Consider the following 144179-nt stretch of genomic DNA (forward strand, 5'->3'; position numbering starts at 1 on the left):
AAACCAAACCACATCTATTTTCTATAGCAATGTAAGAAAATATAGAGTGAAAAAAATTTATAGTTTTTGTTTTTGTTTTTTCTTATAGAGCTAGGGCTCTAATTCAGGAACTCATATGCTTTGGCAAGAGCTATGCTGATCTACATCTCCAGCCCATGACAGACAGGTCTTATTTATAATTTATTTTCAGTGTAAAGGATTTTGTTTTGTTTGGGTGGGGTCTTGCTATTTTGCACAGGCCAACCTCAAACTCCTGAGCTCAAGGGATCCTCCTCCCTCAGACTTCTGAGAAGCCAGGACAGCAGGCATGAGCCATCATACACAGCTCTTTTTTTTTTTTTTTTTTCTTGGTACTGGTGTTTGATCTCAGGGTCTGGGTACTGTCCCTTAGCTTTTGGTTTAAAACTGGTGCTCTACTACCTGAACCACAGCTGTACTTGCTTTTTACTGGTTAATTGGAGATAAGAGTCTCATGGAAGCCGGGCGCTGGTGGCTCACGCCTGTAATCCTAGCTACTCAGCAGGCTGAGATCTGAGGATCGCGGTTCAAAGCCAGCCCGGGCAGGAGAGACCGTGAGACTCCTATCTCCAATAAACCACCAGAAAACTGGAAGTGGCGCTGTAGCTCAAGTGATAGAGCGCTGGCCTTGAGCTGAAGAGCTGAGGGACAGCGCCCAGGCCCAGAGTTCAAGCCCCATGACCGACAAAAAAAAAAAAAAAAAAGAGTCTCATGGAGGCTGGGCACTGCTGGTTCATGCTGTTCTTTAGCCACTCAGGAGGCTGAGATCTAAGGATTCTGGTTCAAAAGCATCCTGGGGCAGGAAAATCTGTGAGATCAGAAAACCAGAAGTGGCACTGTGGCTCAAAATGCTTGAGTGCTAGCCTTGAGCAAAAAGAGCTCTGGGAGAATGTACAGGCCTTGAGTTCAAGCCCCATAACTCATCAAAAAAAAAGTACTCTACTCAGTGTAGAGTACTTGTCTTGCATGCATGAGGCCCAAGGTTCCAATCCTCGGCACCACATAAGCAGAAAAAGCTGGAAGTGGTGCTGTGGCTCAAGTGGTAGAGTGCTAGCCTTGAGCTGAAGAGCTGAGGGACAGTGCCCAGGCTCAGAGTTCAAGCCCCACGACCGGCCAAAAAAAAAAAAAACAAAAAACTCTCTTGGCCCTTCCTGCCTGGGCTAGATTCAAACCACAGTCCTCAGATCTCAGCTTCATGCATAGCTAGAATTACAGGCATGAGCCACTGTACCTCGTTCTTCCTTCTTTTCTTTTTCTTTTTTCTTTTTTTGTCAGTTGTGGGGCTTGAACTCTAGAACTCTGGGCCTGGGCACTGTCCCTCAGCTCTTCAGCTCAAGGCAAGCACTCTACCACTTGAGCCACAGCGCCACTTCCTGGTTTCTGCTGGTTTGTTAGAGATGAGAGTTTCTTGAACTTTCCTGCCCAGGCTGGCTTTGAACCATGATCCTCAGATCTCAGTCTCTGGAGTAGCTAGGATTACAGGTGTGAGCCACCAGTGCCTGGCTTTTTTTTTTTTTTTTTTTTTCCCAGACCTGGAGCTTGAACTCAGGGCCTGGGCACTGTCTTTGAGCTTTTGGCTTAAGGTTAGTGTTCTGCCTTTTGAACCACGTTGCCACTTCCTGTTTTTTTTCTGTTTATGTGGTACTGAGGAATGGAACCCAGGGCTTCATTCATGCTAGGCAAGCACTCTACCACTAAGCCACATTCCCAGGCACTCCCCCACCTTTTTTGTAAGAACGGAAATTGCTAAGGATATGTTACATTGACTTTAACCATTCATCTATAATGGACATCTGAACTGCTTCCATTCTTGACTATTTTGAATAATGCTTCAATCAATATAGATGTGCAAGTATCTTCAAGATTCCATTTTCGGGCTGGGAAGGTTGCTCAGTGGTAAAGTGCTTGCCTTGCATGCATGAGGCCCTGGGTTCGATTCCTCAGCACCACATAAGCAAAAAAAAGCCGGAAGTGGCGCTGTGGCTCAAGTGGTAGAGTGCTAGCTTTGAGCTGAAGAGCTGAGGGACAGCGCCCAGGCCCTGAGTTCAGGCCCCACAACCGGACCTAAAAAAAAAAAAGTTGAAAAAAAAAAAAAGGAAAAGATTCCATTTTCAAGGCTGGGATGTACCTCAGTGATAGAGGTACATTAGCATGTATGAGGTCTTGGATTTTATCCCCAGCACATTATGTTAAAGAAAAACATATTTACATATTTGAGAGACTATATATATACCCAGAAGTGAAATTGCTGGATTGTATAATTATGTTTAGTTTTTGAGGACTCTCTGTACTATTTGCCATGGTAGCCAGACCATTTTACATTCCCACCAGCAATGCAAAAGGGTTCCAACTTTTCCACATCCCTGTCAACATTTTTTTCCTTTAAAATTTTTAATTTCTTTAATATTAGTGATGTTGAAAATCTTTTCATATTTTGTTGGTCATTTGTTTTGTTCTTTTTTTGTTGTTGTTGTTCTTTTTTGATGGTTCTGAGCTTTGAATTCAGGGCCTCACACGTGCTATATAGGTACTCTACTGCTCAGGGTTTTGGGCCATTTGTATATATATATTTTTTTTTTTGGGGGGGGGGTCTGGTCGTGGGGCCTGAACTCTGGGCCTGGTGCTGTCCCTCAGCTCTTCAGCTCAAGGCTAGCACTCTACCACTTGAGCCACAGCGCCACTTCCGGCTTTTTTCTTTTTTGCTTATGTGGTGCTGAAGAATCGAATCCAGGGCCTCATGCATGCAAGGCAAGTACTGTACCACTGAGCCTCCTTCCCAGCCCATTTTTTTTTTTTGCCAGTCTTAAACTCAGAGCCTGGGCACTGTCCCTGAGCTTCTTTTGCTCAAGACTAGAATTCTACTACTTGAGCCATAGCACCACTTCTGAGGAATTGAACTGAGGGCTTCATACATGCTAGGCAAGCACTCTACCACTAAACCACATTCCCAGCCCCATATAATGTATAAATTTTAACCTTCCATATAAGATTGACTTTTCACTCTGCTGTTTCCTTTGATGGGCAGAAGTCTTTTTTTTTTTTTTTGTCATGGGGTTTGAACTCTGGGGGCAGAAGTCTTTAAGTTTAATGCAGTCCCATTTGTCTATGTCTGCTTTTGTTGCCTGTGCTTTGGGCTTCATGTCCCAGGTATCATTACTAAGTATGTGTCATATCACTACTAAGTACTGTGTCATGAACCTATCCCCTTAGGTTTCCTTCCAGGAGTTATATAAAGTATTAAGTTACACATTTAAGATGTGAACCCCAGGGCTTGGGTACTGACCCTGAGCTCTTTTGCTGAAGGCTGGAACTCTACCACATGAGTCACAGCTCCACTTCTGGATTTTTGCTGGTCAATTGGAGATAAGAGACTCACAGACTTTCCTGCCTTAGCTAGCTTTGAGCCATGATCCTCAGATCCCAGCCTCTTGAGTAACTAGGATTATAGGTATGAGCCACATATGCCTGGCTGGGTTAATTTTTATAGCTGTGTAAGGTAAAGATCCAGCTTCATTCTTTTGTGTATGGATATCCAGTTTTACAACACCATGGAAGAGATTCTTTCCCTACGATGTGGTCTATGGTATGGTCATGGCACCTTTTCAAATTAGACCATATACTTGAGGATTTATTTCTGAGCTCACTATTCTGTTCCAACATTGTGTGTACCTTTCTTTATGCTGATTACAAAAGCACTGGAATTTGTTTTGAAGAAATGCCAGTTTTAGCCGGGCGCTGGTGGCTCACGCCTGTAATCCTAGCTACTCAGGAGGCTGAGATCTGAGGATCGCGGTTCAAAGCCAGCCCGGGCAGGAGAGACTGTGAGACTCCTATCTCCAATAAACCACCAGAAAACCGGAAGTGGCGCTGTGGCTCAAGCGGTAGAGTGCTCGCCTTGAGCTGAAGAGCTGAGGGACAGCGCCCAGGCCCAGAGTTCAAGCCCCACGACTGACCAAAAAAAAAAAAAAAGAAAGAAATGCCAGTTTTGGTAAGGTCACTATTTCCTATATTTAGCAGGTGATTTAATAGAAATCTTCAGTCAGGGGTACTGCGATGAAATACAGGATATTGGACTTTCAAGATTTCTGCCTACGTTAAGATAATATGCCAACTTAAAATATATTTAAAACACTACTTATTGGTGAGGATGTGAAGAAATTGGGGCACCTCAGACATTGTTGATAGAATATAAAATAGTTTAAACACTTTGTAAAAAAAGTTTGGCAAGTTGCCATATGACCCAGACGGTTTAGGCAAAGGTATTTACTCTTGAGAGTGGAAAGAATGTGTCTACCAAAAGTTGGAAATTAAATGTTCAAAGCACTATGATTTATTACAGCTAGAAAGTGAAAGCAATCCAAATGTTCATGAACCGGTGAATGGATAAAACTGAAATGTGGTTCATGCATAAAGGAGGATTTATCCCCTAGACTGAATGAAGTAGTGATACAGGCTACAGCATGGATGGATTTTGAGACTATGATGCTAAGTGAAAGAAGTCAGATGTAAAAGGCAGAGTGTGTTTCTAGTATGATTCCCTTATACGAATGTCTGCAGTAGACAGCTGCATAAATAGAAAGCAAACTTGCTAGTTCCTAAGGACTGATGGGAGAGAGAAGTAGGTTAATGATTGATTATAGATATGAGATTTCTTTCTAGGATGATTAAAGTCTTCTGGAATTAGATAATGGTAATAGTTATAAAATTTTGTCAACATACAAAATACAACCAAATGACACACTTTATTTTTTTGTCGGACATGGGGCTTGAACTCTGGGCCGGAGTGCTGTTCCTCATCTTTTAGCTCAAGGCTAGCATTCTAGCACTTGAGTCACAGTGCCACTTCTAGTTTTCTGGTGGTTTATTGGAGATAAGAATTTCTCTTAATTTGTCAAATATCATTTCTAGTGAGTTATATAGTTCTACTCTGTCATAATTTTAGGTTATATAATTTTTCTAGTTTTTTGTCTAGAAAGTAGGATAACAATACCTATCATCAAATTAAATGAGATATTAGATAATTGCAATTAAAGTATATTTGTTAGCTGGGCATTGGTGGCACACACCTGCAAACCTAGCTACTCAGGAGACTGAGATCTGAGGGTCACAGAGCAAAGCCAGTCCCGACAGTAAAGTCAGTGACTCTAACAGTATTTCCAGGAAACTACTCAGAAAAATCCTGAAGTGGTGTTGTGGCTTAAATGGTAAAGCACTAGCTTCGAACCAAAAAAGCTCAGGGACAGTGCCCAGGCTGAGTTCAAGCCCCAGGATCAGCACCCAAAACAGTATATTTGTGTAATACATAGTATATGCTTAAAATTCTATTTGTCTATTTGCACATGCATACACTTTAGTCTGCCTGTGTTTACATGGGAGGGTGAATTTTGGGTTTAAGAGCCATGTATGAGCGTAGGATGTCTGGTTAGGACTTAAGCTCAACCCAATGACAAAACTTCCCTGTTTTTGAGTGCAGTGTAGTTATTCTCTTTTCTAAAGCTTCAATTGTTAAAATACCTAATCATGTCAATATGTTTGTTTCAACAAATGCCTTGCTCCCACTTAAGGGAATGAAATTCTGATGTTCTCTGATTTCTAAAAAATCAGACCTTGTTTCTGTTAACATTTACAAATACTGTATTTACCCTGCAAAAAATGGAGCTAGTTGCTGGTGGCTCACATCTAGAATCTTAGCCACTCCCTTTTCTGGAGACTGAGATTTGAGAATATAAGTTTGAAGCCAGCCTTGGCAGACAAATCCAAGACATTCTTATCGCCAATTAACCATCAAAAAAACAGAAGTAGAGCTAGCTTTGAGCAAAATGTGCAGGGACACTGCCCAGGTCCTGAGTTCAGGCCCTAGGACCAGCATAATAAAAACAAAAATTAAAATTAAAATGGAGACACTATATGAGGAAGATGATTTCCATGAGACATTTCCTTTTAAAGGGAAAATGGCAGATGTACCATTGAGAGAGTACTATCTTAAGCTATTTAAGAGGCTAGTATGAAAATGTTTTAAATTGATTTAAAATGAACTCTCTCACATTCACCCATCTGTTCAAAATATTCCTTTTAAGTACTGTGAAAAGTACTTTCTACTATTGGAAATACAAGATTAAATATAGACCATAAGCATTTCATAATTGATGAATGACGTGAGTTTTCTGTCTTATGTCACAAGAGGAACTCAGCAATGCTAATGGACATATATTGTGCATAAGAATGTGTGTGAGGCTGGGAATGTGGCTTAGTGGTAGAGTGTTTGCCTAGCATGCATGAACCTCTGGGTTCAATTCCTCAGTTCCACATAAACAGAAAAAGCTGGAAGTGGCATTATGGCTCCAGTAGTAGAGTGCTAGTCTTGAGCAAAAGAAGCTCAGGGACAGTGCCCAGGTCCTGAGTTGAAGCCTCGGGACTGGACAAAAACAAAAAACAAAAAAATGTGTAAAATGTAGCGGCTTAATAATTCTGAAGTAACTCTTACATGACAATAAAACAGGAGATGGGTGGGTAACCTCTGGATTTGGGTGGTAGAAGCTTGAAGATCATGAGTTTGAAACCAGATTGGGATATAGAAAGACCCTATCCCAAACAAAGATGGCAAGAAATGTGAGATCTTTCCATTCCCACTGTTCTGCTTATTCTACTGTATTTTTAAGTACCTCTTTGCATTTCTTCCAAGATTACAATCTAGAACTAAATATCAAAGAATAGTTTAAAGACTATATTTCTTACTTCAACTTCACAATGAAGAACTAGACTGAGGCTACTTCACATAGCATGCCTCAGGACATACTTCCTGTAATATCAGAACAGAAGCAAAAAGGAGCTAAGCAACAAACCTTCCTTCTCTAGCTGTCAAGTCCTTTGACCTCCAAGACCCAGCAGAGTCCTTACTGAACCTTTTTTTTTTTTTTGTCTGTCATGGGGCCTGAACTCTGGTTCTGGGCGCTGTCCCTCAGCTCTTCAGCTCAAGGCGAGCATTCTACCACTTGAGCCACAGCGCCACTTCTGGCTTTTTCTGCTTAGGTGGTGCTAAGGAATTGAACTCAGGGCCTGAGCCACCTTCCCAGCCCTCTTACTGAACCTTTTAAGCTTCTGACATTCCCCAGTAAAGAAAGTCCCCCAGCAGAGTTCAAGCCCCACACTGACAAAAAAAAAAAAAAGGGTGTGTGTGAGGGATAGGTTAAAAACAATTTTAAAAACCACATGCTTGACAAGAAATGTACTCATTTTCTTACTCATGTAACTGTAACTCCTCTGTACAGCATCCTTACAAAAACAAAACAAACAAAAAACAACAACAAAAAACATATGGTGGGGTGTTGGTGGCTCATGCCTGTAATCCTAGCTACTCAGAAGGCTGGGTTCTGAGGACTGCTTTAGAAGCCAGCTTAGGCAGAAAAGTTCCCCTGAGACTCTTAGCCAATTAACCAGAAAATCAGAAATAGTGCTATGGCTGAAAGTGGAAGAGCACTAGCCTTAAGCAGAAAAAATGCAGGGATGGTGCCTAGGCCTTGAGTTCAAGATCCATGACCAACAAAACAACAACAAAAGACATGGAAAGTTTGTAAAGCAGGAAAAGACAATGGAAGGTAAATGTTGCTTTATTTTAAATATTTAAGGACTCAAAAACAAAGAAAATCTGTTCGCATTGGGTACAAACCATAATCTTCCTAAGCATCACAGATATTTGTAAAACCCAAATTATGTTCACAAAGCAATTTCTTGATTCCTGATTAACATCACAAAATAGATAAGGCTTAGCAACAAACCAATAGGTAATTCTATATTGCTTTAATTTGAAACCAACTAGCTCTAAATTATTCACCTAGCTCAAGAACAGACATGTGTATAACTCAAAATGATAAAAAAAAAACAACCCAGACCATTTAAATTTTACTTTGGAATGTGCTTTTTATTTCAGTTAACACAGGTTATGTCTAGATTTTAGCAATTAACTTAAAGGTATGTTATAGGAAAGGGGAAATGCACAATGCCAAGCTTGTGACTCATCCCATATTAAGAACTGAAGATGTTTGAGGCATTATCCTTTTCTTCACACTTTTTTTTGTTTAACCTTTCATTTTTTTTTTTTTACCAACATGCATGAGTAGTTCTATTATTTTCCTTAGTAATAAAGTATTTTTGTTTGGAAAACAAAAGTAAAGTATCACATTTTTCTAGAGAAGGTAAAATGATTGAGGCCAGAGAACTTCTCTGCAATAGAGTACTTTAAAAAAAAATACTAATAGAACCAGACAATAACGAAACATTAGCAAAGCAGTAGTTTTAAGAGCTATCTTTTAGGTTTGCAATGCCAGTAATTTGAATATTTTGTAGAAAATATTAGAAGGAACAGTAGTTTCAGCAACCAACGGGGAATAAAGCAGGAATGTTACTTAACTTTAAAGATAGTTTTGACAGGTAATTGATTAAAGATTTATTTTGTTGTGACAGCACAAAGTCAAAGCTTTTATAAGCAAAATTAGGTACAAGTTAATAAATGTTGATGATTGGAAAGGTTACTATTTTTGAATGTTAGATGAAGATTAAGACAGATCTTAAGAGTAGACCAGGGCAACCTTACTTAGACAGTATAGACATAACAGTATCTAGATGTTATTTTCAGATGATACTAAAAGATATGAGCAGGTGAAAACTTGTACTTTCACACAATTGTGTGTGTGTGCTACAATTGGGGCTTGGAATTTGGGGCCTGGGCACTGTCCTTCAGACTTTTCAGCTTAAGGCTTGTGTTCTACTACTTGAGCTCACAGCTCTTCCTGCCTAGGCTGGTATAGAACTATAATCCTGAGATCCCAGTCTCTTGAGTAGCCATAATTACAGTTGTGAGCCATCAGTACTTGGACAGTTCTTAAGCATGTTCTGAAGTATCAGCAATGGTTATGAAATTCATCTCTTTTTTTTTGCCAGCTAGTCCTGGGGCTTGAACTCAGGGCCTGGGCACTGTCTGTGGGCTTCTTTTGCTCAAGGCTAGCACTCTACTACTTGAGCTACAGTGCTTCCGGTCTTTTGTTTATGTGGTACTGAGGAATCGAACCCAGGGCTTCATGCATGCTAGGCAAGCAATCTACCATTAAGCTACATTCCCAGCCTCAGCCAATACTGTCTATTGAAGTTACCATCTATGACAACACAAGCTGAGCCATATACTGTTGCATTATAACTTTGTTTAGAAACCCACAACATTTTATAAGTTGTGTAAGAAAATTCAACATAAGGATGCTTTGGGCTATACTTCAGTCTTTAATATTTTAAAAAAGTTATTAGCAGGGTGTTGGTGGCTCATACCTATAATCCTAGCTACTCAGGAGGCTGAGGTATGAGGATCACAGTTTGAAGTCAGCCTGGGCAGAAAAGGGCCCTGAGACTCTTTATTTCCAATTAACTACTCAAAAACTGGAAGTGGAATTGTGGTAGTGCTAGCTTTGAGCAAAAGAAGCTCAGGGACAGTGCCCAGTCCCTGGGTTTAAGCCCCACAATAGAGAAAAAAAAAAAGAGAGAATAATAAAAAAAAGTTTTAGCATTTATTTTAGTAAAACAGTATTTATAGGGGCAAATGGAACATTATTTCCTATTTCCTATGTAAGCAATGGGAGTTAAAGACTTGACTTTTAAAATAAAACAAACATTCTCATTTTGTTGTTTAAAAAAATGCTTTCATTTTAATGATCTGAGTTAGTAACAAACAAATATACAAAATTGTCATTCACATTTCCATACATTGTATTATGGACCAATTGAAAACTCTGGACTACAAATGCAAGTTTCTTTGTATCCTTAACTTCAATTATTGTCACTTACAAATAAATGTGATTTGCAGTAACATGCATTTGTGAACACAGATGTCCAAAGCTGTGCATGTAAGTTAATGCACAGTAGTATACACATTGTTCATTTGTGCAGTTGTGTGTCAAGTATATCTGACACAGAAGCAGCTTTCCTGGGCTATTATACTCTATCTGAAAAGCATTTTTGTAAAACAGATGGAAATAAAGACTAAAATGAAAATCCTATTGTACCAATGCAATAAAATTCATCACTTACACAACTGAAACAACTTTTTGGAAAGCTGCTTCAATAAACAATGCTGCTGCACTGGTTACAGACATGGGCTGGAATAAAACTGCTTTAAATATGTATACTATGAGGCTAGTTATAGTTTTAAATGGGACATTTTGGCAACAGTCCTAATGCTTGAGTCTACCCATGAATATTCAGAAATTTGGAATTTTAAAATAATCTGAAATCTTCTTCACTACTATAAAATGCAATTTATATTTCCTCCTGTAAGACCAGTGATTCCTATGGCATAGGTTCAAAGGAAAAGTGAGTTCTTAGTTCAACTTGCTGCAATAATGCTTAAGTCATAAAATTATAATTTCCGAAGGTGATCAAATAAGTGGAAACTGGAACATAATGAAAGTGGCCAGAAAGCCTTCTCCACCCACTCATCTGAACTAGTAATGAATACCAACACATAATGACTTTTTACATTAAATTATTTCCAGATCTCTATAGGTAGGAAAAATCCAATCTTTCTTAAAAATATTTTCCTCGGTTATAGCAACATATGCTTTACCTCTGTAAGTCTATTTACAACCTAACAGTATTCCTATATTATAAATTTCAAATGCCCTGGCAAGGAATGTAATGCTAACCAACTATATTTATGTGACTTCATATGAAAAGAACTTGTGTGTAGTCCCACTTTTCTCTAAGGCTTGAGGCTGATGTTCTCCTAGGTGATATGGAACAAGTAAGATGGTGCATCTAAACAACAGGGTCTGTGTCTCTGAGTCAGTGTTATAGGACTTGGCCTCTCATTATGAAAACATGTGTTTTGCTAACACAACTAAAATTGTAAACACTTTGAGGACAACTGCAGTCCAAAAGGAAAGAGATTGTTTTCTATGGGAAACAAGATTAAAATTTAAGGAAACATCTTTGTTGTCCATGGGCTTAAAGTTTGGTCATCTACTTCAAGTTACTCAAATGCATGATGAGTTTTAAAAATACTTAAAACCATCTATTCTTCAAGGTAAGCCAGGGAAGTAATGGGAAGATCTACCACACTATTGGGAAATGTAGCTTCCTATTCTGCACTTTGGAAGCCAAGTCTAACAAGAAAGAAATATGGCTGCTTCCTGCTCTTCTCCATATGTAAAATTAATTTTATGATTCTTCCACTGTGCATATTCTCTGCATCTTTCATATGAGTTAGGCAAAGTAAATCTAATGTTACTTTCGTTTTACAAAATAAGTTAAAAAAGAACTTTAAGAAGTGGAACATTTGAACCATTAAGAAACTTCCTTATTGAGTACTTTGTTTAATGGCCGGTACAAGCACTAAGAATTATTGCTTTCAATAAAATAACCTTCAGAAATAAATATGTAAGCTTAATTCAAATATTCATTTTTACCCAATGCTACAATGTTTTATTCCCAAGTCAAGTGGCATATTATTCAATTATTTGACCACTCGTTGGCCTGCTAACTCAATATTAAGATACTAGAAATATCCACATAAGCATGTCTTACTTGGGCACTGAACAGTAACGCTGTTTCTTGACAGGATTTAAGGCACTAAATGGTGGTAAAACAAACAAAAGTATGATGACTACAATTTCTTTGACTTCTAAAACAGGAGATAATTTAGAATGACACTAGTAAATCTTTTCCATAAACAAATAAGGCATCCTGTTTGGCAAATGTAAATGAAATATAAGGTCTTGTTGAACCAGTATATTCACTGTCTCAGCTAAACTGCTTGGAACATTAGCTATTAAACTTAAGAAAGCTACGATAGTGTGTATAAAGGTTAAAAGGCACCAAACGGAGAATTCCATTTCCAGTTCTAAGTTAGGGAAGCTGTTCGTAGCACTGCATATTATCTGATTACTAGTTTCATGTTTCAACATGTATCATGCAGATTTTTACTTTGACAAATCAGTTTATATCAAGTGCTAATTTAGTAAAAAATTTATGGAAATGAATTAAGAAAACTGCTGCAGTGTTTAACACAGCCCCATTTATAAAGCTAAACTAATTCTAGCACTGAGTGCACATTGTGAGTAACACTGGAACAAACCTTTATGAACAAAAATGATTACCTCAAGATAGAATTCACGATAGATATTTGACATATGACTAAATAGGATTTACTGAAAACGATGAAGTACAGTACAGATATAGAGGCATAATTATAACCACAGCATTTTCCTTGTGAAAAATACAACTATTAGTAAAATAAAATGTACAGCTGAAAATCTTCCAAAGGAAAAGACACAGTATAAACGAAAATACTTTTCTTTGTGATAGGGAAAATAGTATGTCACTGTTTTTCATCACAATATAATTTGACACAAAAAGCAGTCATAGAATTGCACCAATTCCACATCCAGTTTCCTGAACATGTTAAAGAGTCCATAAAGCAGAATGCAGTTTCTGAATTTTATATTTTAAATTGATGATATTCTCACACAAGGATGTCATGTCCTACCAGATCTGTTTACACAATGTACAATACTTTCGGTTTTGTGGCTCAAGCGGAGGTGACTCTGCCATCTCTCTCATTCTGACATTTAATCAGTTAGGGAGGGTAAAAAAATCAAATTAAGTGTCATTTCTCTGGCAATAAAAGTTATATTTAGTGCATGCTTCATCATTTGTAAAAAACAAAACTCAGTTACCCAATGGTTTAACAAAATAAAAACCATTCATTAGGATAAAAATGTGGTGGGATTAAGGTGATGTCTAAGGACTGACATCTGTGGCAGCACCACTGTCTTTAGCAGAAGTCCCGGTGAAAGTTCCCTGATGGAAGCTGTCATGCCTGCACCGCTGTTTGATGACTATCTGTGATGACTCCCTCCGCCATTTCATTAGTGCTATAAAAATGGTGGGGTGTTTGTGGAAATGTTAGGAACATTTCTGCTGTACATGGTTTAGAAGTTCTCCAAATTTTTCAAATAGGTCCTCCACCCATTTTGCATTTTTCATACAAAGTTGAACAATTTCCTCCTGTCCTAAGTCTTCATTTTTTTTCTGCACAGAAGAAATCTAAAATAAAAAAAAAATTGACCTGTTGAAGTCTGCCCTTATTATCATTGGATTTATGGTGGCATAGAAGGTTTGAACAGTGACTCAAACTTTCTTAATTTCTTCTATTTGTGTTAAAAACCAAATGACAATACTGATGTCAATTCTGCATCTCAGAGTAAATATCAACAGTTTGCATTACCATCTTTGCCTCTCCTTTGCTAGAATGAGATTACATTTATGAAAATCCATTTTATACTAATGTCTAATACATCTCAAATAGGTTTGGGCTAAACTTAACCACTGATAATGAAATTAACACTTATGTTTGTCATACTTAAAAATTATAATTAAAAATTGACCTCTGCAAATAAGTAGGATGAGGCCATTTTTAGAAATAAGACAATGAGAGATTTATTATGGCAATATAAATCAAGTTCTAGAAAGATAAAACATCACTAGTTAGAGCTCAAGAGGTAGTAGTAAGGCTTTGAAAAATCTGAGCCAAATCACTGCTCAGAAACTCAAAATAATGTACTAATTACTTACAGAAAGATAAAGCAAAATACACACATTTTAGAATTCTTTCTAAAGGTTTCATAAATACTATTGCTAGACTATCTTCAATATTAAAGAAAAAAGCCATTTCTTTTTTAAGTAAATGAAATTACCTCATTCTTACATATCAGATACACATGATATTTATAATGATGGAGTGAATGATACAGAGAATACAACTGTATTTTCTCTGGATCAACAGCAAACTCCTGTAAAAAGAAAAAAAAATGTTTATGGATATTTTCATGGGACATTTGAGCTAAGAATATCTTAGGAAAATATCTGGTCAGAAGTCACAAAAATCATGAAAATGCTTTACAGAGTTAGGTATCAGGGTATATTAATATACACAAAAGTTTACTAAGAGTTTGAAATACAGGGCTGGGAAAGTGGCTCAGTGGTAAAGCGCTTGCCTTGCATGCATGAGTCTCTGGGTTCGATTCCTCAGCACCACATAAGCAAAAAGAAAAAAGCTGGAAGTGGTGCTGTGGCTCAAGTGGTAGAGTACTAGCCTTGAGCTGAAGAGCTGAGGGACAGCGCCCAGGCCCAGAGTTCAGCCCCCCCCCCCCAAAAAAAGTTTGGAACACACACACACACACACACAATTTTTCTGTTGGTCATGCAGCTTGAACTCTGGGTGGGGCGATGTCCTTAAGTTTTTGTGCTCAATGCTAGTGCTTTCTTTACCACTTTGAGTCAAAGCTCACTTCCAATTTTGGGGTAATTAACTGGAAATAAGAATCTCAGTCTTTTTTTGCCTGGGCTGGCTTTGAACCATGACCCTCAGAACTCAGCCTCCTAAGGAACTAGGATTACAGGCGTGAGCCAATAGCACCCAGCTATTTTTATTTACTTTTGTGCTGGTCTCACATTGTGATGCTCTTGACTGCCCCAAGTACTGGCACTACCTTGCTCAGCTAGACACATATATCTAGGCATTTTTTAACGTGTTTCTACAAAATACATTTTTTAATTTACTCAGGCAAGAGCTAGATTTTATTAAGGTGAAGTGATTGGGAGCAATAGCACATGCCTAAAGGAGGCAGAGGATATCCAGAAGTCAAGTTCTAAAATATATTACTGATGTACAGCTGTTATGCTGACAGAATGCTGAGGTCTATAACAATTTACTATATGTGAACAAATACTAATTTAGTGATTTCCAGAAAGAAAGTCAGTATTCAATCTTAAGGAATGTTTATATAATCACCTGCATGCACATGTATCCAAAGAAAAAGCTACAAACAGGTCATGAATAAGTTAGTAGTTCACTATTTGTACATATTTATAAAAACAGGCTATACATGACTAATATAATTTTATTTGCCAATTAAAAATTAAAACTATACAAATAGTAATGGAATGATTCTTTTTTTATTATTTTAAGAAATCTATATACTTATATATATTTTTATTACCTACTAGGTATTAATGTGGGGATAGGAGAAAAACATCAAACAAAACTGAGTCCCTGTTCAGCAGGCCAGAAATAATTATTCCATATAAAAAGCTTTCATACTTAATAACAACACAATGAAAATATTTTCATGTTTGAGTAGTTTAGACAGGAACTGTATTATAACAACTGGAAAAGTTATACTTTCATTAAACAATATATACTTACTTGAGCAGATTTAGCAGTTGTTTTGGAAGTTCTTAGAGTTTTCTTATTATAAGCTTTGCCATTCATTTTGATTTTAGAAATAGCTGATCCTCCAGTTTTTGCTTTAGAGTCTCGAGTAATTATTGTTAGTTCAGGAAAACTTTCCAAAGCAGTCTTTAAAACAATAAAGCATATTAACTGACATTAGAATTATAGTTCCATCTTCCCAAATTCAAACACACACAAACACACACAAAGGAAACTGATGTGATCTAATAAATATACACAAGGCCGGGCGCTGGTCGCTCACGCCTGTAATCCTAGCTACTCAGGAGGCTGAGATCTGAGGATCGCGGTTCAAAGCCAGCCCGGGCAGGAGAGACCGTGAGACTCCTATCTCCAATAAACCACTAGAAAACCGGAAGTGACGCTGTAGCTCAAGTGGTAGAGCGCTGGCCTTGAGCTGAAGAGCTGAGGGACAGCGCCCAGGCCCAGAGTTCAAGCCCCATGACTGACAAAAAAAAAAAAAAAAAATACACAGAACACAGTGTAGACATCGTTACAAATTCTTTGCACCTTCTCCCATTAGATATAGGATCTATTTCCCTATTTCTTGAACCAAGGCAAACAATGAGACCTGTTTTTAAGCAACAGTACCCTGCAATGAAATAATTTCAGTTTGTCCCAGTAATGGCTTTCTGGCATGTAGGGGATATAGGACCATACAGGTTTCTTCAAAATTCAGTCACTTAAACGGTGGTTAAGGGCTGGGAAGGTGGCTCAGTGGTAGAGTGCTTGCCTCACTTGCCCTGAGTTTGTTTCCTCAGCACCACATAAGCAGAAAAAGTCAGAAGTGGCGCTGTGGCTCAAGTGATAGAGCACTAGCCTTGTGCTGAAGAGCTGGGGGACAGTGCCCAGAGTTCAAGCCCCACGACCGACAAAAACAAAAAACAAAAAACAGTGTTTTAATGCCCTGAAACGGCCACATCTACTGTAAAGAAGTCATCTGCCCTCAGACTAAGACGACAAGATACCAATGTTTCTCTGCCCTCACTACTTCTCTCACTTCTTTTCACTGCACAAAATGTACCTCTAAGTTAAGGTCCTAAAAACAGCTTGGTGAATCTTCTCACCCACAAAGACATGGTAGCTGGTAGACACATGCCAGAACGAATTCTATTCTGTTCCTTAAAAGCCATTGATGTGCCGGACGCTGGCGGCTCATGCCTGTAACCCTAGCTACTCAGGAGGCTGAGATCTGAGGATCATGGTTCAAAGCCAGTCTGGGCAAGAAAGCCCATGAGACCCTTATCGCCAATAAATCACCAGAAAACTGGAAGTAGGGCCATGGCTCAAGTGGTAGAGAGCTAGCCTTGAGCTGAAGAGCTGAGGTATAGTACCAGAGTTCAATCCGCATGACTGACCAAAAAAAGAAAAAAAAAAAGCCATTGATACAAGTATGCCCTTACCAACTTAGCAGGTCATCCTGACAATGAAAAGTTTCAAGCAAAGACAGGCACCAGTGGTTCACACTTATAATCCTAGCTACTCAGGAATGACTGAGACTCTCATCTCCAATTAGATCACAGAAAAAGCCAGAAGTGGTTCAAGTGGTAGAGCACTAGGTTCAAGCAAAAGGAGCTTGGGGACACTGCCCAGGCCCAAAGTTTAAGCTTCAGGACTGGCAAAAAAAAAAAAAAAGTTCCAAACAGTAACCAAATGATACTTGTAGTAAAACTAGACTACTTAGTTATAATTTTAAACAAGTTAGATTGAGCTACATCAATTTTTTTTTTTTTTTTTTGGTTGGTCGTGGGGCTGAATTCTGGGCCTGAGCACTGTCCCTCAGCTCTTCAGCTCAAGGCTAGATCACTAGAGCTACAGCGCCACTTCCGGTTTTCTGGTGGTTTATTGGAAGTAAGAGTTTCATGGACTTTCCTGCCCAGGCTGGCTTTGAACCTCAATCCTCAGATCTCAGCCTCCTGAGTAGCTAGGATTATAGGCATGGGTCACTGGCACCCGGCTACATCATCAATTTTTATTTTGACAATAAAAGTTAAAATATTCCCACTTAAACTTATGATTCAAATGTAATCTATGATTGATAAACTCAATTATCAACTGTTGTAACCTTCAAGGCCACTGCATTATAAACTCAGTTTCTACTTACTGGTATTGTGGTTCTGAAAATGGTAAATCTTGAAAACAACTCCAAAAAGAAATACTTTTTTTTTTAATCAATTGTGGGGCTTGAACTCAGGGCCTGGGTGCTGTGCTTCAGCTCTTCAGCTCAAGGCCAGCACTCTACCACTCGAGCCACAGTGCCAATTCTGGTTTTCTGAGTGGTTTATTGGAAGTAAGAGTCTCATGGACTTTTCTGCCCGGGCTGGCTTTGAACCCTAATCCTCAGATCTCAGCCTCCTGAGTAGCTAGGATGATAGATGTGAGCCACCAACACCCAGCTAAGAAATACTCTCTTTAGGGGCTGGGAAGGTGGCTCAGTGGTAAAGATTGCTTGCCTTGCATGCATGAGGCCCTGGTTTTGATTCCTCAGGACCACATAAGTAGAAAAAGCTGGAAGTGGCGCTGTGGCTCAAGTGGTAGAGTGCTTGCCTTGAGCTGAAGAGCTGAGGGACAGCACCTAGGAGTTCAGGCCCCATGACCACAACAACAAAAACAAAAAAAAAGAAAAAGAAAAAGAAAAAGAAAAAAGTAAGGCAAGAGGATCACAGGTTTGAGACCAGCCAGATCTACAAAAAAGGAAACAAAAAACTTCCTTGGGTTGAAGTACTCTAGGAAACTAAATGTTATTTGCCACTTCCTACTATATTAAGTTGGCCATCTATTTCTAGCTGTGTTCCCTTTTCAAATCATTTTGTATCTCATTATTTATTCTGATGCTTTGTATTTAAAACATGTGTCCTGTTGGAAAATTTGAGACTAAAAATGGATTCTAAATTTGGAAATCAGAGGCACTAGGTCAGCAGAAATGAGTAAACTTAAACTTTGTGCTCATTGACCATAAGAACCTAAAGATGCGAAGTATGTTCAATTCCGAAGGCTGCAGAATTGATCCAAAAAGGACAAAGATTACCAGGAAAAATGGTGCTGATTATTTCAAGGTGAAGAACTATTTTTTTTTTTTTTTTGTCGGTCGTGGGGCTTGAACTCTGGGCCTGGGCGTTGTCCCTCAGCTCTTCAACTCAAGGCGAGCGCTCTACCACTTGAGCTACAACGCCACTTCCAAGAACTATTTTTTTAACCTACTACTAAAAATATGTTCCTACAAATCTGGGGCTTTTTGGTGGTAGTGGTTACAGTTCTGGGGTTTGAACTCAAAGCCACAGTACCACCATGTGTGTTTTCATACTTATAATCTCAGAATTCAGGATGGTTGTCAATTTCAGGCTAGCCTGAGCAAATAGTAAGCTTATCTTCAGCTCAAGGCTAGCACTCTACCACTTGAGCTATAGCACTACTTCCAGTTTTCTAGTGGTTTATTGGAGATAAGAGTCTCATGGACTTTCCTGCTCGGGCGGGCTTTGAACCGCGATCCTCAGATCTCAGCCTCCTGAGTAGCTAGGATTACAGGCATGAGCCACCAGCACCCAACTTTTTTCTTTTTGAGAAGTCCTCACTATGTAGGTCAAGTTAGTCCCACTTTCTTTCTTTCTTCCTCAATGTCCTGAATGCTAGAATTACTGATGGGTGCCACTAGGTCCGGCTGTAATATTTAGTACTTAGTACTAGGCTCTTTATCATGTACAACAAATGCATGGCAGTGAAAAATACGTAACTACTAGTACAGTGTAGTGTCATTTAACTGTGAACTCAATCAGAGAGACTCAAGGTTCAACTGTGTACAATTAAATCAGTAGTCACTTTCATATAGAGTTCATAGAGATGTGACAAAGCTGCACAATTGTATATTATTTGCCATCAACATAAAGTTTCATAAATAGGTAGTCAAATCTAGATGTGATTATGCTATAGTGTATATACAAAAATTTAAAAGTATTTTAACTATCTCAATGATAAACTTTGAGTTTAGATTACCTTTTGAACTTGAAATAATTATGTATCATCATTATATGAAAATCAAATTTCATCAAGAAAATAAATTATGTTTAAAAAGGAAAATTTTAATTATAGCAAAATATGAAAATAAGATTTTAAAAGAAAATTGAGATCTGAATGTAGTAGTTTAAAGGAATTGCTTTTGGAAAACATTTAGAAATCCATTAGAAGGATTTTGTTAAATTACAAACACCTATAAAGTGAATTTCAACATAGAAAAGGAAATGAGAAACATTAAAAAAAAACAAAAGGGACTCATAATGAAGAAAAAACAAGTCAACATAAAGTTGTAATTTTGTAAAAGTGAGATAACTTTCCTAAGCTTTCCTTCCTATTACATTTAAGAAAGACTTACTAAATTTCACGAACAAATCAAATACCTTAAATGATTGATCCAAATGAAGATTCAAAAGAAGTCTTTTTCGGTTGTCATTTAGCATGCCATCGATCTTTTTCATATGAGGTAAAAGTAGTTCATCTGAAATAACATAAAATTTATTTTAATGGATAAACTAGCAACATAAATATTTATTAAAAATCCAACTAGGTTTTATGGTACTATGTGAGCAAAGGACTATTTAGTATGATGGGATGTACTTTGCAAGTCTTGAGTTTTAGATTGTACTGAATTAACTAAGTATATTTGGTTTTTCATCAAAGAAGAACCACTGGAGGGGCTAGGAAGGTGGCCCAGTGGTAGAGCGCTTGCCTTGCATGCATGAAGCCCTGGGTTCGATTCCTCAGCACCACATAAGCAGAAAAAAATGGAAGTGGTGCTGTGGCTCAAGTGGTAGAGCGCTAGCTTTGAGCTGAAGAGCTGAGGGACAGCGCCCAGGCTCAGAGTTCAGGCCCCATGACCGACCAAACAAACAAACACCAAAACCCCCCCAAAGAACCAGTAGATAACAATGCCTCATTTATCATATGAATAATAATAGTATTATAAAACTACAAACTTGTCTAACATTATATATTCTTGAAAATTCTATGACCAAGAGAAGATATATTTTGGGGGCAGTGTTGGAGATTAAATGTAGGACCTCATACATAGGAGTCAAACATTGACCTACATCCCTAGATATATCCCCAAGATATTCTTAGTTCATTGTCGTTAGACACAAAGAAAAAGTAGGGGAAGGATATATTTCCACATCAGCCTGGACAGAAAAGTCTATGAAATTCCATTTCAATGAAAGAAGCTGGATTTAGTGGTACACATCTCTCATTCCAGTTACAATAAACTTTAGTCTAGGTGTGCATCCAAGCAGGAATTAAAACTATCCTAAAATAACCAGCACAAAAATAAGGGCTATATTTAATAAAAACAATGGAATACAGAGAAAAAGAAAGGCTAGAGGCGTAGCTTAACAGTAAGTAGAATGCCTGCCTAGTAACTGTGAAGTTCTTGAGTTCAAACCCCATCCCTCATCCCCAAGAAAATCCCCAAAACCCCAATGTCAAAAAATGAGTCACAGGCAGGGAATGTGGCTTAGTGGAAGAGTGCTTGCCTAGCATGCAGAAAGCCCTGGGTTCAATTCCTTAGTACCACATCAACAGAAAAAGCCAGAAGTGGCGCTGTGGCTCAAGCGGCAGAGTGCTAACCTTGAGCACAGAAAGGCTCGGGGACAGTACGCAGGCCCTGAGTTCAATCTCTAGGACTCACCAAAGGGGAAAAAAAAAGAGTCACAATAGTTGTTTTAGAAAAGGGAGAATAAAGCCGGGCACTGGTGGCTCACGCCTGTAATCCTAGCAACTCAGGAGGCTGAAATCTGAGGATCACAGTTCAAACCAGCCCAGGCAGGAATGTCCATGTGACATTTCTCTCCAATTAACCACCAGAAAACTGAAATGGTTCTGTAACTCAACTGGTAGAGTACTGGTTGGGCTGAAAAGCTGAGGGAAAGCACCCAGGTCCAGAGTTCAAACCCCAGAATCAACAAAAATTTTAAAAAATTTAAAAAAGGGGAGAATAAATGTGAGACAGATTCTACTTGAAACTTTTTATTACCTCTTTGAACTTCAACAGATCAGAGACAATTTTGAAATATGCCTACTCAGAATGGCCAATAAAACAACATTCATTTTATGATGCAAGGAATTTTGGTTTAGAAAAAACTTTTGGTAGCAAAATTGCTGATGTGGGAAGATGAGTTAAAAAATCACTAGAGGTTGGAGGAATGGCGCAAGGGGAAGGACGCCTACCGAGCAAGCGTGTGGCCCTGAGCTCGCTCCCCAGCGCCACCCAAACACACACACACACACACACATTACTAATAGCAAAAAGAATATTATTTTTTGTTTGTTTTTTTGGGTCTGGTCATGGGGCCTGAACTCTGGGCCTGAGCGCTGTCCCTCAGCTCTTTCTCTCAAGGCTAGCACACTACCACTTGAGCCACAGCGCCACTTCCGGCTTTTTATAGTAAAAAGAATATTAAGCCATATAACCAATTTACTGTTCAGAGCCCCAAGTATGTGAATTAATTGCTCTACCACTGAGATACACTCTCAGTCTTTTAGATTGGTTTAATACCAACTGATTAGAAAATAATTTCTCTGCAAACTTTAGTAAAGACACAATTTTAATCTATACAAGTATTATCAGCCTCAACTTTACACTTATTGGAAAACATACTGTCATACAGTCTTTCCATGTTAAAACAGACAGTAAAATACTAATGAGGATGAAATAATTCTTTTTTTTTTTGGGGGGGGGGGTCTGGTTGTGGGGCCTGAACTCTGGGCCTGGGTGCTGTCCCTCAGCTCTTCAGCTCAAGGCTAGCGCTCTACCACTTGAGCCACAGCGCCACTTCCGGCTTTTTTCTTTTTGCTTATGTGGTGCTGAGGAATCGAACCCAGGGTCTCAGGCATGCAAGGCAAGTGTTCTACCACTGAGCCACCTTCCCAGCAGGATGAAATAATTCTAGAATTGAGAGAAAGTAAATATAATTAGTAAGCAACAAAAATACATTTAATATAAAGCTGTTATAATATTCAGACAATACATGATAAGCTATAGCCATTTCCAGAATTAAGACATGGGTATAACTCAGAGTTGTGTACTCCACAAACTATAACATATAAAAACACATAGCTAGCAGGCAAGAAATTTTCAAAAAAGTCTGAAAGCACAGCACCAAGAAATACTAGTCAGCAGACTGTACCATTGCTCTTCTCTAAGGCTTGCATCGTGTCAGGATCCAGAGCAATGCTAACAAGCAATTCCATGTAACTCTTAAAAGTTTCCTTCATTGCTCTTGTGTTCAAAAACCGAGTGACAAAGGGAGCTGGAGGATCAAATTCTAGGATGGAGAAGAGATGAAATATTAAAATTTTCCTAACAACTTTAACTTTCTTTATACTAGAAGCCTAAAGGCAGATAGAAACTTTCAATGAAATTCCTTCCAATTCAAGGCTTCCTCAGAACACCCAGGTGAGAGAGACTCTTACAAGCTGGTTTGTGTATGAGTCATGAAAAAGCTTTGAAAAAAGCAAACAAAAGCCAGACTGCTAGACTTACTAAAACAGAATCTATGGTGGTGGTGGTAATGGAAGAGTAGTGTTAAAGTTTGAATATTGTACTTTTAAAAAGTTTCCTAGGTGATTTCTGAGGTCTAATACCAGTCTAGCATCTGAATAAACCCAGACCACAGAAAACTATTGCTAGTTCATGCCACTGTAGTTTTGATTGCTTCTCTATTTGTAGATAGTAAAGAAACCTTAAACTATGGGTCCATGTAGCCATCTCCCTCCCTTTTTAATTCCCATACTTAAAATTCTGATCTACAGCAGATTTAAATTTTGTTTAACTTTGGAATCCTAACATTTATAAAACAGAAGAGGTAGAAAGATCAAAGTTCAAGGAAAACTTGACCCTGTTTCAAAATACCAAAACAACTAAAAAAATGTGGCTGTGGTATAATATAAACATGCTATAGAATGTTACTCATAAAAGGTGTTAAGTTCTGCTACAAGCTACAATATAAACTTTGAAAACACGCTAAGTCAACGAAACTCAACACAAAAGGACATATATTCAACATACACAGGGCAAATTCATATAAAATAAAAGTGGTTACACAACTAGGAGAATAGGAGGGTAAAGGTTATTAATTAATGTTTACGCACTTGCTACTGTGATTAAATTTTGGAAACAGGTACTGGTGATGACTATACTACATTGCAAATGTAATCATATAGTGTATTATATACTTAAACTTGAAAATGATTAAAATGGCAAATATCAAGCATTATGTTTAAATATGAAAATAAATGAAATGAATTTTTATAAGATGTCAATAATTAATTTACCACATGATCAATGAATGCTATGACATTCATTGACATGACATTCACACATGAATAAAAGATACATTCAGCGGGGTGCTGGCGGCTCACACCTATACTCCTAGCTACTCAGGAGGCTGAGATCTGAGGATCATGGTTCAGAGGCAGACTGTGCAGCCAAGTCTGTGAAATTCTTTGTAGTCCCCGCCCCCCCCCCCCCCCCCCCGGGCTGAGGATCGAACCCAGGGCCTTGCGTGTGCCAGGTGGGTGCCGTTCCGCTGGGCTAAACCCCCAGCCCCAGTCTGTGAAATTCTTTTTTTTTTTTTTTGGGTCCGGTCGTGGGGCCTGAACTCTGGGCCTGGGTGCTGTCCCTCAGCTCTTCAGCTCAAGGCTAGCGCTCTACCACTTGAGCCACAGCACCACTTCCGGCGTTTTTTTTCTTTTTGCTTATGTGGTGCTGAGGAATCGAACCCAGGGCCTCATGCATGCAAGGCAAGTGCTCTACCACTGAGCCACCTTCCCAGCCCTGTGAAATTCTTATGTCCAATTAACTACCAGAAAATTTTAAGTGGAGCTGTGGCTCTAAGTGGAAGAGCACTAGCCTTGAGCAAAAAAGGGACAATGCGCAGGCCCTAAGTTCAGGCCCCCACAATCAAACAATGACAACAGAAAGATATGTTTTGAGGGCAAACAAGCCAGGAGATTTTAACATACATACTCTTTACCTTCCCAACTTCATTGCTATGAAATGCTATGTTTTCTTTATATACTTTAACCAAACACATGTCACAACAAATTAAAGATGGAGTACATGTGAAAATGACATTCAGGCCAGGCACTGGTGGCTCACGCCTATAATCCTAACTACTTAGGAAGTGGAGATCTGAGGATCATGGTTCAAAGCCAGCCTGGGCAGAAAAGTCCAATAAACCACCAGAAAATTGGAAGTGGCGCTGTGGCTCAAGTGGTAAGCGCTTGCCTTGAGCTGAAGAGCTGAGGGACAGTGCCCAGACCCAGAGTTCAAAGTTCAAGCCCCACAACCGAAAGAAAAAAAAAAAAAAAGCCGGCGCTGGTGGCTCACGCCTGTAATCCTAGCTACTCAGGAGGCTGAGATCTGAGGATCGCAGTTCAAAGCCAGCCCGGGCAGGAGAGACCGTGAGACTCCTATCTCCAAACCACCAGAAAACCGGAAGTGGCGCTGTAGCTCAAGTGGTAGAGTGCTCGCCTTGAGCTGAAGAGCTGAGGGACAGCTCCCAGGCCCACAGTTCAAGCCCCACGACCGACCAAAAAAAAAGAAAAAAAAAAAAGACATTCATCTCAATAAATGTTTCTGTTTGGTGATGTTATTTTTCAAAAATTATGTAAAGTAAAATTGGAAATATCACCATGAAACCTTTTAACCATTTATAATAATAAAAAGTTGTTAAATGACATTAAGAATTCACAGATTTCACCCACATACAGTATCTAGAACCCTCAATACTTTTGGAGACTACAGTTGTCCTGAAAGAAGTTTGAAAGTCAGGCCTGGGAATGTGGCTTTGTGGTAGAGTGCTTGCCTAGTATGTATGAAGCCCTGGGTTCGATTTCTCGGTACCACATATACCACATATACAGGTAAAGCTGGAAGTGGTGCTGTGGCTCAAGTGGCAGAGTGCTAGCCTTGAGCTGAAGAGCTCAGGGACGAAACAAAAAACACACACAAGAACACAAGAAATTTGAAAGTCAACATCATATAAATCTACTATTATAACCAGGCGCTGGTGGCTCATGCTTGTAATCCTAGCTACTCAAGAGGCTGAGATCTAAGGATTGTGATTCAAAGCCAGCCTGGGGAAGGAAAGTCTATGAGACTCTCTTTCCTGCCCGGGCTGGCTTTGAACCGCGATCCTCAGGCATGAGCCACCTGCGCTCGGCCACAAATAGCTCTATGAGCCTCTTATCATCAATTAACTACCAGAAAACTGGAAAGTGGTTCTGTGGCTCAAGTGGTACAGCACTCCCCTTGAGCTGAAGAGCTCAGGGACAGTGCCCAGGCCCAGAGTTCAAGCCCCACGACGGACAAAATTTTTTTTTACTATTACAGATATATGACTTCTTTAAAGTATTAAGAAAGCCAGGTGCCAGTGGCTCACACCTGTAGGATCCTAATAGCTAGAATGAGCTACTCAAGTGGCTAAAAATCTGAAGAAGCCAGCATGGACAGAAAGTCTGTGATCTCCAATTAAACACACACACATACACAGAGCCAGACACAGAGACACAGAGAAAGAGAGAGAGAGAAAGAGAGAGAGAGAGAGAGAGAGAGACAGCGAGGAGTGGAGATCAAGTGGTAGAGTGTTATACCTTGAGCCAAGAGGCTCAGGGAGCCTGGCAGAGTTCAAGCCCCAGTAGTAGCACCAAAAAACCCCACAAAAATTCCACTAAGAATGTGTGTTTAGGGGCTGGGAAGGTGGCTCAGTGGTAGAGCGCTTGCCTTGCAAGCCTGAGGCCCTGGGTTCGATTCCTCAGCACCATAAGCAAAAAAGAAAAAAGGCGGAAAGCGGCGCTGTGGCTCAAGTGGTAGAGTGCTAGCCTTGAGCTGAAGAGCTGAGGGACAGCACCCAGGCCCAGAGTTCAGGCCCCACAACCAGACCCAAAAAAAAAAAAAAAGTGTGTTTAAATACTAGCGACACCTAGTGGCCACTTATTTTATCAATGCAAGGAAATTTTAGCTTGTCTTTTGAAGAAATTATGTAAAGCCTGGTGCTGGTGACTCATGCCTGTAACCACATCTACTTGAGGTTTGAAGCCAGCCCCGGCAGGAAAGTCCATGAGACTCTTATCTCCAATAAACTACTCAAAAAAGCTGGAAGTGGCAGTGACAGAAATAGTAGAGTGCTAGCCTTAAGAAAAAAAAAGTTCAGGGGCTGGGAAGATGGCTCAGTGGTAGAACGCTTGCCTTGCATAAATGAGGCCCTGGGTTCGATTCCTCAGCACCACATAAGCAAAAAGAAAAAAGCCGGAAGTGGCTCTGTGGCTCAAGTGGTAGAGCGCTAGCCTTGAGCTGAAGAGCTGAGGGACAGCGCCCAGGTCCAGAGTTCAGACCCCACGACCGGACCCCCCGCCCCCCCCCCCAAAAAAAAAAAAAAAAAAAAGAAAAAAGTTCAGAGACAGTGCCCAGGCCCAGAGTTCAGGTGCCAGGACTGGTAAGAAAAAAAAAAAAGCCATAATTACAAATTCAGAACCCAAACTCCTCTATTCTAGTAAGTAGACAGGACTGCTAACTAGAAAAAAATCACATAAATGCCTTTATGCAAATCACTGAGATTCCTTATGAATTTTTATGTGTATACTTGTAAATAACCTTTCACAAATAGCTTTTTTTGTTTTTTTTGTTGGTCATGGGCTTGAACACAGCGCCACTTCTGGTTTTCAAGTGGTTTATTGGAGATAAGAGTCTCATGGACTTTCCTGTCCCGGCTAGCTTTGAACCGTGATCCTCAGGCATGAACCACCTGCACTCGGCCACAAATAGCTTTTTAATGGGGCTGGGAGAGATGGGAAGATAATATTGATCAGGATGGCACTGTACCCATAAACTGATATATTGAATCGAAACTCATTTGGATAACTACTTAAAAGAGAAAAACAAAAATACAAATAGTTTTTCTAAAATTACATTCAAGACAGACTTCAGCACTGAAGCTTATTTATTATAGCTCTATTTCTAATCTCTAACATCATCTCTCAAGCAGTGATAGGTGGAATTCATCAACCATCCTTGGTATCAACTACAACTACTTCTTCCACAATTAATTAATATTTAAACTTCATCAAGATTACTCAAATCTGCCCCACATCCTTCACCTCTGTTGCCACTGAATGATCCTATTTATACCTGCAACTCTCTCTTAAAATTAAAATTCAAATTTCACCATGTGGCTACTCCAAGGACTCTCTGTTGCTGAAAGGAATCCCAACCTTTTCAGCTGTAGTCACATTCATGGCCTTCCATCATCCCTTCATCTTTTATTTGTACCTTCAATTTATACTTTAGAAGAACAATAGTGAGTATTTTCTGTGAAGAACAGTATGGTAAAATATTTTAGGGTTTGTCAGGTCACACTGCCTTGTAGCAACTACTCAAATTTGCCACTATAGTGAGAAATTAACTATGGAAATGTGCCAATTTCCAAACAGTATTTGCAGAGCCACGTCCCAACAAAATTATTTACAGTAAGTGGCCAATATTCAGATTTTGTCTGCAGGCCAGTTTGCAATCTCTGTCCTGTGCTGAATGGCTTGAAATTTCTTGCATGTATCACACACCAAACCTTGATAGCTGATGGATTGCATGTTATATATTCTTGCCTTATGCAATTATCTGTTTTAATTTCTAATACAGTAAATATAAACAGATAAAGTACTCTTCAGGCTCTACAGATAAAGTACTCTTCCTGTTCTTAATAATTTTTAAGAGTGAAATAGCACTTTCAAAAAGTTTTGATTAATTGCTGATCTATTTCTACCTCATTTTATTAAAAATGGGGTTGTCTAACTTAGTCATGGGTTCATGGTTGGTAGCAGACAGTAGTATGTATCTTAGATCAGAGTATACATTATTATACACCTTAACTGTATTAATTATACTTTGAAATAGCTACTTTCTAGGGTTGTAGCTCTTTTATTTTGGCATAAACACTACTCACAAGTTTAGAACTCGAGAATTCTTAGTAGTCATCTTGTCTAACCCTTTTCTAGCCATAGGAGGTACTTCACATTACTGATGATATAATTCAAAAAGGTAAATCCTGATTTTCCTATTTTACAAGGATGATTTTATGGCCCAACTATTCCTCAGTAGATGTGCTGTTTTCACAAAAGCATAGTACAACTTCTAAGAGAGAAATCCAGCGGAAAAACGAATCAATTCTGAACTGGCACCACCATTGACCATCTCCATTCACGCAGCCTGTCAGAGGTGTTGGTTTCAGGGAAAACTCACCCCCGTCATCACTGCTGCTAGAATGGACCTCAGGAGACGAGTCAGATTGCGAGGATGAGAACTCTTCTTTCCATTTCTTCCGTTTCTTTGGTGGTGGCTCAGCTTTTATTTTTAGCTGTTTAACTTTGGGTTTCATGGAAGGGGCTTTTGAAGTTGTAGTCATTTTTGATGTTGGAGGATCCGAAGTTTTATTGCTATTACATGGCTTGGCCTGAACAGTTCTGCAATGTTACAAGCAAATTTAATTAAGACATTTAAATCTTGTAAGATTTAAATTAAATTTAAATTAAAACAAATTAGAAAAAAACATAACCATGGAGATTATTATTTAAATATCCTAACCAACACTCTCAAAATAAGCCCAAATCCTACTTAATTTCAATAGTGATTCCCATAAAGTTTTCTCAAAATACATCCTTTAACTACTGGCAATCAATGTTCAGTTATTAACAGGATAACAGTTCAATTCCCATTTCTGTCTTCACTTTTCCTTTCTTTCTGGACTCATTTTCCAGAAAATAAGAAGCTTATCAGAGGCTTTTGGAAGTCCTGCATGAAAAACTGTTGACAAACAAATCTAGCTGTGGCTGACAGAAACTTACAAGCTCTGGTAGTATTAACATGCAAATCCAAATACATCTTAATGAGAGTCTCAAAAGATTTGTTCTATGCTGGGTCTAGAAATTTAAATGGTTAAATTCCATCATCAAAAACTATGTGAGAGGGGGCTGGGAAGGTGGCTCAGTGGTAGAGTGCTTGCCTTGCATGCATGAGGCCCTGGGTTCAATTCCTCAGTACCACATAAGCAAAAAGAAAAAAAGCCGGAAGTGGTGCTGTGGCTCAAGTGGTAGAACATTAGCCTTGAGCTGAAGAGCTGAGGGACAGCGCCCAGGCCCAGAGTTCAGGCCCCACGACCGGACCAAAAAAAACCCAAAAAAACAAAAAACAAAAACTATGTGAGAAATTCCAATTCATGGGAATCTTAATTATATTAGACCTGAGTGGCAGAAGACTGAAAATATTCTCATCACAGAGTCAGATCGGTTATCTTCCCAGATTTATGCTACAACAACCCAGGCTCATACAATCAAAGGCAACTATACACTTTTCTAGTAATACATGGGTTTCATGGTTTTATGTTTTTTTAATAAAAAATTATCTCTAGCTAGGTGGCAGACACTTGTAAGTCTAGCTACTAAGGAGGCTGAGATCTGAGGACTGTAGTTCAAAGCAAGCCCAGGAAGGATAGTCTGTGAGACTCTTATTTCCAGTTAACTGCCAAAAACAGCTAGAAGTAGTATGAGAGCTAGCCTAGAGCAAAAAAACTCAGAAACAGCACCCAGGCAGAATTCAAACCACAGGATTGGCACACGCTAGCACATGCATGCATGCATACGCACGCGTCCATGCGCGCGCGCGCGCGCGCGCACACACACACACACACACACACACACTGCCCTAAAGGATTTCATAAGGTAATCTAAAGGATTACATAAGGCAGGATTTCAAAGGTGTAACTCTTCTGAGCAACAAATGTACTGTTTATCAAAATGAATGCCAGGATGTAGAAACATATTTTTGGGACTAGGAAAAGGGAGGAGGGCACATGAATGGAGGGAGGAGGGGTGAGCTAATGCGATAACTTTAAATTAAATTAGGTCACTCTTTCTTTCTTGTTTTTAAAGTCAGTAGTGGGCCTAGGAGCTGTCCCTCAGCTCTTCAGTTCAAGGCGTTCTACCACTTGAGCCACAGCACCACTTGTGGTTTTCTGAGTGGTTTATTGGAGATAAGAGTCTCCAGGACTTTCCTGCCCAGGTTGGCTTTGAACCCAGATCCTCAGATCTCAGCCTCCTGAGTAGCTAGGATTATAGGTGTGAGCCACCAGCGCCTGGCTGTCTGAGTTCTTTTGCTCAAGATTAATACTCTATCTACCATTTGAGTCACAGTGTCAGGTCTGGTTTTCTGGTGGCTAACTGTAGAGTCTCAGGGACTTCCTACCCAGATTGGCCCTGAACCTCCATCCTCAGATCTCAGCCTCCTGAGTAGCTAGGATTATAGGCATGAGCCTTCAGTGCCCAACTCACTACTCCAATTTTTAGAGTTCTGTAAAAATAAGAGCTTATTTTTTCTCTTCTGTACACAATATATTTATATATCTTAGTGTACTTTTGAAAAATGTACACATACATAATATTTGAAAACACGAGGAATAATGAAAAGAATGATGGGGAGGGATGACACCGATTAAAAGCACCATAGTCAACATTTCTTATGGGATTATAACCTCTTTGTGCAACTACTTAATGATAATAAAAAAAATTCTTATTGTAAACTTGACATACTCTTACTGTTTTCACTTTATAGGTAGAAAAAAAGGGCTTCAGAAAAGTTTGTCTTCTCTATCACAAAAAAGTAGACTCAAATCATTTCTCTCTAAATTATTTTTCCCATAACAGATAGCCATGAGCTTTACAAGTTCATTTGTTCATAATACAAACAAATCAATCTATTCAGTAGATATATTCTTTTGTACAATGACATTGAAATATGCCTATAAATTATATAAAAAAACTAATATGCAAAGGGGAGGCACAGAAAGGAATGGAGGGAGGGTGAACAATCATGGCATTCAATATGGACTATGTGGAAAATGAACTATACAACTTGTGGGCAGGGACAGGAGGGGGAAACTGAAGGAATGCAAAGAAAAGGGTGACACTGTCCAAAAGGGAAATACACTATCTGAATTGTGACATGGTGATCCCTCTGTACAACACCTTAATAGTAATAGAATTATATTAAAACAAAACAAATACCTGATAGTTTGTGAAGGCTTACTTCTTGGCTTTTTAGAACATACTCTGACATATTCTTTTTTGTTTGCATTTTCAATGAACTTCACATATATCCTTTTGTATTTAGTCTTTGCATCTCCAAAATATCCAAGGTACTAAGGAAAGAAACATCATGAATTACATAATTATTGGAGTTATGTGTTATATAATCAATAGTTATATACATAATTATTGAAGTGCTGGGAACCACACCCAGAGCCTTGCAGATGATAAGCAGATGTTCTATCACTGAGCTATATCTTCAGTCCTCTATGTTCATACTTGGGTTTGTTTTTTCTTTGTCAGTCCTGGGGCTTGAACTCAGGGCCTGAGCACTGTCCCTGAGCTTCTTTTTGCTTAAGGCTAGCACCTTACCATGTGAGCCCCAGCACCATGCCCTTTTCTGTTTATGTGGTGCTGAAGAATCAAACCCAGGACTTTGTGCATGCTAGGCAAGAACTCTACCACTGAGTCACATTCCCAGCCCTCTATGTTCTTTTTTTTTTTTTTTTGTCAGGTATGTAGCCTGAGCTCTGGACCTGGTACTGTCCCTGAACTTTTCAGCTCAAGACTAGCGCCCTACTACTTGAGCCACAGTGCCACTTCTGGCTTTTTCTGCTTATATGGTACTGAGGAATCCAACTTAGGGTCTCATGCATGCAAGGCAAGCACTCTACCACTTGCCTTGCATGCAAGAGGCCCTGGGTTCGATTCCTCAGCACCACATAAACAGAAAAAACAAAGTAGTGTTACCTAGCAGATTCTAACATAAAGCTACTAAACAGCTATATAAAAATAAAAGATTATCAGTCTTCTGATATACCAGGGCATTTGTTAGAATAACTAATATGAAAGCATCTAAGTCCATCTATAATTTTGAGACTAACAGTAGTCCCTTTCATGTATATGTATATGTAGTTAAGCAACAATATGAAGTCATTTACATTTTACATAGTGGGATTTATTTGCTGTTACATCACATTATCAGCATCACATACTTTCTGTCAAATTTATGCTATTTTAAGTCATAAACATTCAGTACAAAATGTATTAAAATCCAAATAGTTCTTTATTTTCCCCAGGTTCAGTGAGAAAACAGAAAGGATAATTAAAACAAGCATTTTGGGGCTGTGGACACAACTCGATTGGTGCCTAACAAGCAAAGGCCCTCAGTTCAAACCACAGTATCACCAAAGCAAAAAAAAAAATTTTACGTACACTATTTGTAGCAGCAAATTCTCTTTGACCATCTCGAATTTCGGGAACAAATTTCTGCAATAAAGCTTTTTGTACTTTCCAAATAGCTGGAGGTTCTTTTCCTATCTTTAAAGCTTCCTGTAATAAGTAAAATTAATTATATTTATAAAAAGTATTAACATATTTTATACTTATTGAATATCTATCTTACATATATAACTTAAAAAAATAATATTGTATACATTTTTAAAATTTAATTTTATTTTTTGCCAGTCCTAGGGTGTGAATTCAGGGCCTGGCACTGTCCTTGAGCCTCTTTTGCTTAAGGCTAGCACTCTACCACTTGAGCCACAGAACTACTTCCTTAAAGCTGCAATTTTAAAGACAAACCTAGCTGGTTCAGTTTTCTGCAATACGTGTGTGTGTGTATGTGTGTGTGTGTGTGTGTGTGTGTGTGCGCGCGTGTGCACACACACACATATATATAATTTCCTCTCACACCCCACTGTAGTCTTGGAGATCAAGCTCAAATCTCACAAGCTATTTAAGTGCTCTACCACTGAGGTATATATCCCCCTCTCATACCAATAATTTTTTTTTTTGGTTGGTCGTGGGGCTTGAACTCTGGGCTTGGGTGCTGTCCCTGTGCTCTTCAGCTCAAGGCAAGCGCTCTACCACTTGAGCCACAGCGCCATATCTGGTTTTCTAGTGGTTTATTGGAGATAAGAGTCTCACAGACTTTCCTGCCCGGGCTGGCTTTGAACCGAATCCTCTCAGATCTCAGCCTCCTGAGTAGCTAGGATTACAGGCGTGAGCCACTGGCACCTGTCCCAATAATTCTTTATAAGCTAGTTAGGTTTATTCAGTCTCTGCATATTTCTTGCATAATACCAAGTTCTAAGTCCTATAGTATGACTAAAACTATTGGAAAGTCTTCTCCTTTGTCATATATTATTTATACAACTTTTAAGAGTGTAAACCAGGGCTGGGAAGGTGGCTCAGTGGTAGAGTGCTTGCCTTGCATGCATGAGGCCCTGGGTTCAATTCCTTAGCACCACATAAGTAAAAAGAAAAAAGCCGGAAGTGGTGCTGTGGCTCAAGTGGTAGAGCACTAGCCTTGAGCTGAAGAGCTGAGGGACAGCGCCCAGGCCCAGAGTTCAGGCCCCATGACCCGACCCCCCCCCCCCCCCAAAAAAAAGGTGTAAACCAGAAGTGGAGCTGTAGCTCAAAGTGGTAGAGCACTAGCCTTGAGCAAGAACACTCAGGAGGGTGGGAAGGGGGAGATGGGAAGGGTTAGGAAGGGGAAACAAAGGAAGAGGCAACAATGCTTCGTAAGAAATGTACACATTATCTTGCCCATGTAATTGTAACTCCTTTGCATGGTATTTTCACAATTAAAAAAAAAAAAAAAAAAAAAAAAAGAACACTCAGGAACAGAATCCAGGCCCTGAGTTCAAGCCCTACAACTGACAAAACAAAACCAAAACTGAAAATATAGTAGGCATTCATACACAGTGAGACCAAAGGAGGGTACTCTTAGTAGAGGAACAGAAAGGCACAATGCCTATGTGTATCTGATCATATAAAATAATATTTATGAAATGATCTCCAGGAAATGAAAAAAAGAGTTTTTTTCTTTTTTGCTGCTTTTGTTTTCTTTCTTTTTCTTCCGTTTGTTCATTTATATGTCTTTGGGAGTAAAAGGGGAGACACAGAAATGGAGGGATAAAGGGTGACAAATGCAGCAATGGTACTCACAGGACACTATGTTGAACATGAACTATGTAAGTTATAGGTGGGAATGAAAAGGAAAAAATGGGAGACAGCAAGCAAAAGGGTGACACTGTCCAAAAGGTGACATTGTACTTTTTACCTGGCTCTTGTAACTATAACCCCTTTGTATATCATCTTTATAATAACAATAAAAATTCAAAAATAAAAAATCTGAGAATATATTATCTTCAACAAAGCCGAATTACATTGTTAAGTTATACTTCTGATATTTTTATTAAATTTGTTTTGGGGGAGTGTTAAACTCAGGGACTCATGCATGCTAGGCAGGCGCTCTACCACTGGAGCTACTCTGCCAGTTCCACTTTTTGTGTTGATCAGTCTTTTTTTCTTTTTCTTTTTTCTCTGTTGTGGTTCTTGAACTCTGAGCCTGGATGCTGTCCCTCAGCTCTTCAACTCAAGGCTAGGACTCTAGGGCCTCTTCAGGTTTTCTAGTGGTTAACTGGAGATAAAAGTCTCACAGACTTTCCTTCTGGGGCTGGTTTGAACTGTGATCCTCAGATCTTAGCCTTCTGAATTGCTAGGATTACAGGTGTGAGCTACCAGCACCCGGCTATGTTCATTATATCTTGCTTAACCACAAAGATGGCCTGGCCTGAGAGTCTCCTATTTATGCTTACCTTCCCTGCATTGATGAGATGACAGGTCCAAATCACAATACCTAGACATTGGTGGAGAAGAATCTTGTGCATTTATTTTTGGCCTGGGCTGGCTTCAAAGTGCAATCCTGTGATTTCCATTCTCCTAAGTAACTAGGATTATGAGCTTGAACCATTGCTCAGCCTCTTTAAATTTAAACTATAGAAAGAGCTAAAACTCCTCTAATAGAAGCTTGGGGGGAAAAAAAAATTCTAAAATCAATGCAGCTAAAGTATCAAATACAAATAACTACTCAGAAATACATAAAATCAAGAGTTAAAATTATCTTCCAGTTTCCTTTTCCTAAATAATGACAGCTAGGTGCTGGTGGCTCATACCTACAATTCTAGTTACTGAGGAAGCTGAGACCTGGTTCAAGGCAGAAAAGTCTGCAAAATCACCCCTAATTAACCAGCAAAATGCTGAACTGGAAGTAGGACTCAATTGGTAGAAGGCCAGTTGTGATTGAAAAAGCCTAGCAAAAATGTCAAGCCCCTTAGTTCAAGCCCTAGTACTGGCTCAATCAGTCAATTAACCAAATATCAGAAATTGGCTGAGCATGATGGTACATGCCTGTAATCTCAGCATTTGGGAAGCTAAGGCAGGAAGATCCGGAGTTGGAGGGCAGCCTAGCCTGGGCTACATAACATGTTTAATTAAGGACAGCCTAGGGTGGATAATGAGACATTTAAAAAAACTCTGTCTTATTAAATACTTATAATAACTTTCTATAAAGGAGAGCAGCATGCCTTGAAGTCACCATGATATCTACCACAGGCACTAAATTAAGATTTTCATACCAGTAAACAGTAACATCACCTTAAATGTCTCTATGTCTTCTATCTTTACCACAAATTCATCACGCTCTCTATATTGGCCTTCTCCTCCACTTTCTGTGTTCTCCTCATCTGTAAAACCTTCTATGGCAACAGTGTCCTGTCCTTTTGCAAACTGGTCTGAAGGAAGACCATCAAGTTCAGGCTTTGGGGGTTCGGTGCAGTTTATATTTTCCAGGATGTTTGTTGCAGATGAAGTAGAGTGAAGTTCTTGCTTAGCTGCACCAACAGTGGTGGAGGAAACAGCAGCAGTACTAGTAGTACTGGTAGATGGGCTACGAGTTACCACTGGCAGGGCATCTGAAACTAAAACACACACAAATTCAGAAATACAAATATTTAACCATTACAGGTTTCCCATAGATCTAAAGAGTTTAGACTTGATTATTTTGCAGTCAATTGATTAAAATGATACCCACAAAGGAAAAGAATGGTTAATAATCCAAGAATCAATGATATGCAAATTAAATCTGGATGGCAGTAAGACTGAACATCTTAGATGGAAACCTGCATCTATGTACTTATCATTTCCCCAAACTTTACTTTAAGTAAATCAAAGATAACTTGAAAAAAATAGGGACACATAAAAGAAGATAAGGGTTTACTAACCAAGCCAAATAAAGAAGAAAGGTTAATAAAATGTGGGGAAAAATATAATTTGAAATAGCACTAGTAAGCTATTAAAATAAAAAGATCATAAAGTAATATTATGGAAAACTGTCAACGAACTTACTTGAATGTTAATGGATAAATTCCTAGAAATGTATAAGCTACTAAAGACTCAGTAGAAATAGAAAATCAAAATAGACTAATATCAAATAAAGAGAATTAGGTAGTTAAAAGCATCCTACAAACGGGCTGGGAAGGTGGCTCAGTGGTAGAGCACTTGCCTTGCATGCCTGAGGCCCTGGGTTCGATTCCTCAGCACCACATAAGCAAAAAGAAAAAAGCCGGAAGTGGCGCTGTGGCTCAAGTGGTAGAGTGCTAGCCTTGAGCTGAAGAGCTGAGGGACAGCGCCCCGGCCCAGAGTTCAGGCCCCACAACCGGGCCCAAAAAAAAAAAAGCATCCTACAAAGAAAAAACAAGCACAGGCTCAAATAGCTTTACTGCTAAGTCTATCAAGAATTAAAAAAGAATTAATACTAATCCTTCATAAATTCTAAATATTATGAGCAAATACTTTCCAACTCATTCTATTAGGGCAGAATTATTATAATACCAGACCAAGCAAAAATATTATAAGAATACTCTAGGCCAATATCCAATCTGATATAAAAATCTTCAACAACATACAAGCAAATTCAATAACAGAGTCTAGCAAAATGAGGCCCTGATTTTAATCTTCAGAACAACAACAAAAACCCAAAAAACATACAATTATGAACAAGTAGGATTTGTCTTAAGAATGTAAAGTTGGTTAATACCTTAACATCAGTTCTTGCAATATACTATGTCAACACAATGAAGAACAAAATATAAAATCATCTAACTGCTATTAAAAAAAAGCACTGAAAAAATTATATACAAAACATCCAGTAACCTAAAAATAGAAAGTCTCCTTGGGCTTGATAAGGGATATATAGAAAAAACCCATAGTTAACATCATACTTAGTGAGGAAAAACTGAATGTTTTTCCCTAAGGATATCTATGAATTATCCTTCATTTTAGAATCTTGTGTATAAAATCCTAAGAAACTTGCTAAAAGCTCTTTAGAATTAATAAATGAAGATATTAAGATTGCAGAGTATAAAACTCAAGTGTATTTCTAAAAACTGTAATGAGCAAATCTAAAAATGAAATTAGTAAAACAATTTCATTTACAGTAGTGCTGAAACTAATGTAATATTTAGGAATATATTTATATCACAAAATTTGCACTGAAAACTTTTCAAAGACATTTAAAGAAGTCAAAGGTGGTCAGACACACCTGGTGCTATTTGCTTATAACCCTACCTACGTAGGAGGTAGTGGCAGAAGGATACTTAGTTTAAAGTCACTGTAGACAAAGTTAGCCAAGACCTTATTTCTAATGAAAAAGAAACAGGCTGGAGGCACAGTTCAAGTGGAATGAAGGCAAGTGTGAGCACTGGGTTCAGCCCTAATACATGAATGAATGAACAAATAGTCCATGTCCATAGATCCCACGATTCAAAATTGTGAATGGCAACAGTACCCAAACTTAGCTAAATCTTGTAATTTTTTTTTTTTTTTTGGTCAGTCCTGGGGCCTGAAATCTGGGCCTGGGCACTGTCCCTCAGCTCTTTGGCTCAAGGCTAGTGTTTTACCACTTGGAGCCACAGCCCCACTTCTGGCCTTTTCTGCCTATGTGGTGCTGAGGAATCGAACCCAGGGCCTCATGCATGCAAGGCAAGCACTCTACCACTGAGCCACCTTCCCATTCCTATAGTAATTTTTTACAAGTGCATTTTCCCCATTATCTGATACACAGATCTTAAAATCCTCATCAAAGTGAAAAAGACCTAGAACCAAACAATCTTGAAAACAGAAAAACATTTCACAATTTTAAAGCTTACTATATAACACAAGACAGTAAGATTAATATACTCTCATAATCATAGATCAATGAATATTTATGACCAAAAGATTTTCAAAGGTACCAAAATCAGTTAAGTAGGGAAAGAATACTTTTTAAAACATAGTGCATGAGACAACAAAAAAAAGAATGAAATTGTATTTTTTCCTTGCACTTTATACAAAATTAACTCAATTCATGTATTTATTAGAGATTTGTGTTCAGAATATGTATAGAACTCTTGTGTCACCATACCAAATACTTATAACCAATTTTAAAATTGAGCAAAGGCCAGGTGTGCTAGCTCAAGCCTGTAATCTCAGCACTTAGGAGGCTATGATAGGAGGATCATTAGTCTACAGCCAGCCTGGCTACATAGCAAGACCTTGTCTAAGAAAACAAAGAGCCAAAACAGCCAATGTCATCTTCACCAACAGCAGAAAAAAATAAAAATTAAAAAAAAAACACCAAAAAAAGTCAAAAGAACGTGAACAGAAATTTCCAAATATATTAAAATGAACTATAAACACCAAGAAAGGCCACTCAAAATTAATCATAACTGCAAATCAGAAATACAACTTCAAACCCATTACAGTAGCATTAATTAATCATATAGACAGTGACAAGTGGCACAAAAATATGGAGTAACTGGAACATTATACAGGATAGCCACTACTAGGAAAACAACCTTGGCTATTTTCCCATAACACATGAGATATTATACAGCAATCTCATGTTACTCTAAATAATACAAATAAAATAAAAATAGGAGGATATGCATTTGTTCATAGGCTGTAAAAGCTGTTCCCTAAAAAAAAAAAGTAAATTCTACTTTCCAAGAGTGATTGAAGAGCTGAGCTAGAATCAAATCAGAGTTCAACAGGGAAAAATAATGAGTGAGAACACAGGCCCAGAAGGAAGGAAGAAAGGAAGAAAAGAAGAAAGGAAGAAAGGAAGGAAAGAAAGAAGGAAGGGAGGAAGGAAGGAAGGAAGGAAGGGAGGGAGGGAGGGAGGGAGGGAGGGAGAAAGGAGCAGAGCTAAAAAAAAAAAAGAAAAAAGAAAAAATAGAAATAGGGGAGTAAAGGAAATGTTCCTGTACCAAGATTAAAACAAGACTCATACATTTCTGATTCCCTTTAATCAAAGAGAAAGGACAGTTGAGAAAACAGAATAATTACCTTCAAAGCTCATACTTCAGAATTTTATTCTCACGTAATACATTTTATACTACTATTTTTCTGCCACAAAAATATGCATAGAGGGCTGGGAAGATGGCTCAGTGGTTGAGCGCTTGCCTTGCATGCCTGAGGCCCTGGGTTCAGTTCCTCAGCACCACATAAGCAAAAAGAAAAAAGCCGGAAGTGGCGCTGTGGCTCAAGTGGTAGAGCGCTAGCCTTGAGCTGAAGAGCTGAGGGGCAGCGCCCAGGCCCAGAGTTCAGGCCCCACTACCGGACCCAAAAAAAAAAAAAAAAAAAATGCATAGAAATGGTAGGTGGCATATCTTAAACAACAGGTTCTTTATATTACCTAACCCTAACATTAATACATAATTGGGTTTTGTTTTTGGTGCCAGTCCTGGGGCTTGAACTCAGGGCCTGGGCGCCTGGTTATTGAGCTTTTTTTAATTTTTGTGTGTGTGTGTGTGGGGGGGGGGGTCATGGGGCTTGAAGTCTAGGCCTGGGCTCTGTCCCTCAGCTCTTCAGCAAGGTGAGTGTTCCCACTTGAGCCACAGCACCACTTCCGGTTTTCTGGTGGTTTACTGAAGAGTCTCATGGACTTTCCTGCCCGGGCTGGCTTTGAACTGTGACCCTCAGATCTCAGCCTCCTGAGTAGCTAGGATTATAGGTGTGAGTCACTGGCACTTAGCTTCCTGAGCTTTTTTTGATCCAGGCTAACACTACCACTTGAGCCAGTGAGCTTCACTTCTGGCTTTTCTGGTAAATAATAAGAGATAAGATGTTTACAGGCTTGCCGGGGCTGGCTTCGAACTGCAAACCTTGTATCTCAGTCTCCTGAGTTGCTAGGATTACAGGCATGAACCACCAGTGTCCAGTTTATAATAATTATTAATTCAAAAAGAATATTTCTCTTGGGTAGATACAGTATTTAAAATTATTAATATACAAATTATTAATACACAAACCCATAGGATTTTACAATTCTATTTCTTTCCCTTTTTTACTGGTAAAAGAACTGAGAAACCACATTCAAAAGATGAATAAAGGATAAACAAAATAAACAAAAGATGAATAAAGGATACTATTTCCTGTAAGCAAAAAATGATGAAAATTGCTATGAACAAAAACAAAGAAAACAAAAAAGATTGCCAAGCTATTTGTTTTCACTAGATGCAAAGTGCGAAGACATGACTCCAAAGATATGAAGTGAAAGAAAGAAGAGTAAAGCGCTAAATAAAGAACCACCAGGCACCTGTTGCTCACACTTGTAAGCCTACCTATTTGGGAGGCTGAGATCTGAGATCATGGTTCAAAGGCAGTTTGGGCAGGAAAATTCCTGCGAAGGATTGGAGGCAGGTTGTTAAATGGTTAAGTTCAAAAGTCTGCATTATCCAAAGAGATAAAGATACTAACAGATTTGGGGAAACTAAGAATGCATATGTCTAGGAAAAGAACAGAAATACTTAAACAGAACTATAAGTGGGAGAAAACTATCAGTGGGAGAATAGGTAAGAAAGAAATGAGTAAGATACATTCTTTTTTTGTTGTTGGTGTTGGTCATGGGGCCTGTACTCTGGGCCTGGGTGCTGTCCCTCAGCTCTTCAGCTCAAGACTAGTGCTCTACCACTTGAGCCAGTGCCACTTCCAGCTTTTTCTGCTTATGTGGTGCTGAAGAATCCAACCCAGGGCCTCATGCATGTGAGGCAAGCCCTCTACCACTGAGCCACTTTCCCAGCCCAAGATTCATTCTATTTTCACAAAATGTGAATTGTTTGGTAGTGCTGGGGAACAGAACCATGATCTTACACATGCTAGACTACTGAACTAATCCTCTAGTATTTACTGATGGTTACTGAAATTCACAAACTGGTTTTGATATGCTAATCTCTACTTTATACTTTTCTGTATGTTTGAAAATTTCCATTATAAAAATTAAAGCAACCTGGGCATCAGTAGCTCACGTCTGTAATCCTAGCTACTCATGAGGCTGAGATCTGAGGATCATGGTTCAAAGCTAGCCGGGGTAAGAAAGTCCATGAGACTCTTATCTTCAATTAACCACCAGAAAACAGGAAGTGGTGCTGTGGCTCAAGTGGTAGAGCACTCGCCTTGAGCTGAAGAGCTCAGGGACAGCACCCAGACCCAGAGTTCAAGTCCCATGACCGACCAAAAAAAAAAAAAAAATACTATTATCTTTAAGTAGTTGTACAAAGGAGTTGCCATTTTCCATGAGACTCATCATGTCTCCAATTAATCACCAAAAAGCCAAAAGTGAAGCTGTGGCTCAAGTTATAGAGCACCAGCCTTGAGCAAAATTGCTAAGGGGGGCTGGGAATACGGTTTAGAGGTAGAGTGCCAGCCTTAAGCAAAAGAAGCTCAAGGACAGTGCCCAGGCCTTAAGCTCAAGCCCTTAGATTGGAGAGAAAAAGAAAAAAGCTAAGGGGACAGAGCATCCAGAACTATATTCAAGCCCCAGTATCAGCATTAAGTAAATAAACATATAAATAAGGCACTATCAGTGGGTCACACTTGTAACCCTAGCTACTCAGGAGGCTGGGATCTGAGGATTTCTGTTCAGAGAGCCCTGGCAGACAAACCTCAGAGATTCTTACCTTCAATTAACTAGCAAAAAGCTAGGTTGTATGAGTTGGTCAAGTGGAAGAGTGCCAGCTCTGAGTAACAAAAGCCAAGTGAGAACACAAGAACACAAGGCCTTAATTTCAAGCCCCAGTATAAGCATACTAAGAAATTAAATTAAATTAAAATTAAATCAACTTGTGCTGGACATGATGGTTCACTCCTATAATCCTAGCTACTTGGAGAATAGAAAGATGTGAACTCTGGTTTAAGGCCAGCCTGGCAAAAAGTTAAACAATCCTATCTATACTAATAAAAAGCTAGGTGAATTGGCATTTACCTGTTATTACAACTACCCAGAAAGCATAAATAAATTTGTAGTCCAGGTTGGCCTAGGCATAAACTTAACACACTATTTGAAAAGTAAAAAAAGGAAAGGAGCCGAGCACCGGTGGTTCACGCCTGGAATCCTAACTACTCAGGAGGCTAAGATCTGAGGATTGCAGTTCAAAGCCAACCTGGGCAGGAAAGTCTGTGAGGCCACGAGAAAATCAGAAGTAGCACTGTGGCTCAAGTGGTAGAGGGCTTGCCTTAAGCTGAAGAGCTGAGGGACAGTGCCCAGGTCCAGAGTTCAAGCCCCACGACTGACCCCCCAAAAAAAGCCAAAGAGCTAGGATGTAGCTCAGATGGTAGAATACCTACCTAGCAAGCCCAAAGCCTTGAGTTTAGTTCTAGCACCACCAAAAAGAAACTCGAAGTTGTTAAGTAAGTAAAGGGAAAATTACTGATACTATATGACATCCTTTATACGAGCTTTAAACAAAGTATAGAATACACAATACACATATAAGTGGTAAATGGTAAAACTGTAAAAGAAAGGCAAAGAAGTGATCCACATACAAGTCCTGAGTTCAGTTTACCTTAATACTCAAAAAAAATATATATATACCAAAAAAAAAAAATATTATATATATATATTTTTTTTTGGTCGGTCATTGGGCTTGAACTCTGGGCTTGGGCGCTGTCCCTCAGTTCTTCAGCTCAAGACGAGCGAACTACTGCTTGAGCCAAAGCGCCACTTCCGGTTTTCTAGTGATTTATTGGATATAAGAGTCTCATGGACTTTCCTGCCCGGGCTGGCTTTGAACCACGATCCTCAGATCTCAGCCTCCTGAGTAGGTAGGATTATAGGCATGAGCCACCAGCACCAGGCAAAGACTTCATTTTTTTTGTTTGTTTGTTTGTTTGTTCGTGGGGGCTGAACTCTGGGCCTGGGTGCTGTCCTCCAGCTCTTCAGTTCAAGGTTGATGCCCTACTACTTGAGCCACAGCACCACTTCTGGCTTTTTTCTGCTTATGTGGTGCTGAGGAATCGAATTCAGGGCCCCATGCATGCAAGGCAAGCACTCTACCACTGAGCCAGCTTCCCAGCCCTATATATATATTCTTGTTTCCAATGAAAGGAATGATACTAATTTTGTTCTGTTTAACATTCTAGCCACATCCCATTGTTTTCAATGTTCCACTGTCTATTTCAAATAGTTTGCCACTCCAGTTTGTTTTCTTTTTTAAACCAAGGATTGTTCCAAAGAGCAAGTTCTTTCTTTCTTTCTTTTGGCTTTTCTATTCTTAGTTTATAAAATTACTGCACTGTGGTCAGAGCACATGGCTTAAATAATACCTGTATCTTCAAATTTGAGGAAACTTTGTTATATATTTTACATGTGTTATGTTACTATATGTGTTTTATTTCACAAGAAATTTTGTTTCAATGGAAGATACAAATATGGATAATATGCTTTAAGAGGGTTAACAAAATTAGTATGTTAGAAACAAACCATTAAGTGAGAAAGGGAAGATTTTATTATCGTAAAGGAAATATAACTACAACAAAATTTTATGCACCTAATTACATGAGTTCAAAGTACATCAGGTAAACAGTATTAGAAAAATAATAAAAACATAGTGGGGAACTTTCACACACCTTTCTCAGGAATCAACAGATCAAGCAATCTAAAAACAAATAAGGATAGAGAGGATTTTAAAAAACTTTATATTATAAAATTTTAAACATAAACATAACAGAGAATATAACTTTTCATGAAGCACAACCTAGCCTTAACAACCATGAACATTTTGACATGCCTGTTTCATCATCTGTCAGCTTTATGTCTGCTGAGGCATTTTAAAGCAAATTATAAAACATGTCCTTTTCTTTCCAAATGCACATAATGTACATTTTTATACAAAGTAATTTCTCATATCAAACAAAAAGTAAAAGATAAATTATTTGAATAATATCAAATAAAATTTACTTGTACTACACTGGGACATGATAAATTATACAGGACTTTGGCAGTCACACACAGTGAGACCAAAGAAGGCTATTCTTAGGAGAGAAAAGAGAGGCCTATGTGCATCTGATCAAACAAAATAATATTTAATAATATTTATGGAAATGAACTCCAAGGAATGGAAACAAGAGATTTTTTTTCTTTGTTGATGCTTTTGTTTTATTTTCCTTTGGTTTTGTTTATCTGTTTTGGGGAGGGTAAGTAGGAGGTATAGAAATACAGTGACAAAGGGTAAACAAAAATGCAGCACTAGACACTATGTTGAAAATCAACTATACAACTTATGGATGGGAATGGGAGGTAAAACTGGGAGAGAACAAAGGGAAGGGGTAATGTTGTCCAAAAGAAATGCACTCTTCTGTACGGTATTTTCACAATAAAAAAAAAAAAGGGGGGCTGGGAAGGTGGCTCAGTGGTAGAGCACTTGCCTTGCATGCCTGAGGCCCTGGGTTTGATTCCTCAGCACCACATAAACAAAAAGAAAAAAGCCGGAAGTGGCGCTGTAGCTCAAGTGGTAGGGCGCTAGCCTTGAGCTGAAGAGCTGAGGGACAGCGCCCAGGCCCAGAGTTCAGGCCCCACGACCAGACCCAAAAAAAAAAAGAAAATTGTAAATGAGAAACAGCTAAAATCCAGGACAAAATTTACTTGTATTTAATACTCATGATATAGTTCTAAAAATTGAACATTTACCAAGCACTAAAAAGAAAAGAATTTTGCCCATGTAATTGTAACCGTACAAAGAATTTTCCCTGAGCTTGTCTCTATGTGCTGGTACTGGAGCCTGACCTCTGGGCCTCTAGTTCTTATTTAAAGGGCTTGGAATAGCGCTTAGTAATACACTTGCCTAATATGCAAAAGCTCCCAGGCTTGATACCAACCACCACAAGTAAGAGGGGGGGAAAAAAAAAAGCAATGGATAAAATCAAATATCCAAGCAGAGCTTAGATGCCTCACACCTATAATCCTAGCTACTCTGGAGGCTGAGGATCCAGGTTTGATCCTCAGCTGTGGCAGGCAAATCCCAGAGGCTCTCATCTCCAATTAACCATCAAAAAGCTGAAAGTGGCTGGGCACCGGTGGCTCACACCTGTAATCCTAGCTACTCAGGAGGAGTCTGAGATCTGAGGATCGTGGTTCAAAGCCAGCCCGGGCAGGTAAGTCCATGAGACTCTTATCTCCAATAAACCATCAGAAAACTAGAAGTGGTGCTGTGGCTCAAGTGGTAGAGTGCTAGCCCTGAGCTGAAGAGCTGAGGGATAGTGTTCAGGCCCAGAGTTCAAGCCCCATGACTGACCAAAAAAAAGAAATGTACTCATTACCTGACTTACGCAACCTTCTGTATAGTTTTGTATAACAATTCAAAACAAAAAAATTTTTAAAAAATAGCACAAAGTGGAGGTGACTACAGGGGTAAAGTGCCAAAAGCGGGAGAAAAAAAAAAAGCCAAGCAAGAACACAAGGCAGGGCTGGAAAGGTGGCTCAGTGGTAGAGCACTTGCTTTGCATGCCTGATGCCCTGGGTTCGATTCCCCAGCACCACATAAGCAAAAAGAAAAAAGCCAGAAGTAGTGCTGTGGCTCAAGTGGTAGAGCGCTAGCCTTGAGCTGAAGAGCTGAGGGACAGCGCCCAGGCCCAGAGTTCAGGCCCCATGACCAGACCCGCTCTCCCTCCTCCCCTCCCCCCGCAAAAAAAGAACACAAGGCAGAGTTCAAGCCCTAGCAAAGGGAAGATCAGAATCCACTTTAGTTTTGTGTGTTTGTGTCAGTTGTGGGGCTTGAACTCTGGGCCTGGACACTTTCCCTCAGCTCTTCAGTTCAAGGAGAGGGCTCTACTGCTTGAGCCACAGCACCATTTCTGGTTTTCTGGTTTCTTGGAGATATGAGTCTTATGGAGCTGGGAGCTGGTGGCTCACACCTGTAATCCTAGCTACTCAGGAGGCTGAGATCTGAGGATCAGGGTTCAAAGCCAGCCTGCGCAGTAAACTCGTGAGACTCTAATCTCCAATAAACCACCAGAAAACCAGAACTGGTGCTGTGGCTCAAGTGGGTGGTAGAGGGCTAGCCTTGAGCTGAAGAGCTGAGGGACAGCATCCTGGGTCAGAGTCCAAGCCCCACAACCCCCCCCCCCCCAAAAAAAAAAAAGTCTCATGGACTTTCCTGCCCAGGCTGGCTTTGAATCGAGATCCTCTAATCTCAGCCTCCTGAGTAGCTAGGATTACAGGTGTGAGCCATTGGCACTTGGCTTTTTTTTTTTTTAAAAGAACTATTTTTTTTTTTGGTCAGCCATGAGGTTTGAAAAAATATTTGTTTTTTGAGATAATCTTGCTATGCAGTCCACACTGCCATTGTGTAAGATCCTTCCTACCTCAACCTCCTGAGTGCTAGGATTACCAGCATGCACTACTTTGCCCAGACAGGAAATGTTCTTAAGTTAAAGATTATAGCATGTAAGAAACTGACAATAAATACGCTTCAGAGTAAAACCCTGTATGTTTTTCTTAAGGAGAAAATCATGATGCTAGCTTTGTTACTATTAAACATCTGGTTGACGCTAGAGAGAAAAGGAAGAGTGAGAGGTAGAGTTGTACCATTGGCCATGTTACATTTATTTATTCGCTGGCAGTACTAGGGACTGAACTTGGGGTCTTCCTCTGGCTACATGCTTTAACGTTTAGTCATACCCCTTTTAAATTTTGTCATTTTGTCCTTTTTTTCCCTGGCTGCTCTCAGTCTTCTCTTCCACCTGATTGCCTTGCTCATTTTTCTTGCTAATCCTGGGGCTTGAACTCTGTCTATGCATGGGAACGGTCCCTGATCTTCTTTTGCACAAGCCTAGTATTCTACCACTTGAGCCACGGGGCGAGGAACTGAACCCAGGGCTTCATGCATTCTAGGCAAGCACTTTACCAAGAAGCCACATTCCCAGCCCATGTGGTTAAACTTTTGTGTTCAAGGTCAACACTCTACAACTTGAGCAACAGCTTTATTTCCAACTATTTTTAATAGTGAAGAAACGAGTCTCGCAGACTTTCCTTCCCCAGGCAGGCTTCAAATCACAATCCTTAGATCTCAGCCTCCTGAATAGTTTAGGATTATAGACATGAGCTAAAGGTGTCTAGCTCTGGCTTCTTTGAGAAGAGGTCTTACTAACTTTTTGCCCAGACTGGCCTCAAACCATGATCCTATCTCCATCTCTAGTGTAGCTAGAATTACAAGTGTATATACCATAGCCTAACAGTTTTGTTTTCAGTGCTAGAGACCAAAACCAGTGACTTAGACATGTTAGGCATTGGCCCTGCCACTGAACTATATTCCTAGCAAGACTCAGTAACTTTTTCCTGGATTGGCCTCAAATATCCTCCTTCCTCTGTCTCCCAAGTAAGTGGGATAACATTCATATACTACCACAGCTAGCTTTTATTATTTTCAAAAAGATATAAGTATCTATCTAAAACGTGATAGTCAATTGGGGGAAAATTATTAAAATAAATTTAACAAAAATGTCAAGTATCAGATGAAGACAGGAAAAGGAGTTTTTGTCACATATCCCGAGTAAACAATTAGAAAAGAATGTGGCTGGGAAGGTAGCTCAGTGGTAGAGTGTTTGCCTTGCATGCATGAGGCCCTGGGCACCACATAAGCAGAAAAGGCCAAAAGTGGTGCTATGGCTCAAGTGGTAGAGTACTAGCCTAGAGCTGAAGAGCTGAGGGACAGCGCCCAGGCCAAGTTCAGGCCCCACAACTGACAAAAAAAAAAAAAGAAGTGTGGAGAAGTTATATATATATTTAAAGTAAAAAGGCTGTGGTTATAGCTTAGAGTATTTGCCTAACATGTATGATACCTAGGGTTCAATCCTCAGTACCATTTTAAAGAAAAATCTAAAATTAAACATGGGAAAAATGATGTAATCGTAACAGGATCTGAATAGAGGGAAATTGTATATATCCTACAAGTAAACAACCAATAGTACAAAAATATTAGTCTCCCTTTAAGTTAACTTGGAAATTCAACAAACAAAATCAGATGTTGAAGGGGTTTCATAGGATAATAAGAATATTACAAATAATGGTCACAACTGGCAAGCCAATGAACTTTTAGAAGTTCATTTAGGATGCTAATCAAGATGGAATAAATCCACAAGAGCCTATTATTACCTATGTATTACAAGGGAGAACTATGGACAAAATAGAAAATGTAAATAACTAAAAACTCTGAAAAGTTAGTATCAGCAGGTATATTAGAAAGAGAAACCTAAACTAAGTAATGATAGTTATACTTATCCTAGGTACTGGATTTATTTCCTCTTGTCTATCTACTGTGTGTGTTAATTGCAGAATTAACCAGTGTACATACAAGCAATAAGAACTCCATGAAAAACTGTTTCTCTCTATTAAAGGGATGGAAAGAGAAGCCTTGGGCAAGGCTAAGTATAGAAGAAAATGTTTTTTTCTTTTTTCTCTTTCCTAGGAATGCCTAGACAGGCGCCAAGATCTAAGAAATACAATGCACTGGCAGTGAAAGAGACAGCTAAAATTCTAATAGACCAGCTGTCTTTTTGGCTCCCTAAAGCATGAAGAATGTTCTTTCGTTTCGCTCAGCTCACTGCTGCAAGAACAGCCCAAATTGTATTGTACAGAATTGTATTATAGCATAATCATATGATAGCTAAATCTCCTAGAAAGGTCCTAGCTTTTTAGTCAAATGCCTAGCAAAGGAGACTGGGCAGTGTAGGGACCAAATCCAAGTCTCCTGTATCAACTCTGTAGGTATAGAATAGCCACAAAGTAGCACTGCAAAGGCTTTGAAATCTGAACTACAACCGTCTGCCAGCACCTGTGTTCCAGACTAACTGCTTGAACAAGTTCTAAGCAGCATAAGCAAAGACTCTGAAAATGAGGCCAATACAAGAACCAACTCAGAGAGGATGAGGTAAAATTCATGTTCAAAATACCTTCTACAACAAAACAACCATATTCTCCAGAGGATCTTAACAGAGCCTAGAAGGTTATAATGTAATACTCAACAAATTGAGAGTCCAAACTGACTCAATATAGAAAGAAAAAAAGAGCCAATTCTCAAAAGAAAAAGATGAACAAGAGATACCACTCCCAATATAATTCAGAAGTTGGAATTATCAGGAAAAGTTGTGACCATGAGCCATGAAGTAGGATTATCATACACCTGAAATTCTTAGCAGAGAAATACTTTAAAAAAAAAAAAAAAAAAAGGGAAAAAAGTCCCCAGCAAATACTAGAAAAAAAAATTTAAACAAATCAGTGGATAAGCTCAATTGCAGAATAGAAGAATCCAAAGATTCAGTGAACTTGTCAAGAAAGTCATAAAAATTAGGCAACCTGAAGAACAGGGGGAAAAAAATTAAGAAAAATGGCCGGGTACCAGTGGCTCATGCCTGTAATTCTAGCTACTCAGAAGGGTGAGATCTGAGGACTGCAGTTTGAAGCCAGCCCGGGCAGGAAAGTCTGTGAGACTCTTATCTCCACTTAACCACCCAGAAAACTGGAAGTGGCACAAAGTGGTACAGCACTAGCCTTGGCCAAAAGCCCTCAGGGACAATGCCCAGGCCTAAAGATCAATTCCTACAACCAACAAAAAGAAAAAGAAAAGAAAAAGAAAACGAACAGATCTTCAAAGAGGATTGTTTCTGGAACATTATCACTGGAGTTCCACGAGAGAGATTGGAGTATAAAATAGTATGAAGAAATATCACCATTATAATCCCCCAGAAAAATTCCTCAAACTTATAGAAAGACACATACTAAGATTCAAGTAGCTGAAGGGTCAAATCATGCCAAGAAATTATAATTACAGCGCTAAAATCCAAGGCAAAAGAATAAATTCTTGGACCGGGATGTAGCTCAGTGCAACGTCCTGGGTTCGATCTCCAGTATCAAAAAAACAAACAAACAAAAAAAAAGGAATAAATTCTTTTTCAGGGTCTTCCCATATAATCCAGCTTGACCTGAAATTACCTATATGACCTCAGATTTTCAAACTTTCTGCCTCTGCCTCCCAAGTGCTAGGATTAGAGGCATACACCATCATACCTGGCCAAAGAAAGAATGAAACAAACAAAAAACCTTTGGGCTAAAGTACAGTATGAAAAGATAACTTGCAGCAATGGAAATAAAATAAACTTGCAACAGTGACAAATATAAGGTTTTTTTTTCATCTTAAATTATTTCACACGTATGAGTGTTTGTTACACTTTGGCTCTGAGATGAACTTTAGAAGACTTGGTCTCTCCAAATCTACTCAGAGTGGTGGAAACAATCCTTTTGTCCTTTAAGGATTTTTTCTCCCAGATGTGTTATCTCAGTGTTGGAAAGCTAATGTAGTTTCAAGATAAAATATCGCCCAAAGGCTCATGTGTTCAAGACTTGATCTCTAGCTGGTAGACACAGGTATTGAGAAGTGAATAGATAATGAGAGCCCTCACTGCATCAGTAGACAAATCCCTTGATAGTTTCATAATATGAAGGAATTACGGAAGTGGTAGAAAGTGGAAGGCATGGGTCTGCGAAGATGTGAGCTCAGTGGTAGAGTGCTTGGTTGCCTCGCATGCATGAGGCTCTGAGTCTGATTCCTCAGCAGCACATAGGCAGAAAAAGCAGGAAGTGGAGCTGTGGCAGCCTTGAGCTGAAGAGCTGAGGGACAGTGCCCAGGCCAGAGTTCAGGCTCCACAACCGACAAAAAAAAAAAAAAAAAAAAGTGGAAGGCAGGCCAACTTGGAGCTTGTAGGTAACTGGGGACATGATTTGTAAAGATCTGTCTGTCTTGTACCTGGTCCCTTCCTGTTTCTCTGTCTCTCTCTCTCTCTCTTTCTCTCTCTCTTTCTCAAACTCCACCCTTGTGTCTGCCATGAAGTGAGTGCTTTATTCTTCCATGTTCCCCACCCTGATGGTCAGCCTCATCATTAAGTTCAGAAGCAAAGGAACTGACCATAGACTGAAACCTCTGAAACCATGAGCCAAAACCTTTCCTAATTTTTTCTCACAGGTATTTGTCATGTAATTGAGAATTAACACAACAAATGAAAATAGCAAAATATGTATTTAACTACTGACAACAAAAATGACTAACAAGAGTTTTCTGTCATACACACACACACACACACACACACACACACACACACACACACACACACAAAATGCAAGGAGAAATGTGAAGACAACTATATAGCTGCCAGACTTCTATGTTCTACTTAAAATGGTAAAAATGTTAACTCAGTAAATTATAAAAATCTGAGTCTATATTTTCTAATAACTATTCACCAATACACCCATTCACCAAACAAAGAGAAGCTGGGTGCTGGTGGCTCACACCTGTAATCCTAGCTACTCAGAAGGCTGATATCTGAGGATCATAGTTCGAAGCCAACTAGGATAGGAAAGTCCATGAGACTCATTATCTCCAAATTAAGCACCAAAAGAGCCAGAAGTGGAGCTGTATCTCAAGTAGTAGAGTGCTAGCCCTGAGCACAAAAGCTCAGAGACAATGCACAGGACTGAGTTCCAGCCCCACGTCTGATACAATTAAAAGAGAGAGAGAGCCAGGTGCCAGTGGCTCACGCTTGTAATCCTAGCTACTCTGGAGGCTGAGATCTGAGGATCATGGTTTAAAGCCAGCCCGGGCACGAAAGTCCATGAGACTCTTATCTCCAATAAACCACTCAGAAAACAGGAAGTGGCTCAGTGGCTCAAGTGGTAGAGCGCTTGCCTTTAGCTGAGGAACTGAGGGACAGCGCCCAAGCCCAGAGATCAAGCCCCATGACTGACAAAGAGAGAGAGAGTGAGAAAGACAGAGACAGAGAAGGGAGGGGGAAGAGAGAGGGAGAGGGAGAGCCTCAAAATAGAGAATAATTCTAAAAATTATTCAAATAATTTGTAAAAAAAAAAAGCCACAGATGATGGTGTGTATGTAATTTCAGTGCCCAGGAGACTAAGGCAAATGATCTCAAGTTTGAGGCTAGCCTGGGTTACATAGAAAGGCCTAATCTTATCCTTATATACATGTGTTTGCACATGCGTGCATACACACACACACACACACACACACACACACACACACACACACACACACACACACACACACACACACACACACAGGAACATAATGAAAAAAGTCTTCATCGAAAGAGATGAAAACCTTCCTCACTGCAGAGGACATCATTGTCCACACAGAATATAGTGTGAACTCTAAAAAGAGAAACAAAAATCCTAAATCACAGTTCAAAGATAACCCAGGCAGAAAGTCCAACTCTTGTTTTCAAAATAACTAGCAAAAAGCCAAGCTGAAGGCATGGCTCAAGTGGTAGATTACCTGTAATGAGCAAGCATGACTACTGGCAAGCCTAAGGCATCTAAATTCAAGGCCCCATATTTGCAAGAAAAAAAAAAACAACCAAAGAGCAAAAACTTAGGATTTATAATATACGCATACTTATATGCAGTACCCCAAATATTCAGGCATAAATCTAGCAAAACACATGGCAGAATGTGTATACCAAAATACACAAAAGACAAATTTTAAAAACCAAATGGAGGGGCTGGGTGGATGGCTTTTTTTTTTTTTTTGGGGTCGGTCGTGGGGCTTGAACTCTGGGCCTGGGCGCTGTCCCTCAGCTCTTCAGCTCAAGGCGAGCGCTCTACCACTTGAGCTACAGCGCCACTTCTGGTTTTCTGGTAGTTTATTGGAGATAGGAGTCTCACAGTCTCTCCTGCCCGGGCTGGCTTTGAACCGCGATCCTCAGATCTCAGCCTCCTGAGTAGCTAGGATTACAGGCGTGAGCCACCAGCACCCGGCTATGGGTGGATGGCTTAATGGTAGAGGACTTGCCTAGCATGCATGAAGCCCTGGGTTGAATTCTTCAGCACCACATAAAGAGAAAAAAAGCCAGAGGTGCACTGTGGCTCAAGTGGTAGAGTGCTAGCACTGAGCAAAAGAAGCTCAAGATAGTGCCCAGGCCCTGAGTTCAAGCCCCGGGACTGGCAAAAAAAAAAAAAAAAAAAATCAAATGGAAAAGATACAATGTTAAGTCTCAATATATTAACAGATAAGTGCTCAAACTGCTATAGGATTCAATAAAATTATACTCCTAGTAGGTTTTTTCCCCTCCACATCCATTATGAAGTTCCAAGTTCTATTTATTTTATAAATCAAGACACTGATGTTTCGATCTTACTTGTGATCTTATTCTTCCAACTGATCGGTATTAAACACTTTTTAAATAATTCCTCTCTGCTGTGAGCTATTGATAAATTAGGTACTTATAGTACTTATTTGTATAGTTTTGTTTTTATCTTTTCCAATGTACTTTTATTATTTTACTTTTTAAAATCAACATGTACTAATGTACACATCTATGGGGTATACTGTGATGTTTCAATACACATTTCAATGTGTAATGATCAAATTAAGGTAAATGATTTATCCATCACCATGTTTACTACTTCTTTGTACTGAGAATATTCACAATCCTTTCCAGCCAGTACTTAGGAACTTACAACTAATTGTTGTCACCCGTTACTCTTCTATGGTAAAGAACCTTGGAAATTGTTTTTTCTATCCAACTGGACTCCCAGAAGGCTTTTATTTAAGGTAGCTAATGACACATAAGTTGAAAAACATATGGGAAAAAGAGCTACAGAAGGTAAAACAATTTTGAAAAAGAACAGATTTAGAGGACTCACATTACCTTTATTTAAGATTTACTCTAGGGGCTAGGAATGTGGCTTAATGGTACAGTGTTTACCTAGCATACATGAAGCCCTGGGTTCAATTTTTCAGTACCACATAAACAGAAAAAGTCGGAAGTGGCACTGTGGCTCAAGTGGTAGAGCACTTGCCTTGAGTACAGAGAGGCTCAGGCCCTGAGTTCAAGCCCCAGAACCGGCAAAAAAAAAAAAAAAAAAAAAGAAGATTTACTCTAAAGCCAGACCATTTAAGACTGTGATATCGACAAAAGCATCAACACATGTTGTCAATGAAAGAGAACTGAAATCCAGAAATACATCCACACAAATATAATGACTAATTTTTGACAAAGAGGTAAAAAGTCATTAATGAAGGCATTTTTTTCAAAATACATGCAGGAAAAGTTGGATTTCTATATGAAAAAAATTAACATCTTATACTCAACAGAATGCACTAAAAAACTTCTAGAACTTATAAAATTGGAATAATACCCTCCATTTGAAAATGCATACCTTTTCTATATACCAACAAGGAACGGGCTAAGAGAGAAAACAATCCTATTCATAATATCCCCTCTCCCCCACAAAATACCTAGATATTAACCATAGGAAGCAAAAAACATTTCTCTTGGGCTGGGAACGTGGCTTAGTGGTAGAGTGCTTGCCTAGCATGTATGAAGCCCTGAGTTCGATTCCTCAGTACCACATACACAGAAAAAGCTGGAAGTGGTGGTGCTATGGCTCAAATCCTAGCCTTGAGCTAAAAAAGCTCAGGGGCAATGGCTAGGCCCAGAGTTCAAGCTCCAAGACTGCAAACAAAACAAAACAAACAAACAAAAAACATTTCTCTTATAAAATCTTTAAGAAAATTATAAAAACTTTAAGAAAAAAAACTGAAGACGGAAAGACCTCTGATGATTATGTACTGGCAGAATTAATACCATGAAAATTACCTTTGTGCCAAAGGAAATCTACAGAGTCAATGTAATAACCATCAAAATACCAATATAATTACTCAGAATTAGAAAAATCAATCCACAAATTCATGTATGCAGGCATACGTAATTCTATGTAAAAAAAAAAAGAAAAAGAAAAAGAATTCCATGTAAAAAGAGTATCAAAATACTAGACTTCAAATTATACTACAGAGCTATAACAACATGCTCTAGAAACAGATCTATCTTGGTTCAGCTCCACTGCTTACAAGTGAATCTAGTCAGTTCCCTTGTTGTCAGTTATATAACCAACATTGGAGACATTAATATAGATCTCATAACACTACTATTTAAAATCTTTTCCTTAGTATGTTCCTTAAAATAGTAACCTAGGGGCTGGGAAGGTGGCTCAGTGGTAGAGCACTTGCCTTGCATCCACGAGGCCCTGGGTTTGATTTCTCAGCACCACATAACCAAAAAGAAAAAAGCTGGAAGTGGCACTGTGGCTTAAGTGGTAGAGCACTAGCCTTGAGCTGAAGAGCTGAGGGACAGCGCCCAGGCCCAGAGTTCAGGCCCCACAACTGGACCCAATTAAAAAAAATATATATATATTTTTAAAAAAAGTAACCTATTTACCTACAATGGTTTACAGAAGGCAATACTTAGAACATTTCCTCTATTAAACATAAAGTAAAATATATACCCAAAGTGTGTCAGTAAAATTTTTATCATAATTAGATGAATGTACATTTCACCTAACTATACTTAATAGTAGAATACTAATCTTCAAGTGAAATGATCATGTCAAAACATTCCAGGTTTATACAACAAGGCCTCCAAGCAAAGTCTCACCTCCAAAAAAATGTCTCAAATTAAATATATCAAACCATGTATGTTAAAATGCCTGTGGCAAAAAGCCAAGAAAACTGGAAGGATTCGATCTAAAACCCGAAACTTTCCTATAGGTAAAGGTTTAAGTCTCTAAGAAACCTGCTTATGCATTTTATTCTAAAAATTTATTTGCACACCTACTTTATATTTAAAAAGTATATAATATAGGCAATAGCTAGAACAGTAGTGGAAAGCAGTGGAAAGTAAAATGTGAATCTGCTTAAAACTTTACCTGTCTTCTTTGTTTTATCAGCAGTAGCATCCAATGCAGTTAAGGGAGCAGAAATGCTTTTATAGATATCATGAGTGCACACTCCAGGATCTTCCTCATCAGAAGAAAATGAAGGTAAGTTTTCCAAGTTTTTCAGTTCATTATCAGCCTTTTCTGTTGGACTGACACTCCCAGTTTCTGAAACTGAAGGCATTGGTGATGTGGATGAGGTCTTTGGAAGTGGTGGGGGACAAAAACTACGAACAATCTGGGTCCCTGGTCGTCTGGTCCTGTTAGGCATGCGGACAGCAAGAGTGGAAAACTGCTGCTTGGGCCCAGATTTCAGAAAATCTAAGAAAGAGGCAATAAATCCTGTTTTTACTTCTGGCTGTTTTTCCTCTACTTCTTTGATCTTCTGTCTCATTTTTTCCTGATGCTGATATCCTTCATGGCAGCTCTCTGAGGAAGGTGATGTATATGGTAAATATGGATCTGTTCCCCTGGGATTCTGGCGTTTACCTTGGGCAGATCTTTTTAGCTGTTTTTGATTACTATTGTCTTCCTCTTTCATTTGCCCTTTTCCTTTACCTTTTTTCTTTGGAAGGCTAAACTGTATTAAATCTTGGTTTTCCTCTTCAACCTTGGCAGTGGTTGTGTCAACAGGCTGAGCCATAGCTAACAGTGCAAGTGCACTCCTAGTAGGGTTCACTGACATACTGTCATCACTCCCTAAGGTAAACTCATTCTCTGATGTAGCACTCTCTCCACTAATACTCCTACTGCTAGAAACAAACTCTTGGTTTCTGTTATTATTTAATGTACTATCAACAGGAACTTCATTGTCTTCTTCAGACTCATGATTGGTAGCAGACTGTTTCTTGAAGGACCCAGAACTTTGCTGTTGGACTTCATGACTTGGTCCAACCACTGCACAAGTTACTTTAGTTGGCATATTTTGACCAGGTGTTTCAATGTGCTGTTGATCAAGAGTTATTTTTGACTGAAGGGTAGGTACTGGTGAAAGGTTTACAGTAACCTGATTTCCATTTAAGGCAATGTCATTTATATTTTGTGGCTTCCCTACTGTAGCTGTTATTGAGTTAAAATCTGAAGTCACATGCCTGACATCTAATGACTGCTGAAAATGAGATTTAGGATCACCACCTTCAACAGTCTGCATGGTATCATTTGAAGTTGACTTGGAAAAATCAGGTGTAACCCCACAAGCTGCTGCTGTAGCTGCTAAGATATCATCTACATTTGATAAAATATTTCTTTCATCACTGAGAAGCATTGCCTCTGGGAAACATATTGATCCAAGAGAAACAAACTGACTCTTAGAATCATGCTGATTTGTTTCACTGAAATGGCCCTTGGTTGTTAGATGCTGTTGTAGTGGTTTTGAAGACTCAGAGAGGTCTAATTTCATAATCTCTGAATTTTGAGGGTGGAGTGGCTGCTGAGAATGATCACCATTGCTCTGAATAATATGGCCATCCATTTGAAGGAAAGGATGTACTATTTGTTGAGGACTCTGAACACGCTGTAAAGATGACTTTACTTGTCCTAAGCCTGCCTGTAATATTGAATGCTGAAGAACCTGTAAATCACAGGCAGAATCTAAAAGGACCTGTGCATTAGGAAGAGATGCCTGATGAGTATGCCCTAAAGCATGATTTGGAATTTGAATCTGAGATGAGGCATTAATTATTTGATCATGCTGTTCTTGCACCTTGGCCTCATGTAATTTATGTGTAAGAGAATGCTGCTGGCTCAGTTCTTTATTATTCAACCTCATTTGTGGTGTTTGCATCAAACTAGATGCCTTTTTGAGATCAGGGGTTGCTGCATTATTGGGTTGGCCAATTTGCTGGTTAAGTTGAGTCACTGAACCAACTATGTTTTCTTCCTTTTTTGATCCCTGTAGAGTAATCCCAACAACTTGATCTTCAAGATGGGAATTACTTCTGATTACACTTTGAGAATAGCTGTCATCTGCCTTGGATGCCTTATAAATGGGTTCTTGAGCATTCACTTCTCCATCAGACAGCCTTTGGTTTGATGACTCAAGAGATGCCTGTGGCTGTAACGTTTGTAACTCTTGCATTGGAAAATCATCTTCTTGCTTTGAAGACGTATACACAGTTGAGTCAAGTTTTCTTTCAGCATAGGACTTCGGATCAGGGGAAGGTATATTACTCTGTAAGGTCTGACAATGAGGAGAGGATGCAAAAGATGATGACTGTACAGCAGGCAAAAACTTTTGGGCTTGGGGTGATGATGATTCTTGAGTCTGAGCATTTTGGGAAGAATGCATAGAAATGTAATTTGGGGTTGCATTAGAATCTGACAAGTTCTGAGCCCGAGAAGCAGAAGAATAAGAAAGGGAGGGGGCTGTTAAAGTCAGGGACTGCCCTGATGCGTAGTTTTCTGATGGACTGACTGACAGAATTTGCGATTGAGATGAATAACTGACCCGTGTTGGACTAACTGGTGATAAACCCTGAGAATGACCAGATGAGTAACTTTGAGATTGACTGACTGAGCATAGATCTCTTGTTTGAGCTGGGTAATTCTCATTTGTAATTGAAGATAATACTTCTTGCTGACTAGATGAATAACTAAGTGTCTGGTTTTCAGAAGTTATAGGCTGAGATGACAAAGAATAAGCCAATGTTTTATATAAGGATGGCAATTTCTCAACCCTGTTGGACCTATAAACCTGTGAGTGCACAATAGATGGCACATTATGTGGCTGTACTAACCCATAATTTTGGGACTGACTAACTGATAAAAGGCTTGGTAGCTGTGCTGTAGAATAAATTTGTGCTTGACCTGATACTACAGAACTCTGGTTATGTAAAGGTTTGGAATAGCTTAGTGTTTGCACAGGAGGAATTAAGCTTTGAGGTTTTGGAGTCTTAGTTGATGTCAGTGGTAGTTTTGTAGAGCAGCTATCTACTTTTGTAGTAGAAGGATACCCTGATGATGGAACTGCCGAAGAGTAAGACTGAGCAAGATCCGACACCTGGGGGGTCTTCTGTTGCAATACTCCATTGCTCACCTGAGTAGACTCTCCAATTGGACTACAAGGTAACGATGACTGCCTAGATGTTTCCTGAAAATTAACTACGTTTGCATTTGACAGGTAACTATGTAAGGAATGCTGTGAACCAGTCAGTTGTGCCTGAATAGACTGGGTACCTGAAGGCCGCTGATGGTGTTTAATAACACTACATTCTCGGAGAGCTCTTTCAATGGAAGCAGTAGAACTAGAAAAGATAGTAGAACTGTAGGCTTGAGGAGTTTGCTGGGCTCCCCCAAGAGCTGAAGGCAACAAACTAAATTGAGGTTGTAAAAGATGGGGTGCAGATTCTTGAGCTGAGCGATATGTTGAAGACTGAGGTGGTAAGCTGTTACTTAATGCAGAACTGCCCAGGCGTTCAAATGCCAAAGCAGTTGGAACAGTTCCCTGGGAAGTTTTAATTTGTAGCAAAGGGTCATGAGGATTTAAAATTCCATTTGCTGCAGTGTTAAAACTTGAATCCTGAAGCACCAAAGGTGAGGTGGTAGCAAAGTTTCTGTTGTTAAAGGTGGTGGGATGCTGATAAGCTGAGAGGGCAGAAGGTGGAAGTGTTCCAGTGGTTGGCAAAGGTCCAGTAACAAACAACTCAGTTGCTGCTGAGGAATGCATGCCTATAAAGAGAAGGTATAAAGGTCTTTATGCAATCATAGCACAAATACTTAAATGTATACAAAGTAATGAATTATATAATCCCCAACTAATCAAAATATCTATTAGGCTGAACAGTTAGGATTACAGAAATAAACCACCAGTTTTCTTAAAGCAAAATGTAAGTTATATGAGCATCCAAGCAACCATTCTGTAAACCCTCAGTGCAAGTGATACCCATTGAAAAAAAGAGATAAGTAAACAAGGCTGGGGATGGGGGTCGAGCACCAGGACAGAGAGTTGAGGAAAAAGGTAAATGAGAGGGGAAACAAATACTTGTTTGTATGTGTGAACATTAAAAATAAAACCTATTAATAGCTAGGACTATAGGTGTGAGCCACTAGTGCTCGGAGGCTGAGATCTGAGGATCATGGTTTAAGGCCAGCCCAGGCAGGAAAGTCTGTGAAACTCTTATCTCCAATAAACTACCATGGGGCTGGGAAGGTGGCTCAGTGGTAGAGTGCTTGCCTTGCATCCACGAGGCCCTGGGTTTGATTCCTCAGCACCACATGAGCAAAAAGAAAAAAGCCGGAAGTGGTGCTGTGGCTCAAGTGGTAGAGCGCTAGCCTTGAGCTGAAGAGCTGAGGGACAGTGCCTAAGCCCAGAGTTCAGGCCCCACGACTGGACCCCCCCCCCAAAAAAAAAAATAAATAAATAAATAATTTACATAAATCATTGTGCTTCCCTTTCCAAACAGGAAAAAAAAGCTGCTAGGCATGCTGAGAAATTCCATTAGGTAAAGTAATGTTTCCTTCCGCTATTACTTTTGAAAATCTTTGCAAATATGGTATGTGACATTTGTTCTTTGAAACAAAACAAGCCCAAGACATCTTGTCATTGTCTCAGAAAAAATAACTTTGCCTATAATTTTAAGTAGAACCTATTGAAAAGTAAAATTTAAAACATTTACAGAGAAGTACACATAGATCTCATAATTATTGTTGAAAATAGGTATAATATGAGCATGTTATATCTTTTATTAAAGTGATTTAATCTGCTCAAGTTAAACACTAATGATAAAGTAAATTTTATTCACTATAAAACAAACATCACCTGCACAGCCTGAAGTTATTATAACATATTGAATTAAGCCAGGTGCTTATAGTTCATGTCTATAATCCTAGTTATTCAGGAAGCTGAGATCTGAGAATCAGTTTGAAACTAGCTCAGGCTGTGAGACTTTTTTTTGGGGGGGGGGGATTGGGGGGGGGGGGGGGTGTCCGGTCGTGGGGCCTGAACTCTGGGCCTGGGCACTGTCCCTCAGCTCTTCAGCTCAAGGCTAGCACCCTACTGCTTGAGCCAAAGCGCCACTTCCGGCTTTTTTCTGCTTAGGTGGTGCTGAGGAATCGAACCCAGGGCCTCAGGCATGCAAGGCAAGCGCTCTGCCACTGAGCCACCTTCCGAGCCCCAGGCTGTGAGACTCTTACCTCCAATAAATCACTCAGAAAAAGCCAGAACAAGAAGTGACAGTGTGGCTCAAGAGTTAGGAGCACTGAACTTAATTAAACAAAAAACTCAGGGACAGCTCCCAGGTCCTGAGTTTAAGCCCAGGGACACACAAATAAATTAATCTGCCATTCCTCTCAAATAGACAAGTAGCTACTGGGCAAATACAAACTTTACTTCAGGATCTGACTTAAACAATTACCAATACTTTTTTTTTTTTTTTGGGTCCGGTCATGGGACCTGAACTCTGGGCCTGGATGTTGTCCCTCAGCTCTTCAGCTCAAGGCTAGCACTCTACCACTTGAGCCACAGCACCACTCCCGGCTTTTTTCTTTTTGCTTATGTGGTGCTGAGGAATCGAACCCAAGGCCTCAGGCATGCAAGGCAAACGCTCTACCACTGAGCCACCTTCCCAGCCCAATTACCAATACTTTTATGTGAACTTGTTAAATTTTCATTGGAATGTTAAAACACAATTTCTAGGTCAGATGTGGTAGAACATGTCTGAAATCCCATCACTTGAGTAGCTGAGGAAGAAAAAAATCCCAAGTTTGAGACTAGCCTATGCTTCATAGCAAAAGACTGTCTCAAAAAAGTTAGGGGCTGGGAAGGTGGTTCAGTGGTAGAGCGCTTGCCTTGCATGCCTGAGGCCCTGGGCTCGATTCCTCAGCACCACATAAGCAAAAAGAAAAAACAGCCGGAAGTGGCACTGTGGCTCAAGTGGTAGAGCACTAGCCTTGAGCTGAAGAGCTGAGGGACAGCGCCCAGGCCCAGAGTTCAGGCCCCACGACAGGACCCCCCCACCCCCCCAAAAAAAGCCTGTTTTCTTTGTTTGTTTTTTGGTCAGTCGTGGAAGCTGAACTCTGGGCCTGGGCACTGTCCCTCAGCTCTTCAGCTCAAGGCTAGCACCCTACTACTTGAGCCACAGTGCCACTTCCGGCTTTCTTCTGCTTAGGTGGTGCTGAGGAATCGAACCCAGGACCTCCTGCAAGAAAGGCAAGCACTCTACCACTGAGCCACCTTCCCAGCCCCAAATGCCAGGTTTTAAAGTACACTAGAAAATTAAATTTCAGGGCTGAGAAGGTGGCTCAGTGGTAGAGCGCTTGTCTTGCATGCCTGAGGCCCTGGGTTCGATTCCTCAACACCACATAAAGAAAAAAACCGGAAGTGGCACTGTGGCTTAAGTGGTAGAGCGTTGGCCTTGAGCTGAAGAGCTGAGGGACAGCACCCAGGCCCAGAGTTCAGGCCTCACGACCGGACCCAAAAATAAATAAATAAATAAAAGAAAATTAAATTTCATTCAGAGCCTTCCTCAAAGAGCCATAAAAAATAATTTTTAACCAGTATTTTTAGATGATTTAAAAAATTCTGAAAAAAAATGAATCACCTGTCTGCCAGGATGGAGTTCTGAACTGTGGTAAAAGAGTAGTTCCTGAAGAAGCAGCTTGTGTAGCTCGTGACTCAACAGAGGAAAGAAAATTCATCACAGAAGACTCTTTAGTGTTAGTGCTGTCACTATTCACACTAGTGTCAAATATTCCCGAGAGACCTAAAGTGGAAGAGAGAAAATAAATTCCAAAGTAAAAAATATACACATATAAAATTCATTTTTGATCTAATGTTTACAAGAATTTTTAAAAAGTGAAGGCAGCAAATACCGTAACACTAAAATGCTTTATCTGACAGAACAAATACTAATTTGAACATCTTCATAATTTAAAATCTTCAATGATGCACAACCTAAAAAAGTCTCAGTTTATTAATCATACAGATAGATACATGATCCATTAGTAAAAACCAAAGCTGCCAGGCGCCGGTGGCTGACGCCTGTAATCCTAGCTACTCAGGAGGTTGAGATCTGAGGATCGCGGTTCAAAGCTAGCCCGGGCAGGAAAGACCGTGAAACTCTTACCTCCAATAAACCACCAGAAAACCGAAGTGGCGCTGTAGCGCAAGTGGTAGAATGCTAGCCTTGAGCTGAAGAGCTCAAGGCCCAGAACAGCGCTCCGGCCCAGAGTTCAAGCCCCAAGACCCACCAAAAAAACAAAAAAGCTTTTAATCTCATTTTCAGGTTTATATTTCCCATACATTAATATCTGACAAAGTACATTTATAACCCCAAATGTGAAATTTTATTTCTCTTTTTATTCACTAAATGAACCTCGATTCATAGTATACTTCACAAGAGAATTGTTACCGGTTGGTTGAGGTGTGGGGGCATAGCCAGGAAGCTGATGAGAGGCTGCAAATGTCTGTCTCTGAAGGATATCTGGTTCAGACTGTGAGGGGTGTCCTTCTTCATAGCTTAAACTAAAGGATGTTTTTTAAAAAAAAGTTAGTAATCAAAACTACACAGCCCAAACCATACAATAAAAAATGTATAGAAGAGCCAGATGTGATGGCACAGGAAGCAGAAGATCACTGATGTCCAGGCCTACCTGGGATGCGTCCCACAGTCTGTCTCAATAAACCAAAGGCTTAGTCCCAGCAACTACCAGTAAATAAAATTAGAAGTTGACAAAAAGTTAGACGTAAATTTTAAACGCATATAAAAACAGACAAGTAGTGTGCCACTGGCCTACGCCCGTAATCTTAGCTATACAAGAGGCTGAGATTTGAGGATCAGGGTTCAAAGCCAGCCTGGGCAAAGAAAAGTCCATGAGATTTTTATCTCTAATTAACCACCAGAAAACCAAAGTGGCACTGTGGCTCAAAGTGGTAGAGTGCTAACCTTGAGCACATAAAGACTCAGGGACAAAGCCTAGGCCCTGAGTTCAAGGCCTAGGACTGGCAAAAAATTAAAAAACAACAACAACAACAGTAGACCAATTGACTTGAATATATAAAAATTCTTAATAAATAATTCACAAACCTAATTGAGCAGTAAATTATGAATATCACACATTACCAAGTTAGCTACTCTAAATTTCAGGTAACATATATGGGGTGCACTGACTGAGAGGTTAGGGATTAAGTATGTTTTTACTAATTCAAATTCATCAAAAAGTAACAGCATGAGTACAATTTTGTCTTCTGTCAAATAAAAGTTCCAATTTCAAAAAACAATTTGCTTCATTTTTTTTTCCTAGGGTTTGAACCAGGACCTCGATGCTGTCCCTAAGCTTTTGTGCTCAGGCTAGCAACTTAAGCCTCAACTCTTTTTTTTGGTCAACCGTGCACTCTTCAGTTCAAGGCAAGCACTCTACCGCTTGAGCCATAGCACCACTTCCAGTTTTCTAGTGGTTTATTGAAGGTAAGAGTCTCACAGGCTGGCTTTGAACCACGATCCTCAGATCTCAGCTTCCTGAGTAGCTAGGATTACAGGCGTGAGCCATCGGCGCCTGGAGAGCCTCAACTCTTATTTCTGGCTTTTTGCTAGTTAACTGGAAATAAAACCTCACGGGCTTTCCTGCCCAGATGTGATTACAGGTGTGAGCCACCAGCACCCCACTCAAAAAGTAATTTTGTAGTGTTGCTAATTATTATTATTTTTGGGGGGGTCTGGTTGTTGGGCCTGAACTCTGGGCCTGGGCGCTGTCCCTCAGCTCTTCAGCTCAAGACCAGCGCGCTCTACCACTTGAGCCACAGCACCACTTCCGGCTTTTTTCTTTTTGCTTATGTGGTGCTGAGGAATTGAACCCAGGGCCTCAGGCATGCAAGGCAAGCGCTCTACCACTGAGCCATCTTCCCAGCCCTAGTGTTGCTAATTATTGAAGCCACGGGCCAAGCATAATTTAATTGTGCTAAGCTATTAATTTATTTTGAACTGCCTTTCATTAAAAAAAAAAAATTACTGGGGCTGGGAAGGTGGATCAAGTGGCAGAGTGTTAGCCTTGAGCTGAGGGACAGCGCCCAGGCCCAGAGTTCAGGCCCCATGACCGACAAAAAAAAAAAAAAAAACTTTTCCAGAGGCTAGCTATATAGCTCAGTGGTAGAGTACTTGCCTGGGCGATGGTGGCTCACACCATCCTAGCTATACAGGAGGCTAAGAGCTGAGGACTGCAGTTCAAAGCCAGCCAAGGCAGGAAAGTCCATTTAACTATCAGAAAACCGAAGTGGTACAGTGACACAAAGTGGCAGAGCACTACCTTTGAGTGAAAACACTTAGGGACAGTGCCCAGGCCCTGTGTTTAAGCCCCATGAAAAAAAAAAGGTATATTACTCTTGTGTAATGTTCTTTGCATTTCAAAAAATAACACTTTTCTACTTTGTTAACAAGACAGTAAAGCCTAACCTAGTACATATTCAATTCCCCACCCCTTCCCCGTTTTCTCCTCAATTTCCTTCACAACTGATTTATTTAAATTAAGTATTAATCCAAGACCACATTTTGTCCTTTTTTGGTGTTCTTTATGTCCACACTGAAAGACAGTACTTTTTTACAATACTCATTTGTTGAAGAGACCTAATCTTAGAAGTTCCCCCTTAGGGATTTGTCTCCTTTCCTGAGATAATGCTACCCCATGAGTTTCCTAGAAAGGTCTGACTAGACTCTGCTTAATGTAAGATTTACTACAAGACTGAAATGTAGACAGTATGATTCCAACTTTTTGGTAGTTTTTTTTTTTGCAATGCTGAAGACTGAACCTAGGACCTCCCCCATGCTAGTGAAGCACTCTACCACTAAATTATATTATCCCAGCTGATTTCAACAGACATACCATCATATTCTTTTGTCTCTCAACCAGAAAGTAGTATTTATAATGTTTTTTGGAACCATGTCAACTACTTTATTAAACCTTCACCTTGTGATTATTTTGATAATCTGCTTTACTAATCTAGTTAAAGTGCTATTGTATTATCTTTTTCTAATTATATCACTGCCTTTACAATTATTCATTAGCACTCTTTTTTACAGAATAAGTAGAGTAAGTCTCAGTACTGACGACTGAACTCAGGATCTCCCACTTACTAGGCAAATGCTCTTCCACTTGAGCCACAGCCACCCTTCCTATGAATTTTTGATACTAGGTTTCACTGTGAAGCCCAGGGTCAAATTCACGATCCCCCTACCTCAATCTCCTGAGTGCTGGGATTACAGATGCACACTATTTACAAGCATTCCTTGATAGAATTTCTCTCATGAATTAGAGATGTTTCATTTACTAGGAAGGATTCTTTAATTCTAATGTTCAGTAAGGAAGTAAATCAACAATACATATTTCAAATAGCAAGAAATCAATCTGTCCTGGTCTTTCCTATTTTATGTATTAGTACAATATTTCCCAATAGACTACAACTTAGTATGTTGTCCAAGAGGCCATGTGAAGAAACTTATCCAGCTGGGCGCTGGTGGCTCACGCCTGTAATCCTAGCTACTCAGGAGGCTGAGATCTGAGGATCGCGGTTCAAAGCCAGCCCGGGCAGGAAAGACCGTGAGACTCCTATCTCCAATAAACCACCAGAAAACCGGAAGTGGCGCTGTAGCTCAAGTGGTAGAGCGCTCACCTTGAGCTGAAGAGCTGAGGGACAGTGCCCAGGCCCAGAGTTCAAGCCCCACGACCGACAAAAAAAAAAAAAAAGAAACTTATCCAAGAGGAAGTGATCAACTAAGTCAAATACTGCTTTGAAATCAAGTAAGATGAAGATTCACCAGGGGCTGGTGGATCACACCTGTACTGTAATACTAGGCTGAGATCTGAAGATCAAGGTTCGAAGCCAGCCAGGGCAGAAAAAGTCCCCCTGGGACTCTTATCTCCAATTAACCACTCAAAAACAGGAAGTGGAACTGTGGCTCAAAGTGACAGACACTAGCTCTGAACAAAAGAATCAGGGACAGCACCCAGGCCCTGAGTTCAAGCCCCACAACAGGGGAGGGATGGGGGATGGGTAGGAGGATGGGGGGAGGGGACGGGGGGGGGGGGGGGGGGAGAAGGCACAGACAGACCATTTTGAAAAACAGAGGTTACTGATGACCTGGATCCCAGCAGTTCCTGAGAAGTTAAGTTATGGGGGCAAATATGTGATGTAATGGGTGAAGAAAGACGAGGAGGAGACTTACAGAATAAGTCTTTGAAGAAATTTTTTCTTGCAAAATAAATCAGGAAAAGGGGTAAGTAAAAAATGTTTGCTGGTTTTGTGCCTGCATTTGCTTGGATAGACTGACTCACTGCTGAGGGCAGAACCCACGGCTGTGTGTATGCACGCCGTGCACTCTACCACTGAACTATACCTCTATCCCAGTTGCTAGCTTTTTTAAGTGCTGGTCCTGGAGCTTGAAATCAGGGCCTGAGCACTGTCCCTGAGCTAGCTATTGCTACCTTTCAAAATAAATTGTATTGTGGTGCGGTGCAAGTAATAGATCCACAACCCTTCATGAAAGTCTTCCATCACTAATTCTGACATCAATTTGCCACATGTCATCAAAAGGCAATTCCGCTTGGAAACCAAAACAGCTTTTCATTAACACCACTATCTGAAAAACCACATTTCTAGAATTCTAATTCTGCCTCTGCTACTATCACTTAATAGGAGTGTGACATATTAATTATCCTGTCTGTGTCTTAATTGTCTGTATCTTCTACTTCCTAAGAGTTCGTGAAAAGATGAATGAGAAAATTATGAGACTAGTGTTGGGAACTTGTTAGGCATTCAATAAATACTGTACCCATGTCAACTAAGACTCAGTTTTTAGCCCAGGGCTAAGAATATTCTTTATTCCCCTTGACTTCTGAGATACCACCCTTCCCACTACACAAGTCTCAAATTCTTGTCAACTTAGGACAAAGACTTTTAAGAAAGTCAGTGTTGGAATGGAGCAAATGGCAGTCAAGGACGTGAAGAGATGATAGTCAAGAAGAGATAAGAACCAAGTAGAAACCAAGAGTGTTAAGACCCAGATCAGTTTCAGTGTAGCCAATGGCCAAACAAGCACCACGAACATCCCCTACCAACTTGTCAGAAATACAAATTATAGTGTTCTACCCCAGATCCACTGAATGGGCCACTCTGGAGTGGAGCCTATCAACCAGTTTCAACAAGCCTCAGATTCTTAAGAACCACTTGTCTACAGTAAGATCCTATTAGGGAAGGGGGCAGTCAAAACTTATGGCCTTAGGACATTTGTACAGATGCTTTCTGTAAGTGTCTGGGAAATGCCACTACCTCAAGGAGGAAATATTTTTTGTTTATTAGTTCTGACTCCCCCGCCCAGGAATGTAAGCAAGAAGAAAACTTTTATCTAGATGCTGTTGGCTCAAGTGTGTAATCCTAGCTTCTCAGGAGGCTGAGATTTGAGGATCACAGTTCAAAGCCAGTCCAGGAAGAAAAGTTCCCGTGAGACTCTTCCCTCCAATTAACCACCAGAAAACCTGAAGTGGCACTGTGGCTCAAAGTAGTAGTGTTAGCCTTGAGCAAAAAGAGCTCACAGATAGCACCCAGGCCCAGAGTTCAAACCCCAGAATTGCTGTGCATGCACACACAGAGAGAAAGGAAAAAAGAAAACTTTTGTCTGTCCTAATTGCCACCCAATCCTTATATGATTTCAGTTAAAAATAAATTTTTGGGCTGGGAAGGTGGCTCAGTGGTAGAGCACTTGCCTTGCATGCATGAGACCCTGGGTTTGATTCCTCAGCACCACATAAGCAAAAAGAAAAAAAAGAAGCCGGAACTGGTGCTGTGGCTCAAGTGGTAGAACGCTAGCTTTGAGCTGAAGAGCTGAGGGACAGAGCCTAGGCCCAGAGTTCAGGCCCCATGACCGGACCCCCCCCAAAAAAATAATAAATAAATAAATAAATAAATTTTTAGCAGTGCTGGTGACTCACCTCTGTAATCCTAGCTACTCAGGAGGTTGAGATCCTAGTACTGTGGTTCAAAAACCCAGCCCAAGGCAATAGTCTGTGAGACTCTAAAGCTGGAATAGAGCTGTGCTTCAAGTAGTAGAGCACTAGCCTTAAGCACAAAAGATCAAGAACAACCTAGGTCCTAAGTTCAAGCACCAGGACCAGCACAAAATAAACAAGTAAAAATTTTTTTTTTAAAAACTATTTGTTCAACAACTTTTTTTTTTTGGTCGTGGGGCTTGAACTCTGGGCATGGCATTGTCCCTGTATTCTGCAGCTCAAGGCCAGTGCTCTACGGCTTGAGCCACAGAGCCACTGCCAGTGTTCTACTGGTTAATTGGAGGTAAAAGTCTCCTGGATTTCCTGCCTAGGCTGGCTTTGAATCGCCATCCTCAGATCTCAGCCTCCTGAGTAGCTAGGATTACAGGTGTGAGCCACCAGTCTCAACAACAAATTACTTTTTATCACCCAGCTCAAAAGGTACTTTTGTTTTACACTTCAATAGTAACCCTAGGCAATTTTATCTTTATGTTTTTCAAAGTCACCCCCCACCCCCTTAACATCAATATCAATATTAATCTGCTATTAAGTTCCTCCTGTCTGGTACAGTGAATGTCTCTCATTTGGTATTCTGTTTTCTAGCTCTGTCAAAGTCATTTTATGCTTGACTACCAAATTAATCTTACTAAAAGCTTTGTTCATATTGCCATAGTTCTTTAAATAAATAAATCTTTTCAAAAAAATAAATAAAACTTCCTTATAAGAGCCTAAACTCAGAAGCCCCCTAAAATTTTCTGTGATAGACACACTTTTGCTTTTTTGTTGGTCGTGGGGCTTGAACTCTGGGCCTGAGCGCTGTCCCTCAGTTCTTCAGCTCAAGGCAAGCACTCTACCACTTGAGCTACAGTGCCACTTCAGGTTTTCTGGTGGTTTATTGGAGATAAGAGTTTCACGGACTTTCTGCCTGGGCTGGCTTTGATCCTCAGATCTCAGCCTCCTGAGTAGCTAGGCTTACAGGCCTGAGCTGCTGGTGCCCAGCTTAGACACACTTTTGTTAAGTCTCTTATGACTGAACTTGAAACAGAGACTGCACTGACTGGCAGACTATGGCAGAAGCGAGGCTGTGCCAGTTCAAGGCGCAACCCATTTTTTTTTTTTTTTTTTGCCAGTCCTGGGGCTTGAAATCAGAACAAGGGCACTGTTCCTGAGCTTCTTGTGCTGAAGACTAATACTCTACCACTTGAGACACAGTGCCACTTCTGGCTTTTTTTTTTTGGGGGGGGGGGGTTGGTCGTGGGGCTTGAACTCTGGGCCTGAGCGCTGTCCCTACGCTCTTCAGCTCAAGGCAAGCGCTCTACCACTTGAGCTACAGCGCCACTTTCCGGTTTTCTGGTGGTTTATCGGAGATAAAGAGTTTCACGGACTTTCCTGCCCGGGCTGGCTTTGAACCACGATCCTCAGATCTCAGCTTCCTGAGTAGCTAAGATTACAGGCATGAGCTACCTGACATTTCTGGCTTTTTCTGTTTATATGGTACTGAGGAAGTGAACTCAGGGCTTCATGTATGCTAGTCAAGCACTCTACCACTAAATCATATTCCCAGCCTAGGTCTAACCTTTAACTGGCTTAGCAGAGTCCACTTCCTTCCTCTTGGAATACTTGTTCTTGGGGGCTTCTTCTTTGTGTTAATCTATTTCCATTACACAACATTCACAATTTACATCAGTTATATGCTATCTTCATGATAAATGCCTCAAGATCCCCTTGAACTAGATATATTTTTTCTTCTAAGTTCTCAAAGCATATCTGTACCTCTGAAAGAAAAACAGTGGTCCTGGTAGCAGCCATTTCATTCACTTATTGAATACTTAACAGCACTTACAATCTGTCAGTGCTAGAAATAAAACTAAAATTCTGGTAGAACAGTAAATCTCTTTATACTCTACTAGCACTGTTCTGTATGCTGACATAATTTTAAGCACTTTTCTAAGTTGCATCTCTTAATCCTTCAGGTTAAAAAGTAGCCTCATTTATAAAAAGCAAACTGAGAAACAGGTTTTTAAAAAACTTGCCTAAAATTAAATTTCAAGTACTGTTAAAAAAGAACCCCAAATATTCTTTTTTTCTTAGGGCTAGCACTCTACCACTTTGGCTCAAGTAGTTAGTTAACTGAGGATAAGAGTCTCAGACCTGGCCGGGCGCTGGTGGCTCACGCCTGTAATCCTAGCTACTCAGGAGGCTGAGATCTGAGGATCGCGGTTCAAAGCCAGCCTGGGCAGGAGAGACCGTGAGACTCCTATCTCCAATAAACCACCGGAAAACCGGAAGTGGCACTGTAGCTCAAGTGGTAGAGCGCTCGCCTTGAGCTGAAGAGCTGAGGGACAATACCCAGGGCCAAAGTTCAAGTCCCACGACTGACCAAAAAAAAAAAAAAGGTCTCAGACTCCTGCCTGGGCTGGTGCTGAACCACAATTCCCAGATCTCAGTCCCCTGAGTAGCTAGGTTATAGGTGTGAGCCACTGGATCCAGCACCTGATTTTTTTTTTAATTTTTAAAAGTTAACTATGCCTATTACACACTTAAATTTTAGAAGGCAGGCAAGCAGGCAGGCAGGGCAAAGGTTAAGTACAACAGTACATATGGAAATTTATGAAAAAAAGAGCTCAAATTAAGGTTGAGTTACAGTAATTCATAACTGTAATCCTAGCTACAGGAGGCAGAAATTGGAGAACAGTTGTTGGAGGTAAAACTCAGGCAAAAAGTTAGTAAACATCATTTTAATAATTAGCTAAGTGTGGTGGGTTGCATGTTTGTCATCCCAGTTAAATCAGAAGCATAAATAGGGGGATGGCAGCTCAAGTAGGTTGGACAAATAACAAGACTCTGTTTGAACAAATAGCACAAGCAAAAGGTTGCAGTTGTGGCACAGGTCCTGACTTCAAATCCCAGTACTATTAAAAAGAGATCAGGATGGGAATGTGGCTTAGTGGTAGAGTGCTTGACTAGCATGCATGAAGCCCTGGGTTTGATTCCTCAGTACCATATAAACAGAAAAAGCGTAAAGTAGCACTGTGTCTCAAGTGTTAGCCTTGAGCAAAAGAAGCTCAAGGATGCTTCCCAGGTTCTGAGTTCAAGCCCCAGGACTGACAAGAAAAGGAAGAAAGGAAGGGAGGGAGGAAGGGAGAGAGAGAGAGAGAGAAAGAGAGAAAGAGAGAGAGAGGGAGAGAGGGAGAGAGGGAAAGAAAGAAAGCAAGAAAGAAAGAAAGAAAGGAAGGAAGGAAGGAAGGAAGGAAGGAAGGAAGGAAGGAAGGAAGGAAGGAAGGAAGGAAGGAAGGAAGGAGTATAAAGAGATTTGCCGAGGGACTGGAAATGTGAAGTAAGGAAATGCACCATACATGGTTGGAATCAGGCAACAAAATAAATACTGGTATTATTTACTAGGGAAAATTAAAGGAAGACTAAGCTGGGGGTCAAGATACTAATGTTTTGGATAAATTATGTTTGAAACATCCATTCAAAATCCAGGTGAAGATGGCAGATGCTAGATATGAAACTACAGATATAATAAACTTCAGTGTAATCTCATGTTTGGTATCTTCACTTGGAGTAAGTAGAGAAAAAAGTAAAAAGTCTGGGCACTGGTGGCACAAGCCTGTAATCCTAGCTACTCAGGAGGCTGAGATCGAGGTACAAAGCCAGCCTGGGCAGGAAAGTCCATGAGACTCTTATCTCCAATTAGCCACCCGAAAACTGGAATTGAAGCTGTGGCTCTAAGTAGTAGAGCACTAATTTTGAGCAAAAAGAGCTCAAGGACGGTGCACAGACCTAAGTACAAGCCTCATGACCGACCAAAGGAAAAAAAGGAGTAGAAAGGAGGGAAGCCAGGCACAGTGGCCCACACCTGTAATCCTAGCTACTACACAGGAGGCTGAGGTCTGAGGACTGAAGTTCAAAACCAGCCTAGGCAGGAAAGTCCCCATGAGACTCCAAAAAGCTATTAGAGCTGTGGCTCAAGTGGTAGAACACTAGCCTTGAGCAAAAAGCTCAAGGACAGCATCCAGGCCTCAGGACCAACACCCACACACAAAGGATGAAACTGGACTGGGAAGGTGGCTCAGTGGTAGAGTGCTTGCCTTGCATGCACGAGGGCCTGGGTTCGATTCCTCAGCACCACATATGCAGAAAAAAAAAAGCTGGAAGTGGGCGCTGTAGCTCAAGTGGTAGAGCGCTAGCCTTGAGGTAAAGAACTGAGGGACAGTGCCCAAGCCCAGAGTTCAGGCCCACAAATGGACCCCTCCCCCCCAAAAAAAGGATGAAACTAACTTCACATTCCTGAGCACTTCAATGTTTAGAAGCCAAGCAGAAAATGACAACCTGGAGATTGCAACTTCTTTAAGAAGTACAACAGTATCTTTCATGTGTGGAAATGAACTTAGCTAAGTATCAGGACTCAAAGATGCTCAGTACGTTTTAGTGACTGAATGAATGTGTGTTATTAATCTTCTCAAGCTTTCAAGGAAGAATGAATACTTGAGGATAAAATAGCAGCACCTCACATCTAGTAGACAGTCAAATATTTGCTTAATAAATGAAAGAAAAAACTTGGGACTATGTTTGAGTAGGTATTTTTTAGTACTGTTTTGTTGGACATATTTTAATACTACTGTTCCAGAGAACACAGAATGAAAGGAGAGAAAGCAAGCAGGTGCCTATGATATATCCCCACACATCTAACCACAGGTATCACAAACACTCAACTCCTGATCTTTTTTTTTTTAGGTCTGGTCCTGGGTCCTGAACTCTGGGCCTGAGCACTGTCCCTCAGCTCTTCAGCTCAAGGCTAGCGCTCTACCACTTGAGCCACAGTGCCACTTCCGGCTTTTTCTTTTTGCTTCTGTAGTGCTGAGGAATCGAACCCAGGGCCTCAGGCATGCATGCAAGGCAGGCACTCTACCACTGAGCCACCTTCTCAGCCCCTCAACTCCTGATCTTGGTCCTATGACAGAGTAAAATGGGAATGGCACTAGAGGCTGCAATAGAAGAATTAGATTTCCAATTTCTACAGAGGAGCAGAGTTCTGGTTTTCATGTCATAAACATGTATTAAAGCTGAGCACTGGTAGCTCATGCATGTAATCCTAGATACTCAGGATCTGAGTATCTCAGTATCTCAGGATACTGAGATCTGAAGATCACAGTTCAAAGCCATCCTGGGCAGGGAAGTCAGTAAGACATTAATCTCTAATTAACTATCAAAAAAACAGAAGTAAAGCTGTGACTCAAGAGGTACAGTGCTAGCTTTAAACAAAAAAGCTGATGGCTGGGAAGGTGGCTCAGTGGTGGAGCACTTGCCTTGCATGCTCAAGGCCCTGGGTTTGATTCCTCAGCACCGCATAAGAAAAAAGCCAGAAGTGGCGTTGTGGCTCAAGTGGCAGAGTGCTAGCCTTAAGCTGCAGAGCTGAGGGACAGCGCCCAGGCCCAGAGTTCAGGCCCCACGACCGGACCCAAAAAAAAAAAGCTCAGGCCTGAGTTCAAGCCCTAGGAATGGCATGTGTGTGTGCATGCGTGCGCGCGTGCACGCACGCACGCACGCACGCACACACACACACACAAATGAACAAACCAAACAGGCTGGGCAATGGTGGCTCATGCCTGTAATCCTAGTTATTCAATAAGCTGAGATCTGAGGATTACAGTTCGAAGCCAACCTGGCAGGAAGGGAAGAGTAAATGAGACACTTATTTGCAATAAATTTTCAAGAAGTTGTAAGGGAAGCTATGGCTCAAGTGGTAGAATGTTAGACTTGAACAGAAAATTCAAACTAGCACCCAGGCCCTAAGTTTAAGCCCCAGGACAACACACTCTCTCTCTCTCTCTCTCTCTCTCTCTCTCAAACACAGGTAAGCACCAAATCTATGCCAACCACATTAAGTAACTACTAAGTAACAGAAAAAATGTAACATAAGTTACTTTAGAAGTTGCAATTCTTCAAAGAACCTCTAAAGGGAAAGACACCTATTACACAAAGGGTATGTAGCTATATAATTCTATTTCTAAGAACAAAATGAAAGTAAAGCAAAATACACTGTGAAAGCATATACCACTGCACATAGCAAGTAGGGAAACAGTTGGAAGGCAGTATGTTTCTGACATAAAATTGGTTGTTAGGCTGGCAATTGGGAATACAGAGTTATGAGGTGAAGGTAAATGAGAGCATGTATGAAGTCCTTATGACTAAACCTAAAAGTTCAAAAAGGCCATTAAATGCAAGGCCATCTAAGACATATTACAGACTGTAGGAGCAGCCATGAAAAGGTTTTAACTTTTTTTTTTTTTTGCCGGTCATGAGGCCTGAACTCTGGGCTTGGGCGCTGTCCCTCAGCTCTTCAGCTCAAGGCTAGCGCTCTACCACTGGAGCCACAGCGCTGAGCTACCTTCCCAGCCCCGTAGCCATGAAAAGGTTTTTAGGCAAAGGTGCAACAGGATCAATCTGATGAGTGCATCAACACTCTGGGTTGCTGTGACAATGAACTGAGGGGAGATCCCAAAATATAAAGTTCCAGGTTAGGGCTCTGAAGGTGGCTCAGTGGTAGAGTGCTTGCCTTGCATGCATGAGGCCCTGGGTTCGATTCCTCAGTACCACATAAGCAGAAAAAGCCAGAAGTGGTGCTGTGGCTCAAGTGGTAGAGTGTTAGCTTGGAGCTTAGGGACAGTGCCCAGGCCCAGAGTTCAAACCCCACGGCAAGAAAGAGAGAAAGAGAGAGACAGAGAGGGAGGGAGGGAAGGAAGGAAGGAAGGAAGGAAGGAAGGAAGGAAGGAAGGAAGGAAGGAAGGAAGGAAGGAAGGAAGGAAGGAAGGAAAAAGAAGAAAAGAAAAAAGTCACAAAAATAATGGTGGCTTAGATCAATGTGGAACAGTGAAAAAGGAAATAATTGGGGAATTTCAAAACATGTTTTAAAAGCAGTAGGGCTTGAAGACAAGAGAACACACAACTCCCAGGTTTTTGGACAGAGCAATTAAGTAGCTAGAAGTACGAATAATTCATTAAACAGCAGAGGTGAAATAGGTATGAAAACTGTCCACTCTAGAGATAAGTAAAAGATCACAGAGGTATCTATTGCTGGGTTTGTGACCAGGTGCTTAGAAGAGAACTGAGCTGAAAACTCAGCTGTAGGTATAGCACTCGATGGCTCATCCAAAAAAGGTAAAAAGAATACTTACTTCAAAGGACTCACAGAGATTAAATAAACGTATACATGAAATAAAGCAGTAGCTACTAAGAACTAGTTACTCAAGAAGTAAATGATGCTGGGCACTGGTGGCTCATGTCTGTAATCCTAGCTATCTAGGAGGCTGAGATCTGAGAACTGGAGTTCAAAGCCAGCCCAGGCAGGAAAGTCCATGAGACCTTTATCTCCAATTAATCACAGAAAAAGCCAGAAGTGGCACTGTGGCTCAAGTGGTAGAGAGCTAGCTTTGAGCAAAAAGGAGTTCAGAGACAGCATCCAAGCCCATAGTTCAAGCCCCAGGACTGGGGGGGAGGGTCGAGGAAGGAAGTGATAACTACTATTATAATACTGTTTCTATGAGAAAATACTTTCTGAATTCAGCACAAGCTTGTTAGAAACCTTTCACTAATGTGTATATGTTAAGCTTACATGAGACCCTTAGTGGTTCAACCTCCAGCACCACAAAAATAAAACTTATTCAAAACATACTCAAGCAAATACCCTTCATATAGATGCTAAATATCTTTCAAGAAGCTACACCTTATTTTGGATTTAGGGGGAAGTGCCTATCATACTCATTATACATTTATACCATCACCAGAAAAAAATTCCCATATTAGAAATCCTAAAAACTGGGGCTGGGAAGGTGGGTCAGTAGTAGAGCGCTCACCTTGCATGCATGAGGCCCTGGGTTCGATTCCTCAGCACCACATAAGCAAAAAGAAAAAAGCTGGAAGTGGCGCTGTGGCTCAAGTGGCAGAGCGCTAGCCTTGCGCTGAAGAGCTGAGGGGCAGTGCCCAGGCCCAGAGTTCAGGCCCCACGACCGGACCAAAAAAAAAAAAAAAAAGAAAAAGAAATCCTAAAAACTGGTAGAACACACCAACACACACATACACCAACACACACACACACACACACCAACACACACACACACACACACACACACACACACACACGACTTTTAAGTAACACACACACACCAACACCCACACACACCAGACTTTTAAGTTAGAAATGTAAAAGACAAATGTAAATCTATTTAATAACAAAAATGTTTTCATTCAATCACTTTCTGGTGCATATTTAAATAGAAACATATTTATTATCTCCCTGAGGAAACATCCTGACTCTTTCTGTTCTATATAAGTATCAAGTAAAGGGGCAACAGGTACAGTTTCCTACAACACCCAGAGCATTTACAACACCTAAAATAGCTCCCAAAAGGTATGTCCAATGGCAAGGTGATTGGCAAAGGACATGCTCATTTGGCTTCAAAACAGAAAAGCAAAAGCAAATGAAGATTTTCCAGACCATTTCCAATTAGCAAATACTGTTTGAGAAAAATTCTGGGGCAAAAGATCCCAGTAAGCCTGTAGTTTCTCTTTTTTTTTTCCAACTGTTAAAACAATAAAACTATCCAATATGATGGAGCTGTTCTATGTTTCAAATTCATGAAAAATTATTCACCATACACTTTCTCAAGGAGTAATGGAAATACACGGCAGGGCTAACAAGTGAGGACATCAACTAGGATGTTAAATCCCATACAACTGAATGTCATTACCATCTGTCAGTTTCTGAACAGGTTACAGGAAACAAGGTGACAGACAAGCTAATTCTTTATGGGTAAGTATCCACATTACATCATCACAGCTAGCACTCATTTGCACCTTCAGAAGAAACTGCCACAAAGGGAAACAAAAACATTCAACTGATAGCATGAATTATGAAAAAGCTTCACGAATGTTTTAAAGATTAAGCTTATGAAATGCAGGCTATTCAACAATTTATGAGTTATATTTCAGATGTTTTTGATGAAACTGAAACCAAAGAGGACAATAATTTGCACATTTTAGAGAACAAAATAAGGTACAATCAAAGATTGTGTGCAGCCCTGTACAGATGGCCCGATCTTAACACAACATATTAACAAAGCAGGTTTGTGGGGAGGGGGAAGGCCTGAATTTTCTATGCTATAATTCTGGTGACCCTCACCCAAAATGTTTTTAAAGCAGTGGAGAGAGGTCAACATTTATGAATCATTAACTTCCAATAAACAAAAAAATAGATCTTTTAGATCATGTTACAGCACTCAGGCCCAGAGTTCAAGTCCCACAAAAAAAATAGATCATGTGTTCCAAGTGAATTTATTTATTGTTTTCAAACATGTTTGGGAAGTCATTCAGTGTTGATAAAAAAAAAAAAATTTCGAAAACATGACATGTAGATTTTAAATTCTTGCCACAGAAGTATTCTGCTAAAGAAATGCCAGAAATAACCAAGTAGCATTCCAGTTGTTTACCTAACAAAATACTTTTCACTTAAAATATAAAATACACTGCACAATACCTATCATTGCTGTTCACTGAGGAGAAAGTAATTTTAATTTGTAAATTATCATATGCACTGTAAATGCTACTTGAAAGTGATAGTTAAATTGATACCAGAAAAGAAACCAGGGAAGGTATGCCAGCCTTTCATAAAACTCTATCCTCCCTAAAACAAAAATTATGGCTGTTTTTGAAAAGCTTTTGACATTTCATCATTTAGATCCAAATTAGGAAATCACATTTTTAAATACCCAGTTCTTTTAAACAAAGGACCTGTAATTTTCTTAAGGAGGCTTATTTTCCCTTTCATAGAGCAATTTGTTTTTCATTCTTTTACAGTCATCCCTAGGTACAATCTAAGACAAAGACCTGCTACTCTTTGCACATCTTTTCCAAATCATGAACGTGGAACATTAAAGACAAAGGTAACCAATCTAGAACACTATAATGGATAACGTTTAAATTTAAAAAAAAAGTTCACTTCTGTCGTGAAAATAATTAAGAAACCTGATGAGATCAGAAAGACACGAAGCTTCCTGTTGGTAGCTGAGGATGAAGTCATTAAGCCACCAGGATTCCCCCGTCCTTGTAACCCGAAGCTGCACCTACCAGATTCAGTATTGTTTGGGAGATGTGGCTTTAAAACACCCCGCTCCCGAATCCTCCAAAGCAGACCACGCCTTCCAGTTACCGTTCAAAAGGGATCGTTTCAAAGTGTGGCACAACTAACTACACATTTCCCGCGAGCTTAAAAATCAAACGCAAGTCAACATTTTAGGCTCCCTCAGTCAGTCTGGAGGAAAAGATGAACTCTTGAACCCCACGCTACATAATGAACCTGGGTTCCAGAAACCGAGGCGAGGGGAGAAGCGTGCTCCCGGCTCTCCAACCTTTATGGCATTGGCTGACCCCCTTCCTCCCCCAATTCTCAGTCACCCCGAGGTACAGAAAACAAGAGATTCCTTACTTCCTGCTGCTGGTAAAAGGGGAGGAAAGCCCAGAACAACTTTGAAAAGCGTGGAAGGGAAATCGCTTCATCTTGGCCACCGCTGCAAACATATGTCACCCAGCCGCAGCTCGGCGTTCGCGCCCGGCCGAGCCCCCCTTCCCCGGCCCCGCGTCCCGGGGGTTCTCCAGCAGCCCAGCCTTCCCGGGCTCCCCAGAGTTGGGGGACCCGACTCGGAGCCTCTTCCCTTCTCACATCCTCCACCTTCAAGCCGCCAGGAGCCCCCCAAGACCACGTCGTCGACCACCCCGAGTCCAATACAATGGAATGTCACTGCCCCGGACTCCCGGGTGCCCCCCTCGGCCCTCCGCAGCCAGACTTGGGTCTCCCGGACCCCGACTAGAGCCCAAACTTCACCACGTGAGAGTGCGGGTCCGGGAGGTGACTGAGCCCCACGACTCCCGCCCAGCCCTCCTTCCAGCCACGGTCCCATACCAGCCCCCCCCCCGCCCCATCCCCACCCCCGGGCATGCATCCCCGCACGGGACGCCCCGCACCCGGCCGGGACCCCCCGCTGGGCGTCACGCGCGGCCTCTCCCGGGAGGAGGGGGTGAGGGCGAGCGGAGGGTTCCCCATCCGGCCCGGACCCCGGAGCCGCGCTCCACCAAGGCGAAGGCCCCAACCGCATCCCCGGCCTTTCCTGGCCCACCACGACCCCGCCGCCCACCCTCCCTACCTGGCCTTGAGGCTGGGGCTGCCGCCGGCGCCGCTGCAGCCGGGGCTGGAGGCGGCGGCCGGAGCGCGGGGTTCGTAGGCCCAGGCGGGAGCGGGGGGCTGCGCGGCGGCGCTGGAGGCGGCGGCGGGAGCGGCGGGGGGCGCGGGCGGCGGCGGGTCGGCGAAGCCCGGGGTCGCGTAGTTCCTGTCCATGGCGGGGGTGGCGTCGGAGGGCGGGCGGCGGCGGGGGCTCCTCGAGGGCCCAGCGTGAGGGGGGCGGGAAGGGAGGGAGGGGCGGGGGAGGAAGAGGAGGAGGAGGCGGCGGCGGCGCAGGGAGCTGCCCCCTCACATGGCCCTTCGGGGAGGCGGGAGCAGCGCGCGGGCGAGCGGGCGGGCGAGGCGGCGCCGAGCGGCGAGGCCCCAGTTTGGGCGTTAGGGGAGCCGCGGTGCCCGCCGCCCGGACTCGCGGCGGCGGCGGTGGCGGCGGCGGCAGCCGCTGCGCCCCATGTTGGTCGATTTCCCAGGATGCACCTCCCGCCTCTCCTCCCCCGCCCCCCTCCCAGCCTGCGGCCTCGCCCCGCCTCCCCTCGGCGCCCCGCGCTCGCGGCTCGCGGGTCAGGCGGGAGAGGCCTCGGCCGCCCCGGGGAGCCGGGGAACGATCGCGGCGGAGGAGGGCCAGGTGGGCCGGTCCTGCTGGCTCCGAAAACCCGGGGAGACACCCGCCAGCCAGAACCCGCGATCCGCGCTCGTGGCCCCCTCCCCCGCCCCCCGCGACCCTTCTGGGAGGCCGCCGGGGCCTGGGAAGGGGACGCGGAGCGGAAACCCAGCCTGGGGGGCGGCCGGGGGTGGGGTAGGGTGCGATGGGATGGGGATCCTTGTTCTGGCTTTGCTTCGGGTTCGCTACGTGACCCTTCCTGGGGTTATTTTGAGGGATTCCAATACTTGGGGCCCAGAACGTGATTTCTCTGCGCCCCAGACCTGAAGCTGGCGGCGGGACGGGCTGTTTGGCAGTTCCGTCCCCTCCCTTCCTGCCCCCAGCTCCCCGAGGCCGGAGGACCCCGGCCCTGCTGCTAGGGGAGATTTACATTCAAAGAGATTCAAATTCAAACGTATTATTTTTCCAATCTTTAGTGAAAGGGCCTTTCCCTGGGGCTCTTATTAGCCGTCCCCACCCCCCACCTTGGGGATTTTCTCACTCTGGATTTTAGAATCCATCCCCAGACAAATACCGCCTCTTCATTGATTAATCCTAATATACCATCTGGGTGACTTTAATTAAAAATAAATTTAAACTCACTATGCGTTCTATGCCAAGGTGTTTCTGCTGGAGATTTGGAATCTCAGCGGGACTCTCTACCCAAACATTTCCTTATCTGACTCCGATAGCTGTTGGGTGTGGATAATTTAATGACTCTGTGAGGCTGTTCCCGTTGCCTGGTAGAGTTGGGTTTCTTCTTGTGAATAGTGAAATGAGGGGACCGTAGAAATTGTTTTGTCTGTGAGGCATAAATTGGAAGTTAAAATAACAAGTTTCTATTTAATGATTATCTCCCTTAAAAAAATCAATATTGGTTTAACGCCTGTTAGGTACTTAGCACAGAAATGTGTCTCTCAAAATAAGCCAAACGTTTAAGCAAATCAGACAAGCGTAGTGGAAGACCTTAACAAACCTGATACACTTATCTCTGATGACCATTTTAAAAGGCAATTTCAACTTTCAATAATACCTGGTGTTAAGTCTCCCCTTCCCTTCCAAGATTTATTTTGTTCTGGGAGATTCTGTTTTCCTCCTGGCGCCGACCTCCTTTTGTTCCTATTCATGCCATTTTCTAAGCCCTTCTGCACCTGTGATGCTTAGAGCTCGGTCTCCCGGTGAAGAAGCCAAGTAAGTAGTGGTTATTTACAAATGAATTTAAGTGTGTGGACACAAGTAACCTAGCCAATTTTATGTTAATTACAGTATGCATTTACTTAGGATAGCTTTAGGAAGTGATTTTCCTAGGAGAAGGTATTTGCCGTATCTTTGACCCTGCAGAGAACTAAAATAAATATCTTCAGTACCACTTTGCTTTCCTTCCAGGAAAATGGAAACCTGGAATCTAAATGAAACAATTTTTCACCACAAGCTATTATAATATTTTGTGAGCATTAGTTTTGTCTCTATAGGAAGGGTAGGAAATAGAGTAACATGCTGTGAATGTTTTACTGCACTTGCTTTGAGATACCGGCAACTGGTTACGCAGGCAATACCAAACAAGTGGCAATAAAAACTTTATAGGCCCTCATGCCATTATATAGTTTGTTTTTGCCACATAAATCAGAGTAGATATTATGGGAAAAATTTTGAGAGCATTTTGATGTAATATTACTGGAACATAGGCTCGTTTGCCTGATAAATGAAATTTCCTTAGTTTACCCTAAAATCAGTGAGTATATTTCCATATGTTACGTGTCCATGAGTAGCATCATTAAGTCTTTTAAGTTAGCTGGGTACTGGTGGCTCACACCATAATCCTAGCTACTTAAGAGGCTAAGATCTGAGGATTGCCTTTCAAAGCCAGCCCTGTCAGGAAAGTCAGTGAGACTTATCTCCAATTAACCACATAAAAATCAGAAGTAGAGCTGTAGGGTAAAGTAGAAGAGTGCTAGCCTTGAGCAAAAAGGTTGAGGGACAGAGGCCAGGCCCTGTGATCTGAATAAAACATCCATGCCTAGCATGCACATACCTCCTGGGTTCTAAAATAAAATATGGCAGGCACTGGTGTTTCACGCTATAGTGCTATAGTAATTCTGGCTACTCAGGAGATTGAGGTCTGAGAGTTCCAGTTCCCAGCCAGCCTGGGCAGAAAAGTCCTTGAGATTTTTTTTTTTTTTTTGGGGGGGGGGTGCTGAACTCTGGGCCTGGGCGCTGTCCCTCAGCTCTTCAGCTCAAGGCTTGCCCTCTACCACTTAAGCCATACCACCACTTCCGGCTTTTTCTGCTTATGTGATGCTGAGGAATCGAACCCAGGGCCTCCTGCATTCAAGGCAAGCACTCTACCACTGAGCCACCTTTCCAGCCCTCCTTGAGATTCTTATCTCCAATAAACTACTCAGAAAAAGCCAGAAGTGGCCCTGAGGTTCAAGTGGTAGAGTGATAGTTTTGAGCAAAAGACATTCAGAGACAGTGCACGGGTACTCACTTCAAGCCCCAGGACTGGCACAAACTCATTCTCCCCTTTGCTTGTGAAGCTCATTCTCTCTCAAGATTCAAATGAAACAATACATCATCCACAGCATTTACCCCACCCCAGACAAAATCAGTTGCTTCCTTTCCAACTGTCCTATGCTGCTTTATTCCAGCTTATATTTAACTGTATTTTTTCTTGTCTTTTCTTTTTTCTTTTTTTTGGTACTGGGGATCGAACGACTCCAGTTTATATTTAATACTGTCATATTGCATTAGAATTTCTTGTGCATCTGCCATTTCCCCTCACAGATCTTAGGATCCATAAAGATAGGGATTGCATTTAATTCATCATTGCATATCCTATACTCAGCATCTCCAACCCCTTGTGTCTCCTGCCATTTGTATATACAACACAGTTCTGTTGCATTAATAAAACAATAAAACAAATAACCATTCACAAGTTTCTTTGGTCATTTCTCATTCTCTCCCACCAATAAGAAACCAGAATTTTAGCCAGGCACCAGTAGCTCACACCTGAAATCCTAGCTATTCAGGAGGCTGAGACTTGAGGATCATGGTTCAAAGCCAGCCCAGTCAGGAAAGTCTGTCCCTAAGACTTATCTCCAATTAACCACCAGAAAACTGAAAGCGGCACTGTGGCTCAAGTGGTAGAGCACTGGCCTTGAGCTGTAGAGCTCAGGGACAGTGGCCATTCCCAGAATTCAAGCCCCACAACTGACAGAAAAACAAAAACAAAACAGTATTTCAACTGGCAGGAGACTAACCAATCTATAACCTTTGTTTTGTTGAAGAAATTGAAGTCCAGGGGCTGGGAAGGTGGCTCAGTGGTAGAGCGCTTGCCTTGCATGCATGAGGCCCTGGGTTCGATTCCCCAGCACCACCACATAAGCAAAAAAAAAAAAATAGAAATTGAGGTCTAGTATTTATTCATCTGCTTTAAGGTGAGATTCAGGAGAGAAAGCAATGGAATTTAGCCTAATCTGAATTGGCTTTATTCATTTACTTGTTGGAAAATGCAAAATTTGGACTTGCCTGACTGAAAAATAAGTCCATACATCTTCTTGTTACACATAGACCAACCTCTGAGAAAAAACATCCAAGAAGGCTATAGTGTAGGAACCTCATGGGAATATTAAGTTAAGGGGGCTGAGATTAAGAAGTTTTGAGCCTGGGTGATAGAGGCTCACGCCTGTAATCCTAACTACTCAGGAGTCTGAGATCTGAGGATCAAGGTTCAAAGCCAGCCTAGACAAGAAAGTCTATGAGACTCTTTTCTCCCCAATTAATCACCAAAAAGCCAGTGGCTCAAGTGGTAAATAACCTTGAGCAAAAAAGCTTAGGGAGAACATGTAGGGCTTGAGTTCACTCTCCAGGACTGGCACACACATACAAGTTTTGCAAGTTCTCTTACCAACTAAATAAAAACTAGAGACAGACCTTACACAGATAAATAAAATAGCATACAGGTTAAAAACAGTCTTTATGGATTGAGGATGTAGCTTAGTGGTAGAGCATGTATTTGGCATACACGATATCCTGGTTTTATTTTCCTGCACTCTCTCCAAAGGAGGGACTATTGAGCCAGGCTGCTTTAAGTATTGCGTCTGGTGCATTTTGTTTGTTGTGGGGTTTTTTTTGGAATTTACTTATTTATGTATTTAGCCAATCCTGGGGCTTAAACTCTGGGCCTGGGCACTGCCCCACTTGAGCCACAGCTCTATTTCTGGCATTTTGGTGGTGAATTGGTTAAGAGTTTCTGCACTTTTCTGCCCTAGTTGGCTTCAAACCACCTCAGATCTCAGCCTTCTTAGGTGTGAGCTACCAGCAGGCACCTAGCTTGCTTCTGCTATTTTTTAGCTCTGTGACCTTGGACAGGCTACTTAACTTTTCTGTACATCAGTTTCATCCCCTGTAAAACTAGCTAATAATACCTATCTCATAGGAGTGTTGAGAGGATGTTTAAATGAAACAAACAAATATTAGCTTAGTATAAATTTATTTGCATGTATAAAAGTATATATAACAAATTCATTACAGAATTATGTTTTAGAAAAATAGGCACTAAAAATGGATTGTTCTTTCCAAATAATGACAATACTGATATGTTTGTATAGGTTTACCATAATGTTAAATTATTAGGAAAATATTTTTGATGAAGGAAGTCAGAAGCAATAGCTCAAAAGATGGAAGACATCAATATTTTAAATTCATATTCCAAAATGGTCATATAGACAAGATCTACAACAGAATCTGATTTTTAATTTTAGTTTTTGTGAGTGTGTGTGTGTACTGGTAATCTAACCCAGCTTCTTGCACAAGTTAAGTATGTACCACTGAGCTATTCTACCAGTTCCATTTTGTAAAAAGATTACAGAAATGCTAGACATTCCTCTAATAGTATAAATGCCATACACAACATTTTAAATCAAACTAATAATTAAAAACAACTTTACATTCAGTTAAAACAAAAACAACATGAATAATATGATTTGAGCTTTGGTTAAACACCAATTATTTTGGCTTTAATAATTCTCATTAACACTTAGGGTAAATATACACATAAATTTTTTATTTATTTATTTTTTTTGGTCGGTCATGGGGCTTGAACTCTGGGCCTGGGCGCTGTCCCTCAGCTCTTCAGCTCAAGGCGAGCGCTCAACCACTTGAGCTACAGCGCCACTTCCGGTTTTCTGGTGGTTTATTGGAGATAGGAGTCTCATGGTCTCTCCTGCCCGGGCTGGCTTTGAACCTCGATCCTCAGATCTCAGCCTCCTGAGTAGCTAGGATTATAGGCGTGAGCCACCAGCGCCCAGCTTAAATATACACATAAATTATCTGAGAAATAGAATAAAAATGGATTCAAACTTTAGAGGCAAAGGGGAAGCCAAAACCACAGAGGATATGATTGCTGTACAGTTTTCAATTGTTCTGCAGTTGCTTCCTTTCTATGTTCACTCAGAGGGCCTATGAAGGTCTAACCTTATAAATGTGTATTCATCTCTTCCAAATCAATTTTTTTTTTTTTTTTGGTCGGTCGTGGGGCTTGAACTCTGGGCCTGGGCGCTGTCCCTCAGCTCTTCAGCTCAAGGCAAGTGCTCTACCACTTGAGCTACAGCGCCACTTCCGGTTTTCTGGTGGTTTATTGGAGATAGGAGTCTCACAGTCTCTCCTGTCTGGGCTGGCTTTGAACTGCGATCCTCAGATCTCAGCCTCCTGAGTAGCTAGGATTACAGGCGTGAGCACCAGCGCCCTGCTTCCAAATCAATTTTTTATATCAATATTCCATCCATTTGTTGATTGTAACATAGTGTAAAAGTGACTTAATCATAAAACCTTGTACCAAAATAGATGTAATGGTTGACACTAATCACTTTGCCTGGGATGCACACATGCACACAAATACATCACTCAAAACAAACAACAAATCACCAAATACAACAGGAATAGAAAATGGAAAAAGGTGAATGTCTAGAGTAACAGAAATATAAGTCAGTAATGTTATTGTTGAGATATTTTCCTTTTGATTATATAATTAATAGCAATTGTCAGCAATGGTTCTATCACATTTCCCTTTTTACATGAACAATCATAAATAATGATCTCAACATTGGATGCTCTATGAACACTGACATCACAATTTTATTGAGTGTCAAACTCAAGTTAGAGCAATTTTCTTGTTGTTGTTTTTTGTTTTGTTTTGTCAGTCATGGGGCCTGAACTCAGGGCTTGGTGCCGTCCCTCAGCTCTTCAGCTCAAGAGTAATGCTCTACCACTTGAGCCACAGCACCACTTCCAGCTTTTTCTGCATATATGGTGCTGAGGAATCGAACCCAGGGCCTCATGCATGCAAGGCAAGCACTCTACCACTGCGGCACTTTCCCAGCCCCAAGAGCAACTGTTCTGAACTTAATAATGGCAGATAACAAATTTGGAATTGCCGTAAGGACAGGATGAGGTCATCATAGGTTCTGAAGCTAGTTCTGGAGGTCAATTTTTGGGAGTCAGTAGAAGTAAATTAATTCAGAGAATATTTTCAGACTATACATCAGTAGAAAATACGAGTCTAGAGGTTTATCTCAGTGGTAAAGTCCTAACATGTGGGTCCCTGCATTGGATTCCTAGCACCTCAGAAAATAAAATGTTTTATATTTCTATTTATTCTATGTATTTCTCACCAGGTATATGAAAATCATATATATGAACATACATACATGTATGTATATATGAGAAGTGCTTGTAAATTTCTCTCATGTATTTTGAATTCACTAATGAGCACTAGATTATTAGAGCCCATATAAATTCTGCCCCTAGGTGCAGTCTCAGACAGGACTAGAAAAATGTATTTGCCTATTTTAAGCCAGCTCTCACCAAATTATGCTTCACTCTGAGAAAATTCATTTATCAGGTGCTTATAAAAAGTCAAAGTATGACTAAGAACAGAATTTTATAGGCTTTATGCTTTTATTTGTGACAAGCCAAGAGACTCTGAGAATATGAAAAGATAAGTGTTTGACAGTTTCTAATGATTACTTTCATTTGCCCAAATAAAGAAAACGCTTTTTTGTTCTTTCTTTTTGGAGACAAGATCTCACTAAATAACCCAGTCTGACCCCAGCCTCCTGTTCCTCATCCTTCCAAGTTCTGGGATTACAGACCTGCTCTACCATGCCTGGAAAGCCATGCTGCCTTAAAAAGAGAGAGAGAGAGAGAGACACACACACACACACATTCTCAAATGTGCTAGTATATGATGTATATTTTTCTAAACATTTTATTTGTAAGAAATGATCAAATGGATATGAGCTTAATATCTCCCCTCAGTAAAAACTATAAAACAAAATAACAATTTATATTCAGGCACCAGTTGCTCACACCTCACACCTGTAATCCTAGCTTCTAAGGTGGTTGAGATTTGAGGACTGTGGTTTGAAGCCAGCCTAGGCAGTAAAGTCCATGAGAATATTATTTATAAACTTATCTCATAAACTGTCCCCCCAAAACCCAGAAGTAGAATTATGGCTCAAGTGGTAGAGCACTAGCCTTGAGCAAAAGAAGCTCAGGGACAGTGCACAGGCCCTGAGTTCAAGCCTCAGGACCAACACACCAACACACACACACACACACACACACACACACACACACACACACACGCACGCACGCACGCACGCACTGATTTTAAATAATTGGAAAATGCAATGGCCTGGAAAAAAACTGAAGAACTCTGTCTTCTAGTATATTTTCCAAGTGCATGTTATCTATTTTTACTTCAAAGAGAAAGTCACATACGCATACATACCCATCCATACACATTAGTGTACTTCATTTTAGAAGTCTGGAGCTTCTACTCTGCTACATTTTGCAGGTTGCTGGGGAATCTGACCCAGGATCTTGTGCACATGCTAAGCACAGGATCTCCCATTGAGTTTTACTCCGAGACTCTCTGCTACATTCTTAAGGAAAAACTGGTCAATATTCAATAGACAGAGCAAAAGTTAGGATGATTACCTATGGAGTTTTCTGCTAAGACAAATTTGGAAATACAAAGGATGCTGGGCACTGGTGGCTCACTCCTTAATCCTAGCTACTCAGCAGGCTGAGATCTGAGGATCAGGATCATGATTCAAAGCCACTGTAGGCAAAATAGTCCATGAGAATTTTTTTTCTTTTCTTTTCTTTTTTGGTCATGGGGTTTAAACTCAAGGCCTGGGTGCTGTCCCTGAGTTTTACCTCTCAAGGCTAGCGCTCTACCACTTTCAGCCACAGTGCCATTTCTGGTTTTCTAGTGGTTAATTGGAGATTAAGAGTCTCACAGACTCTCCTGCCCGAACTGGCTTTGAACCACAATCCTCAGATTTCAGCCTCATGAGTAGCTAAGATTACAGGCATCAGCCACAGGCAACTGGCCTGTTATCTCCAATAAACTACTCAGAAAAAGGAAACTCTTTTTAGATCCTCAAACTATTTTATATGAATTTATGAATTTCAATGAATTTTCCAGATCAATAATCATATTTACATAGACAGAATTGATCATTATTAATTGTAATTATAAAATGGGAATCCATTCATAGTAACATAGGCAACTTTATAACTCTTTTAATCACTCATAGATTAAAGACTTATTACTTGCTAACAACCCTTGCAAATCCTTACATTGTACCTACAAACCTGAAAGAGTAACTTTATAGCAAGTAGGAATTTTTTTAGTCAGTTCTCCTTGTTAGCCCAGGTTGGCTCAAATTCATGATATTCTTGTTTTAGTCTCCCAAGTGCTGGGATTGTAGGCAAATGCTTCCACATTCGGTTTAGCAAGGAGTATTTTTTAGAAGAAACAGGCTGGCTGGGTGTGTGGCTCAAATGGTAGGTAATACTTAGCAAGACCATGGCCCTGATTTCAATCCCCAGTATCACCAAAAACAAAACACCTTACTGACTCCACTCACAGTACTGACATATCACTGACAGTGAGAGATAAGAACTGGGACCTGAAAAATATGGGTAATGCTATATAATAATTTAATATATTTGTGTGTGTGTATGCATGTGTGTGTGTGTGTGTGTGTGTGTGTGTAGTTGTTGTTGGTGGTGGTGGGGCTTGAGCTTGAACTCTGGGCCTAGGTGCTATCTCTGAGGTCTTTAGCTCAAGGCAAGTGCTCCACCACTTGAGCCACAGTGCCACTTCCAGTTATCTGGAATTTTATTGGAGATAAGAGTCTCATAGATTTTCCTGCCCAGGGTTGGCTTTGAACCATGATCCTCAGATCTCAGCCTCCTGAGTAGCTACGATTATAGGTGTAAGCCTCTGGTGCCCAGCTTAATTTAAAATATTTTTAAAAGTGATTTTATTAAGGCCACAAAATTTGAGATGTCAAATTCTGACATGCATTTCCAATCAAAAAGAAATCCTAATAGAGTAGGTCCATTAGTAATGGCTGGACATAAGCTAATGATTAGAAATCTTTAACTTTTTAATGTTCAACACAAGAAATCTACAGCCTTTATCTGCACAAAGGAAACAGTTTGCTGGTTCCAGTTATGCTATTTATAACAAAGATTTTTGTTTTGTTGTTTTTGAAATAGGATCTTGCTCTTCAGCTTAAACTAGCTTCAAACCTTATAGGGCTGGAGGCTGTGGGCTCAAGTGTCTATCTTGCAAATGTGGGCCCTGAGTTCGATCTCGAGCACAAAACAGAAGAAAACTGGTAGCAAGAGAAGGAAGAGATGATAGATAATGTGTTAAAGGAAATATACTCAATACCTGACTTTTGTTATCCCTCCATACATCACCTCAATAATAACAATAAAGTAACTTTTAAAAAAAGAAGGAAAAGAAATAACTGTATTGTCAAAGCTCATAGAACTCATAAACTTTATAGACCACAATAAAGACAATTTGCCCCATGAAGGTTAGAATGTGTTTGTGACTTTAACTAAGTATGACTATCTCACAATACTGTAAAATTTGTGAAATTTATTATAATCACTTAATCACGATAAAAAAAATTGCTATTAAAAAAAAGGAAAAAAGCAAACAAAAACCCCTCTCTCTACATAGCCTAGGCTGAGTTTAAATTCTTGATTCTTCTGCCTCAGCCTCCTAAGTGCTGAGATTTCAAGCATGTGCCACCATCACTGGCTGTCATGAAGGTTGTTTTGAGTTTTGTTTTATTTTTCCAGTTCTGGGGCTTGACTCAGGGCACTGTCCCTGAACTTCTTTTGCTCAAGGCTAGCACTCTACCACTTGAGTCATAGCACCATTTCTGGCTTTTTCTGTTTATGTAGTACTGAGGAATAGAACCCAGAGCTTCATGCATACGAGGCAAACACTCTACCATTAAGCCATATTCCCAGCCTCATGAAGGGTTTTGAACCATTAAGATACATATTCTAGAGGCTGCGACTGTAGCTCAATAGTGGAGTCGCTCAAGGTCGTGGGTTTAATCCTTAGCACCAAGAACAAAACAAAACAAAAACCAACCAACCAAAAGCTCATTACACAAATGTAGTTTTTCTTTTATCTTCAAAGATCGGGAGTCAAAGTCTTATCATTATCAAACTGATCAAGTTCAGCTTCAAGTTGCAAATGGATCCCTGATGCCATTCAAGTGCTTACTCATCCTTTATTCTTCACTGTCCATAATGAAGAGCTAAAAACAGACCTTTTGTCCTTTTGGTTCAGGGAAGACAAGCTATTCAAAAACATGTGTTTCCTAGAGCAAGATGGTGAGGTGGGCTTAGTGAGATGGGAGTGACATAGACTTTTTAAATACCCTAAATCCTTTCTCTGGCCCAGGATATGGTGGTGGAGGTGAGACATTGTGTTTTCTGGTCAGTGCCACTGCCTGTTCATAAGAAGGTAATCCTGTGTCCTCTAACGATGGTGATCGAGACAAAACAGCCTCCTCTGGTCTTCTGAAAATGATGGAAGGAGTATGGTGGTTGCTTCTTGCATACATAGCTGAAGAACTAAACAGAGAGATAGCATTTTAGGTCTAAGAAAGATAGCGTTTGGGGGCTAAAATGCTGACATCACAAAATTCAACTGTCTTAATAAATGTTGACACCAGCTTAGTAAAATAACGATAGCTTTAAGTTCTTTTTTTCTTTCTTGGCAGCCACCAAGCTACAAGCTACATCCTAGCTGTATAACAACAATTTTATTTCACCCATATACTCTGGAAGAGTCTTGCTATAGTGGAAAAGCTAAGAGCTTTGAAGCCAGACATGAGTTTGAAACCTGAGTCTCATTCTATGGCTATGTGAACAAAATCAATTTCCCTGACTCAGGGTACTCTTCCTCTAGATGGGGATAATAGTAGCTACCTCAATATAGTTGTGAACAGAGGAAGATGATTTATGTAACATAAAACATCATGTTTCTATTACATACCTCTAGCAGTGTCTGGCACATGATAACGAAGACTTGAAATATGTGAACTGCCTTTTCTTTGGCTCCTGAATTAAAATTTTTTCCAAGTATGATGTGAGATCAATTAATTCCAGGATTTGCTGCAAGCTGGCATAACTCCAAGCCAAGAAAACAGATGCCATGGAGATAATTACAACAGCTGACACCCATCCCTACTGCTCTTTCCTCAAGTCCTGCTACCTGGTCAACCCTTCACAAACAGAATTTACACCATGCCTATCTCCTGCTTCTCAAAAGTATAGTGGTAGGGCTGGGAAGGTGGCTCAGTGGTAGAGCGCTTGCCTTGCATGCCAGAGGCCCTGGGTTCGATTCCTCAGCACCACATAAGCAAAAAGAAAAAAGCCGGAAGTGGCGCTGTGGCTCAAGTGGTAGAGCGCTAGCCTTGAGCTGAAGAGTTGAGGGACAGCGCCCAGGCCCAGAATTCAGGCCCCACGACCGGACCCAAAAAAAAAAAAAAAGTATAGTGGTAGCCTGCTTTTTGAAGAATTCTGTTCTAACTGTGGAGCCTCCTTTTCAAAGCTTTCCTCTGTGTGTGTGTGTATGTGTTGGGGCACTGGTGCTTGAACTCAGGGCTTGGGAGCGGGTGCTGTCCCTTAATTTTTTTGCTCAAGTCTGACACTCTACCATATGAGCCACAGCTCCACTTCTGACTTTTTGCTGGTTAATTAGAGATAAAAAAATCAGACTTGGGGCTGGGAAGGTGGCTCAGTGGTAGAGCGCTTGCCTTACATGCCTGAGGCCCTGGGTTCGATTCCTCAGCACCACATAAGCAAAAAGAAAAAAGCTGGAAGTGGTGCTGTGGCTCAAGTGGTAGAGTGCTGGCCTTGAGCTGAAGAGCTGAGGGACAGCGCCCAGGCCCAGAGTTCAAGCCCCACGACTGGACCAAAAAAAAAAATCAGACTTTTCTGTCCAGGTTTGGCTTTGAACTGTGATCCTCAGATCTCAGCCTCCTAAGTACCTCCTAAGTAGGTAGGACTACAGGGGAGAGCCACCTGTTCTTTTTTTTTTTTTTGTCCGCTGTGCGGCTTGAACTCTGGGCCTGGCCACTGTCCCTGAGCTCTTCAACTCAAGGCTTGAGCCATGTGCCACTTCTACTTGAGCCATAGTGCCACTTCCAGTTTTCTGGTGGTTAATTGGAGATAAGAGCCTCACGGATGGTCCTGCTTGGGCTGGCTTTGACCTGCTATCCTCAGATCTCAGCCTCCTGAGTAGCTAGAATTACAGGCAGGAGCCACCAGACTCTCCTCTTCTTTGGTAGCTCATTGTTCTTGCTGAAGCAACTCTTTTTTAATTAGCATATATTAGTTCATAAAGGGGAAATCTCCATTGTGACATTTCCACACAAGTAAACAAAATATCCCATTCAGCTTCATCCCTCTATCACTCTCCCCTTTCTTCCCTTTCTTAAAACAATTTCAACAGGTTTCATTGTTCTATTTTTACACATGCAAATAAGATACTTTGACTGTATTCATCCTCCTTCCCCCGTATTCCTCAGTGAAGCAGCTTTACACTCCTCTGCTGTGGGCAGCTCGAACTCCAGACCTTCTCTGGGCTTCCACTGTATTGCTGTACTGAGAATATCTTTTTTGTCTTTCCACTAACCTAAGCCAACTTAAAAAAGAAATAAATATATATTATATATATGAACACACACACACACATTGTGTGTGTGTGTGTGATATACATGTATGTCACTTAATTTCAGCTAGGGATGAAGAACTCCATGGGAGAGTGCTTGCCTAGCATATTCAAGGCCCTAGTACTAGGGAATTGTGTGAAGGACACTTAGTTCCTACTATTTCCACAAAAACTAGTCAGCCAATGACAGGTGAAAGAGACTGGGAAGGTGGCTCAGTGGTAGAGCGCTTGCCTTGCATGCATGAGGCCATGTGTTCGATTCCTCACCACCACATACGCAGAAAAAGCCAGAAGTGGAGCTATAGCTCAAGTGGTAGAGCGCTAGCCTTGAGCTGAAGAGCTGAGGGACAGCACCCAGACTCAGAGTTCAGGCCCCACGACCGACCAAAATAAAAAAAGGAGAAAAAAAGATATGATAACCGCATATCTTCTGGGCTTGTTATTGTAAACTTTAAAGCCCTAAATAATTTTGTTTTAAAAGTAAGATTAGTAATATTTGATAGTGGTACTGTGGATCAAGTAGGAGAGAGCTAGTCTTGAGCTGAAGAGCTCAGGGACAGTGCAGAATTCAAGCCCCATGACCAACAAAAAATAAAAATAAAAACAATTTAAAAATTAAAAAGCTGGTTGCTGGTGGCTCACACCTATCATCCTAGCTACTCAGGAGGCTGAGATCTAAGGGTCATGGTTCAAAGCCAGCCAGGACAGTGAAGTCCGCGAGACTCTTATCTCCAATAAACCACTAGAAAACTAGAAGTGGTGCTATGGCTCACATGGTAGAGTGCTCACCTTGAGCTGAAGAGCTCAGGGACAGCGCCTAGACCCAGAGTTCAAGCTCTATGAGTGACCAAAATAAATAAATAAATTTGATTAATGTGTACCATATTCTTTCCCAGGAACTGGTAGTTTAAGACCCTAAGTACCGCAAACTTTTTAAAAACTGAATCAGCCGATTTGCCTCTGAAAATACCTTTTTTCCCACGGAAGTAATTATCAGATCTGAACTGAAAGGAAGGAGAGAAAAAAATACAGAGAGAAAAGAGAAGCAAAAAAGTCTGTGTAAGCTAGGAACTGGATAATCAACCCTTCAATAGTTGTGAGGTGACTGAGAGGATATTAGTTTACTTAGAGGGCTTAACACAATTCTTCCTCTGTCAGAAAGTTGGGAGTGTATTCATGGTAGGTTAGTTCCTTGCCACACTTTGTTAGCTTAAGTGTTTGCTTACAGGGAACAGGACAGACAAGATACTTCATTTGAACAAATAATTTTTTCCATGTTAATTTTCAAAACTGAATAATAGGAGCAGCGTAATAATTACATTGTTCATTAAATATTTCTGTAGTGTTTCCTTGTACAGCATGCATCCTATAGGATTGAAATCAGAAAGTATGTACTAATGAATATCTTTAAAATGGCAATATTAGATGAAGCCTGTTTTCCTCTGCTAAATCCAGGAACCAAGAAATGAAAAGATCTTGTTTTCCATCTCTTGGCATCTTTAAACAGAGGCAATTTTTTCTGACAATGATCTTATTTTCAGTCTTTTTCTGAGTATTCCCACCCTTCCTCCCACTTTCAGACTTGCAAAACAGAGAACAAGCAACTGTGATAGAACAATTTATGGAGACAGTGGATGATGCAGAGTACTTCAGGAACTATTTGAAAATTAATCTCAACTAGGAGCATATCCAGTAAGTTTATCTTGAAATAGTCTTCTGAAACTCAAAGGAGTTGCTGTGAGGACCTGGTTGACATACTGGTTGTCAAAATGCCAGTAAACCATCTGTTAACTAGACTAATATTAAGGGATAACTAATCTTAGCTTTAAAATGAAAGCCATCCACAGTATTCAATTTTACTATAACAGAAACCTAGGACATACCATAATTATGCCACACTTGACTGTTTCTTCTTATGCCTTTCTTTTCTTTTTTTGACACAGTATCTAGTTCTGTTGCCCAGGCTGGCTTTGAACTCCTGGGCCTAAGCCATTCTCCTACTCCAGCCTCATGAGTACCTAAGAATACAGATGGGTTTGTGTACTTAGCCTCTCTGTGTCTACACAGTAGGAAGCATCCTACTTCTCCTATGCAAGAAAGAAGCTGAGAATGTTTCAGGAAAAAGCTAAGGAAAGATAGAGATGTAGAAAGTTAGGCAAATAAGGTAAAGCAGAGGAGCGAGGAGACAATGATGCATGAAGACATTGGATAATCTCTATGTTATATCACCTAGAGTAAATGGAATCTAGGGTCTTCAGCAACAATAGACAACTGTTCTCCCACTTGTCCTCTCAATGGAGTGAAGGTATTAAAATAACGACATACATGAAATTTTTTCAGAAAACCATTGTGAATGGGAGGAAAAAAAGATGAGTTTGATAGCTGAAGCCTATAATCATTGCTACTTCTGGAGGCTAAGATAGGATTGCAGTTTGAGGCCAGCCTGGGCATAAAAGTTCCACCTCAACCAGTGGCTGGGCATGGTGTTGTGTGTGCCTGTCATTTCAGTTATGGGGGAAGTACATGGCTGGGTGCAGTGGCACAAGCCTGTCGTCCCCAGTGACCTGGGGAAATATAAGTAGGTGAAGTACAGTCTAGACAAGCCAGGACATAAAGCTAGACCATTCTTACACCAAAAATAAGCTGGAAACTTCAATAGAGTGGTAGAGAGCCTGATAAGCAAGAGGCCCTGAGTTCAATAAGATAAAAAGTCAATGAAATTCTCCAAAGACACATTTTCCCTATACTCACTAATCTTTATGATTCTCCAGCTTACAGAGAAAGCCACAAGAAATAAAACCTTGATCAAAGGACCTACCAAATGAAAAGATTTGCTCATTCCCCATCAGTTAAATAGGGGGAAATGGTAGAGGTCTTAGCTTAAAGAAAAATATACACTCTTTCTTACTTTCTCATTTCTCAAATTTCTATAGAATTTGTAGAGACAAACCCTGTAGAGCACTCCTGTAGATCACACAATGCTTTGGTGAGCATTTCAAGAGTTCCAGTGTGGGATACAATTGGAGAACAATTTATTTTGTCCCTTTCCCTGCCCTCTAGCTGGAAGTTCCTCTTGTTTCTGCACACTTACTGTGGGGCATCTCAAAAGACAGTTCCCTTCTGTCCTTTCCTTATACTCAAAGAACTCACCTGCTCTCACAGCTTCAACTTTTGTCCTTCAACAGGGGAATTCATATTCACATTTGTTGCTTTACACTCTTGCTTTTTGTGTATGTGTATGCCCATCCTGAGACTGTGCACTGTCCCTAAGCTTTGGTTTTTTGCTCAAGACTAGCACTCTACCAGTTGAGCCACAGCTCCACTTCCTGCTTTCTAGTGGCTAATTGGAGATAACAGTCTCATAAACTTCCTTGCCTGAGCTGGCTGTGAACTATGATCCTCAGATCTTAGCCTCCTAAGTAATTAGGATTACAGACATAAGCCAACAATGCTCAGCTGCCCTCTTACTTTTTATTCCAATAATTTTTTTGTTAATACCTATGTATATTAGATACATAATTTTTCTTTTCAGGTATACAGATTTTAAGAGAACAATTCAGTAGTAAGAATTACATTTACAATGTATATGCTATACTAACTATGAGACTTTTTTTTTTTTTTTTTTGGTCCATCATGGGGCCTGAACTCTGGGCCTGGGCACTGTCCCTCAGCTCCAGTTTTCTTCCACTTGAGCCATACCACCACTTCCAGCTTTTCCTGCTTATGTGAGGCTGAGGAATCAAACCCAGGGCCTCATGAATGCAAGGCAAACACTCTACCACTAAGCCACCTTCCCAGCCCATGGGGCTATTTTTTTTTTTTTTGGGGGGTCCGGTCCTGGGGCCTGAACTCTGGGCCTGGGTGCTGTCCCTCAGCTCTTCAGCTCAAGGCTAGCACTCTACCACTTGAGCCACAGCACCACTTCCAGCTTTTTATTTTTTGCTTATGTGGTGCTGAGGAATCGAACCCAGCCACCTTCCCAGCTCCAGGGCTATTTTTTTTAAAGAAACATAAACACTGTATGGGAAGATGTAACCTGTCTTATGTAAGTTTCAAGAAAGATCTTAATTTGCAAATTAATAACTAAAAGTTTATTGAGTACTTATTCTCCTGCCTGCCTGCCTTCCTTCCTTTCCTCGTTTCTTTCTCTTTCTTTATTTTGCAGATTCCATAAGATTTTGCTCAGCTTTCTTGTTTGAGTCACACCTCCAGTCCAGCATTTTACTGGTTAGTTGGGGATCTAGGCTCACAAACTTTTCTGTCCAAGTTGGCTGGCATTGAACCATGATCCTCTATATTGGAGCTTGGAGCCCCCTGAGTAGCTAGGATTACAGGCATGAGCCATTGGCAACTGGTAGCACAGTACTTTTTCTTTCTGGTCCATGGGCACTGTCAAGCTCATCTGCTCAAGGCTAGCACTCTGCCACTTTGAGCCACAGCTCCACTTCTGGTTTTTGAGTGGTTAATTAGAGATAAGAGTCTCTTGGACTTCCCTGCCTGGGCTGCCTTTGAACCTCAATTCTTAGATCTCAGCCTCCTGAATAGCTAGGATTACAGGTGTGGGCTATCAGTGCTTGGCAGCACAATGCTTTTTTTTTTTTTTTTTTTTTTTTTATCATCATGTACGTTTAAAAAAATTACTGCAGGTCAGCCAGGACAGGAAAGTCTTGCAACTCCTATCTCCAATAACCACCAAAAAGCAATTGGAAGTAGAGAGGTGGTTCAAGAAGTAAGAGTCTTTTTGATCAAGGCCAATGTTCACCCACTTGAACCACAACTTCATTTTCAGCTTTTTGATGGTTAATTGGAGATAAGAGTCTGGTTTCACCAGGCGCTGATGGCTCATGCCTGCAATCCTAGCTACTCAGGAGGCTGTGATTTGAGGACTGCAGTTCAAAGCCAGCCCAGGCAGGAAAGTCCATGAGACTCTTAACTTGAATAAAGCACCAGAAAACCAGAAGTGGTCCTGTGACTCAAGTGGTAGAGCCATAGCCCTGAGCTGAAAGCTGAGGAACAATCCCCAGGCCTCCAAGCCCCACAACCAAAAAAAAAAAAAGAGTAGTTTCAAACAGTGATCCTCGGGAGCTGGGAAGATGGCTCAGTGGTAGAGTGCTTGCCTTGCATGCCTGAGGCCGTGGGTTCGATTCCTCAGCATCACATAAGCAAAAAGAAAAAAGCCGGAGTGGTGCTGTGGCTCAAATGGTAGAGTGCTAGCCTTGAGCTGAAGAGCTGAGGGACAGCGCCCAGCCCCAGCGTTCAGGCCCCATGACCGGACCCAAAAACAACAAAAACAAAAACAAAACAGTGATCCTCAAATCTCAGCCTCCTGAGTAGGTTGGATTTCAGGTGTGAGCCCCTGGTGCCCAGCTCTTTTGTTTCTTACTGTTCTGCATTATATTGCATTTATACTTGGATAGTTGTACAATCATCTTTTAAAATGGTTCAAAGCCCAAAAAGTTAGTGAGACACTGTTTTACTCACTAAGTTGGCCATGATGGTATGCCCCTGTGGTTTCAGCCACTAGGATCCCAGAGAGAAGGATCTTTGTCTAGGGCTACCTCTGGCCAATAGCATAATTAGTAAAAGTAGAAAAAACTGCTTCAAGGCTATATGGGAAATCTCTGCTTTGGCAACTTACCTGATTATATTCTAGTTTATTTCCTTTTTAAATAATAGGCAGCCATTTGTTTGATACATCTTAAAATAATGATATAGAAAGTATAAATGAACTGAATACTTTTACTTACCACAAGTCTGGTTGCCTATTACACTTGGTGATACAAAAATAGTAGCCAAGTAATCCAAAAATAACCAAAAATACTCCAGCAGCAATTAGTCCAGTCAGAAGACCCATAACATCAATTTTCTCTCTGTTGACATCTTAAAAGAAATAGTTAAAATAAATATATTTTATAACTAAAACACAACAATGAAAATCTATCATCTACCATTTCAATAAATTTGACACATTATGAAATATATAATTATTGATTATATATATTTATTTATAACAGTACTGAGGCTTGGACTCAGAGCTAGGGCATTGTCCCTTTTTGCTGAAGGCTGGCATGCTACCACTTGAACTACAGCTTTACTTCTGATTTCTGGTGCTTAACTGAAGATAAGTTTCTCATGGACTTCCCTGCCTGGGATAGTTTTGAAGCATGATCCTCAGATCTCAGCCTCCTGGGCAGCTAAGATTATAGGCATAATCCACCAGTACCAGGCTGATAATGACTTTTAAAAATTCTGTAGTACAGCTAGCTGAGCATGGTGGCTCATTCCTGCAATTCCAGCTACTCAGGAATCTCCAATAAACCACAAGAAAACTGGAAGTGGCACTATAGCTCAAGTGGTAGAGGACTAGCCTTGAGCTGAAGAGCTGAGGGACAGGGCTCAGGCCTAGAGTTCATGCCCCACGACCGACCAAAAAAAAAAAAAAAAGAAAAACAAAAAAACAAGTAGACTGGATACCAGTGGCTCACACCTGCTTTCCTAGCTACTCAGGAGACTGAGATCTAAGAATCATAGTTCAAAGCCACTCTGGGCAGAAAAACACATGAGCCCCTTATCTCCGTGAAACCAGCATAAAGGCAGAAGTGGAAGTATGCCTCAGAAGATTAGAGTTCCAGTCTTGAGTGAAAAAGCTAAGTGATAGCACTCAGGCCCTGAGTTCAAACCCCAGTATCAGCACAAAAAGAAAAATAAAAACAAGTTTAAAAAACTCAGAAAGAGGGCTGGGAAGGGGTTGGGAAGGTGGCTCGGTGGTAGAGTGCTTGCCTTGCATGCATGAGGCCTTTGGTTCGATTCCTCAGCACCACGTAAGCAGAAAAAGCCGGGAGTGAGGCTGAGGCTCAAGTGGTAGAGTGCTGGTCTACAGCTGAAGAGCTGGGGGGACAGCACCCAGGCCCAGAGTTCAGGCCCCACAATCAAAAAAAAAAAAAAAATGAGTAAGAGATGAGCTATAAAGATAAGATAAAGGGTTTTCCTCTCCCTACTAGTAGTTTAATTTCTGGGCTGGGTTCAGTGGGTCCTCCCTGTAATGATAGGTACCTAGAAGGTAGAGAGCTTGAGGGTAGAGGTTCAAGACTCATCAGCACAAAAAGTTAGCATAACTCATCAAAGCTAGGTGTAGTGGCAGGAATTACTCATCTCAGCAATGTGGAAAGTATAAATAGAGGGATCAAGGTCCAAATCTGTCTATACATAAATATGAGATCTTATTCAAAACTTAATGAAGGCAAAGACGAATAGGGTCATGACTCAAGTGGTAGAGTGCCTACCTAGCAAACCTAGAATCACTAAGTTCAAACCCCAGTACTAACAAAAGACAGAAAAAATGTAATTCTAGTCAACTTTTTTTCTTTCCTTCCTTCCTTCCTTGTCTTTTTCTCCTCTCTCTCCCTTCCCATCTCCTTCTCTTTCCCTCTCTTTTTTCTTCTCCCTCCCTTTTATTTTCTCTTCTTTTTTTTCCATGCTGAAGATTGACCCTAGGGTCTTGCAATCTATCACTGCGCTACAGCTACAGCTCCTATCCAACCATCTTAATTTACCTAGCACAAGTATTCCATTCATTTGTAATGATAAAAAAAGAAAAAGTTAAACGAGTTCACAACTTGAAACTAAGAGTTCTACTTGTTCTCTTACAAGTCTTGACTTATAACTGAAAGGTTTAAAACAGCTTTATGTTGATTATCTCATTTCTCTAATATCTCACCAAACTTGCTTTTCAGTATATAAATAGATGAAGGTAGTCTTCTGTGCCTCAGATAGCCCAGTATATAATTGAGAAATATTCCTTGGGTTTAGAAAGTATGTATGTTGAACAACAGCCAAACTCAAACACAGAACTAAAATGCATTACAATACATTGAGAGCAAGGAAAACATTCAAGTTTTTCAGGTCTTGCCTTACCTGATTTTGTGGTTGGTCCTTTAATCGAATATTCCTGCCAAAATGTCATCTAAGAGAAAGATAGAATTTCCAAGTTTATGCAATCTACAATCACTTCATTTGTTCCTAGTGACCTAAACGAGGGGTGGTAAGCTCTTGGCCTACATCTGAGGTGGGACACCAGTTCATTCAAGCTGAAGGGCGTGACTCACCCTCATTAAAACACTACTTCTCACCCTGGTCTCTGCAGTCTGCTTAATTGGTTAAGGGAATACTTCATTCTCAGCTCTCCCAAGTGAGGACTTTCCCATTTAGTGAACAGCCTGGTGTTGGTGGCTCATGCCTGTAATTCTAGTTACTCAGGAGGCTGAGACCTAAGGATCAAAGTTGTAAGTCAGCCCAGGCAGAAAAGTTCTAGCAAGACTCTTATCTCCAACTAATCACTCAAAAACTGGAAGTGGAGCTGTGACTCATAGTGGTAGAGCACTAACTAGCCTTGTGCAAAAGAGCTCAGGGATAGTGCCCAGGCGCCGAGTTCAAGCCCCACAACCAACAACAACAAAAAAGAAGAAAAAAAAAAAGTGAACATTACAAAGGTAGTAATTGGAGCTATGGACCCGTTACGATATTTGAATAAGAGTCTGAATTTTTCTATGTTACGGTGGCCCTCAGTTTGGTAGGGTATTTTATTTTATTTATTTATTTATTTTTAGTGATTTGTACATATTTAGCACATATTTATTATTATATATTATTATAGTAATATATAATAGTATATAGTATATAACAGTATTACATATTATTATTTATATTTATTACACATTTAGTACATATTTATTTTTAATAAACTTCAAAATGGATTCAGATGAATTTGGTTAATGGAGTAATAATGTCTAGGAACCATTGTGTTATGCTATTTGTGAAGCCTTTTCTATTTCTCACTCAGGGAAAAATATATATGCATATATATGTATATTTAGTGGTCATTTCCAAGGTAGATTTTTTTTTTTAATATTCTATTCTCCTTTCCTGTTTTATTTTTTTTTCCCCCTACCATCCCCTCCCTCCCTCCCTTCCCTGAGGTTCTTTTTTTTTATTGTGATTAAGTGATCACATAATTTCCAGAATTTCACAGTATTGTGGAATAATGATGCTCATTTAAAGTCACAAGTTCATTCTAACTTTCCTGGAGCAAATTGTCTATCACAGTCTGAAACATATAACGGTGTTCACATGTTATACACCATATATGTGATCAGCAGCATGGGGATATTTAGTAGTGGTTCAACCAGATGAGTGGGAGTTCTTTGTTTCTTAAGTCCTGTTAGTTTTGTCGTATCACCTAACATTTTGGATTTAACATCCACTTATCAGGGAGACCATGTACCGTTTGTCTCTTCGTTCTTGGCTTACCTCGCTCAACATGATTCCTTCTAGCTCCATCCATTTCCCTGCAAATGCCATTATTTTGTCATTTCTAATGGCTGCATAATATTCCATTGTGTATAGATACCACAGTTTTTGGATCCATTCATCTGTGGTGGGGCATCTGGGTTGTTTCCATATCCTAGCTATTGTAAACAGTGCTGCAATAAACATGGAGGTGCACGTGTCCTTGTATATTGGTTCCTGTTGTTCAGGGTATTTTATTGAAAGCTACTTACTGCTGCTATCCCTGAGATAATTTAAGTTCTCAGACATTTAAAAGAAGTTAGGTTTTAAATAATAATGATAAAATTAGAAAATGAGTTTGTGTGCAGTATAGCTTACATCTATAGTTCTAGCCCTTCGAGGCTGAGATCAGGAGGAACATCAGGCGCACGTGCGCGTACACACACACACACACACACACACACACACACACACACACATCTCAACTAACACAACTGTAAAATATACTGTTCCTTTTCCCACTTTGTTAAATACAGCAAATATTTGCAGAAAACAGTAGACTGGGCACAAATATGGAAGAATAGAATGAGTTTCTTTTACCAAAGGCATTTGAATAATGCCTGAAAGGTCCTCACTGAGTAAAAAAGTAAAACATGGTTTGACAAAAAAGAAAAGGAGCTCCAGTTATTTAGTCTACAGAAGAATTTGGATCACTTAACTTTCTTCAAGATTGTGCTAGATTACCTCTAGCTCAGTGTTATTTATCTGTTTTGTGATCAAGATTAACAGATAGGATTTAAGTACATATTTTAAGGGAGAGTTTCTAAAACAAAACTTCCTTAAATTACACAGAAAGACCAGTGTAAGCTCTTGAATGCAGATGTACTAGCAAAACAGCACAAAGTAGATTGTCAGTTAAAGACTTGAAATATGAGTATGGGTCATCAAAGTAAAGATCATGATGGAAGAAATTGCTGAGTTTTAAATGTTTGAAACATGAGTCAGAGTACTAACTTAAACGATATCTTGTTTTCTGGGTGGGGAAGCCAGGTATTAAGCCCAAGGTCTCCTGCTGTTTTTTTTTTTTTTTTCTTTTTGCTTATATGGTGCTGAGGAATCGAACCCAGGGCTTCAGGCATGCAAGGCGAGCGCTCTACCACTGAGCCACCTTCCCAGCCCTCCTGCTGTTTTTTTGTTTTTTTTTTTTGCCAGTCATGGGGCCTGAACTCTGGGTCTGGGAGCTATCCCTCAGCTCTTCAGCTCAAGGCTAGCGCTTTACCACTGGAGCCACAGCGCCAATTCTGGCTTTTTCTGTTTATGTGGTGCTGAGGAATCGAACCCAGGGCCTTATGCTTGCAAGGCATGCACTCTACCGCTGAGCTACCTTCCCAGCCCCAAGGTCTCCTGCTTGTTAGGTAAGTGCTACTTCAGATCATATCTCCAGATTTAATTCATTCTTCTCTGAGGTTGTTTTTGAACCAACATTTAACACACAAAATCATGGTATAGCCCGTAATTTTCAAATTACTTATAAACTCAGCTAATTAAATATAAAGATAAGGCTAAAAGGGTAATTAGCATCTTAAGGAACTAGAAAGAGATAACAGGTTTACAAGCTTGATTTTGTTTAAGGTAGAAAATCTAAGACTGACTCTTCAGCTTTTGTTTGCCATCCTAGTTACTGGGGTTCTTACCAAGACTTCTCCCAGGTCATTCAGCATCAAGCAGTTTCTGGCCAAGAAACAAAAACAAAATTGCCCCACTCCCCTAGTGGATTCAAGAACAAAATCAGGTACAACTCCAAGAGAAGACACTGGTGGAGAACCAAGCTGGATCTGTAAGGAATTGTACAATGCCCACATATTTATACTCTACCAAGAACCAGTCAAGCTACAATGTCAATATTGCCTGGACTGATAGTTGGGCTTTTAAAAATGATTTTTCTTTGGTTATTTTAAGAATGGGTGCATGGGCTGGGAAGGTAGCTCAGTGGTAGAGTGCTTGCCTTGCATGCATGAGGCCCTGGGTTCGATTCCTCAGCACCACATAAGCAGAAACAGCCAGAAGTGGCACTGTGGCTCAAGTGGTAGAGTGCTAGCCATGAGCTGAAGAGCTGAGGGACAGCACCCAGGCCCAGAGTTCAGGCCCCACGACTGGCAAAAAAAAAAAAAAAAAAAAAAAAAAGAATGGGTGCAGTAATAAATATGTGAAACCTTATATTTGAAAAGAAAAAAATCATGGTGGCTCATACCTATAATCCAAGTTACTCAGGAGGCTGAGATCTGAGGATCATTATTTCTAAGGAAACCAGGAAAATGCCTGAGACTCTTATCTCCCATAAACCACCAAAAAGCTGTACAAGGAGCTGTGGTTTAAGTGGTAGAGCACTAGCCTTGAGTACAAAAGCTCAAGGACAGAGCCTAGGATCTGAGTTCAAATCTCAGTACTGGCACCCAAAAAAAAAAAAAATGAAAGGAAGGAAGGGAGAAAGAAAGAAGGAAAGAAAAAGAAAGAAGAAAAAAATATATGAGACTGGAAGCCATTTTCTTAAATACAATTTAGTTTTCAGTCAGTTCACATAATCAATTACCGTTTTATCTTCATCCACGAAAATCTCTCTGGCTTCCTCATAATTGCAGAGTTCTTCATAGCACTCTCTTTCTAGGTCACCTGGGGTGAAGAGCTCCAAATCAAATCTATTGTATAGGAGGCGGCGATGAATGAAAAAATTTGCTTCTTCTTTTGATTTAAAGACTAATAAAAAAATAAAAGTAGATTTTAAACATTAGTTGTAAAAATAATGCAGAAACCTTGTCATAATTGCAGAAAAAGTAAATTATTGTCCTGATGCGGCTAAATTTTACCGAATGTTCTTTTTTTGTGTGTTTGTCCCAATATTGGGGCTTGAATTCAGTAAAGACCTGAATGCTATCCCTTGTTTTTTTCCATTCCAGGCTGGTGCTTTTCCACTAGAGCCATAGCTCTACTTTCAGTTGTTTGGCAGCCAATTAGAGATAAGAGTGTAATAGATGAGTCTACCTAAATTAGCTTTAAACCTTGATCCTCATATCTCAGGCTCCAGAGAAGCTAGGATTATAGGCATGTGCCACTGGTTACTTGGGCCATATTCTCAGTGGCTTTAAAATCTGACCCAAAAAGTTGGTGGTGGAGCTGAAGCTTAAGTTGTAGAGCATCAGTTAAAAAAAAAAAAAAATTGCTGGTTGTGGGGCTTGAACTCTGGGCCTGGGCGCTGTCCCTCAGCTCTTCAGCTCAAGGCTAGTGTTCTACCACTTCAGCCACAGTGCCACTTCCAGTTTTGTGAGTGGTTTATTGGAGATAAGAGTCACACAGACTTTCCTGCCCAGGGTTGGCTTTGAACCGAGATCCTCAAATCTCAGCCTCCTGAGTAGCTAGGATTATAAGTGTGAGCCACTAGAGCCAGGTAAAGCTTTTTACTTAGTAAAAAAGCCATTTCTGCCTTTTTCTATTTATGTGGTACTGAGGAATCAAACCCAGGGCTTGCTGAGCAAGTACTCTATCACTAAGCTACATTCCCAGCCCCTGTGAGACTCTTATCTCCAAGTAACCACCAGAAAACCAGAAGTGGAGCTGAGGCTCAAAGTGGTAGAGCACTAGCCTTAAGCAAAGGGACAGTGCTCAGGCCCTGAGTTCAAGCCTCACAACTGACAAAAATAAAGATCTGGTCCTTAATCCCTATCTCTGACCTCACTTCCTACCCCTTATCCTTAAATTTTCTGTTGTGCACTCTGAGCTGGCTTCTATCACTTTGAATCTTTCCTCTGTTCAATTGCTGTTTCCTTTGAATAGAACTCTTCTTTCAGTTTGCCCCCATACTTCCTTTCAAATTAATTTCAATGTATCATTGAACACTTTTTCCTATGCAGCCAGCGTGAACACTCTCCATGGTGCCTGCTGCTTTCTAGAGCATTTAGCACCACCTGGTGTTCTATATGCTTCATTTACTCATCTGTCACCACTGCTCTTGCTAGAAGGCATTCTCCATGGAAACAGAATTGTTGGGACCTGGCACAAAAGAAATTACTTACAAAAAAAAAAATCACTAAAAAAAGGGGAGGGGGGAGGCTGGGAAGGTGGCTCAGTGGTAGAGCACTTGCCTTGCATGCATGAGGCCCTGGGTTCAATTCCTCAGCACCACATAAGCAGAAAAAGCCAGAAGTGGCACTTTGGGACAGTGCTCAGGCCCAGAGTTCAGGCCCCATGACTGACCAAAAAAAAAAAAAAAATTACTGCATGAAGCTGGGTTCTGGTGGCTCATGCCTGTAATTCTAGCTACTCAGAAGCTGGGTTCTGGTGGCTCATGCCTGTAATTCTAGCTACTCAGAGGGTTGAAATCTGAGAACTGTGGTTTAAAGGTAGCCCAAGCAGAAAAAAGTCTTTAAGACTCATAACTCCAATTAACCAACAAAAAAACTGGAAGTGGAGGTATGGTGCAAGTGGTAAAGTACCAGTTTTGAGCAAAACAAACAAATGAGAGCACAAGGCCTTGAGTTCAAGCCCAAATGCCAGCACACGCCATCGTGCGCGCGCGCACGCGTGCACACACACACACATACAATTACTTTACTGCACAAGAAAACTCAACTTTCCAACTGCTGATAGATATTCTTGGACCTAACACACACACACACACACACACACACACACACACACACAAAATTACTTTACTGCACAAGAAAACTCAACTTTCCAACTGCTGATAGATATTCTTGGACCTAACACACACACACACACACACACACACACACACACACACACACACACACACACACACACACACAAAATTACTTTACTGCACAAGAAAACTCAACTTTCCAACTGCTGATAGACATTCTTGGACCTAACACACACACACACACACACACACACACACACACACACAATTACTTTACTGCACAAGAAAACTCAACTTTCCAACTGCTGATAGACATTCTTGGACCTAACACACACACACACACACACACACACACACACACACACACACACACACACACACAATTACTTTACTGCACAAGAAAACTCAACTTACCAACTGCTGATAGACATTCTTGGACCTAGATATAATGTGGTAGAAATCAACTTGGTTTAAAGTACTGAACAAGTTAGTGATGAAGGAACTCATCAGCTGATTGACTTAGCCATACTTATTGCATGAATCTGCCTCTGTAATGCTACTTCTCAGATCCTCCCAGATCATCACCTTTTATTGGCTAAAGAAGCAATGCTACCTTTCTCATGGTAGGTTACCTGACATAAATATACCCTCCATCCATCCTTCAACTCAATTAATAATGACTTTAAATTTGAAAGGAAAATAAAAAAGGGACAGGTGTAAACATTTTTATTTTCTTGAAATGATTTTTATGCCAATATATCATGATATTATGATTGATGCTGTATTAAATATGCCTTCAGGAGGCCCTTTCCTGTTTGGTACTTCCTTGAGGATGACAGTGTTGACTGTCAGTGGGACTTAAGCTTTGTGCCAGATCTTTTTTTTTTTTTTTTGCTTCACCTATGATCTGAGGAGAAATACTCTCCTCTGTCATTTAGAGTTTAAATATCCCTTGATTTGTTTCTAATTTGAAAGAACCAAACTTCCCTGCTTCTGAAATATCTTTGGGGTTCTATGAGGGCTGTTATTTTCCTTGAGCACTACTGAAGAGTGCACTAACTTTTGTGGTTTCTTTTTTTTTTTTTTTTCTTTTGTCGGTCGTGGGGCCTGAACTCTGGGCCTGGGTGCTGTCCCTTAGCTCTTCAGCTGTAGCCTAGCGCTCTACCACTTGAGCCTCAGCCCCACTTCCAGCTTTTTCTGCTTTTGTGGTGCTGAGGAATCGAACCCAGGGCCTTATGCATGCAAGGCAAGCGTTCTACCACTGAGCCACCTTCCCAGCCCCAAGTGCACTGACTTTTTTACATTTCTTTGATTCTCTTCCCTCCTCTGCTTTTCTTTTCTCTTTATTTTTATTGTTGATAAGGGGGCTTGAACTCAGATCCTGAGTGCTGTCCCTGAGCTCTTTTGCTCAAAGCTAGCACTCTACCTCTCTGAGCCACAGCTCCATTTCCAGTTTTCTGGTGGTTAATTGGAGATAAGAGTCCCATAGACTTTATTGCCTAGGCTGGCTTTGAACCATGATCCTCAGATCTCAGTCTCCTGAGTAGCTCACTACTACTTGTAGTAGTGAGCCACCAGCACTCAGTGTAAGGTTTGGCAAAAGAGGACTATCACATGGTTCAGGCAGAAAACATTTTATTGGAGGGAGAGCAAACTGCTGGCTCCCAGGAAATGAAAACATGAAGAGAAAGAAGGAAAAAAAGAAGGAGGAAGAGAGGAAGAGAAGAGTGGGGGAACTTGTGGTTGAGTGGGATTATATAAGGAAAGGCTGGGCAGTGTGACCACAGTGGATGTGAGAGTGATTTCAGAGCCTGGGGAGCCTCTCACCTTCCAAAGGAGGTATGACTGGGGCGATTCAGGAAGTACCCTCAGTGGATGAGGAAGTGACCTCAGAGTCTGGGGTCCTTTGCTGACTCACAGTCAGGTGATTACTGGTTTCAGGCAGGTGATTTCTGGTAAGGCTCTGTGCCCTCTTTGTTGAAGAGGAAATGGGAAAGGGCTATTCTTCTTGGCAGACCTGACACCCAGCACCTCTGTTTTTCTTGTCTTGAACTATGATATAAGGCTGCCCATATATTTCATTGTGACAAATCTACAAATCCATTCTCTTCCTCTTTTCTATATCCATATTTTCTAAATAAGCTCCTTTTAAGTCATTCCAACTTTAATGCTTTATCGGAATTTGGCTGAAGCCCCCTCCCCTTTCCATTTACAATAGTAAACCCTTATCTAAAATTTCATCTTCCACAGTTTTTATCTGAGGTCCACTATGGTTTGAAAATATTCAACAGAAAATCCCATAAATAAATAATTCACAAATTTTAAGTTGCATGTTATTCTGGGCAGCATGATAAAAATCTTCCTCACTTTTAAAAAAAATTTATTTATTTTTTATTGTGAAAATACTGTACAGAGGAGTTACAATTAGATGGGCACAACTGGAGATAAGACTTTCATGGGCTTTCCTGCCCTGGCTAGCTTTGAACGCAATCCTCAGATCTCAGACTTCTGAGTAGCTAGGATTACAGGCATGAGCCACGATGCCAGCCTGAATTATCTTTTTATCTAGAGTATCCACACCATATATACTACCTGCCCATTAGTTGCTAACCACCTTGGTTATCATATCAGTGTTATTTTGTTTTTGTTTCTGAGCCAATCCTGGGGCTTGATCTAGCGGGCCTGGGCAATGTCCCTGGGCTTTTGTGTTCAAGGCTGGCATTCTATCACTTGAGCCACAACAACACTTCTGGCTTTTAAAGAATTGTTATTATAAAGGCGATGTACAGAGGAGTTTTTTTTTACATAAGTCAGGTAAAGGACTTCTTTTCTTCCTTCCTTCCTTCCTTCCTTTCTTTCCTTTTTCTTTCTTTCTTTCCTTCTTCCTTTCTTTCTGTTGTTGGTCTTGGGGCTTGAACTCAGGGCCTGGATGCTGTCCCTGATCCTTTACACTCAAGGCTAGAGCTCTACTCCTTTGAGCCACAGTGCCACTTCCAGTTTTCTGTCAATTAATTGGAGATAAGAGCGTGCTTGGGCTAGCTTTGAACAGTAATCCTCAGATCTCATCCTCCTAAGACACTAGGATTATAGGAATAAGCCACTGGAGCCCAGCCTAAGAGCACATGCCTTTTTGAATACCTTCCCTTATTCAATCCACTTCTGGCTTTTTGATGGTTAATTGGAGGTAAGAGTCTCACAGACTTTCCTACCCAGAATGGCTTTGAAGGATGATCCTTAGATCTCAGATCCTCAGATCCTGAATAGCTAGGACTGAGTCACTGGTGCCTAGCCCACAGTTGTTCTTTGTTTTTTGTTGTTTGTTTGTTTTTGTTTTGGGGCGGTCCGGTCCTGGGGCCTGAACTCTGGGCCTGGGCGCTGTCCCTTAGCTGTTCAGCTCAAGGCTAGCGCTCTACCACTTGAGCCACAGCACCACTTCCGGCTTTTTCCCCCCTGCTTATGTGGTGCTGAGGAATCGAACCCAAGGCCTCATGCATGCAAGGCAAACATTCTACCACTGAGCCACCTTCCCAGCCCCCCAGTTTTTTTTTTTTAATGTAAAATTTTCATTTTTATATAGTTTTAGTAGCACTGGAGATTCAACTCAGATTTAATGGTAGATGCTCAGCCCGTTTCATAGTTTATAATGTCCTTCACAGAAACTTTTATGCCTGTGTCATATGGATGAATGAATGGATGAATGAATGAATGAATGAATATCAAAAGCATTCTGGGCAGGAGCATCTGCTCCTACTGAGTATAGGCCATCAACCTCATATACAGATATTTTTACCTACATGTTATGACTTGGGAACATACCATAATCATGGTGTACCAAGAAGGATGCCCCTCTTTCCAAAATCCTTCCTGATTCTCACCAAGTAGCCTACCTGGTTTCCTAGAATTCTATTCCTTTAGGCTCCCCTTTATTCCTTTATTGCCCCCCCCACACATACAGAGTTGTATTAATTATTATTAAGTTTGTAAATATGTCAGGAGTATTCTTCTCCAATGAAAATAGTATCTAGTGGGGTGCTGGTAGCTCACACTTATAATCTTAGCTACTCAAGAGGCTGAGATCTGAGGATCATAGTTAATAGTTAAAAGTCAGCCCAGGCAAGAAGGTCTGAGAAACTCTTTTTTTTTTGGCCATTCCTGGGGCTTGAACTCAGGGCCTGGGCACTGTCCCAGAGCTGCTGCTTCTTCTTTTTTTAAAAAAAATTAATATATTTTTTCTTTTTTTCCCCCCTTCTCCCCTCCCCCCCGCCAGCTTCTTTTGCTCAAGGCTAATACTCTACCACTTGAGCCAGTGTCACTTATGGCTTTTTCTGTGTATGTGGTACTGAGGAATTGAACTTAGGGCTTCATGAAATGCTAGGCAAGCACTCTACCACTAAGTCACATTCCCAGCCCCTCTGAGAAACTCTATCTCCAATTAACCATCTAAAAACCAGAAATGGAGCTGTGACTCAAAGTGGTAGAGCACTAACCTTGAGCAAAAAACTGAGGCCCTGACTTCAAGCCCCAGGACCAACCAAAAAGAAAACAGAAAAGAAAATGGGATCTGATGAGGAAGGATAAGGGACAGAATGTGTTACTTATTTATTTTTATTTTATTTTTTACAATCCTGGGGCTTGAACTCAGGGCCTGGGCATTGTCCCTGAGCCTCTTTGTGTTCAAGGCTAGTGCTCTACCACTTGAGCCACAGCATCACTTCTGGCTTTTTCTGAGTAGTTTATTGGAGATAAGAATCTCATGGACTTTCCTGCTTGGGTTGGCTTTGAACTGGGATCCTCAGATCTCAGCCTCCTGAGTAGCCAGGATTACAGGTGTAAACCATCAACACCTGGTATTAAGTAAATTTGTAGTGGTGGTCAAGAAGGGAATCACAATGACTAGACAATAAGTAGGTTGTCTAGCCATTGTTTTCTTCTGGTCTTGCTAGGTAGGGTAAGCTTTCAAATGCAGCAGGAACCCAAGGATTATGACCCAAACTTAAAAGCCATAGCATTCAGGTAAGCAAGTCTCACACTCAATCTCTCAGCCATCTGCCCTTATCTAGACAACTAGATATTTGAGTCAAAAGGACCCTAAAAATCTGCCTCTCATCCTCCCTCATGTTATAGAAAAAGGCACTAAAAATTCCCAAGGGATTAAGGGCCTTAACTTGTTCAGGGTCTCAGAAATCCAAACTAAAGGATATAGCTCTGTGGTAGAACATTTCCTTACCATGAGACTCCCAGCAATGCAAAAAAAACAAGCCCAGACAAGATTCTCGACTCTCTGTCCGTCTTTCCATGAAGTAATTGTGCTCATTACAATACTACATTAGCTTTATCCAGGAAAACAATCGCTTAATGATTTTTTTTTTAGAAGTCCAAATAGGCTTTCCATTCAGTGAACCACAAACCAGATTTGTCTCTGTCTCTCTCTTTCGTATACACACACACACACACACACACACACACACACACACACACACACACACACACACACACACAGAGAGAGAGAAACGTATCAAAGAAAAGCGCAGGGAGGAAGTGGCGCTGTGGCTCAAGTAGCAGAGCGCTCGCCTTGAGCTGAAGAATGCAGGGACAGCGCTCAGGCCCAGAGTTCAAGCCCCACGACCGACCAAAAAAGAAAAGAAAAGAAAAACGCAGGGAGACGAATTTGTACACATCATACATCATAGTTAAAAACTTAAACCTCCACAACATCACCAAGTAAGCCACAAACTAAAGGATATTTTAGTGCTTTTCTGGTTTACCTACTATAGGTATCCATCGGGAAAAGTGTGTTGTGTAATTCCAAAATGCAGTTTCTCGATTGCTAACTCTAGCAGGTGGCTCGAGTTTGCAGAAAGGTTTTCTGCGAAACTGCAGACATGCTTATGTACAGCAGTCATGCTTATTTACCTTCTTCTCCAGCATGCCTGGCATCCTTCAGAGTTCTTGCGCAATGAGGAAACGCGAAGGTAGCTAGGGGCAGTTGGCTGAGTAGAATCAGAAGTGAAAACATAGTCTGACGACTGTCAGGGAAACTAAAACCAACAACAACAAAAAAGCACATCAAAGAAAAGACCCGATCTCAGCACTTCGAGTTTCGGTGGCAAACTGAGTCACAAATCAGTTGTACTCAAAAGCCACCCCCCGACTGCGCCCCACCCGCAGTTCCGGTGGCCCCAACTCAACGCGCGCGCGCACCCGGCCGGTGGCCCCTGACAGCGCCTGGAGACGAAGACAGGAAACCAAACCCCAGGACTTTAACGAGGACACTTGTCCCCTGTGTTTTGCGTTGGAGTCCGACCTGCTCCGCGGAGGTCCCTCACCTGTTCCCCACTCCGAGTAATTCCTTTCCCCACCCGGGCACCGTGGCGCAGCGCTTCCCCCCACCCCAGCCCGCACCCCGCACCTGAGCTCTCCCGCACATGTTCCAGCAGTTCCCGGGCCGGAGCCCCGGGGTTGGGTTGTCCTTAAAGCCTCCAGGCCCTTTTGTCTCCGGCGGCCCCCTTTAACTCTCGGCCACACTCAGGCTCTCGCGCTCCGCAGTGCCGGACTCTGCGCGCTGTGAGCGCCGAGGGTCCGCGGAGGAGCGCGCGGGGATCTGGCACCGCCCGGCCGAGCTCCGGCCTGCGTCTCCGGCGGCTGTCGGGGAGGGGGATCAGTGGGAAGAGGAGGAGGCGGCTACCAGGGGGAGCACCTGGCGAGGCTCCGCCTCCCGGCACGGGGGCGTGGCTTACCTGTGGCTGCTGGGCCTGCGCCGGGCGTCTCCCGGGCCCTGAGCGAGTCAGCTGTTCAGCTTCTGTCCCCAAGCTTGGGTAAGTTCGGGTTCCCCAACCCCTGCCCCTGCCCGCCGTGGCCCCGCCTCGGCAGCGCGGGTGGTACATTTAGGATTCATTTCTCCATCGGGCTTTCTCTGCGAATTCCAGGGAGCATCTCAGTTCTTCCAAGAACGCCCTTGGCACTTGGAAGACTTTTTCTGCTTTGCGTTGCATTAAGCGAGGAGTCTGAGGTTACCTTTGGCCGTTCTCAATCGAGAACTAAGTACTCATCAGACAAAATCATTTCGTGAGTGATAGGGAATAAGAAGAAGCCTAAAAATGAATTGATACATGGAATTCATTAGGTCTGGGGTGTCTCCAAAATCTTTTTAAGGTGTCTCTCTCCCAGGTCAAAATGATTTCCATTATGAAAACAAGAATTGAGTTTTGCCTTTTTCACCTTCATTCTTTCAAGAGTGTACAGTGGAAATTTCCGGAGGTGATTTCATATGACAGGAATGACATCATCATTCTGCTAACAAAATACCAGTGGCACATGCTTGAGTTTTCGAGTATTTTTCTATGATGTAGGATTAGAATCAAAGGTAATTTTACATCGAGATTAATGTAAGATTTATAAAGATGAATAAAGTTTGCTTGTTCTCAATACTTTTGAACTTTTGTTATTTTTAGTCATATCTATCAGGATCATTAAGCTCATTAATCTCAAATAATCTTGAACTTGACATTGAGTTTATGTGGTAAAACACAGCAAGAGAGAAAATAAGTACACTGTCTTGGTTTAATGTAACATTTTGGAAATTCTCTGATGCTACTAGAATAATGTAATAATATAATGTAATGGTGTAATTCACATAAATAAAAGGAGTAAAGAATATGAAGAAGCTCTGAGATCAATGTCGAAGAACTGTTGTCTCAAATAATGAAAGCTGGTGGACAGAGCACCTGTGCCAGGTGATAGTCATATTCTTCCTTGCTGAACAGTTCTTTGGAACATTATTTTCATTCTTTGGCCAATGTGGCTTGACATTTGCTAAAAGAAAAAAAAAAAGGAATGAAAAAGTAAACGTTTTTTCTAATCTTTGATTAATTCACTTTCTATTAAACCCCTCTTTTTCCAAAGCTACTATTTTATTTATTTATTTTATTTAGCTACTCCTGGGGCTTGAACTCAGGGCCTAGGCACTGTCTCTGAGCTTCCTTTAATGCTCAGAAGGCTAGCTCTCTACTACTTAAGCCACAGAGCCACTTCTGGCCTTTTCTGTTTATATAGTACTGAGAGATCAAACTCAGGGCTTCATGTAGCTGCTAGGCAAGCACTTTACCATTAAGCCACATTCCCAGCCTTACTATTTTATTTTATCCAATGAGTTCTTCCTAAGCACTGTTCAGACATTCTGCTTTCACTCTCTTCTTCTAGACAATGTTTTCTCTTTTCCCTTTCTCCATTCTCTTCTTTCTTCACTCCCCCCATTTGTGTGTGTGTGTGCGCGCATGCTAGTACTAGGGATTAAACTCAGGGCCTCCAGCTCTGCTTTGGCTTTTTTACTCATATCTAGTACTTTACTGCTTGAGCTATATCTCCAGTTTCACCTTTTTGCTGGTTAATTGGACATTAAGAGTCTCCTGGACTTGTCTGCATGGTCTGGCTTTAAACTTCAATCCTCAGATCTCAACTAGGATTATAGTTGTGAGCCATTGGGGCTTGGCTCTTTTATTTAAAGAATTGAGACCAGACTGAAGGAATTAGAAATAATTTCTTCTGCTTGAACAGAACAGGAAATACTCACTCTTCAGTTTATTCACTCAGGAAAGGAGCCCTGAGATAGAAAGATAAACCTTACAGTCTACATTCTGGAGAACTGGATTGGGCTGAAATCTAGATCTAAGAACAAGGGCCTGTAAGGCAGAAGCAGACTTCTTTCCATTACTGAGCATAGTGCCTTCTGCATTATGTTTGCCCCACACATTCTGTTAGGTGGTAATAATATTAATTTTCAAGTAGGAAAAGTGCTTCACACTGCTTTGACAGAGGCAAATAGTCAGATGTTTCTCTCTGTTTTTCCCCTCTTCCCCCCAGCAAATCTGAACTTTGACTACATTCTTTAGTAGAATAAGTCCACCCACATATTGGGATATTTAGACCCAAACAAATGTGGCTTTGTAATCTCATCAACTATCAGAGTCATATAGAGATGTGAAAGTCTGTTTGTTAGTGGTGAATTATCCCTGCATGTTATGTATCCTTTGGAATATGGGCCTAGATGAGGTTATAACATTTGGCAGGATGCACACAAACTTCAACTGTTATAAAACTGCAAGAGATTCTGGATTCACAACAGAAAGAAAAAAAAAAAAAGGATAGTCTGTAACTACAGTGTCCAAGATTGTTGATTTCTTTCATTGTTGCATCCATTTTCTTTCTTTTTTCTTTTTCTTTCTTGTCAGATGTGGAGCCTGAACTCTGGGCCTGGGCTCTGTCTCTCAGCTCTTCAGCTCAAGGCTAGAACTCTACCACTTGAGCCACAGCGCCACTTCCGGCTTTTTCTGCTTATGTGGTGCTGAGGAATCGCACCCAGGGCCTCATGCGTGCAAGGCAAGCCCTCTACCACTGAGCTACCTTTCCAGCCCCTGCATACATTTTCTTATTTCATGCCATTTGCCTTTTAAAGTTACAGTGTTCTGATGCCTTGCTTCAAAGCATCCTTTTCCAGATAGTATTTCCTTCATTCTGGGCAGATGTTATGATTCACATTTCACAAGGGGACATTGAAGCATGAAAGAAATGAATGATCATTGGACAAGTATTAGATTCTTCACTCTTTCCAGTGCTTACTTTTGAGTTATTAAGCAATGAAGGGCAGTGAGCAAAGAGTTATTTCATTTCAAAGGAAATAAGACACAAAGAAATCACAGCAATGAGATTAATGGGCTTGGGTTAATGTGAAAAGCATCTGTGAGTTTGAGCACACACCCACCCGTTTACCTGTGTGAATTCAAGAATGAAATGGAAACTGGCTTCTCAGTGTGGGTATGAAGACTGACTCAAAGACTGTGGCAGGAAATGTTAAGGTTGCAGCCATGAAACTGTGCAAGGTAAGGTCACCAGCACATCCTTAAAGACACACGGATGACTGTATCAGCAGACTACTCTGAGGAGGAGAGCAACTTTCCTCAACTTGATGATTCTGTGACATTTTAGTCCTGACATTTTAGCTCAGTAAAGTCAGTAAGTGAAAAGTAAAAGACTCCTACTCTCCAAGGTTGATTATACATCTGCAAATAAGTATTTTCAGGTTCACCAAATAGATAAAGGAGTTAAAATTTTCACATAAAATATTTGCTGAAAACCCTCCTAGGAAACTTTGACAAATCTTATGGTTAATTCTGTCATTTAAGAAGAATTACTATTAAGAACAAAACAAAATTAAATTGAGAACAGTGGGAAAGTTACCTGGCTTCTTGTTTCCTCTCAAGCTATGCCCAGTGATAAGAATTATATGTCATGATTAAAAAAATAATCCTTCTAGTCCTTACTGGGCACACAGGAACTTGTATCTGTGTGATTCTAAGTTGCCTCCTGGGCTTATGACAAAGACTTGTGTCACAGCTTGCCATAGAACTGTAACTTGTATTATTACAACTGTAACACTGCACTCACTCACTCATCATTCTATTAGCAGAATCATATTACAGCCTGTGTGTGACATAATCCTTTTCCTTCATTCCTCCCTCCCCTTCTCCCTTCCTTTTTACCTCCCTTCCTCTCTTCCTTCCTTCCCTCCCTCCTTCCTTTTTTCATTTGTGCAAGTACTGGGGCTTGAGCTCAAGGCCTGGGTGTTGTCTGCTAGCTTTTTCACCCATTCTAGTATTTTATCAGTTGAGTCACACTCCAATTTCAGCTTTTAGATGGTTAAATGTCTCGTGGACTTTATTGCCAAGGCTGGTTTTGAACCATGATCCTCATATCTCAGCATTCTGAGTAGCTAAGATTACAGGTGTGAGTCACCAGCAGTGGCTGAGTCTTTCCTCTTCCTCCTCCTCTTCCTCCTCTTCTTTCTCCTCCTCCTCTTCTTCTTCCTCCTTCTTCCTCCTCCTCATCTCTTCCTCCTCCTCCTCCTCTTCCTCCTCTTCCTCCTGCTCCCTTCTTCTTCTCCTTCTCTCTTCTTCTCTTTCTTCTTTTGTTGAGATAGGGTCTTACCATGTAGCCCAGGATGGCTTTGAACTCCCAATCCTTCTCCTTCAGCTTCCTGGGAGTCTGTGTTACAGGCTTACACTGCCATTCCTGCTGCCACACAATTTTTCTGACCTATTTTTGTAAATTCATCATGAACAGATTTTTTTTGTGCACAAGTTCATTTGGTATTAATTGCAAAACAATACATTTCATACACAATGAGTATTCAAACAAATCATACATTTCCATGTTCTAAACTTGGTAGTGCCCAAGAATCATTCACTGGCTGGGGCTCTACCTTAATGGTAGAATGATTACCTTGGTAGTAGCAGTGGAAGACTCTGGATATCAAGCAACTACAATCACTAGTACTCTGGAGGATGATGCAGGAGGATCAGGAGTTTGACACCAGCTTGGGCTGCATAGAGAGAAAGACAGTAATTCAGTGACAACATTGCTGATTCTTTTGTCTTTCTGTGGTGAAAGTTACTCATTTGTTATGTTACATATCACCTATCTTGAAGCTCTCAAATATAAGGTTGAGTTTTAAAATATAGAGTGTGGATTTTTAAGTATCATATCTTTTGCTGCAGTACACTGATGGCTTTCATAAAATTTATGTGTGGCCCTTGCTTACTTTCAACAATCCCACCTTGTAAATTGCTTGAGAGCCAAAGAAAAAATGTTTTACCCATTTAGAGCCACAATGACACATAACAGGATTTCCTGACAGCTAGGTGAAAGGAATAGTAAATAAATCTAAAACATAAACAGCACATAAAAAATAAACAACAAGGGCTGGGAAGGTGGCTCAGTGGTAGAGCACTTGCCTTGCATATATGAGGCCCTGGGTTCAATTCCTCAGCACCACATAAGCAAAAAGAAAAAAGCTGGAAGTGGTGCTGTGGCTCAAGTGGTAGAGTGCTAACCTTGAGCTGAAGAGCTGAGGGACAGTGCCCAGGCCCAGAGTTCAGGCCCCATGACCGGACCCCCCCCCCCCAAAAAAAAATAAACAACAAGCCGGGCACTGGTGGCTCACACCTGTAATCCTACCTACTCAGGAGGCTGAGATCTGAAGATCACGGTTCAAAGCCAGCCTGGGCAGGAAAGTCCATGAGACTCTTATCTCCAATAAACCACTAGAAAACCGGAAGTGGCGCTGTGGCTCAAGAGGTAGAGCCCTCACCTTGAGCTGAATAGTGCAGGGACAGCGTCCAAGCCCAGAGTTCAAGCCCCACGACTGACCAAAAAATATAAAATAAAATAAACAACATACTAAAAGACTTGGAGGTACAGCTCAATGGCAGAGCACCTGTCTAACAAATGTGAGGCCTTAAGTACAAACCCCAGTACATCTACAAAAAAGAAAAAAAAAGGATTGTCAGCTTTTATTACAGACTGAGAGCCTCAACTGTTCTTGTTTTCCTTTCTCCTTCTAAGGACTAACCAGATGCTGGTGGCTCACACCCGTAACCCTAGCTACCCAGGTGGCTGAGATGAGCATTTTGGTTCAAAGCTAGCCTAGGGAGACAAATATAAGAGTCTCTTATCTCTAATTAACCAACAAAATGCTAGAAGTGGAGGGGTGGCTCTAGTGGTAGAATGCCAACCTTGAGCAAAAAAGTCAAGCAAGAGAGCAAAGCCCTAAGTTTGATCCCCAGTTACCACCCTTCAAATAGTCTACATCAGCAATTTAATAGTTGTTGTTTTTTTTTTTGTCAGTCGTGGAGCTTGAACTCTGGGCTTGGGTGCTGTCCCTCAGCTCTTCAGGTCAAGGTGAGCACTCTACTACTTGAGCCACAGCACCACTTTCAGTTTTCTAGTGGTTTATTGGAGATTAGAGTCTCACAGACTTTCCTGCCCTGGCTGGTTTTGAACAGCGATCCTCAGATCTCAGCCTCCTGAGTAGCTAGAATTATAGGCGTGAGCCACCAGCTCCCAGCTGTATTTGTTTTTTGAAAGTTTCACTTTGTCCCTGGAGATAACCTTAAACTTGAGCTCCCCCTGCTTTAATCTCCTGAGTATTCACCTTTTCTAGAGTAGACTCAAAATCTTTAGTCAAAAAGAATTTAAACAATTTTACTGATTACTTAAGTCTGCCACCCCTATCATTAGTATGTTATAGACAAATGTCAGGATTTTGTGGTTACCTACATTAATGTTTTTCTAGACATATTTGCATGAATATTAATAAACATAAATTTATAACATGTGCATCTTCTTGTGAACACTTATTTGTGTACATACAGACAGTTCATATCTTAAAAAGTTGAAATATGGGGGCTGGGAAGGTGGCTCAGTGGTAGAGTACTTGCCTTGCATGCAATGAGGCCCTGGGTTCGATTCGTCAGTACCACATAAGCAAAAAGAAAAAAGCTGGAAGTGGCCCTGTGGCTCAAGTGGTAGAGCATTGGCCTTGAGCTGAAGAGCTGAGGGACAGCGCCCCTCAGGCCCCATGACTGGACCCCCCCCCCCAAAAAAAAAAGTTGAAATATGTTAGAAGAAAAATAACTTTCTCTGACATTGCAGAAATTGAAGGATGATTAGGATTCTTTCTTTCTTGTTGTTGTTGATCGTGGGGCCTGAACTCTGGGCCTGGACGCTGTCCCTCAGCTGAAGGCTAGCATTCTACTACTTGAGCTTCAGCCCCACTTCCAGCTTTTTCTTCTTATGTAGTGCTGAGGAATTGAACGCAGGGCCTCATGCATGCAAGGCAAACACTCTACCACTGAGCCACTTTCCCAGCCCCATTAGGATTCTTAAAATGTATTATGATTTCAATTTCATTAAAATGGAATATCTGTTATTACCAAAACCATTCACTTCTATTCTCCTTAATGAGCCTTTGAGAACTTTTATTCATGGCAATAACATCTGAGACTTGGAAAGGAGATTTGTCAGTTGTGGATACATTTCAGGTTTCCTGATGGTGAATTTTTGACCCTTCCTATGGAGATTTTTAGTCCAAGATGTTTTTCATGCTTTAATATGGTAACTCATGAGCCCTTCATTTCTAACAATCAAATATGATCTTTGTTAAATGCATTGGCAAACAGGTGCAGAATATTTGAGAGATTAGTTTAGTGAAATTTGGTAAGTGAATGAGGAGGGGCATTGAAACCAGGGTTTCTCGTTTCTCCCTCAATAGGATTTCTACTTTACCCTCTTGCCATTTGAATTCGACTTAATCACTCCGTAATTGCACTTATGATTCATGCCCTATGAATTGTGAACCGATTCTTTTGTTCTCTTTCAGTCTTGAAAAGGTGAAATTCAAGATCTGACTCTGACATGTGGCATCAGCCTCTCATGCAATGAAGGGCATATTTTTTCTTTTTTTGAGAATAAAATTCCAAGTGTTTCATATCAAAGCAATTGTACCCTTTGTAAGACAGCCAAATAATAGAGAGGGAATTTTAGAAGGATTTTTTTCTCAATGAAAACTATTAAAATAAGCTTTCAATGCCTAAGCCTTTTAAAATGAACACAGAATGACTGTTGAAAGGAGCTCTGAAGAATTGTCTAAATAGTTATAGGAAATTCTATTATATTACGTGATGATTTCTTGGACACATTTAATATTGCAAATATTTTCTTTGCACAGCATATGCTGTAAGTATAAAGTTCTAAAAGTATGTGTATATATAGCTATGTATGTGTATATGTGTATGTGTGTATATATATGTATATATGCAGATACACACATATTTTGAGGGGGCAGTATAGAGTTTAAATTCAAAGCTTCTCAATTGCTCAGCTTTTGTTCTCAGCCTGGCTTTTCATTGGTTATTTTTGAAGATGAAATCTTGCAGACTTTTCTACCTGGGCTGGCTTCAAACATGACTCTTCAGATCTCCTAAGTAACTAAAATTACAGGTGTAATCTACCAGTGCCCAGCCTAAAAATATTTTTCTTTTTTATTTTTTTTTTATTTTTTTTATTTTTTATTCCTCCCCCCTCCCCCCCTAATCCCAATCCTTCTCCTTCCCCCCCCCCTAAAAATATTTTTCAAAGTTAGTTGCCACCCTACAATAAGTTCTAGATGACTTTAAGAATTAAATAAATAAATTAAGTGACATAATTAAAGATTAAATTGAAAATTAAAAGAAAATACAGGGGGATAATATTTTCATATAAAGTGAAAAAGGACTCTAATAAAAAATAAAAGAAATATGATATAAGAATAGATGGACAGATTTGACCTCATTAAATTAAACATGTTTAGATATTATGATACATCATTAAAGCATATGGCAAACTGGAAAAACATTTACACTACATGGCAGATAAAGGGTTAAGATGTTTGCTTCTTAAAGAATGATAAGAAATCAATAAGAAAAAGATCATTTAAGAGATAGATAATACATAAACAGATAAAAAATACAAATAACCAATGAGAAATTCTTAGAAAATATTGAACTTTGCTAGTCATCAAGGAGATAAAAATTAAACTATGATTTTTTTCTGCATTTAGGCTGCCAAAGAAAAAAAATGACCTATTGGTTTCTGGGAAGGGCATGGGAAAAGGATACTGTCAGGTCACTAAGGGACTAACCCTTTCAGAAGGCAATTAGCAAGTCACTTCAGTGAGCATGGAGGTTGGGTTCTGAAACATCACACTATTGCTTCATCCACTTTCATGAACTTGACTGTGCACTTCTGTGCTTCTGGTTTGAGGAGATGTCTCATGAGTCATTCTGTAATTACAGATTTAATGTCTCTTAAGTTACTTCTATATTGTCTTCTTGATCATTTTCTAGGTATATCACTAACAAGCTCAAAAAAGTTCTAATTCATAAAATGACAAAATGAGATAGCTCCTCTGTGACTTTTCAAAAATTAAGAAATACTTTTTATTATTTTCTATTACAAAAGCAATGCTTGTTCATTGTAGATGGAAGTGAGGATGAGGAAAAAAAGAAAAATATGCAATTCCATTTCCAAATGAATCACGCGGAGTTCATCATTCCAGGTAGATCATAGCATGTTGTCAAATATGCAGGTTTTATACATGATATCAAATAAACTCCCAGCAAGGATTATGTGTTTATATCCAAAATGTGCCAAGGAGGATATTGAAGCTTAAAGTTTTTTAGCCTGCTCAAGGGCTCCTAGCTAGTTGGGATAGCTGTAGGAATGATCTAAGGTAGTCTGGCTCCAGAGCCTGAAATTTTATTACATTTATTATCTTAAGATACAATCTAAAAAGGACAGAGAATAGCTCACAAGTAAAAATGTGAAGGGGGAAAAAAGGCAAAATGAAATCAGAAGCTCATGAGCTATGTAATGTGTTAGAGAATTGGAGGTGAAGATGGAATAAAAAAGGCTTTCTAGAAGAGGAAACATTTGAAATGAATCTTAGTTGACAGGAACAAATTGAAGAGGAGGAGCTTGGGTAAATGCCAAGTAGGTGAAAGAACTATTACAAGGTTGGCAAGTTTAGTTTCACTTCAAATACCAATTCCATTTAATAGGAAGCCTTTAGTCTGTAGCACTATGTTGAAACATTGTATCCTATAGGGCTCAGTAGGAAAGAGTGGGATGGTTAATTAGTTAAATCTGCCAGGGGCAGGGGAAGGGAGGCTGGTAGTATCATGACATGGATCTTCATCACTAGATGATGACAAAGAGATGAGAAATTATGGGTCATGTTTTAGAAAAGAATGACTACATGATTTTAACTGGATCATAGGTATGTGTAGGAAAGTGGAGACTAAGATAAGATCAGAAAAATGTTATGAGTTCACATTGCAGAACATATTAAATAACACAAGGAAGTTGTTCAGGATTCTATTCCTTCCTATAGTAGTTACAATATTCTAACCAGTTTGAAGTACAGATTGTTGCTGGGTGCCAGTGGCTCATGCCTGTAAATCCTAGTTACTCAGGAGGCTGAGATCTGAGGATCTCCAGCCTGGGCAGGAAAGTCCCTCCCTCTAGGGTAAGGGCTGGACCACTCTGGAATGAAGGTAGTGTTAAGAGCTACTCTTTTACAAAGACAAAGCCTGAGCTGGGAATATGGCTTAGTGATAGAGTGCTTGCCTAGCATGAATGAACCCCTGAGTTTGGTTCCTCAGCACCACATAAACAGAAAAAGCCGGAGTGGCACTGTGGTTCAAGTGGTAGAGTGCCAGCCTTGAGCAAAAGAAGCTCAGGGACAGTGCCTAGGCCCTGAATTCAAGCCCCAGGACTGGCAAGAAAAAAAAAAGCACAGAATTCCATGCACTTTTTCTTTTTGGTCAGTCATGGGGCTTGAACTCTGGGCCTAGGTCTGCTCCTCAGCTCTTCAGCTCAAGGCTAGCACTCTACCATTTGAGCCACAGGAATACTTCCGGTTTTCTGAGTGGTTTATTGGAGATAAGAGTCTCATGGACTTTCCTGCTCGGGCTGGCTTTGAACCTCAATCCTTAGATCTCAGCCTCCTGAGTAGCTAGGATGATAGCCATGAGCCACGGGTGCCCGGCTTCTGTGTGTGTGTGTGTGTGTGTGTGGTGTGTGTTTAAACAAGTGCAAAAAGAAAGAAAGAAAAGGTGTGGAAGACTGGAGTTCCTTTGACCTGCCTTGGGGAAGAGAAATTTTAGCTTCTACAGCCTGCCTTGATGAGGGAATTTTGAGTCCAGAACCATGGACAGAAACCTATATACATATATATGTGTATGCATGTATACATATGTATACATATGTATACATATGTAGACACACATTTATATGTACACACATGTATGCACACATATGTATCGGTACATATGTATATATATGCATATATAAATACATATCACACATGTAGCAAATGAAACATTGAGAACAAAAAGAAAGCTAGAGGAACATGTTTATGTTTATGCCAGTTATATGAAGTTGGAAAGCATGTATGAAACTAAACAATGCATTAATTAGGAGTGCATCCACTAATAATAGAAATTTAGAAAAGGAAAATAAAAGAAATAATAGGCAAGGAAGAACTGACTGGAGAGTGATTAGTGGTGAGTTACTTTTGAGCATGAGAGAAGGGTATAATCAGGTAGATGTAAAAGAAGCTCTAATGATGTATTTCCTAAACTCTGTGGTAGGTACATCCAGGCACATTCTTGTGCATACATGTACTCATATGTGCATTCATATAAAATGTAAAATAAAATTTCAGACTCGCTTTTTACTTTTTCATTACTGGAGATTGAACCCAGGGTCTTATTTATGCATGCTTCGGAAAACACTCCCATTTGAGTTATGTCCTCAGTCTTTCTGGTTTTGTTTTGCTTTTGAGAGTTCTTAACTTTTTCTGGGCTGGCCTTGAACTTGGGATCCTTCTTCATGTGCCTCCAGAGTAGCTGGTATTACAGATGTGCACCACTGTATCTGGCTTCGGACAGGTTTTAAAGAAGAGTTGGGAGGGCAATTAATTAATTCAGAACTGGCTTTGTATTAGTAGTATAAATGGAAAAAAAAGGGTAGCTGAGGAATGATTTGACTTCATGGTTTTATATAAGTTTAGTCTTTCCCAAGGTAATGGTTCCATTACCCTCACTCCCCTTTCCCCACCCTAAACCTCTGAAAAACAAAACTGGAAACACAAGATTTCTTTTAGGATATTGTATAAGGATTTACTACTACTTCTCCGGACACAGGAACCAAAGGTATTATAACACCAACAAGAGAACAAATATTTTCCCCTCCTTTAAGAGGCTTGCTGGCCGGGCACTGGTGGCTCACGCCTGTAATCCTAGCTACTCAGGAGGCTGAGATCTGAGGATCGAGGTTCAAAGCGAGCCCCAGCAGGAAAGTCTATGAAATTCTTTTTTTTTTTTTTTTGGGTCCGGTTGTGGGCCTGAACTCTGTCCCTCAGCTCTTCAGCTCAAGGCTAGCGCTCTACCACTTGAGCCACAGCGCCACTTCCGGCTTTTTCCCTTTTTGCTTATGAGCCACCTTCCCAGCCCGTGTCTGTGAAATTCTTATCTCCAATAAACCACCAGAAAACCGGAAGTGGCGCTGTAGCTCAAGTGGTAGAGTGCTCGCCTTGACCTGAAGAGCTGAGGGACAGGGTTCAGGCCCAGAGTTCAAGCCGCAGGACCAACAACAACAACAAAAAAAGAGGCTTGCTGAATTTGAAAGAGCAATAGATTAAGAATCTGAAACCTGGGACGGGGCTGGGAAGGTGGCTCAGTGGTAGAGCGCTTGCCTTGCATGCACGAGGTCCTGGGTTCCATTCCCCACACCACATAAGCAAAAAGGAAAAAAGCCGGAAGTGGCGCTGTGGCTCAAGTGGTAGAGTGCTAGCCTTGAGCTGAAGAGCTGAGGGACAGTGCCCAGGCCCAGAGTTCAGGGCCACAACTGGACCCCCCCCCCCAAAAAAAAAAAAAAAAAACCAAAAAAACAGAAACCTGGGACTGGGAAGGTGGCTCATTAGTAGAGCGCTTGCCTTGCATGCATGAGGCCCTGGGTTCGATTCCTCAGCACCCCATAAGCAAAAAGAAAAAAAACCCAGAAGTGACGCTTTGGTTCAAGTGGTAGAATGCTAGCCTTGAGCTGAAGAGCTGAGGGACAGTGTCCAGGCCCAGAGTTCAGGCCCTACGACCGGACCCCTCCCCCCCCTCCAAATTAGAAACCTAACCTTCCCCTCCCTCCCTCCCCCTTCCCTCCCTGTCTTCCTTCCTCCTTCCTTCCTTCCTTCTTTCCTTCCTTCCTTCCTTCCTTCCTTCCTCTCTTTCTCTCTTCCTCTGTCTTTGTCTTTCTTCCTTTCTCTCCTCCCTCCCTCCCTCCCTCTCCCCACCTCTCTCTTATTTTCTGTACTGGAGGCTTGAACTCAGGGACTTAGGCTTTTGCTTGGCTTTTTGGCCCAGAGCTAGCTCTGTATTTGAAAGAAGAGCTACTTGGATTATTCTACATGGGCTGAATTTGAACCTTGATCCGCAGATCTTAGCCTTATAAGTATCTAGGATTAAAGGCATGAGCTACCAGTTCCTAGTAAAAGCCCAATATTCTACTTTCACTCTGTCCCTTAATTATTGTGCGACCTTGGGTGAATAATTTAGCCTCTCTGACCCTCAGTTTCTTAACAAAATGCTTTCTAAGGCTTATCTTTAAGTCATCCTATTATGTTAGAAAGCCTCTCAACCACAAAGGAAGTGGGCACAGACATTCATCATTTTAATAAAGATATATTCTATTAATTTAGAAAAGCTGGGAGAGTATTAATTTTCCTCCCACAGTCTTAATGAAGAAATAAACTAATTTTCCATTACCATTCAAGGAGCAATCCACTCCTTCACAGATTGTGAAATTAATGTAACAGATCCAACCAACTGAACCATCTGTGCATCTCTCTTCCCTTTTCCAACCTAAGCCTCAGAATTATTTAATATAAACATAGATTAAAAAGTTACCTAACAATTATTGCAGTTTTAAAACATACATTTCTGTAATGTAGTAATGTAGTTAGAGCAAAAGATCAGCTTTTCCAGTATGTTTGATGTGGTAACATTATTATCTATGTTGGAAACACAGCAGCTATTATGATCTTTGCTAATTATAATTTCCCTAATTAAAATAATTTGTATCTATAATTCTTTCCCTCAGGTGTTCAGTGTAGCTTGTAGATATGAAATCATTTATCTTTATAACATATCAATGAAACTAGGAGGAGCCAGTATTGTCTTCATTATTTAATGAAGACTATTAAAAGTGAAGGATCAGTTAATAATTTTTTTGGGGGTGTGTGCCAGTCCTGGGTCTTGAACTCAGGGCTAGATGCTGTCCCTGAGCTATTTTGCTGAAGGTTAGCAGTACTACATGAGCTGTAGTTCCACTTTCAGCTTTTTTTTTGGTAGATTTTAGAGTCTTATGGACTTTCTTTCCTGGGCTGGCTTGAATCTCAAACTTTGGATCTCAGCTTCCTGAGTAGCTACCATTACAGGCATGAGCCACAAGTTCCTAGCATCTATTAAGTTTTTGTTTTTGTTTTGGATCCGGTCGTAGGGCCTGAACTCTGGGCCTGGGCACTGTCCCTCAGCTCTTCAGCTCAAGGCTAGTGCTCTACCACTTGAGCCACAGCACCACTTCCATCTTTTTTCTTTTTGCTTATGTGGTGCTGAGGAATCGAACCCAGGGCCTCATGCATGCAAGGCAAGCACTCTACCACTGAGCCACCTTCCCAGCCCCATCTAGTAAGTTTTTGTTGTGAACATTAAGACTAAGACCACTGGAAAAATATTTCTTCCTTATCTACTTTTCTTTGTGTTCAAGAGACCATATTTCCTTTCCTAGGCTGTGACAGTCAGGCTAAAGGCTCCTTATCTAGGCTGCAAGGTTTAGACACCCTAGCCCAGAAAAGGTCCTAGATGCAGAAAACCTTTAGGAACTACTTGCCATGACAAAGACATCAAGAATCTATTATGATATCCCTCATATCGGTGGTATTTACCTTCTTCCTCCCCTATACTCACTATTCAAACTCCTTACTTCCTAATCAGACTTCCTCTGGTATTGTCTGAGATGTAGCTCCTGCTACTAAGTCTGCTCTGACTTCAGCCATTTTCTAAATCTCTTCCAGGTTTCTCATTAATTTTGTGAGCTGCTTTCTCTTTTTCTAATAAATTCCTCTTATGCTTTTATGAGCCATAATCAATTTCAATTATTTGCATACAAGAAAGTAGATTCCTTAATTTTACTACTCTTTTTGTAAATACATTTTTTATTGTAAAAATAGTGTATAGAGAGGTTACAGTTACATGAGTAAGGTAATGAGTACATTTCCTATCATGCATTGTTACCTCCTCCTTTGTTTCTCTTCATCTTATTACTCTTACAAGTATCACATTTACACAATTTCTATATCATCCTGTACACTTTGAAATCTGTATTAAATTTTATTTATTTATTTATTTATTTTTGATCTGTCGTGGGGCCTGAACTCTGGGCCTGGGCACTGTCCCTCAGCTCTTCAGCTCAAGGCTAGCGCTCTACCACTAGAGCCATAGCACCACTTCCGGCTTTTTCTGTTTATGTGGTGCTGAGGAATTGAACTCAAGGCTTTGTCCATGCAAGGCAAGCACTCTACCACTGAGCCACCTTCCCAGCCCCAGTATTAAAATTTAAAACATCTCTACCACATTGGTTGAAGTCTAGCTACAAGATCATAATAGGTCTTTGAATATGATCTTCAGAGAATGCCATTTAAAAAATTCGACCTAATTAATGAAGTTAAGAATGAAATTATGGAACATACATATTTCTATTATATCAACAAGGAAAGCAAGCTACAAAGTAATATGAATAAAATGTTTTTTATTTCTTTTATTGGTTGTGGGGCTTGAACTCTGGGCCTGGGAGCTGCCCCTCAGCTCTTGAGCTCAAGGTGAGTGCTCTACCACTTGAGCCACAGTGCCACTTCTGGTTTTCTGGTGGTTAAAATTGGAGATAAGAGTCTCACAGATTTTCTTTCTTTTTTTCTTTTTTATATTTTTAAATTATTATTATCTTTGAGTATTTATACAAAGAAGTTCCCATTTTACAAAACATTATGTATACAAGGTGTCTGACAACATTGTCACCCATTGCTCCTAACCCATCCCTTCTCTCACTTTTCTTAATTAAGATTAGGTGATTACATAATTTTCACATATTTCATAGTATTGTGGAATAGTGATACTTAAAGTCACAAACACATTTTAACCTTCACAAGGTAAATTGTCATTATCATAGTCTGTAAAGTTTGTGAATTATATGAGTTTTGAAAATACAATTATTTCTTCCATATCAGTTGCTTCCTTTTGCTTAGTGTAAGTTGTTCCCTTGTGCCCTCTCATTCCTTCCTTCCCATTGCTGTCTTTGGGTTGCTCAGTTCTTTTTCTTCTATGTCCAGTGCAGCTGATGGGCCCCTTTGTTGTGTTGTGTATTGTTTTGTTTCCCACTTATTCTATTTTTTTTTTTTTTTTTGGTCCAGTTGTGGGGCCTGAACTCTGGGCCTGGCCGCTGTCCCTCAGCTCTTCAGCTCAAGGCTAGTGCTCTACCACTTGAGCCACAGCACCACTTCCATCTTTTTTCTTTTTGCTTATGTGGTGCTGAGGAATCGAACCCAGGGCCTCAGGCATGCAAGGCAAGTGCTCTACCACTGAGCCACCTTCCCAGCCCCTCCCACTTATTCTTGCCCGGGCTGGCTTTGAGCCTCAGTCCTCAGATCTCATCCTTCTGAGTAGCTAGGATTACCAGTGTGAGCCACCATCTCCTTCCTTCCTTCCTTTCTTCCTTCCCTCCCTACCTCCCTCCCCCCTCCCTCCCTCCCTCTCTCCCTCCCTTCCTTCTTCCTCTTTCTTCCTCTCTTTTTTTCCCTAACCTTTTTGTGTATGTACATTTGCATTTGAATTTTTGAGACCGAGTCTTGCTGTGTATCCCAGACTGGTCTTGAACTTTTGATGTTACAGCCTCAGCCTCCTGAGTGCTGGGGGTTGCCTCCATGCCTAGCCAACAAAAAATCAAACTTTCATTTTTAAACTCTGTTAATTGGCTTCCTGCTCAGAGTACATAGTAGCCAGGAAGTTTAGAGGGCAAAACAAACTAAATATTTTGGATCCAGCTAGTTTATTACTTCTAATGAAGAAAAGAGAATTTCCAGAAATGGGTTTTAGTCCTTGATAAGACACTAAATAAACCATAGACTTAGAATTAGAGCTTTCTTTGACTTTCTTTAACTGTTGGCACTGTAGTGGTTTGAACTGAGAATTGTATTTCCTTCTGACTCTAAAGTTTTTCACTGTTTTACTTGACTACAGTCCTGGATCCTGTCATTGGTCAGCTCCAGTGACTCATGCAGAGGAGCACTTAGTGGCTTAGAAGGTTGATCAATAACAGAGAAAATGGGCATAGATGGAAAAATTACCTGAAAAAGAATACCATATCTTGCCCCAAACCTCTATAGATCTCTGCTTTATTTTATGACATTGTTTTAAACCAATTTTATATAGATGTTCCAGTCAACCATTGTCTAGAGCATATATTTTTGTGTTAGGTGAAATCTGGTCTGGGGAACTTTCTTTTTTTTTTTTTTTTTTTGGTCCGGTCGTGGGGCTTGAACTCTGGGCCTGGGCGCTGTCCTTCAGCTCTTCAGCTCAAGGCTAGCACTCTACCACTTGAGCCACAGCGCCACTTCCGGCTTTTTTTCTTTTTGCTTATGTGGTGCTGCGCCATGGAACCCAGGGCCTCAGGCATACAAGGCAGGCACTCTAGCACTGAGCCACCTTCCCAGCCCCTGAGGAATTTTCTGTATAAAATAACCTGACAGGGCTAGGAAGGTGGCTCAGTGGTAGAGCGCTTGCCTTGCATGTTTGAGGCCCTGGGTTCGATTCCTCAGCACCACATAAGCAAAAAGAAAAAAGCGGAATTGGCGCTGTGGCTCAAGTGGTAGAGCGCTAGCCTTGAGCTGAAGAGCTGAGGGACAGTGCCCAGGCCCAGAGTTCAGGCCCCACGACCGGACCCAAAAAAAAATAAAAAATAAAATAAAATAAAATAACCTGACATTGGCTTTGTGTTTATATTTTTTGTTTAACTCACATTTCTTTTACTTGATTTGGTTTACTGAACTCTAGAAATAAAGGAGCCTAACAAGCATTTGGGGTATTTTATAGCCGTATAAGTTTTAAGAGCTCTTTCATCCTTTTCCTACTTAAGTGGAATTCCTATTAATGTCATAGGGATTTACTGTGATTGAAAGAAGGGAGTCTGAGCCCTTGAAAAGTTTGTAAGCAGTCTTTACACATAAAAGTGGTATTGCATGTTTATGAACATTATATAAAAGTTCAAATCGTATTAGTATGAGCAAATAAAATAAGATGTTGAAGATATGTCTACTTTTTGTGGTACTCAGAAAGATATGCTAAGCAATTAAAGAGGATTGGATGGGAAATTGAAATATCTGGGTAACTGCCTCTTTTTTCACTTTAAAATTGGGGGACTACAGGGAGAAGCTTACTGAGTAATGGAAGTGATTTCTTTCATGAGTAAGGTTCTGTATGTTTTGAGTTGCTGTATCAATGAGAACAAGGGCAGATGTGTTTTTTTTTGCTGTATGATTTTTTAGTTGTTTTTTTCAGATCTTTGCATCCATTCCTTTATTCTGCAGTTTGGAGTCAAGAAACAAAACGATGAATGTCTTATCTACATTTTACAACTATTGTCTTCTTTTTCTTTCTTTTTATTCTAGTCCTGAGTTTGTTTTTTTGGGGTCCGGTCATAGGGCTTGGACTCTGGGCACTGTCCCTCAGCTCTTCAGCTCAAGGCTAGCACTCTACCACTTGAGCCACAGTGCCACTTCCGGCTTTTTTCTTTTTGCTTATGTGGTGCTGAGGAATCGAACCCAGGGCCTCACGTATGCAAGGCAAGTGCTCTACCACTGAGCTACCTTCCCAGCCCCTCTAGTCCTGAGTTTGAACTCACAGCCTGGTCATTGTCTCTATACCTTTTTGCTTAAAGCCAACACCTTGCCACTTAAGCTATAGCTCCACTTCTAGCTTTTTGGTGTTAATTAGAGATAAGAATCTCACGAACTTTTCTTCCTGGGCTGGCTTCAAACTGCAGCCTTTAGATCTCAGCTTCTTGAGTAGCTCGGATTATAGGCATAAGCCACCAGCACCCAGCTTCTACAACTAATTTTACAGGAAGTAGGGAAGGGGTATTAGAATGAGCATTAGTGTAAGTGGAATCTCTTTTTTAATATCAAAGTAAATGTTAAAGGGGAATTATTAATTATGATTAATTATTATTCAGTTGATAAATATTATTTAATTCACTTAATTATTATTAATTAATTATTAATCAAAGGCACTTAAACAGATATAAGTAAAGTAAATTTTGTTAGATTATAGACTATCACTTTAATCATAGTATGGCAAGAAGAAGGAAGATACTATCTGCTATTTTGGGGCAGATAGTTGATTTGGTGAATGAAGGAATAGTTTAATATTTGAAAACCTAGGCAAAAGGCAGTATCAACTTGCTGTTAATGTGGATGGAGCTAATTTTAATCCCCTGAGTCTTCCTGATATTTTAGTCAATTATAGCTAGTAAAGGAAACTCATGGGCTGGGAAGGTAGCTGAGTGGTACAGTGCTTGCCTTGCATGCATGAGGCCCTGGGTTCGATTCCTCAGCACCCCATAAGCAGAAAAAGCTCGAAGTGGAGCTATGGTTCAAGTGGTAGAGCACTAGCTTTGAGCTGAAGAGCTGAAGGACAGTGTTCAGGCCTAGAGTTCAGGCCCCACGACCAACAAAACAAAACAAAAACCCAGACAAACAAAAAAAAGGAAATATAATCATGAAGAAAAGAAGTACTAGACATGATGCCTTCAATTTGACAAACACACCACAAAATGCTTAAGAGTGTAAGGTCATGCTTTAAAGAGAGCCAATCATGACTTGGAGTTTAATCTTCAAATATAAAGAAAATCTATAGCTGGGGCTGGGAAGGTGGCTCAGTGGTAGAGTGCTTGCCTTGCATGCATGAGGCCCTGGGTTCGATTCCTCAGCACCACATAAGCAAAAAGAAAAAAGCCAGAAGTGGTGCTATGGCTCAAGTGGTAGAGCACTAGCCTTGAGCTGAAGAGCTGAGGGACAGCGCCCAGGCCCAGAGTTAAGGCCCATGACCGGACCCAAAAAAAAAAAAAATAATAAAATAAAGAAAATCTATAGCATTATTCCACACAAACTATTTAGAATGTTTCATTCCTTCACTCTGTTTCAGACATAGTGACATAGGCTAGTCATAACTAAGTGGTGTAGCGTTTACATACAAAATGTCAGTTATGTAAGTGTCAGTTGCTGAAGTCTTAGTTCCATACAATAATTGGGAAAAGATTGGATAATTAGGGCTTTGACTTAATAATGGACTGATTTACTGCTGGATTCATAATCTAATGACATTATTAGAAGGTGATGGAACTTTAGGAGGTAGATCTAGTTGGAGAAAGTAGGTCACTGTTGCTATAGATTGTGCCTGGGGCCAATCTGTCTTTGCTTCCTGACTGCCACACGAAGAGCAAATTTGCCATGTTCTCTTGCTGCTGTGGTGTTTGGTGTAATAACAGATGATGGACTGAAAACTCTGAAACTATCAGATGAAATAAATTTCCTCTCTTGTTTTCTCAAGTAGGTTGTCATAGAAACAAAAGGCTAAGGGGGTGGGAAGGTGGCTTAGTGGTAGAATGCTTGCCTTGCATTCATGAGGCCCTGGGTTCAATTCCTCAGCACCACATCAGCAGAAAAAGCCGGAAGTGGCGCTGTGGCTCAAGTGGTAGAGTACTAGCCTTGAGCTGAAGAGCTGAGGGACAGCACCCAGGCCCAGAGTTCAGGCCCATGACTGGCAAAAAAAAAAAAAAAAAGAAACAAAAGGCTGACATGCAGCCACACATAAAGTTCAATGTCTAAAGTTAAGGCTGTAAAAGTTTAATTTTATTCGTCGCCTCATGGGTTTGATTTCACTAAAGAACTGGACCATGAACTAAATGGGTAGGTTATTTATTAATATTCAATAAAGGTTCATTCTGCTTTAGTCTATTGGGGAGGAAGATATTTTATTTTTTATTTTTGGTCGCTTGTGGGGCTTGAACTCTGGGCCTGGGTGCTGTCCCTCAGCTCTTCAGTTCAAGGCTAGCACTCTACCACTTGAGCCACAGCTCCACTTCCAGCTTTTTTTTTTTATGCTTATGTGGTGCTGAGGAATTGAACCCACGGCCTCATGCATGCAAGGCAAGCACTCTACCATGGAGCCACTTCCCCAGCCGAGGAAGATATTTTAGAATTAAAGGTTGATTTTAGAGTTTCATAAAAAGGGGTGATTTAAAATTGTGATAGAAGGGGTTCTTCATAGTAGCAGTTATTAGTGACTGTTTTGCATTTTTTACATAATAACCAGCAGGAATTGATTTGTTAGAACCACCTTCTTCCCTTCTTTTTCTTTCTTTCTTTTCTTTTTCTTTCTTTCTCTTCCCTTCCTTCCTTCCTTCCTGCCTTCCTGTCTTTCTTCCCTTTCTTCTTTCTTCCCTTTCTTTCTTTCTTTCTCTTTCTTTCTTTCTTTCTTTCTTTCTTTCTTTCTTTCTTTCTTTCTTTCTTTCTTTCTTTCTTTCTTTCTTTCTTTCTTTCTTTCTTTCTTTCTTTCTTTCTTTCTTTCTTTCTTTCTTTCTTTCTTTCCTGTCCCTGAGCCTCTTTGCTCAAGGCTAGTGCTCCACCACATGAGCCACAGCACCACTTCTGGGTTTTGAGTTGTTAATTGGAGATAAGAGTCTCATGGGGACTTTTCTGCCCTGCCTGGCTTCGAACTGTGATCCTCAGATCTCAGCCACCTGAGTAGCTTGGATTACAGATGAGCCACTGGCTTCCAGCCTAAAACAAACTTTAAAGTATAAAAATGATGATTTTTTTCAGGAAGAATTCTGTATATATTTAAACCTGCATATGAATCCAGTAACTGCTTTTTTATACTTGTAACTTCTATTGAAAACATTTTGGTGGGCTGGGAAGTTGGCTCAGTGGTAGAGCGCTTGCCTTGCATGCCTGAGGCCCTGGGTTCAATTCCTCAGCACCACATAAGCAAAAAGCAAAAAAAGCTGGAAGTGGCGCAAGTGGTAGAGTGCTAGCCTTGAGCTGAAGAGCTGAGGGACAGCGCTCAGACCCAGAGTTCAGGCCCCACGACCAGACCCCCCCTCCCCCCCCAAAAAAAGAAAAGAAAACATTTTGGTATCTTTTTCTCTTAAATCATCTATCCTTTTTTCTTTTAAACTCAGGCTTGGCACATTTGTCATTTCTTTAGAGAGGTGTAAAATGAGTACAAATGGGGTTATCTCACACTAATGTTTTCATTGTTGGTAATGCAAATGAAGGCTCAGACATGAGATGGTGACAGAAATTGTATTTTGGGTAAGGCCTTCCTATGTATCCAAGGCTGTCTTTGAACTTGTCACCCTCCTGCCTCAGCCTCCTGGGTGCTGGAATTGTAGACTGATGCCATAAAGCCTGGCTTATGGGTAGATTTAGATGCATCTAAGCATTCATGGTTATTTGATTCCATTTGTCAGTGTAATCACTTTTTAAGATAGGCATGAGATTGAGTTTGAGGCAGAAAGCCTTTGGGAAAGGTTTTCCTTCCTTCTAAGTAGTCTCTGGACAATATGACATTTTCTCTCTGTATATTATATACAATCCTCATAACTAGAAGCCGTCTTGTTATCAGTGGGAGAATGGAGCTAGCATCATGGGATGGAAAAACAATGAGCCTTACTAAGAAATAGAGCAGGTAATTTGACAAGATAAAACTAGAGTCCTTCATTTTTGACTTCCCGTTGTCTGAGATATTTCATTATTGATTAAATTTAAGAAGAATTTTTCTGTTTTTTTAAGCAAAAAACACTCTAATAAAAATGTCACCCCTTAATTATAGATATTTAATTTTTCTTCATTTAATTAAGTGATCACACCATTACCAAGTTGCTTGTTTAGGTGTCCTAGAACTCACTACTTCACTTTCCCAGTATTTCATCCTATTTTATTAGTGAGTCCTTCAACTTGGAGCAGAAGAACAAGAAATAAAGAGAAATATACTATTACTCAGAAGTTTTTGTCTTGGTTAATTAGGAGAATGATCTTATTATCTAGAGTGAGGAGACAGGACAAGGATTTAATTGGAGGTAGAACATACAAATATAAAATTGTTGAGTTTGTTTTAACACTTTTCATTAAATTTTGAATTGGAAATACAAACAATAAACAATATTAAGAACAAAACATGTCAGTCTATTAGGAAAAAGCAAAAGTCTTAGGAGGAATATCCTTAATCTGAATTTTCTAATAGGAATGAATTTTGATTTTTTTATCTTTTTATGTAAAGCAAATTTCAATAAAGTCAATAAATCATAAGTTCACAGTAAAAGTTCTCCCATTGTGTATGTAGTAAATCTAGACAATATTTTCTAGTTAAGTAATCTATTATCCTAATATTGATACCTAAAATTTAATAGCTAATCATCACATTATATCAAGTTGAAAGGCAGAAGGAAAAATCCAACATAAATAGCAAATTTTAGATTTCTTTCTTTAGTTCGTTCATTCGTTCTTTCTTTCATTCTTTCTTTTGTTCTTTTTTTTTGTTGGCCATGGGACCTGAACTCTGGGCCTGGGCACTGTGTCTCAGCATTTCAGCTCGAGTCTAGAACTCTACTACTTCAGCCACAGCTTATGTGGTGCTGAGGAATCGAACCCAGGGTCTTATGCATGCCAGGCAAGCACGCTGAGCCACCTTCCAAGCCCCAAATTTTAGATTTCTACCACAACTTAAGGCACTACTAATTATTATGAAATTGTTTGAGTTATAAGAAACTTCTAGTCATGTGCTGGTGGCTCACACCTGTAATCCTATCTACTCAGGAGGCTGAGATCTGAGGATCATGGTTTAAAGCCAGCCCAGGCAGGAAAGGCTGTGAGACTCTTATCTTCAACAAACCACTAGAAAACCAGAAGTGGTGCCATGGCCCAAGTGATAGAGCGCTCGCCTTGAGCTGAAGAGCTGAGGGACAGTGCCCAGGCCCAGAGTTCAACCCCCACAGCCAAAAAAAGAAAATAAATGTCTAACATTTCCCTATAAATATTTATTAAATGTATACTGTGTGTTAACCACTGTATTTAAGTTGCATCTACAAAGATGAATAAGATTCAATCTCTGACCACCAGGTATGTGCCTTTAGTCCCAGCTGATTGTGAGGCTGAGATGGGAGGATCAAGACCATCCTAGGCAACATAGTTAAGCCCTTATCTCAAAAAACGAAACTAATAACAATCTGCCCACAAGGAGGGAAACAACCAACTATAATGAAATGTGGTAAGTGCCCTGAATGTAAACACTTGATCACAATAGCTTGTAAGTAGAATATAGAAACCTGTTCATCCACTCATGTGTGTGTGTGTGTGTGTGTGTTTGATGTAGGTTATCGTCTATCATTCTTCTAGGGAGTCATTGTGTTTAACCATAACAAACTCTAACTAGCTCCAAGCCTATTAACATAGCTCAAGAAAGCTGTGATTAGAGAAAACCTAGTTTTGGAGACATAAATATGTTCATTTCCTTTACTATACCAAATAAAAATGAAATACTTCCATTCTCTGACAATTATAACTAGGACTGCCTTAAGACATTTTTTTTTTTTTTTGGCCGGTCATGGGGCCTGAACTCTGGGTCTGGGCGCTATCCCTCAGCTCTTCAGCTCAAGGCTAGTGCTCTACCACTGGAGCCACAGTGCCACTTCCGGCTTTTTCTGTTTATGTGGTGCTGAGGAATTGAACCCAGGGCCTCATGCTTGCAAGGCATGCACTCTACCATTGAGCCACCTTCCCAGCCCTGCCTTAAGACATTTTGTGGCTTATGATATAAAGTGTAAAAATAATTCCACAGTAAATAACATTTATTAAATAAAAAACAGGCTTTGTAACAGTAAGTTTTTAATTGGAACATCTGTAAAATAACATTAAATTGGGAGGAAAAATGGAGGCTGAAGACAAAAAGAAAAAGGGGAATATAGAAGAAAGAGGAAGACATTTTTATCATCTGGGCTTGATTTTGGATAACTCTGTAAGCAGAAAGAGCAGAGGCAAAGAGAGAAAAAGAGAACAATTCTACAGAACAAAATTCACTGTGTAGACATGATATCTATCTATCTATCTATCTATCTATCTATCTATCTAGCTATCTATCTATCTATCTATCTATCTACCTATCATTTTGTTGAAAAAGTCTTGCTCTGTTGAATTGGCCTTGAACTGGCAATCCTTGTGCCCCAGGTAGCTGTGATTACAAGCATGCAAGCGTGCGTGCACACACACACACACACACACACACACACACACGTAACAAATTTTAGTACTTTTTTTTTAATTGAAGAACTTATCCAGGGGCTGAGACTGTAGCTCAGTGACAGAATGTTTGTTGAGGGAATATAGGCCTTGTTTAAAATAGGAATATGACACAGTGGCTGGTGGTTCAGGCCTGTAATCCTAGCTACTCAGGAGGCTGAGATCTGAGGATGGTGGTTCAAATCCAGCCTAGGCAGGAAGGTCGATAAGACTCTTATCTCTAATTAATCACCAAAACATGGAAGTGAAGCTGTGGCTCAAAGTTGCAGAGCACTAGCTTTGAGCAGAAAAGCACAGAGACAGGGCCTAGGCCCTGAGTTCAAGCCCTGTGATCACTACCACCACTACCAACAACAAAAAGGAATATGAACTCTTGTCCCTTCCCCCTTTTAAATTGTTACTATAAAGGTGATACACAGAGAGGTTACAGTTATATGTCAGGTAAACAATACATTTCTTTCTTTCTTTCTTTCTTTCTTTTTTTTGTCGGTTGTGGGGCCTGAACCCTGGGTCTGGGCACTGTCCCTCAGCTCTTCAGCTCAAGGCTAGCGCTCTACCATTTGAGCCACAGCACCACTTCCGGCTTTTTCTGCTTATGTGGTGCTGAGGCATCGAACCCAGGGCCTCATGCATGCAAGGCAAGCACTCTACCACTGAGCCATCAATACATTTCTTTTTGAACAATCCTTTTTCCTCATTCCCAGTTTTTCCCTCTTATTCCCACCCACAAGTTGTATAGTGCATTTTCAACATAGTGTCTAGTGAGTAACACTGCTGCATTTATTCACCCTTTGTTCCTCCATTTCGGTGCATCCCCCTACCCTCCCAAAGACAAACTTATAAATAAGACAAAAAGAAAAGCAAACAAAAGCTAACTAAGTAAAAGCCTCTTGGTTCCATTTCCTGGAGTTCATTTTGATAAATATTATTTTATATGATTAGATGCACATGAGGCATTGTGCCTTTGTGTTCCTCACCTAAGAGTGCTCTCCTTTGGTCTCACTGTGCATGAATTCCTGTCCCAGTGTATTTTAAATCTACTTTTTGCATATGAGAGAAAATGTATTGTTGTCTTTCTGAGCTTGGTTTATCTCACTTAACATGATTTGTTCTAGGTCCATTTGTTTCTCTACAATTGACATAATATTATTCTAATGATTGTGTAAAATTCCACTGTGTATAGGTACCACAGTTTTTGGATCTACTCATTTATTGTAGGGCATATGGGCTGTTTCCATAGCTTGGCTATTGTGAGTCATGCAGCAATATGGATATGCAGGTGTCTTGATGGTATCCTGGTTTGTGATTTTCTGGGTAGATGCCTAGAAGTGGTATGGCTGAGTTATAGGGTAGATATATGTTTAGTTTTCATTTTTTGAGGAATACCCACATTGCTGTCCAGAGTGATTATACTAGTTTACTGAGCTCTTGCTTTTAAAATAAAAAATGCAGCTGGGTGCTGGAACTTTCATTTGTCATCATTCCTAGCTAAGCAGGAGAATGAGACGGCAGGATTGTGATTGAAAGGTAGCTCAAGTGATAGAGCAATAATAGCCTTGAGCAAAGAAGTCAAGGAAGAGAATGAGGCCATAGTTCAAGCCCAATACCAGGACAAAAACAAAAACAAAAAACAAAAACAAAAAACAGAGAGAAAGAGAGAAGAAAAAGAGAGAAAAAAATCAATGATAAATAAGGTGTTTTGTATTTAAGTAAGAATACCTATAATAAATACTTCAGAAAAGAAATGGCAACAGTGAAACAATTCTGAAAATTACTTTAAAAGCAAGTGTTATTATATGTATATATTTAAAAAAGCTATTGTTTCAATTTCCTGGAGTTTTTATATTTATTAAAATTTATAATTTTGTACATATTAATTGACTTGGTCTGTTTGTGCTGCTACAAGAAATGGTAAAAACCAGATCATTTGTAAATAATCTAGATTTCTCATAGTATTGGAAGTTGGGGAGTCCAAGGTCAAGGCACTAGTAGGTTGTATGTGATAAGGGAGTGCTCTCTGCTACCAAGATAGTACTTTGCTACTGCATCCTCTGGTGACTAGGAACAGGTTTATCTCACAGAGTGAAAGAAAGTCAAGGAGCAAAAAAGAGAGTCCACATCCTCTGTCAAAAGTTTTTTCTTCAAGGGGATCTAATCCTATTCATGAGAGCTCTGCTTTCTTGACCCAATTATTTCCTAAAGGCTACACCTCCTAATATACACTGGGGATTAAGTTTCATTATGAATCTTGTAGGGGACAAATACACTAAAAAAAAAAAATCAAATTACAGTATTAGTCATTAGGAAACATTCACAAAATTACAAGGGGATTCCAAAGTCATTAGGTTCAACACATTAAATTATCTATATCTTTGTTTCTGAATACACAAAAAGTATTTAACAATAAGGCTGCCAGGTGTCGGTGGCTAACGCCTATAATCCTACCTACTCAGGAGGCTGAGATCTGAGAATCATGGGTCAAAGCCAGCCTAGGCAGGAAAGTCTATAAGACTCTTATCTCCAATAAACCACTAGAAAACTGGGAGTGGTGCTGTGGCTCAAGTGGTAGAGCCCTAGTCTTGAGCTGAAGAGCTGAGGGGCAGCTATCAAGCCCAGATTTTAAGCCCCATGACTGACCAAAAGCAAAACAAAACAATAAGGCTGTTATGGAGACTAAAATAAGATAGTTATGTAAAACAGTTACCTCATTGATTGGCACACAGTAAATTACTAGTAAATGTTAGTCATTATTAGACGTAGCTGTTATGTATATCAGTTTGGAAGGTCATATATCATGTATCCATTTATCTTAATTTCTTTTTTTTTTTTTTTTTTTGTCGGTCGTGGGGCTTGAACTCTGGGCCTGGGCGCTGTCCCTCAGCTCTTCAGCTCAAGGCAAGCGCTCTACCACTTGAGCTACAGCGCCACTTCCGGTTTTCTGGTGGTTTATTGGAGATAGGAGTCTCACGGTCTCTCCTGCCCGGGCTGGCTTTGAACCGCGATCCTCAGATCTCAGCCTCCTGAGTAGCTAGGATTACAGGCGTGAGCCACCAGCGCCCGGCTTGTCCATTTATCTTAATTTCTTGGATTCATATCCTAGGCATTGTGCTAGAATCTGGTAAGTGAGAGTGGATAAAATTGAATTCTGGTTTCATGAAGCTTTTGTTCTAAGACATAGATAATAATTAAACACACCAAGGTAGATGGAGATTGTAATGGAAAGTAAAGTAAGGCGGGGACAAGGTAAGCTATATTTGTAGGTATTACTATAGGAGAGTCAGAGATGAGTTCCCTAACATAGCAATGTTTAGGCCAAGGCCTAAAGGGAAGAGAGAGGGGGAAAAAGTTCCAGAAATAGTTTTACATTTAAGTACGGTTATCATTTTGATAGCACAGATTATTTCTTCCAGATTTTGATAGCATGCAAGAACTATATAGACCGAAACATATTGTATTCCTATTTAATCAAATTTCAACATGTTATTGAATTATTGAGCTAATTAGGTGTCAAATAGGTGCAATCATCGGCATGACTGGAGCTTTCATTTCTCTTTAATGTGTGTGCTGGTCCTGATGCTTGAACTCAGGGCTGGGCACGGTCCTTAGCTTCTTTTGCTCAAGGCTAGGCCTCTACCACTTGAGTCACAGCTCCACTTCCGACCTTTTTTGAACAGTTTATTGGAGATAAGCCTGTCATGGACTTTCCTGCCCTGGCTGGTTTAGAACCACAATCCTCAGATCTCAGCCACCTGAGTAGCTTGGATTACAGGCCTGAGTCCTCGGGAGCTTGTATCTTTGAAACTCAGCTGAATTTTGCCGCACGTGTGGAAGATGGACTTCTCATGGTCCTAAGTAGGAACTTCAAGGCCGGAAACCGGAAACCGGAAGCACTGGTGGGCGGGCTCACCGGAAGTGAGGGCCAGTTACCTTTCCTGAGGTGACTCGCGGGGGGTCTCTCGGAGCCGTTGGCGTGTGCGGGCAGCAGCCCTGATCTCTCTTTCCAGGGCGGCTTCACCGTCTGACCCGCCCCTGGAGTTGCCGAACCTCCGGGTTCCGACACTCTGAGGGCTCTGAGGGCGCTTCTCTGCCCAGGCGTGGCTCGGAAGGTGGTTTTCTAGAATCTTCCAGCGAGTGCTGTCCGCCGTGGAGGCTGCGGGTTAGTGGCGCGCGTCCTCCGGGTTGGAGTAGGAAG

General features: G+C 40.7%; 2 protein-coding genes and 1 non-coding gene across 3 annotated transcripts; 1 reads left to right on the plus strand and 2 right to left on the minus strand.

Annotated features, from left to right (window-relative positions):
* Positions 1–11723: 11723 nt before the first annotated feature.
* On the minus strand, positions 11724–80601 carry Qser1 (glutamine and serine rich 1). The gene is made up of 13 exons (XM_042691373.1): positions 80480–80601; positions 63656–63768; positions 62846–63007; positions 56301–59975; positions 35873–36195; positions 32645–32761; positions 31409–31542; positions 28593–28813; positions 22483–22620; positions 19702–19799; positions 15266–15418; positions 13755–13850; positions 11724–13104 (listed from the first exon to the last, which is right to left on the minus strand). The coding sequence occupies exons 3-13, from the start codon at positions 62940–62942 to the stop codon at positions 12964–12966; spliced, it is 5193 nt and encodes a 1730-aa protein (XP_042547307.1). The 5' UTR covers positions 62943–63007; positions 63656–63768; positions 80480–80601; the 3' UTR covers positions 11724–12963.
* A 3861-nt stretch (positions 80602–84462) lies between these two features.
* On the plus strand, positions 84463–84530 carry Trnaa-ugc. Its single transcript has one exon. It is a non-coding gene; the product is annotated as a tRNA-Ala (tRNA).
* Positions 84531–91438: 6908 nt separating this feature from the next.
* Prrg4 (proline rich and Gla domain 4) lies at positions 91439–114816 on the minus strand. Its single transcript, XM_042691465.1, has 6 exons — positions 114566–114816; positions 114070–114194; positions 106093–106256; positions 102132–102180; positions 99965–100097; positions 91439–92113 (listed from the first exon to the last, which is right to left on the minus strand). Exons 2-6 carry the CDS (start codon positions 114170–114172, stop codon positions 91882–91884), a joined length of 681 nt encoding a protein of 226 aa, XP_042547399.1. The 5' UTR covers positions 114173–114194; positions 114566–114816; the 3' UTR covers positions 91439–91881.
* Positions 114817–144179: the final 29363 nt, after the last annotated feature.

This window comes from Dipodomys spectabilis, unplaced genomic scaffold (assembly GCF_019054845.1).
Source record: "Dipodomys spectabilis isolate Male_0828 unplaced genomic scaffold, ASM1905484v1 ptg000145l, whole genome shotgun sequence".
NCBI classification, from domain to species: domain Eukaryota; kingdom Metazoa; phylum Chordata; class Mammalia; order Rodentia; family Heteromyidae; genus Dipodomys; species Dipodomys spectabilis.

Coding starts and splice junctions, on each gene's coding strand:
- Qser1 (XM_042691373.1), bottom strand. CDS start 62,942: ATGAATTTTCTTTCCTCTGTTGAGTCACGAGCTACACAAGCTGCTTCT. Junction 31,543..32,644: donor AATTTGCTGCTACAAATAGT/GTACGTAAAATT, acceptor TTCTTTCCTTAG/TACCTTGGATATTTTGGAGA. Junction 28,814..31,408: donor AAGCCTTCACAAACTATCAG/GTATTTGTTTTG, acceptor GTAACATTGCAG/AACTGTTCAGGCCAAGCCAT.
- Prrg4 (XM_042691465.1), bottom strand. CDS start 114,172: ATGTTTTCACTTCTGATTCTACTCAGCCAACTGCCCCTAGCTACCTTC. Junction 106,257..114,069: donor CAGGCATGCTGGAGAAGAAG/GTAAATAAGCAT, acceptor TTTTTTTATTAG/TCTTTAAATCAAAAGAAGAA. Junction 100,098..102,131: donor AGGACCAACCACAAAATCAG/GTAAGGCAAGAC, acceptor ATTTCTTTTAAG/ATGTCAACAGAGAGAAAATT.